The sequence below is a fragment of the Lytechinus variegatus genome, chromosome 3 (genome assembly GCF_018143015.1).
Source record: "Lytechinus variegatus isolate NC3 chromosome 3, Lvar_3.0, whole genome shotgun sequence".
In the NCBI taxonomy this organism is placed as follows: Eukaryota; Metazoa; Echinodermata; class Echinoidea; order Temnopleuroida; family Toxopneustidae; genus Lytechinus; species Lytechinus variegatus.
The window spans coordinates 40,467,748-40,611,926 of record NC_054742.1 but is presented as its reverse complement, the minus strand read 5'-3'; the positions used below and the strand labels follow the sequence as shown (position 1 = coordinate 40,611,926).

Sequence of the window (144,179 nt, the reverse complement as noted above, 5' to 3'; positions counted from 1 at the left end):
ATATCAGAACTAGGATAAATCACTAAGCTATATCTTACTGGCCCCAGGTTATTGTAACCACTTGCTCAGTATCTATAAATAAATGTAATGCTGGAAGACAATATATATTGAAGTCACTGTTGACAATGTATTCATAGAAGGCTTTCCCATTGATATTCTAATTAATTTTGGCAAAATTATGCGATACGATCAATACCTGAGGTATGCATTGGGTTTTGGCTTCGAGCATGTGTAAAGTGCTCAACTCTCCACCCCAAATGTTCTGTCATCATACCTTATTACAAAATTCAATTTCAATCCATCAAATTTGATTAATTTACCTTGTGGTAAAGATCTAATTTAAATCTGCTTGTGTAAAAGAGATGCGTATCTAATCTACAGGACCTCTTCTTCTGGCACTACAAGGACATCATGTACATTGTCCTGGCAATGGATGTTTATGTCAATCAAGCTTCTTGCCCCCATCCATGCTCCCAGTAATGTTCTCACTGGCAGAAGCAAGTTGTTTCTTTGAGTTTGCTGAAGCCATTTCCTTGTAAATCCCAACCCTATCACACAACCTCATTCATCTTCCCTGCAACATTCCAATGGCAGAAGCTCATGGTGTATTCGAGTCTGACGATGCATTTGCCTCATTATCTTCACCCTACAACAAAACCAACCTCAACTTCCCTAAAATTGGCATCACCAGGACACAGAGATGGCAAAGCCAATTGTGTCTGAAGATGCCCTTTGCCTCATTATCCCAACTCTATTTTAACCTGTATTATATTCCTAGACTCTGGCACTACCATAGAGAACAAAATATTGCAGAGGCCAGATGTGTCTATGAGACTGATGATGCCATTGCCTAGTTACCTGTTGCTGAAGTCTTGTCAGCCCCCGCATCCACAGGATCTGTGCTCGTTTATGGTCCACCCTGTCCGGATGGTCTTCATCCACTGGCGTGATGGTGGGCAGTGTCTCCGGCTCACTGCTGCGACCCACCGCACAGATACGGGGTAGCTGCCTGGTGGGGATGTAGGCGATGACCTGCTGCCAGATCAATGAGGAGATACCCAAGAAGAAACACCACATCCACTCATCCAGGGTCAAGCCTGTTGAGCTGAACACTATGCTACCAAACTGTATTAATATTACCTGGAGGGGCAAAAAGACCAGCATAGTTTTCATTTACAGTCAACAGACAATAAGGTTGCATTTGAAAGCAATCTAAACTATTTCAACATTACATCAGGATATCTGAAAAATATTAGTATCAGAGGTTGTTGAATCTGCTCTAAACCCAAAGTAAAGAATTTCTTAGAAATGGATCACAAGGTAAATCTTCAACATACATTTGAGAACCAGCCTATGAGATTAGCCCTGTGTGGTGATTCAATCAGATAATACTATATTTCAGAAAAAAAACCCATACCTTTGCCTGACTGAATGTAAGTACTCAAACCTATAAAACTTCCATACTTAAACCCATACTTGGTCAGTGATTAAAACTATACTTAAGGGCTTAGAGCTTTACTAGGTCATTACCCAACCCATATGCAATCAGTATATAAACCTACATGTATACTTGGATTGTACTCAAACACATACTGCCACATATTCTGAAGTCGGGTTTAACTTAAACTCAGGTTTAAAGTTGTGGTTAAGTATGGATAGCCAATTGTTACATAAATCACTTACATTAGAGATATCATATTTCAGCTCATTTGGCTCTCAATTCATTCATACTTGTCTAAGAAGTATAAAAGATGATTGTCTTCACCATGGATGAATCAGGAAAGAGCACAGTAAACATAAGAATAATACAATTTAATAAAAATTTTGACACTTTTGGCTTCCCATAATTTTAGCACAGAGTTAGACTATGGTCTAAGTTAAACCTGACTTCAGAATACGGGACACTGAGTTCATGTGAGGTCAAACTATTACTTACTTGAGTGATTAAGGTGCCAATGATAACTATGAGGAAAATGGGATTGGTGTGGATATTATTGAAGACGTTACGCTCGCCGTGAACTTTGCGCGAGTTGATTTCATTGAAAATTTGCATTAGTACAAAGGTGTTGAAGATAATGGTAAAATGATGTGTGGGTGCTCCAGAAGGACCCTCTTGCGAACCATCATCTATATCAAATATCTGTGGACCTGGACAGGAATATAAAGAATTGAAGTAATTCTGGTGAAAAATACTTTCAAGAGAAGGTCAAGGTGAATCATTATCAGATTGCAATTGTATATTTTGTCATGAACCTCGTTCAATTAGGCAGATCTTAAAAATATTGAGAAAAAAATAAAAACAAATAATGCTGAAATACGCTGAAATGAATAAGCACATCTGGGCAAGTAGTATTCAAAACACTTAATATGTTTTTTTTTCAATTCTTCAATGAATAGGTCTGTGTTCAGTGACAAAAAAGAAACATATTATGCTTTCTTCCTATCTAGTAAACACAGGCTTGCAAATTTCATAAAAGACCACCCCCCAGAAATAAAAATGTCTCTAAGACATGACGGAATATCCTAATCTTGTTCAAGTTTCCTCATCTCGTTCAAGTTTTTATCATTTTCATAGCAGAAAAGAGCACAAATAAGAAACGTTACACATGTAATTACCATATAATACACAGACCTTCATCTTTGAACTCTATAGCCCGAATTCACAAAGGTGGTTTTTAAAACCATTGGTTGAACCCATGGTTTATGCAGATTTCCTGTATAAATCACGCTTATTTACCGCTTATTTAAAAATGTCTCATGCTGATGAGCGCTTTTGTCATAGTGCGGCAAATTGAAGCCTGTTGCCATGGAAATCAGTGGACTCATGAATAAAATATCGTACTTAACCATGGCAACAGGTGTCAATTTGGCGCATTATGACAAACGCATGCAGCAGCATTGGACATTTTTTTATATACGTAGTAAAATAAGTGTAATTTATGCAGAAATCTGCATAAGACCACAGGTTCAACCAATGATTTAAAAAAACACCTTTTTTAATTCATTATGTTTTCATTTATCTTGCTAGTTTTTAATGTTTAAATGAAGAGTAAAATCTGTACTTTTCTTGCAACAGTCCTAGCATAGAATGATGTATATTTTCTGAACATTAATATACTGTCACATCATCATTGATAAATCAATGAACTATTGAAAATGCATATTCTCTTTGTCAAACACTCCTGACATCAACACTGTAAGAGTTGAAATACACCTTTTGTTTCTCCCTCTCTGAACACTCCCCCCTAAAAAAAAAATGAATGAAAATAGGCATCTCAGCTCACCTGCATATAGAATAGTAAATATTATAACAATCTGGAAGGCAGCATGACCTATAATATTCCTCATCATAATTCTAGATATAAGGGGCTTGGTACGACCATAGGGCCTGCGCTTGAGTAAGCTGTTAGTGGGCATCTCTGTGGCCAGAGCCAATGAGGCGAATGAATCCATGATGAGATTAACCCACAACATTTGAATAGCACGCAGAGGACTATCCTGTATGGGAATGGGAGAGGTAGGGAGGGGACATTCAACAGAAATACATGGTAATCTATAGGCCACACCTTCAACTATTCTGTGAACTGATTGAGGAGCAAAAGACATTTCTTGTATTTTTCAAAAGTAAAAAGAACTATAAACAATCAAGTTACATACCCTTTTTAGGATGATTTTAAAAATGCTAAAAATCCATTAAAGAATAATTGCAAGCCTTTAAGGTCAAGGCTTCAAAAGGTACGATTGCAAGTATGTCGCTGTGATTTGGTATTGTACTGAGTATGTTGATAATGTAAGTGCTTACATGCTTAACTGATTAAAGAAAAGGAGCTTTTCTTCGTATAACCCCTTCCCCTCATAATCTACTATAACAGTCCTGTGATGGCCTCAAAATTGAATAGTGGAGGAAATTAAACTGTAGCTACACACATTGAACACATCTTATGACTTTATTTCTTTATACAAATTAGCTCCAGTTCACAGAAAATCATTAAAAAAAACTAAGCACTACTTACATTGATTGTGCATGCTCCAACGAACGCTACTGTAACAGCGACTAAATTGACAGTAAGTTGAAATTGGAGGAATTTGGCAATGGAGTCGTAGACATTACGCCCCCACATAACAGCCTTGACAATGCTGGTGAAGTTGTCATCTGTTAAGATGATATCAGACGCTTCCTTGGCTACATCGGTGCCAGCCAAACCCTGATAAAACAGAGGAATAGGATGATATATTTCAGACACTCTATCCCCTTTACAAAAATTAGTAACACATTAAAGAAATATATATTCTTAGTGATGTAGATTTCACTAAACGATTTTGAGCCAGTTTCCTCACAAATATCTTGAAGCCATGCCTGAAAATTTAATTTCATAAATCAAGAAGTTGGATAATTTGATGTATGATTGATTGCATGGTTTGAAAGTCCAAACCCCTTTTCAACACGATGCATGTATATGGAGGAGAATATGCTTCATAATCAGTAAACTGGTGTGTTACAGAAGTTGTGTCGCACATCTAAGCTACTTTTTGATTAAATTACCAAAAATAAAGGAAAATGTGATTATCACTTGCTGAGAGTCAAAGAGTTTGTCAATTCCTATCATTTCAGAAGTATCAATGTCTTTCGTTTGCAACCACAAACTAGCTGAATGTCAAAGGTCATCAAGATCATTTCTTACCATGGCAAATCCTACATCTGCTTTCTTGAGAGCTGGTGCATCGTTGGTTCCATCCCCTGTGACCGCTACTACCTCCCTGTTGGCCGTTAGCTTACTGTCAATGATGCCTTTGACCAAGGTGTGCTTGTCTGTAGGTGAGGAGCGGGCCAACACCCTCAGTTTGGGCCAGATCTTATCTAACAGATGCTGCTTGATCTGAAGAACATAATTACAACATTGCCAGGTGAAATTGCAGTAAAGTGAGATGATAACCAATTTTTATTTCCATGATCAAAAACATATAGTTATATAACTCCACGTAATGTTATATTGTTGCTAAAACAGGGTAATAGGTATAAATTTGGTCTTTAAATGGATATAAAAGCAAAATGATAATAATCCACCTTTATGTAGCGCTTTATACATTGGAACAACATCTCTAAGCACCTTACAGATATATATTGTTACACTAGACATCTTACAAGCATGGTCCCATCAAGAATTTTTTAACTGAAAGAGGTTACTTACGACTCCATTTTCTGTGATTCTCTTGTTGAACTCCCGTCCTTCAAGCACCAGGAAATCATCTCCTGGCTTCAGGATGCCACACTTAACGGCAATGGAGCGTGCTGTATTCACATTATCACCAGTCACCATACGGACTGTGATTCCTGCACTCTGGCAGTCTGCAATAGCTGGTGGAACCTATGAAATTCAGCAAAAAAACATACATGTTACCAAATGCTCACAGTAAATATTGATTTGATATCAACTACAGATAGGATGATTTCTCATCTTCTATATCTGAGATTTTTTCCTCCAAAATGATAATGGCAAAGAGTCTATTGACCGCTCAAACTAACAATCCTGACAGTGACGCTGGATTGATAACAGATATTGGGACTCCCTAATCTCCAGGCCAATATCTCATTTTACACTTTGGATGATACATCAATCTTGATTATCAAACTATGAATATCAAATGTAAACTTATATCCTCATAATCACAACGAATCCTACAGATTCATCTTCAATGTACCATCTTCTGTAACCATGGCTGAAAACATAGAATTGGAATTTAAACAATTGACATAAATTTAGAGTAGATTTAAGATTTTTAAGCCCAAAGTTCAATGAACCCTTAGAGTTTGGTAATCATATGAGACACAGAACATGGTAGAATTGTAACAGAAGCAATCTGTGGATTTAAAGAAAAATTTGAAAAAAAATTAAGATTCATAAAAATCATGTTTTGACCCACAGCCATACACCTCTACACAAGCTCCAGGGTATTCCATGACAACATAAAAAAATACCAGCTGCACACTGCGTCAATAGCCAGTGACTACCAAATCCGACTACAAAATCAAATAAAAAACAAGTGTGTAACAGCTTTTAACAAACTAGTTTCCATATTCCAAAGCATTGCTGACCCCCGAGCACAGATACAGTATGCAGGCTGTCCATCCATGCTAATATACCATTAAAAAAAAATCATATAAACAGTGCAAGTGTGCAAATCTTTAAGCCATAAGTATGGTTGAGATGTCATATTGTAATACTTATAAATATATATAAAATGATCCATGTATCATGAAACTTTGAACCATACCTCATTCCTGACTGGATCCTCGATGCCAACCAGAGCAATACAGGTGAGTTCCTTGACTACGGTACTCTCCATCTCCCACTGAGGTGTAGGTTTGTCCCTGGTGATATCCTTGTAGGCTAAACATAGAGTCCTAAGACCTTCCATAGCCCACTTCTCAATCACCTCCTTCACAACCTTCTCCTTTTCACTGGCAGGGAACGGTTGTGCCTGACCAGACTCATCCAGGATGTATTCACACCTAGTCACAAGAAATAATTTTGCACCAATCTACTCATCACTTTTGAAAACATGATACCAGATGCTCTATACAATAAACATTGTCACCTGGGGAGCGTTTCATGAAAGGACTTGTCGGACGTTTTGTCCGTTTTATCAGTTTTATCCGACCGTTACCATAGTAATGTTGGTTCATAGCCAATTAAAATCAAGGAAAGTTGTCGGACAAAAATGTTGATGAAACGCTCCCCAGATCTAGGGATGCCACTTTGAATTGATGGAAAGTAGGATAATCAAGAATGAGCCATATTGCAAAAAATAAATATAACAAAAGTTCTCTATGGCTAAACAAATTTGGATATTGTAGGAATTCATACTTTTGCCTTGAAAATAGTATCCTTACTTAACAAGGACTTAGTTTGAATGCACAAAATAGGGTGTTTTCCACGGACAAAAATTTTGAAAAGAAGGAATTTTGTCTAATAAGTGGCTTCAGTGCTACTTACTTTGATAGCATGATCTCTGAAGCACCTTTGGAGTATAGCCTGAAGCCACCTTCTGCAAGAGGGATGGCTGTACTCATGGACTTTCTGGCCGAGTTGAAGGTGTATACACAGGCATACTTCTCTACTGGCCATCTATCCCTCGAAAGCTGGTACTCTTCATGAAGATCTAGGACGAAACCCAAGAGGGCGCACTCTGTCTTATTGCCAACTTGACGAGGCATTTCACCCTGATGTTCTGCAGGCTGCATGTGAATGAGAGAGAATAGGTATGAGTAGAATATCATGAACAACAGAAAGGATTTGACAATGTAATGAATATGATTTCGACTGCAGCAAGGAAGTACCCCTCACAAGTAATGCTAACATTCCTGGCCAATAATACCTACCCAACCCTGTTATGTTCTGTTTTTCATATATGTATATATGACCACCCAGCTAATTAAAGCAAACCCAAAAATTGCTATTATCAAGAATTTCTTCAAAATCAGTGTCTATGGGAACTGCTGAGATTGATTAAAACTTGCACATTTCATGCTTGAGTAACAAAAAACCCCACCACTATACAAAAGTATTTCTTGCATAAGAAATACATAAACTACGAAGGTGTCTTCTTGTAGGGTTTGAGCTAGATGTCACAGGGGCCATTTTATAAAGCTGTTTGTAAGTTAAGAGCAACTTTAAGAACGACTAGTGATCCTTTCTTGAGGTAAATGGTATACACCAAAATGTTCATTGGCGATGGTTCAGCACGCAAGAAAGGATCACCAGTCACTCTTAACTTACAAACAGCTTAATGAAACACCCCACAGGACCCTTAAAACCATCACATACACCTTTAAAGTGGCACATTATGTTTTGCTTCTATACCAGTCATGCTTGTAAAATGTGCACATTCATTGGTTGGCAGCGATTCGAGAACATACCTCCCTCGGGGGTACTTTATTTTCCCTTGCCAACTCTTCTTTCCTCCCTCATTTTTTCATTAAACTTCTTCATTCACTCAAAATAATCCTTATCAAATAAATGTAGGACTTGGGATTGGCTAGTTACGGATCGATAGTCTAAATGAGAAAACAATGCCTTAGGGCTTCATCTTGTCATTATTTTCTTCACACCAGTATATGAAGGTGAACAAACATGGGCATGCTTTTAGGATAGGGAGACATGTGCGTGTTGGGATACATGCTATGTCAACATGCATGCATGAATGTCTGGACCACATGTGTATGTAGTCTCCCATTCCAGACTAGTATTTTGCACTTTTCAACTAACTGATATTGAAAGTATTTTGGCAGATCTCCTAATCTTTCTAATGAGAACAAATAGGGATGAATCTTGGTCAAAAGTAGTTAAATTATCATAAACATTAGAAATATGAAAAGTCAGATTCTTTCCTCAAGAGGTCTGGGTTGCTTTATATAGGCAAGCTTAGAACAGTTTTCATGAATGCTTGCTATATATGCGTACTGTTTACAAATAATACAATTATCAGAAAAAAAGTGGCATACATACATACTGTGGGCATAATACAGTTGATATTCTGGGCCCCATTACAGAGGTTTGTGAGTAATCATACAGTTGATTTTTACAATTTGATTGCACTGATCAATACATGAAACCAATCATTAAAAAAACAAAAAACTCTTTGATCAATTGCTAAGCTTTGATTTAAAGGGCCCTTGTATTGATAGAGGTAGAAAAATAAAGCTATCAGAGGGGGTAAATTGAAATTGGGTCTGATTTTCAAAACTACATAACTAAGGGAGTGACTCATGCGGTATGTTTCTTTACTACCCATTAGATTGCACAGTTTATTGCACCAATATGAACATTGTCTACTCACTGTAATAGATGTTACCCTCTGAGACATACAGACTATGGTAATCAGTAATCTGCTCATTCACTTACATAATTCATAATTTAAATCATTATTTCTACCATTTTTTATTTAATTTTAAGTTAAAACATTACTCCAAAATTGCTATAAGGTATAATTTAGGTGAACAGGTAGGTATCAATTCAAAGAGACAAAAATTACTGGATTTTATGAAGAGAATGATGGAAACAAATTCATGATTCATCAGAGTTTAGTCAAACATTAACATTTTCCTGTGAAATTTTTAATACATCCATCATTAAAAATAATGAGAAAAAAACCTTGTAGAAAAGTATTGGCTGATTATATATTGGACAATATCAAGTTCTATGTTGCTGTTGGCGTTTAGATTATTAATCAGTCTACCAGCTACTAACACTGAACATGAGTTTCTAAGATACCGATCCTCATTCCAAGTTCGGTCACTATGACTGGTGTATAATTTCCCCTCACAACAATACCAGCTTTTCAAACTAGAATATTTTAAAATAAGGAATCCTTTACACCAGCCTCATTTCAATACGGTACTGTGACTGATGTACATTTGGCCTAAAAACCAACACCGGCCGTAAATATTGTACTTGAATTGACCATTCGACATCAGTCCCAGAACCAGCTTCATATAAGGTGGTGTTGAATCTGGTGCACAAATTAGCTAAACACCAACACCAACAGTAAACACTGAACTTGAAAGCAACCATTTGATATTCTTATAAGCAAGATCTTCAACGGACCATCAACAAGAGAGAGTATTGCTTTGAAAGGATTGCTGCTGCTTCTTATCCACAGTGGGAGGCTACAAGGATGCAAATGATTCAGTGAACTGTCACAAGACATTTCACATCCCAATGAACACTAGGTTATTTTGGACATGTCCAGCCATTTGAGCATGGAGAAGTGATAAAATGAAACAGAAGCTGACATGTAGCACCACATGTACTCCAATCTCACCGATACTCGACAGGCCATTTTACAGCTCTCTAGAGGGGTTATTCAGAAAAGGAAGAAGACTCAAACATGCCCCACCCCCATCCTCATCTGATTTTTGGACATGTTATGAATATGAGGGCATCGGCATCTCTATAATTTTCTACTCCTTACTTATTGATATAGGCATATTCCTTTCTAACAATGCATCTAATGCAGTCTGTAATGGGTTTACTGAAGTACCGTCAAGTTGAAGAAAAGGGCAAAGTCAATCACAGCTGTCAATACCTGTTCAACTTTTGTTGCACCCTATTAAGAAATGTAGTGGTCAGATGGACATTTCACCCTAAGGGAACCAACAACATCCTGATACAACTGACATCAAAAGAGCACTCTCTCACTCTCTTCATTTGATTTGATGGGCAATGCAGTCAACCGTGTTTACAATTATGCTGCAATAGATTGACTGAGGCAAGCGCCAGTCACTAAACATGCTTATTTGAAAGCTTCTAGTATACCTGGTAACAATCTGGATACATGTAGAACCTGGGACCCATTGTGGAATGAGTTGGGTTCAAACACATTCACGAATTACCTTGACGCTGGTTATTAAAATCGATCATGCATAATAGTCAATGCTATCAATCTTAGAACTCAGCCCAATGATCAAACACTTAAGCTTTTTGTTACAGGGCCCAGGTTGCTATGATACTTAACTCTTAGTGATACAGATTGGTTTGATCTGATCAGGTGGAAGTGAGACCTTGGCAGGTTGGAGCACCTTATGTTTTCCTGATGAAGCCAACACAGCAGAAGTGTCAGTGCTGGAGGTGATCAACCTTGGGATGTGCCATCATTCCAACTAAGCAGTGGAATGTCATGGTACTATTTACTGAAACTTTGATATCAATAACCATGAAAAACGAATTCCTTCAAGCAATGAAGAGACTTAAATGGTCCGATCCATAAATTAGTGCGGTTATACGACCAAGCAACATGTCATTCAAATAACTGACAAGAAACTTCCCTCATTTTTTTTTTCAGGTTATGTTTATTTAATGAATTCTGTAGCTTTGGCTTCTTTATGAAATCTTCAGCCTTTCCTTTTTCTTTTAGGTTTATGCCAAGGTTTGACTTACTAGAATCCTAGACGAGTAGCTGCTGTTGACTGAGATTCCTTCCACCAGGAGATGTCTGGCCTCACTGTCGATGTCACTGTTACCTGGTGTCTCTATGTACATCTTCTGTCCGATGTAGCTCTTAACAACGGTCATTCTGTTGGTGGTCAGAGTACCAGTCTTATCGGAACAGATGGCTGTGGCGTTACCCATTGTCTCACAGGCATCCAGATGCCTAACCAAGTTGTTATCGTGCAACATTTTCTGTAAATGGGGGAAAGTAAGTGGATCATGTTGGAGAAAATTAAAAAGATTGCATGTTTGCTGAAGTATTTTTTACAGGGGAAAAAAGGTATAATGGTAAGAGGAAGGCAAAGATGTATGTGAGCTTTCAGGACAAAGACAACAGAGGATAAGAACAAGAATGAAGACAAATAACATGAGAACATAATGACAAAATGAAAATGACAAAGATGATGAAAAATAAGATAACTACAATGAAGCAGGGGGAAAAAAGAAGATCTGGAAAGGGAAGGAGGCGCAGGCACAGGAGAATTAAGTAAAAAAAAATTGGAGGAAATACAGAAAGATATGAAGAAGAATTTGTTGAAAGAAATTTTTTAAAAAGATGACTAAGCCTAGAGCAGAGGAGCATGAGCAGATGGTTAAACAAATAGTTGAATGAGGGAATAAAAACATTGAAATGTACATACCTTGACAGAATATGCCAATGAAATAGTGACAGCCAAGGGGAGACCCTCAGGAACAGCTACCACTAACACAGTCACACCAATGATGAAGAAATCTACAAACTCCTGTAGGTGACTGTTGTCCCAGCTTTGCTTGTGAATACCATATTCCACGATACAAAATCGGATAATTAAGACCAATGTGGTCACGACGGCAACAGTACAACCTGTTGAGCAAGATGGGAAATTTTGAAATATAAGTCATTTAAACATCTCAAAGAATTAACTTTCTGTAGTTGGGGACAACTTTTCATAAAAATGTTTCATTCAAACATGGTCATGAATTAGTTGTAGAATATCACTGTCAAAAAATCTCTCTCTCTCTCATATTCCAAACTGAACTTGATGTTAGACAATTAGCGCAGGGCTGATGTAAAAGGGAAATTCAATTTCAAGGTACAGTTACCTGCATATCCAATTTGGATGGCCAATTTGGTGAGCTTGCCCTGCAGCACTGATTTCCCCTCTGACATGCCCTCATCCCTCTCTGGAATGACCATCTTTTTCTTGCCAGCGTGAGGGGCCTCCCCTGGTGTGGTGTCTGGAACTTCTGTATCAAGGTTGCCATCAGCAGCCTTACCATCAACTGGCACATTATTAGCTATAGCACGGAAGACAGAGTATTGGGCAGATATAGGGAGGGAATCAGAGAGCAGGAGGGTGTGAGAAAGAAAGTGAGACAAGAGTGGAAATATAAGAAGTGGAGTGGAAATATAAGAAGTGAAGTGGAGATGGGAATGCAAGGAGAAAGGGAAATAAAAAAAGAGCAAAAAACAAAGTATTAAAATAATGAAGAATTCAAGGTATAACTCAACTTAAAAACTTAACTGTCCTTTTTGTAAAAGGATTACCGACCTAGATCAGCTCAGCTCAGTTAAAGGACAAGTCCACCCCAACAAAAAGTTGAGTTAAATAAAAAGAGAAAAATCCAATAAGCATAACACTGAAAATTTCATCAAATCGGTTGTAAAAAAAGAAAGTTATGACATTTCAAAGTTTTGCTTCATTTCACAAAACAGTTATATGCACATCATGGATGGTATGCAAATGAGGAGACTGATGACATCATCCATTCACTATTTCTTTTGTATTTTATTATATGAAATATTCTAATTTTCTCCTTATTGCCAAGTGAAACAATGATTAATTCCTCCCTGAACATGTGGAATTAGCATTGGTCCTTATTGTCAAAGTTGGAAAAAAACGAAATATTGTATAATTCAAGCAATAAAAAACAAAAGAAATTGTGAGTAAAAAACAAAAGAAATTGTGAGTGATGGACATCACTGACTGACTCATTTGCACGTCACTGAGTTGTGAATATCATTGTTTTGTGAAAATTAAGTGAAACTTTGAAATGCCACAACTGTCTTATTTTACGTCAAATTTTGATGAAATTTTCAGTGTTATGCTAGTTTGATTTTTCTTTATTTATTCAAATCAACATTTGTCTGGGGTGGACTTGACCTTTAACAAAGGTGGATACACGATTTATATGCATCAATGTATGTTTATATAATATTATAATAAAAAAGTAAACTGAAAAATGTACAATCCCTTCTTAAATCAAATCATTGTCACTACTCTGCTCTACTCAGAAAAGAATTCAAGTAAGTAGTAACGAAGCCTGAAGCCTTCTCCCCAAAGTATGGGGATTGTAACTATTGACTGAAAAGGAAGCAACACTATTCAATCAATCAGCAAGGATCATCCTCCTTGTTCAAGTTTCCCTCAAAAGGTGTGTTCACAAATCAATACTATTAGAAATGTGGCCCCCCAAAATAAATACCCACAACATAGTAGACACATTACTACATGAAAAAAAGATTAGAGAAATATAAATTTCTCCAAGTTCGTGGTATATAGATGCTAATTACAAGGTAAGGCAAAAAGGTGGTGCACTTTTCCATCATCTACAGGAACAAAGTTTTGTCACTCACTCCAAAATTGTCTGAACTCTATCTGGTTCTGGCAGGTGTGAATGGCACAAAATAAGGACATGCTATTGAGGCATGACAAGTTCTCCAAATTCAGAGATATTCTTTTTTGGGACTGAGGGCTTCCCGTCTATTCCAAGTCCCTAGCAAGTCAGCCATTGTCACAAGTTAAGTGTCGTGAAAGCAGACAGATACAACAGAATGGCTATAGATAGACCAAACCTAAAAAGTTGTATTTATTTATGGAAATATTAATTTCAAGTTGCTAGTCTGGTAAGTGAATTGAGCGTTTTTTTTCTTATTGAGGAAATGAATTGTCTGCCACTCCATCACAAAGATAGTGCTTTTTAAGAAGAATAAAAAAGTCCATAATGATCATAACTTGATATACTTAACAGTCGTCTTTGTTTGATTTCATTTATTCTTTTTTTTCACATGTCTACAATACCCTTCTAATTCTGTACTTTACTTTTAGAAGTTCATTATGAAGTGGATTATCTGATATGAAAATCATATTTCCCTGCACTATAAAACTTATAATTTTGCATACAATTTCGCAATAACTTCCTCGAAGTAAGGTTAAAACATGGGATATGTATGACATAGGCCTACTTGTCAATGAAAATGAAATACTATAAATTGGCACCATAAATAAAGTTAATCACTCTTTGGTAAAGGACTAATTAACTGAAACACTGAAAAGGAAAGAAAAAAGTAATAACAAAAACAACAACAAAAAGAAATTAAAGAAAAGTTGAAATATGACTCTTATTGGTTTTGAAGTGGATCATAATATCTCCTCTGTACTGCATTGCTACATATCAAAACCCTGTATACAGGCAGGAGCATATCAGGATTCCACCTAATCTCTCACATTCTTACTTTGTCCGATATAATGATTCGTGATAGCAGGGCTTCCGTATCATCTTTCATTTTCAGTTTCTTTTCAAACTTAATCCTTCAATCTAAAGGGGCGTTACCTCTTTAAAACATTTAATAACATATGTATTTTTTTATTTCAAGCACAGTACTTAATCTACCTAGGTGCAAAACGTAACTGACACTCCCTTTTGTGGAGATTAAGGTGTTTGTATCGGACATACATTTGGTTACAACATATTTAACTATTGGAGATTCAAGAAACCTATGATGTTTATTTCCATTTGGACCGTAAAAACAATAGACATCATACTATATATTTCTATTTTATTCTTTTTATCAATTTTTTTCCTCTATCCTGCTAAATAATGCTTACTTGCTCAAGCAATTTCCTAATTTTTTTAAACTTTCTCTTCATCTATTCTTATTTCCAGTAACTTCCTACACATTTTTTTTTGCACCTGGCATTGGAATTCAGAGCTGACATTCCCCAAAGTATCTAGAAATATATCATAAAATGTCACATCTAAATTCCTCATGATACAAGCGGAGATACACATACACCAAATCACCACTGAATATATATTGCATTATTTATCAGTATGTATCATATCAAAACCTGAAATAGATCAATATCAAATTACCTTCATGCCTAGGTATATTACATCCAGGTGAAGTGATGTTTACATGAATAACAAAATCTAAATATAACACCCGTTACTCAAACTCTATTAAGTAAATTACAAAAACACAGCAAAGAACACGATATGCTTCAGATGATATACATCCTACATGTCTGGCATGAATCCAAATTGATATTCCTGCATAGGATTTTGTATGAAAGCAAAACAAAAAAGGTAAGCATTTAAAGGGATGTATATAGGCTATGCATAATCTCAATAATGACTTTTCAAATAAATAAATACAACTGTTCACTGAACTTCAAAGTTACCAAGTTATCAAATTTGAATAGCTCTAAAACACATGTAGATTTGCATCTCACTCTCATTTTCCTTTACACTGGAAATCCATTTTACATGTAGCGTAATAATGAATGTTTTAATAGACCACATTAGTGAGGAACAAAGAAAATTCTCTGAATTTTTTTTTTTCAATAGAAGTTGATTTTCACTGAAGTAAGAACGGATGCAAATATTGAGATTTTTCTTTTTTCTGAAATTGTAATTAACAACAAGTATATCATAGATAAAAGATCAACTTCCAATGGCGCCAGACTGGTCCACTCAAATATAGAGTTGAGGGTTAAGCAACTGTTAAATAGTTCATCCCTCCTCAATTTTATCTATGCAAAACGTTCTGATGCCAATGGAAACAGCTTTTATCTATATATCATTATTCATTCAATTGACTTATCAAAGGAAATGGAAATACAAAATCATTAAGTATATGTCTAATCATTCACTTTACTGAATTATTCTGACTGACGATATACAAATATACTTCTTTTCCTTGTTAAAAAAAACACATTGCAATTTTTTTTTTCAAGAAACTCTTCCCCTCAGAAATATGTAGCTGTAAATAATATTAGTCCATAACATCTGAATAAACAAGCAATCAATGTTTGTACTGCTATTCCATTGATTGATCTAATCCTGAAGAAAGTTACTAAATGCATTTTATAAGCATAATTGTAACTAAGATATGCACTTAAAATGCACAAGAAGTAACAAACGCCCAATACACACTACTTTAAAAACTTCTCATGATTTCTGTTGCTTTCCTCATTTTTTAAAGCAAGCTTTTGTGGTTATCTGTTACAATTACATTCACAACAGATTGATTTACATATCCTCTCCAGAACTCTTCTAAGCCCATAAAAATCTCATAAACTGAACCATCCAATGGCCTACTCTTACCTCGCTTGTAAGGAATATCCTCTTCAATCTCAACACTACAAGTGCAATGTACGGAATACATTTTACACCGTTAATGAGTTTCCACAAACGATCAAAAGAAATCATAAATAAACCCCAATCCAACGGATAAATAGACAGAACACAGATCAAAGTGACCAAAACTCCAAACTTGTTAATCTAATAGTAAATCACACCCACCCTGTCATAAATCTACACCTCACATTCAGACGTCATGCATGCAACCTCAATGTGAATGTAGCGAGGAGGGGGATTTAGAGTAGATCGTAGTAAATTTTGCATATCAGATTTCCTAGCATGTGCCAAGTTGAAAACAGAGCAGGGTTGTTGAGAGTAATATGTGACCTGTAAATAACCCTAATTATTAGTGTGCCATATTATTAAAATAGGGGGAGGATGATACATAATCTAGAAAAAAGGCAATAAGTAAAAGAAAGAAATAAAGATAATTTTGAATTAAGCCAATGTTATGGAAAACTAACATAAGGTAAAAATTCATTCCCTTTCAAAATACAATAACCTTTTTACAAAACAGATTGGAGCAAAATGATTTTGCATATTTTTGTTTGAAGACTTACTCTAATTCTAAAATTCCATATTTTTGACAATCACCCATAAATAAAGTCTTTTGTTAACCATACCATTGCTACTGGAGGCAATCAGTGAAAGTGCCTCCCTTTAATGATATTATGGAAATGCGAGCAGTATTGTAAAGAAACAGATCTTAATAATCCTTGTTTATTTTGTTTGATTGAGGTATACATTAAAGAGCAAATTATGGAACTGTTTTTAAACTAGAGATACCATCTACCAAATGACTTTGTGGTATCCTTTCTTCAAATAATTTTTACTCAACCATGTCTGAATGGAGAATTATGTAGACAGTATCAGATGAAAGAGAAGTAAGCTTTACAATGATATGTGATTTGTCAATTATGTATTTATTGCTAATCAAGTTATGATGAATTATCAATAAATATTTGTGTTTTTTTCTGGAAAGAGCTGTACCTCCAAATCATTGGTAACATATGCATGTTATGTAAACTCAGCACACAAAGGAAGGCAAAAATGGTCTTTATGAATTCTTAATTCTTTTCAACTAATTTGTGATCATAAAAAAAATCAGGTAATGCAATGACATTCCAAGAGAAAGAAGAGATAGGACATTTTGCTGATCATATGTATTGAAAGTGCAGTCAGCATTGTTGCATTCCCTAAGGTGTTTTGTACAGGGAAAATCTAAACCGCTCAAACAGAAATAAAAGCTTGTAAATTTTATGATATTTTCTCTGATTCTTGGTTTTGTGTAAAAAAAAAGATACCAATGTCAAGCAATTGTCTTGGTCTTTCCTACCATTTATTTTTTAGCAAGGAAAATCTTGTTAGGCTCTGGAGAAAAGTGTGGAAATTCATAAGAAACTTTTTTTTGCTTAATTGGGTTTACACTGTCAAATCTGTGATACAATGATGGAGACTGCCAATGATATATATATGTCTGAAACATTTAACATAACTCTTTAAAAGAGGTAACCAGGCTGGGCTTTAACCTCTGACAGTTGATTAAAACTTTTCACCATGAATTTTGGATTACAGTTACACGCCACATTGTCCAGGCAATGCCCAAGCAGGGCATGTTGAAGGTTGCTTTATTCATATTGAAATCAAATTAATACCTGTCATTATTCCACTTAATCAGACAGTGTTCAAAAATATTCTGAACATGTTAGTAATCATAGTCAACAAAAAATACATATTACCATGCTTTAATAGTACAAAATTTGAATTGCTACATGCAATCTTCTATAAATTCATTAGTTACTTATTTAAAGTATAGATCCTTTATCTAAAAGCGGCTTTGACTGTGGATGCACATTATTTAAATCAGATCTAATCATTTACAACATGCAACAAATTTAAGGCTTTATCTTTTTATCATTGGAAGTCATATACATTTTCATTGCAAAAGCAGAAAAATTTTTTGAATATAGATCTCATTTCATGGATTCATATCAAAACACTCCAATGTCATATTGGTGTGAAAAAGTGAAGGATTACAATAAATGAAAGAGTCTGCAGACATGTTGCATTTACAACATTGCAATGTTGAAATGACATAGCCATCTTTTTTTCTTCTTCCTCTACTATTGAAAATGAAATTGTTTTGATCGAAATTTGATGAGATTTCTGACATACTTACTCTATATATAAGAAAGGCAACTCACTAAATACAGGACATACTGCTATTTTTCTTCACATTACTATATCAAAAAAGTATTTAATCTTAAATTCCTCTCTTCACAATATAATGAGCATCAAAATAGGATTCATGAAGTGCTTTCAGACTGACTAAAAAAACAAGAATACCAGGTTTTCTTTTACTGGGAAATGAACCCTGATCTAACCTGATCAGAAAATATCAGGTATTTTTGGAAGCATGAAAGCAATTACTCATAATATTCCTGAAAGAAAATAACTGCTTAATAAAAAGTAGATTTCAAATAACAAGTACTTTTGCAGGGAGGTTTCAAAGGTCACATGTATTTTCATGGTGTAAGCTAGTGAATTTGAATCATGCCTGTCGTCTGCTACTCAGACCACACAAGGCATGCTCAAGACTTTAAGAACTCTAAATTCCAAAAGGGTCTGTTTCAGGTGGGTATGAACGCAGAAACTGATTATCGGGTATTTCGAGGCCTGAAAATTTTCTCAGAGAAATTTTTATGACTGAGCTAGTTTGAAACTATGAAAACACCTTTTGTATCATGCTACTTTGATTAAAAAAGGAAACAAATGCTACACAAGACAGGTACATTGAGAAAGTAACCTGAAAAAAACTTATGTCAATTCAAGTCTATACTAATATCATCTTGAAAAGACAGAAAATGTATGTTATTCTGCATTAAACATGAAACATGCACTTTTTGATAAGTGAAAAAGGAAAACACCATGGTCATTGTGCATTGTAAATCTGAAATAAAAGAAAGATTTTAGTATCATAATAATAACAGTCTGTTGTGCCTATAAAACTATTAAAAAATGCACTGTATAATAGAAACAGGGCTCCAAGCACACAACGTTCAGGGCTGTGTACGTATGACAGTTTGATATAAAGTCACCGGATTACACTGTATTCCTACATAAATGGTGTCACGGTTAGGTTTGCTCCTCACAAAACAGTGTGAACATTCAGTATTAATCTCTTCTCGAACCGTGTTAGTTTAGGATCAGCCACAATAAGGGATAATCATACCTATGTATACCACTTTTCTTTTGTCTGTCAAGAAATGAGAAACAAGTCAATCACAGACTTTGGAATAAAAAAACAAACTGTGAACTGTTTAAAAAAAAAACACATTCTGTAAAGTTAATACTTTAGTGTACAGATATTTTCATACTTTTTTATTTATTCAGCATTCTCAGGAGTCATATAAATTGTAATTATGGTATTCTGGTTTTGTTCCTACAGAAATGCAAATTTCAGGGAAGAAGGACAAGGGAAAATAAAACAATCAGAATATTTTCACCATGTACAGTAAGCGAAAACATGACATGTCTGCAATAAGTTTGAAATGGCTCTTTTTCATCTACAGTTCAATCCTGACTTTTACTTTTAGTTGTAAATATCAAATATAAGATTCATCTTCAAAAGTGAGTGTTGCTTCAAAAAGTTTAAGATGAATAGGATACATTTACCAAATCATTTTTTCATTCATATTTCAATTTTTTTATATACATATCAAATAAAAATGAAAATAAAATATAAAATAAAAAACATAAAAATATTGCCAAAAATAAAAATTCAACTTACTGTCATTATTGCCAATGGCTGCTTCCTCCATCTCCAGTTTCTGGCCTCGTTGACCTTTGACATCAAGCAAGAGGGAGAAGATCTGTCCAGTCTGTGAGTTGAGACCTACAGCCGTGACGACCATTTTCCCACTACCTTCCAAGACATGAGTTCCTGTATTGTGACAAGGGCAGATGAATATTTCAAGGATTTACAATAGAGATCAGTTCAGATCAAGAGACGGATATATGGAAGATTCTGTATGAAAGTGATTGTGAAATGTTGATTATTACAATGTATTTAAGAAATAATATATGCTGTAAAATAAGATTTTAGAATCACCAAAATGGTAAGGGGCAGCATTCTGAAGATATTCTTATCTAAAATATAACTGGGCATTTTAGCATCCACTTCACAGCGAATTTATACAATGCACCAATTCCTTTGAAACATGAAGTTAAATCACAATGGACAAATTAGAGGTCATTGACAAAAGTTGGTGGACAGGGACAGCACATTGTCTTTTAAGATTTGGACCAGACGACGTATTTGTAATGTACCTAAGTGCACTAAAAGGTAGGAACATATTATGCATTAATGAGATAAGTGGTATTATGATAAGAAAGAGGCAGTCTTTACAAAAATAAGATGGCATTAAGAAAATTTTCAGAACACTGATTTATAATGATTTCAGCATTTTCCTAACATAAAAGAACTGTATGAAGATAAGATGTTTTCAGAATAAATGTTTGGCTCATATATTCTCAGCTTATTTTTTGTGAAATTATCATTATTATTCAAATTTCTTATGTACAGCATCTCAACAGCAACCTTTGACTGCAAGTGGACTTTTAGGCTACATTTTTACAAAATAATCTGTTCCCCTTAAAGACAAAAGGACATATTTTGAGCATAAATTCTAAAACAAAAATCTTGAAGTCAAATTAAGATATTCATATGGCTCTATCAAAAAACCTTGAACCCCCCCCCCCAAAAAAAAAAACAACAACATCAACCCAATACCAATACAATGTTACATAGATATTTTTTTTAATGGTATAATATCCTCAATAGGCAGAAATTTCAGAATAGATGCTATCGGGAAATAGGATTTACACGTATTAGATAACGTTTCCAAACATAGTTAAAATACTTCTTATGGATATTGCAATGTGACATAATTAACCCTAAAATGGTATTTTACACCAATTTTAATTCTGAGTAAATTTTTAAAAATCTAACCAGAAATTTGAAACTGTGCAAAAAATGACCAATGAAATTCCTTGATACTTTTTTTTCTTCAAATATTTGTTTCAGTTTCTATCTACTCATAATATTTAAGAAATACTTCCCATAGAATTTACCAAATGGTACTTTTTGGCTGGTGCTTAAATCAGTGATTCATTTGTTTCCATTTTCATGAATCAAATGAGAAATTTGTGTTCTACAAAATGTTAACAACTAACCTTAAGAGGTTTTTGCATCTTCCCTCTTTCTTCCCCCAGATAGATGGTCAAAGGTACATGTGTTTAATGTAGCATAGGCAACAAGCAGGTAACTAATCAATAAACAGACTGCGTTTTGAGCTGGGCATTTCAGTTTCTGAATTTACTACACTTTGTGCGGCAAAGTTTTGCAAGGCCATTAAAGCACAATACCTTATCTACATACCTAAACCCCACAACTTGCATGCAAATGATTTAAATGGAAATATACCCTTTCCAACGTATCAAAAAGATAAATGGAGGTTTTCAAAGAAAGATACTGATTGGTCTTAGTGCATTTATCTCCTTATGTCATATTGAACATGTTTTCTCTAAAAATGTAATCCAATTTCGCACTCAGTGAAAAGGCAAAACTTACACAAGTTGTGCCAAATAAGTGCTTTGGTAGATCAGCACAAAAATATCATAATCATCCTTTACCCAAATAAATGAACAATTATGTGGGATGTTCAATAATTGTTATATATTGGGAAAAAAATAAAATGAATTGTCATGAAAATTGAATGTTTCATGGAGCTCATTAAGTCTCCCCTGCCCCCAAAAGGGATTGGGAAGGCCCCCAGCATCATATTTTCATCTGCTGCAAGATCACCAGAGACAGAATTCCTGCTAACAGTTGTAATTTCAGGGCTTGAAGTAACCCAATAAATGAAGATCTAATCAAGACTGTATTACAGGATGCACAGGGGTAATAATGAAAGTAGATTATGCAAGCATGGAATCTATCTAGGATCGCAACTTTTATACTGTTTTAAGATTTGTTGTGAGATGGATACAGGGCAGCTATCCCACCTTTTCAAGACCAGCAAACTTCATTCAATATGAGTGCAGTATGTTGCAATTCTGAAGCGTTTCACTGAATTGGGAATCTTTCGAAAATGAGATCTGCTTCCTTCAATCTCATAGACAGATGATATAAGGTTTTCATTAGTCAAAGACAGAATAATAATAATGGATTTACGATAGATACTATCAATACTAAATAGGACAATGATCTCAATTATGCTGGTATAGAGAGAAAATTAGTATTGAAGACAAAATGTATAGATTCTAGTGACAAAAGACAGTGATCATATTTGACACGATAAATAGTTGGGACAGTGGAATATAAGAAAATCAAAAAGAAATATCAATAAAAAATATATTTGCAATGAGCCAAACAAACAAGTGGTCATCCTTTCCTTTCACGTGACTTGGTTCAGCTTTTTAAATACAATCTGTGGATCAAAGAAGCCATCCAAGAAGTCATGGAGCCTTAAAGTGATTGGTTAACATTGGTTTGACTGTGTCTGTGATATGTTACAAAAATGAAGCCCAGAAAAAATTGCGTTCGAAAATAATTATTTAGTGCTTCAAAAATTGAAATATAAAGTGACCGGAAACACCATCTTAATTTCATCCCATACACTTATGTGTACTATTAAGGTGTCTATAAGACGCCTATTTAGAAAATCGGGGTTTGCCCTGTAGTTTTAGCTTTTCATTCTCAATAATGGTTGTTTTCAGGGTTTATTAGTTCTAATACATGCACTTGTATACATGTTTCATCTTGGTTTGAGAATTTTTTAAATTGGCTGCTCATAAAGTTAAATAATACCTTTAAGTGAGGTCTAATTTTTGAAGATATTTCCTGCACCTTGCATTTCTCCTACAGCACTCCATCTAACATTAATGTCACTGGATTAATTTTTATTGTAATCATATTAAATTAGATATGAAGAATGTAAAGAAGAAAATTTTACTTCACATTTTAAGGAAATGGAAGATGTAACCCCTTTCATTGGTGGACTGACATTGCCTGTATGTCTAATTACAATGCAACAGGGTTCGTTTGAGAGGAAAATTTCCTGTCAATACATAGAATTGGCTTGATAAATCAGGCGGTGCATAATTCTGTGCATGCTTGCAGACCTTGATCAGCAGCAAGCCGAGCAGGTTGGATGCAACCACCCCAAGACCTCCCTAGAGCAAGTTGTCCTGAAAATGACCCAGAGAATGCTGCTACCTGAGATAACAGATACAAGATATATGCGGAGGGGCCCACCGATGGTGAGCAGCAAATTGGGGCTCGGCCGGCGACAGGGATATGTGGGTGCTCTGCAGCTCCAAGGAAATGCAGATTTATGAGTGGCTTGGTAGGTCAGCGAAGAGCGTGATAAGTAGGTAAGTTGATTAGGTTTGTGAGGATTCTTCTGTTCACACATTTGTTGAATAATGCTGATATAAACAGAGTATATTTTAGCGGCTTAGTCAAGATGGAACTAAACCAACTGTTGAATTGCTGAAAATTTCAATAGGGAGAAAGCAACATGCAGATAAATATTTTAGGTACTTTAGAATATTTCCTCAAAGAATAAAGACGGGGGGGGTAATTGATTCGTAGAAGTGCTTTTAAAGGTATATGTCTTTATTAAGCCAACTCTTTTAATATCTACTTTAGATCATTTTAGTATGAAGTAAAAGTGCAAGAAAGGCAAGCTGAAAGTGAGAAGCACAAACTATTAGGGGAAAATGAACTTAAAGCATTGCTGTCTCATTAAAGATCCTTGATCTTAACTTGTAGGTGGGATGGAAGTGCAGAATTCCTTGTCTGGCTAAAACCCAATCATGATAGCTAGGAGGGAGGTCTAATAAAAGAATGATTTCAATTTACAAGGTCATCAACAAGTTCAGCCATTTGAGAGAAGTTAATCTGTTTACATCTCCCACTGATATAAAGGTGCCGATCCCAACATCAAGAGCTCTTCAAATTGCCGCTGCTTGCTTTTAATCTCCTCTTTCTTTTCCTAGATGCTCTTGTTCAAAATAGAGCCATGCATGAGGCCAGGCTGCCAAGGAGGGTATTGCTAGAAAGAATTACAAACACAACCTCTACCCTTTAGTCAGGGCTTAATTTTTCTTTTAGACAAGGCTCTCACCTTTCCCATTCCCTCTTCCGACTCTCTATCTCTCTCTTTATTTTTTATTGAGCAAATTCCAGGCCATGGGCTTGCTCGCTTGCATTTGTTCTGCCGAGGAGGCACGACACAGTTTCATCGCATTATGACAATTGAAGATGTCACGATACAGGGATCAGCAGTGTCGCTGCCTAGACACTTGAAGAACGTGTCTGAATTTGATCTTACTAATGCAGCCATACACACTAGGCTAAACAAGCTCATAAAGGTACCATGGATTAAACCACTTAACCCCCTCCCCTTGACAAAAGTCTAGTTTATATGCAACTGTCAGACATTTCTTTTTATACTAGGTCTTGTAGAATTTGCACAAAATAGTAGAGAAGAGGGTTTTTTTAACACTTGCCTATGGTTCTCAAATTTGATAAGAAAAAATCTGGATAAATCAAGAAACTGACTTCTATTTTCTTTCACTCTTTCCCTGATAAATCACATACAATAATAGAGAAGACAGCAAAGAAGCAAATGCTTCTCAGTTTAAAAACATGGACCACCCTGTGGTTATGACTGAATAGCTTGATTGGAGCAGGTTGTGACTCTGAACCAAAATACTTCAAAGAGAAATCCAGTTACATGAGTCAACATGAGAAGCTCATGCTGTTGAGTGTTTGTAAATACATTCAGAGCAGCTTTTTCTCTATTTCAATGTGTGTGCATCTTACTCAAGTTCTATGCTCAAGGCGTGCCGATGTATCAGTTTGGGAAATGCAGATGAAACTCATTCCTGGAAAGCGGCATTTAAAGAAGTGATATTTTCTTCCTATGAAGATCGTGTTGGCATGAATTATTCAAGGATTTCCTACTCTGAACATATTTGATTGGTATTGACGAAATCTCTCATTCATATCTTCAGTTTTATCTCTCCCAACCACTATGACCTATTTAAGGAGGGTATACTAAAAGGTGATATTTTGAATATAAGTATAACTTGAACCATTCACACAACCTAAATATAAATTCTTAATCACACTGCCCCCCCCCCCCCCCCCCGAAAGAAGCAAATTGATAAGTTATGTTCCCCTGTCGTTATAATGCCAATATGCCATCAACTTGTCCATATTAATTTTCAATTTCAATTAAATTCAGTTGATTCACAATACCATGTGCCAACTATCGGTTGCAGTGGATGGGCCAATTTCTGACTTAAGGGTCGACATCGCAGGCACAGGCAGCGCACAGTGCTAGTGACGGAAATGTGCAAATAGCATTCTTATGCTTTACAAATGAAAACCATTAGGAAGAATTCACCCCAAAATGGTCTAAATTTTTGCAATATGCGGCAAATTTCTACCCAGCTCCTGGACCTTGGCCGACAGCATATGCAAGCCAGTGGAGTAGCACGCCAGTCAGCGCAGAATAATCGCATGCATGCAGCACTCACCAAAGAGATTAATTTTGATGCCCACCTTTTCCCCCATGAGGCATTGTGAATTTCAGCCTGTCTGGCTCAACCGATAGATGGTGCACCATATTGGTATACCAAATTTATTGACCATAAAAAACAACAAAATACTAACAGAAAATGATATAATTTCAAATTCAAACCAAGACATTTAAATATTGTCTCAAAATAATTTTTACTAATAACACTTTATTGATCTCGACATAAAAAGAAGAAACCAGACAAATGTGTAATATCAATCAAGTTTGAAATATTTTTGAACATGGTGATCCATTTTATTTATGTGCATATTACAATTCTCATCACCATTTCAATGCAAGATAAGATGAGACTTGACATCTCCCAAAAAGATTTCAATAAAAACTACTGAAAAGGTGATTGATACAATGCCACAATCTGCATTTAATGTCTCTTCAGTGTGAGGACTTTGTTTCATGTCTCTGTATATTTCATATTTCCTTTTATACAATTCACTTGGTGCACCTATACAGTCAGTTCTTACTCGTAATTTTTCAGATCCTGCATATGACCTAAAATAAGGAACAACATCATGAAACTAAAATCACTCTCATTTGTAATTCTGTTTCATTTTTGTGTGAACAAAAAAAAAATCACATGGACAAAAAATAATTGAATAATAAAAGTTTAAATTCTGGTGAGCATCAAGAAAAAGAGAGAATAATGAATGTAGTATGACTGGAATGGCCACCTCACTGTTAAAAGATAAGGAGAGGACAGTTATCCCACTCCATTTATCTCACTGATGAAGGATGAATCCTAAAAGGTAGAACAACAAAGCAGATTAGACGTCCCATTGTCAAAACATTGCGATGGTCTCTAAATGATGATCCATCTAAGGTACTTTCACACCTACCCTTAACAGAATACCAGACATTTTGTAAACTTGTGTGAAGAAGAAAGTACTGACTGTAATTTTTCAATTATGATAACTTTTGCATGGATTTCAGAGAGGTCACAGGGATTTTTGCAGTGTGAAAGTAAATTCCAAGAACTTTCTAAATTCTAGGAATCTTTAGAATGGGTGCATTAGTCACGTTCCTGGCTCACAACTATAAGAACTTTATTTGGTTCGAGTAAGTGATATACATGAAGTATATATCGAGAATTATGAGCCTGAAACAAGTGCTCATCATACACAGGAATTTTCATGATCGTGTGGGTGTGAACACACCTCTTGGCAAATTGGGTGCTGTTGTGAGTGAAAACCATGGATAGCTCATGTACAGTGAAACAACATACCGCTGGGGATAACAGATATTCTTCTTGGTAAAGAACTAGAAAATGTTTCACAAAAAGCGTCTTGTAAGTGATTTTCACACACAAGATTACTCTAAACCAATCAGATGATATGAATCTTGGTGCATTTTTGAACTCGGTGCAGTAGGCCTGTATTAATTTCTGACCTACATGTATGCTTGCCCAACCTTTCCCTTTCTATAGAAATCGTCATAATATTGTCACATCTCATTTAAAGAATTCAAACAGAATTCTAATTGACTAGAATATATACATAAAATGTGAGTAGAGTACACTGTGAATTTTCATGTAAGAATTATTTTTCCTGGCCATTAAAATTAAAGTAATACATTATACATATATTTTTCCTGAATTAAAATGAGAAGTTCTTTGTTAAATACCATGAAAATTTGAATTATTCAATATACCTAAACCTATTTCTGTTATACCTAAAAAAAAGCCATTGCAGAGGTCTTGAAGCAAAACTATCAACATGAAAATAGCCCCACATTGTATAGTAATTGTCTTCCCTCATTTATGTAAAGTGCAATGTCCTTTTTGCCAAACATTTTCAATGAGAATAAATGCCGGTGAAATTTGACGAAATTAAATCATTTCCAATTCCATCCCAAAATATGATCAATGTGTTTTTCTTCCCTTCCAAATGACGTGAAACACACACATTACATTAACAAGCATGAATGACGCTTTCGACACAGTTGGGATGGAAAAATAAATAAATGAAGTGCTTGTTATATAGGTCCTATTAAAGTGAAATAAAATTATAAAGAATTAAAAGAGTATAGAGAGCAGAGCAAAAAGAAAAACCGAATTTAAGATCATACTTATTCTAAATTACCAGGCAAATAAAATAAATAATTATCGGTGACCAGATAGTCTTGACTAAGAGTTCAATCATAATCTTAAAGATGTGAAATTTATTCTCTTGCAATTGATTGATATTTACAAGATTTAAATCTAAATCCATAATTTAGATGGTCATTTTCCACAGCCATTCCAGAAATATTCATTATTTCATACTGAAGGCCTAGTTGCATGAGCTGGCTCTTAAAGGCCATTTTTCTACTTGCTCCTAAAATAAATTAAAATTAAATTACCTTTCCCTTTAAATTATGTTCAAAATTAGGAGTGTAAACACAGCGGGCAGGGAAAAGAGAAGATGTGTGACAAACATGATGGCATGACTTTGTTTGGAGAGGAAACAAATCCAACAGAGGTAGATTGGGAAGTGTGACTGACATCTGGTTCATACAACACTCTTAATCTTTGTCAGGAACCCATGCAAAGTCTGACAAGGAGAAAATTGGAGGAGGTCGATGATGAGGGCTTGGGAGGAGGTGGTGATTTGAGATGGACGAGAATGGGGAGAATGGGATGATGGCCAGTTAAAGAGAGACAGGAAAATGAGGAGCAAAGGAGGGAGAATAGTGACAATATGAATAGGACCTTGGGAATAGAACCATAAATCATCGCTCACATTAGATATCTGTGGTTTCAGACACATCACAAAATCATAGGAGATGAGTACAATTATGAAGCAATAAAGAGCAAGAGAGATTTCAAAAGGAAGGAAGTGGGAAAGCATTTTGTTTTTGCTTGAATCAACAATACACTGAAAGATATTGACATCAATGTTGAATCTTAAGGTCAGTGAGGTGGTTGAAGGAGTCCAAAAGCCTCATGGCTATTCCACAGAAGAAACCTTCATTACAATATTGGTATCCCCATAATAATTGTGCATCTTCTTTGCATTTGTTCATAATGGCTTGTTATCATCAAGACAGCAACAGGAGGATGGAAACAAGAAATGACTGAATACATTAGCCAGGTTCAGGGCTTTTTATCCATTATCATCCAACCACAAATTGGAAATAAAACGAGGCATTCACTGCACCTTCGTCATCATGGGCATCAATATCGGTGCCACTAAGTGATTTCTTTTTAATGGCTGGAATATGACATAGACCTGAATGGATCTTGACCTGGAGACATCTATTAGGGATTGGTATTAAAGAAAGTGGAAAGGTATAGAGATAGGAGACAGTGGTAATTGTCAAGGTTTATACCAGACATTTTTTGGTATCATGATGGGATTTCCATTTCATATCCATTCTAAAACAGGACAGCATGTTATATCACTCATTAAGCATATTCTTTCTTTAAAAAAATGGTGTTGAGATTGCTGGATTTCATACTAGTGAAAACAAATCTAATGGTTCAATCTAATAAATAGTGAAAACAATTGTTAAATCTAATTTGGAAAAATGTATGAAATACAATGGGGATATGATCCTTTCTATGAATAAGAAAGACAACAAAAAAACACACCTAAAATAGTCCTTCATGTTAGCTGTTTACCACTTCATAAATACTTGACACACATCCTATCAGTCATAAACTTCATAAGTCAGAATTCATTTCCAATGGTTTATTATCTCAAATCACCAACCATCCTGAAGTGCTATCTGAATGCAGCGATACACTAATCCATTTCCCCTGCCAAACACTCCTGCAACTGAAAATAAATATCAGAGAATGATTTAGATGGTGGCAATTCCCTAAGCATCACACCACACTGAAAAATCTGTCAAAAATTTAAAGATGAGTCCTGGTTATGTAAAATGACTGGAAGAAACAAGGAAACAATTTGAACAAAAAAATAAATATCATTTTAAAAACACAGCAATACCTAAAAATTGTTTTATTGTAGGGACTTCGCCAAGTTTTCATAGTTTCATAGGGCATAAGCTACACTGGTCGTAGAAATGAGTGGTTGGGACTACATAGTACACACAAAGTAAGGTTGTTTGGTTCATTCATATATTTCTTGGCATAGGTTAAATAGAAGGAAATTTATTTTTTTGGGGGAGGCAATTCTTTTCAAATATTTCCTCACAATGACACATACATGAATCAATAAAAAGGGGATAGCTTTGAAAAAAAAATTGTCGACTTCACCACATAGCTTCTGCCTCTTTAAGTGTGGTGCAGCAAGCTATGTAGACTGGCATGTCATCACTTGGGAGGAAGAAACTTGATACAGCTGGCATTTATCACAGAATATCCACCAAGATAAATATACTCAGATAGTTGATTTGCTTTAATGAACAGATCCATTTCGATAACACAGTAAATGGCACTTTTCTTTTGGCTGCACCTAAAGAGGGGTAGAACTAGCGGCCTAGTTATTAGTGTACAAAATAATCAACATGCACTCTATGTTGGCATTATGTTTACTGTAAAATTGTAAAAATGGTATCGGAGATGCTGAATTATGAGATAATCAATAAAATCTAAGATAACCAAATAGCAGATAAGCCTGTAAGGAAAAGATTAAGAGTTGAGAACGGTTGATCAATGAATTAAACGATTGAACTTTTAGGCAGTATATCAGTTCAATACGCTGTATTGGTAGAGCCTAACAGTGAACCTCATCAGAAGTTTGTAAGTGCTCTACCATAATGCAGCATAATCACCTGAAAATTTATCATTGCTGATAAATGCCACATTTATATGGGTAAATATCAATTGGAAATTTACTAACTGTACTATCTTGAGATTTTATTAGGAGAAAAATTGCAATGTTACCATGATAGAAAATTTGTCTTCAGTAGATCTGAACCTACTCTAATAGAAAACATAATGATGGTGAATTTTATCTATAGTAAATTTTAAAACACTATCCTTCAAGATCTGATGTTAATTTGTTAAAGTAAATCCTCTGATCATTTGCATATATCCCTTGCCACACCCTGTATCTAATTTACATCTTCCCATCTCTCTTTCTCCTCTTCCTTCTTTTTCCTCCTTCTTTCTCCTCCCTAATCTCTCTCACACACTCTCTCTATATATTAATCTATTCCATTATCCTCCACCATATCTCCTCCCTTCTCTCTCACCTCCATCATCTACCCTTCACTGCATCTTCTGTCCAAACCCTCAAGTTACTATTTTTTCCAGTGACCTTTTGTGGGTATATGAGTATTTGTATAAAGGCGGTTGGATTACAGACCGTTAGCCTTCGGTGCCTGTACAGGCGCACACACACATGTATTAAGTCTTCCCCAATCCTTCCCATCCACTTCAAACCTAGCATGCATAATCACACACAACATGCAGTTTGACCTGTTTACTAGTATATGCTTACTGATCACGCTCACTGATCGGTTCTAGAATTGATCCAATCGTATAATTACCAAGAGAATGAAATAACCTACATATACATCCAATTTCTACATAATCACAATTATTACTACACAAACTATACATTTTACATCCTTTTCTGGTTTATATTTTCAATCAATTTCTTGTGTAACAACTTTCCATCCATTTTTTTTGTGTAAGATATTGTCCCCCATCGACTTGGTCTGTGACTGTTAGAAATGGTTACACTAGGTGACCATACCTTTATCAGTGCTGCACCCAAACTCTGGAATAGTCTCCCTTCCTCAATAAGAAATGCATCCTCTGTCAACTTATTTAAAACTAAATTGAAATCCCACCTCTTTCAAGAGAGTTTTTGAAAAATAAGTCACTTTTTTGTTATGTATTTTGTAGAAATAATTAATCTTTACTTATTTTTCTTTGATTAATTTAGCGAACTTAAATTTACTTCTAAAATGTTTGCGTATCCTGTTAATGTTTTTCTGCTTATCTGTTATGTATTGTAATGCGCAGTTGAGTATATCCAAATAGAAATTGCGCAATATAAATTTACAATTATTATTAGTATTTTCTGTCTACCAAAAATAAGAAAATGTTTGTACCTATCAGCAATTGGCGATTATCAAAATTTGTCAGACATAAGCACAATTCATTATTCACACGATTTTAAAAGGTTGAGAATACATGTTATAATCACATTCAAGGGTTACTATCAAGTTAAAGTAAACCAGATGACCTTTACAGCATGTTGTGTACAATGAAATACCTCAATTTGTCATGATGTAAGCTATGCACATGACAAACATACTTGGCCTTAATACTTAACAGCGCATACTTCATAGAAGGATGAGCACAGTTCGAGACCTCCCCCCCTCCCCCGCCTTACTACATTTCATGATATGCTTGTAAATGACATTTTCTATACCGCTGATTTATCTCACACATCTATCCCCACTACCCCTCACCCCCTCCCACAACTGATTATTTTCACTGATCAATGTCAATGTCATATTTCATACCACTAATATATCTCACACATTTTCATCATCCGTTATATAACTTGCCACTGCTACCCCCTCCTCCACTCTCATCTGTTATATTGTACTCTACCCCTCAAATGACATTTATTTCCTTACTGGATTGCAGACCTATTCTTTGTCTATCTACCATAATACACTTATCGTTATTGTCAAGATCATCCTACCAAATACATATTTATACAGGCATCATCATTACATATCTCAACCCCATGAAAAGGCATTTTGTGATGATTTAAACTGAATATATGAGTTATCCCCTGCACCTACCACCATTTGTGCCTATTCACTTATTTCATCCAGACACCATGCACCATTATGAAGAGCAAGGTTCATAAAGGTTCTTCATCTACTTTTGATAACAAAATTAGGTATTGATACCAGGCTGTCAAGGGAGGGACCTGTCTTACCACAAAATTTGAAAGGAACCATCATAAAGTACACTACTTTTCGATACATACCCGTTACAGAATAAGGTAAACAAATGTATTTTTCTATTGTCGATACAAAGATAGATATGTTACAACCATGCAGACTCTCAACATCTTATAATGCCCCCTTTACAAATGACACTCATTTGCCACAAGGAGTCACAATCCATCTTGGGTAAGAATGATAAGTGACCTACTGGAATGCCATTACAGGGGTCCCTACCCTCCAAACCATGCAACTGCTTTACTCACAATACTCATGTTGCAAACATCAGTAACCATATGCATTGGGTTAACAAACTACTCAGGAATGATGGAGCATATTAGCCTTCATGATTACTGATCAACAGCTTAACAAAGAATAGGCCTAATCAGGGAAGTTGGTGCGAGGTGTTGGGAATTCACATGGACACCCGCTTCCTCAATGTCTGTTGAGAAATCGTTCCAGGAGTATGGCATCCACACAAAATGCTGTCAAGGGAAGTGCACTGATTTTTTTTAAATCTACCATAAATAAAATCAGTTAAAACTAGTTCAAGTCATTGAAGTCAGCTGGTGAGGGGTCCACATAAGAATATATAAAATCAAGTCTTTTTCAATTTTGGGTGTTTTTCATCAGAAGTCATCAGGTGTATTCATTTAAACCTTCCACTAACCAGGCAATAGCCTTTGCAGCCAATAAGTAACAGCCATGTTTGCAATGTAATCCATCATGAACTAGATCTGCCAAAAACACGATTGCCTATAGAAGTCTTGTTTTTGCAATTCTTGAAAAAAGAGCACTATATGTAAGCAGGATAACTGTACAACATTTCTCAATGTTGTAAAATGGCCCCTACCCATGTGATTTTCTATGATAAATGGACAAAAATAAACTTAATCAAAGAAAAAATTTCAATCCCCCTTCCTCTGCATTTACATTCAGCTACCTGACACAATCCAATCACACCATCCTGTTGATGGAACAAGCGATTGCAGCGAAGCACTGCATTGGCAAAGCACTGCATCAGGGAAGCACAAGATCCTTTCCACAGCATGAGACAGCTATCCCAGATCTCAATGTGTCAAAACCACTTGACCTCTAACATACAACCACAGTATGGTAGCTGATAAGTGTCATGAAGGGGGTTGAAACCATACAGGAGATGACAGTCCACAGCACTTAGTGAGGGCTCTTCAGAGGTCTAAAACATAAATCAATGTGATTCATCACAGGCTTCAGTCATTACACTTACAACTTATTCACAAGCTGATTGAACAAGATACCTGTCAAGGAAGACGTTTATAGCTGGATTGCTCCCCCTTTTTTTTGGGGGGGGGGAGGGGTTGTAAAGACTCATCTCTTAAAGGGCATCAGTAAAAAGAGCAATTTCCTTTGGTAGCTAAAACATTCAGTCTTTTTGCTTTGCAACCCTCATCAGAAACACAGAGTATACAGATCAACAAAAATTCACAAAGGATGCAATTTCATTGGAAATCACAATTGTGTGATGCAAAACATTGGTTACTCAGCTTTAAATTATATTTATGTGACTTAAAAGAATGAAGCAACATAATGTGTTGTAATTCAAATAGTAAGGTGTGAACTCAATGCACAGTCCTTGCCCTGCCTTCTAAGCATGTAACCTACAATTAATCAACAATGCATTATATCTTCCTAAATGCCAATCAGCAGGCCCCTACATGTTGCATTTGAAATCAATAAGGAATGGCCTAGGTCAATCGCTGAACACAGCAAGCATCAAAGCAAGTAGAGAGTCGTTTAGATGAGGTGTAACAAAGCTCACTAACATATTTAATGTTCAGAAGCAGTGAGAAAACTTGAACAATAAAATATTTTCAAATTATATAAGACAAACTCTTGACATTGTAATAATTTCTCCACGATGTCAATCATGTTAATATGTCAGTGGTCACTTATGAATGTCACAAAATTGTGAATGTTACACTGGTTGATTTATTTTAGGCTGAACTTTCCTGCTGAGCTTAGTTGCTGACTATGTTTTGCTATATTTGAAAGAGCCTCAAGGAAGCAATGCACCTCCTTTAATCCTGGTAAAATACCTGCAGAAGCCCTTCAACATACAATGGAATCATGATAGAGATTTTTACACCTCCACTGATCCCTAAGAGAATAATTTGGATTAATATGGCTATAAAGATGTTCTGTTGAGCTTCTCTGGTGCATCCCTCATACAATGTCTGGACAGTTATAACCCAGAAATACGACAAGAATCAACATACAGGATGATGCGCATTAACCCCCAAATACAGCTAGCATCCAAGCAGTACTTTTATGGTGGATAACACACCTGCCAAATTCCATAACCTTAAACCTTAAATGAGATCATGGGGATAAAATTCTTTATATCCATACCCATCCATGAGAGAACAAGATGGTAAGCAGATGACTGCTTCTGTCAAGCTCCCCTGATCTAGCGCTTGTACCATAGTGGGCCAGTTATGACCTGGCTACACTACAGGAACAACCAATAGGAAAAGTCTATGTCAACCCTGAATACAGTAAGCATGGAAGCACTGCCTTCACTGTGGGTGACACACCTGCTGAATTCATTCACCATACTAGTGCCTTATAGTGGGATGAGATAGGATGAGGATACACAAGGGTAGATATCCTTACACCCATTTCGATCCCTGAGAGAATACGATGGATCAATATGGTAAGCAAATGATCTCTTCTGTCTTGCTACTCTGATCCAGCTCTCATGTGATGGATGGCCAGTAATGACCCAGACATCATAGTCTACATTATACAAGAACCAGTAGAAGTACTTGCCCAGTACCTTGTGAGATATTTCAGCAGTCATTTCTTTTCACCATGATTATTACAAGCATTTGTTGCAATATCATCATTACATAAAATGTGAATACTTTCCTCTCTCAAGAATTATATTTTTATCAGGAGCAATTTAGTCTGTGTACAGTTGGCAATGAAGGAAACTTATTTGATTTTGCCATCAACCTTGTAATTTCATTAGTCATTTTAAGATCATTCATTTAATAAATGCATTTTCACAATTCCCAAATTTCTTGAATGTCAAGTCAATACCCGAAAGTTTGTGCACTGCTCTTCTTTAACTCCTATCCCCCAAAACATAGAAAGATTTGTGTGTGTGTGTGTGGGGGGGTCATTGTCCTTGAAGAGTGGACAGCATCTGCGAGTCTTCCTGAAAAAAGCACCCCAAATGAGGATTCAAGGTAGGCTGCTGGCATAGAAAGGACACTCTAAACATAGTTTCTGTGCAGAATGCCCCTGAGAAGTCCCATATTTGCACCCTTAACAGGGATTTTTGTCAGGATGTTCCAGATATGCAATATAGTATATTCGCACTTTAGGCAATCGTTATTTAGGTTTTTTTCTCATTTACGGTGTTTTTGACAATCTATTCATGTTCCACTCCTAACCTTGAAAAACACAATTTTTCCCATTTTTTCCTCACAGATTTTGTCCACTGTCCAATGGCAAGAACCCCCCACCCCCCCCACGGGAAAGATTATCAATTGTGTATATATGCCAGCAGTACTCCTGACTTACAATCTACTCTTGGCAATAAACATACATATCAACATACATGCAATGTGACTCTCAACACAATGAGGCCTCTGAGGTATAAAGTATTTTCACCATCATTCATCCTGCATTGAGAATGAAGGGAAAGGGTTTGCTTTTGATACAGTTTAAAAAGAGGATTTGGCAGAACAGGTCACAAGTTATACTTTTAAGTAGCTCATAAATGAAACATGTATGAACAACTTCATGAAACACCATTTCAAACCAACACAAAAGTATTCTAAGAACACATGACAAAACTGTATCAATTCATTTATAAATAATTTCATGCAGCTTATTCCTCATTAAAGCATAACTCGCTTACAACATCGCTCAAATTGATAGATGAAACCTCATGAAATTCATAATGCAGAGAATCTGGATTTGAGAATGCCCAGCGGGATAGGATGGAAAGAAAGGGCCTCAATATTTCATGGGCATGATCATAACAGGATGATGATTGCTATCTAGGTGAAAGACCTGATCATGTGGTAGAAATATCATCCAGCGACAAAACTCCATGCATGCAGATCTGCTTTACCAATTGGCTGTTAAATAGTTCCTCTACACAAACTGGGCATAACAGGTACAGATGGTGATTACATAAGGTGAGGGAATACTGTTGTTGGAATGGAGTCCAAATGCTATCAACTCGTTTACTTTTAATTATAGTATGACATCATAAAACCTATGGAAAAGACTGTATTTTTTTATATATATTCTGTTTATAATCTTTTGGTTTCTCTTTACTCTTGTTTGATTGATTTTTGTCCTTCTTACAAAATGTGGATTCTGTGTTCACCACCTGGTGTTCACTTTTCTACTTTACTACATGGTGTTAGACAGATGAACGGAAACTTGGCAAAAATGGTGGTGGATGTATAGTGGATCTACCCTACATGCCAAGCCAGTTTGGTATAATAGCCTATGATCTGCCTAATTTCATCTTAAAGATTTACCATATCTTCATAGCACTTCCTTCAGCAGAGTTAAAACTTTTCTGACACTGAAATGAAAAATTAACTTCTTTTAATTGTACAAGATTATACATCTTATGATTGCTATGATATCTGAAAACTTGAATGAAAATTCCATTCTGTAACATAAAGAAATGCAATTGACTTCTATGATTGACTGGAACTCTTTGTACACAAATTTACAGTTGTGCCTTTTTATCACATAACATCTTTTCTGTTAGACCCAGATAAATGCCACTCTCTTTTTGAACCAATATGTCAAGAATGATTTTGCTTTGTAAAGCTAAAAAAAAAGTCTTACTCTTTTCAAATTACATCATAATTAAGCAATATCTTTCCTGCATGAATAATTCATTTATGTTTTTGTTTCTTGCAGAAACCATGGTAGGTTATGGTTGTAGGCACTATGGGGAAACATTAAAGGGGAGTCCTCTATCCAGCAGAACTTTCCTTTCTTTGCCCTCTGACAAGATAAATCTTTGATTGCACGTTCTGTGTCAATGCGTGTGAGCTGTGGGCCATGATTAATGTATCCCTCCCTCGGCTACTAAACTCTAACATGATTCAACAAACACGACCAATGTAAACAAAAGTCTTATTGGCAATGGTTACATCTACTCCGGGAGTCAAGGATGTTCCCATTGCCATAGATAGTACTACAAACTAAGTCGCTATATGGAATGAGTGTCAATATGGATCACGATGTTCAGTCAATAAAGCAGTTTGTATCTACGCATGAGTCAATAAAGGTCAGATGAACCAAAGTTGCAAAAAAAAATTGTTTTCAGACTAGAACCAGATTCTTGTTCACATAAGTTAATGGAATTATCAATTGAATATTTTGTCAGTGATTGGCACTAAACTTATTTTTGGTCAAATTTTCAAAACTGAGTTTGTTGCATATTCTGAAAGCCCCTCACTTACTCTAGAATTACCAAATTACAGATCAAAATTCAAATTTTTTGAAGAATAAGGGCACATTTAAATTTCTAACAAAATGGCACATATCCCTCCTTTGATTTTACAAAGCAGCATAAATCATTCTTTCTGTACTATAGCAGTCTCTAGAATGGCCAATGGTCAATAACCCAAGCTAGATGTAGCGCGTATGCATTGAATAATTTTATGAACAAGCACAAAATGTGGTTTGTGCTGCTAAGAGCTTAGTATTGATCAATGCACATGATTTTACAAGGTGATCTTAACCCTGTTTTTCTTTGAAATAAACAGTTTCTCAAAATGAATAACTTCATTTAAATGTTTATAAAATAAATACAAATTGCGAACAACATTTTGCACATAATGAAAGGAGAGAATGTATGCTTTAAAAAAATTTTGTGGTTTTTCATGTGGTTTTGAACTCGATTATCTCGGAATTGTGTTTTGGAGACCAGCCGAGGTTTGTGCCAGGTCGTAGAATCACTGATGATTTGCTGGTGGTTAGTGTATGCTCTCATACATAGAATACCTTAAAGTCAATAAACACAGACTAAACATGAAGAACAATCACTTCCGCTATGATAATATTCAAAATGCACAGCAGGATTTAACAATTTGTAAAGGATCTATGGTTGCTTTAGGTCATCATATTAAAACAAGATGACCAAAATTTGAAGAAAAAATTGTATTTATAGCTAACAAACAAGACGAAGCATCAAACTGCACAGTGGTATCCCACAATCACATAGGATCTTGTTTGGGACATAGTAAGCCAAGGCAAACAAAATTACTGTAGGCCTACTCCTATTTCACTCCAAGTTCACATTGACCATGGAAGCAATTACAGGATAATTGCAAACAGTAACGTGCCATTCCAGAAAATATCTTTCTGCTTTCAAAGATTCTCACCCAATCCCTTTCTATCCTCCGACAATTCGCTTCCCTTTATTATAGATACCCTGTTCTACCCACTCACTGTTTCCATCAACAACTCCACTATCCTCAGAAACCTTTCTGTTAAGTTTTCAAAGTGGCCTCACACACTTATAAATACATTATCATATCAAGTTGCAATGCATTTTGCAGACACGTGTGAAGCAGGGACTACTGCAAGCAGAGCATGTTTGTGTGGATGCACTATTTGTAGGGACAGCACACATCTAAGAGGCAACCTGGCCTCATCGGATCAAGGGAATAGCTCAAAATCATTTAACCTTTTGAAGATAGTCTCCATGTAAGTGATATCATCAAGCCTAGTTCCCTGTGTCCCGTATCCCTGAAATCACAAAGTTACCATTCTCACCTCATCTGATTCCTATCTTTGCACAAAGGAGGCAATTAACTGATCAGGAAACAGGTTTACAATTCTGTGCCTCCTGTTAATACAGGACACATTTAAGATGATTTAGGATTCCCCACTACAGTTCCAGGAAAAAAACCCCCCCAGTAATTACTAAGTCAGAAGACAGATACTTAGGTTGCCGAATAGAGTGGTTTCATATCTAACAAAGACTTCTCATGCAGGATGAGAGTATGGTATGGGGGGGTCATTCCAGACACAATGACCCAACTTCACAAAGGTTTTACACCCATCCTTGGTATTAATCTGCCCACCTCCCTGGTTTGAACCAGCGGCGCAAACTGAATCTAATCCAGCAACTACATATTTAGTCCTTGAGACCATATACAAGTCTGTAATATTCTTTCTAATAATTCTATACTTGAAGCATTGCCCTGAGATACCAGACAATAAACAAATAAAGATATCATAATACATGAAATCAAGAGCTAATGCATGATACAGCAACTCAAAATTGCTCCATCTCAAATAACCAAATATAATTTGTGACACCAGTTGAGAGAAAAGGAACACGAGAAAGAAAAGCTAAAGATATGTAGAGTCAACTAAACAAATAGATATTTGTCTTAAACTTGAACAACTAACAAACCTCCATTGACCCAGATTCAGATCTTTGGTAGTGTGAAAGAGATAACACCTCTTTCAAGAATTATGTAAATTGTGATTGGTGAAATAGGAGCATGTCCAAGATATGATTTCATTCAATGATTGATGTTAACTTAATCCATATACAGACCAAAACTTCCCTTGAATAACCCATATTTTGATGGGTTTGGGAGATAGGGTGCAAAAGTATGAATGGTTGTAGGTAGCTTGGTGTTGAGAGGTTTGGGAGTGTGAAAACGGAAGGTTTAGGAAAGCATGAATGATGGTAGGTCCAGAGTAGAACTCACAGAGGATGAGTGGAGTAGACACCTACACCTGCCACACCTGGCCTCTCAAGAAGAGCACAGATCTGTTTGATAGCAGGAGATCTAGATCATCTTTGCATGAATCTAGTTAGTCTGAAATACACAATGGCATGGTGATAAGCTCCAACACTCTAGGGCCTTGTTCACACGTGGCATCTCAAATCAGCTCCATACGCCCTCAAAATAAAACCATTGATTACTCAACAGAAAGAAATTTAGATCATCAATGTATATATTCAGTTGATCCAAAACACATAGCAAAGGGGGAGGGGGTTGAATCTAGTATATCCAGCCCCCACCCTCCCTAAAAAAAGTATTTACTCAGTATACTGATATACTTTGAATTACATTTAATTGCAATATTATTTTCAAAGCAATTAAATGTGCATGGAACATACTGTACATGATATTGACTCGTATGTACGTTTATTTCTATATTATGTATGTAAAATGTTTTGGCTCTTTTAACATACAAACATGCTCTAATGTGTATCAACGTCAGACAAACAAACTTGCGATATAATATTGTGTCATAACACACTGTCTTAGCAGAAAGAAAAACTTCCAAGAATTATATCAGGGATATCCAGAGGGAAAGATTTAATAAATCATTACTGAGCACTTTATTTATGACATTTCTTCAACATTACTAGGTGAACCCTGTTGGCGAACAAGAAAAATGCCAAGATCTTCCTTTATCTAATCTGTTTGAGTTCAGGTTTGATCAGTGTCTCCATAGTCCTGGAGCTCATGAAATGAAAGAGCTTTTCTGACAATTCCAATCCTTGATAATGATGGGGAAAGCAAGGGTTATACATCAGAGGAGATCGTAAACAACCATGTTCATAACCATCAACCAGGCTCATGAAAAACAGCAAAGAAAGAAGCAACTTGTCTGACATTTTGGGGGTTCTTCAGAAAATAAATCAAATCACCGACGCATCCTCACCACACATCCCAAATTCATACCGTGAACTGCTCAGACCGCATCCAAGGAAACGTCCAATATCCAAAGCCGTTTGTGACAAATTGGTGCAAATCGAGAAAAGGTGAATGAACATAAATCAGCTAAAACGGGAGTGAGATTTAAGACCTTTCACAAGCGACTGGAGGATTAGTCTGGGGCACGAAGATATTGGTATTTTGAATTTCTTTTGCACTTAAACCTCGATTGAGAGATACATATGGCATGAACTATACTGCTAAATCTAGGATCGGAGTGGATTAATTCCCCTTGCCAATCTTAAGGTGCTGCCTATATTGATCTTATCAATCGAAGGAGTCTTGGAATCAATGAATGCAAAGTTATGACGTGAGCACGTTTCACTACGGATAAAAAATACGTCAAGCTAAATATAAGCAATGATCTATATCATGCATAGAAATTTGTTGGGACTTCAAAATACATTCAGAATAAGTTGATTTTTTTTATGACATTTCTTTGCATTAATATTCTATAAAGAATAAAGGTATACTTCCGATAGCATTCTTTTCAAGAGATGTACAAAAAATCTGATATTTCTCTTTACATATTTGATTAAAATCAATAAGAAATAATCGAGAGTGATACTACATATAATATCATATTATGCTAATGAAATGGAAGAGTTCCATCATGTACCCCACAGTTTCATAAAGCTACATCAATTGCCTCATAGGAAGGCATGAAAAACAAGATGCACTTAAATATTCAGCAAGCGTTTCTTCACATCCTTAAACTTCATTGGTAAAGCTACAATAGGGGGATCAGTGACAAATTTGAAATTCTAATCTTCTACGACGAGCCGCTTTGACTAAAGGGCGCAATATTGAAGGTGTCTACAGAGTGAAATGTCATTAAAAGTAGGGGCAAGTGTTTGGGAAATAAACAACTTCAATAATGCTGTTTTCATGAAACCTGACATGGAAATGTCTTACAGCAGGGATGCAAGAAAGTATACATTTCATGGATATGAATTGTGAACAACTATTAACTCCTGACTCACTTCTCATACAAGAAATGCATTACACTGTTTGGAATTCATATCGGAAAACTGATAAACAAGACTCCTGAGCTTATGTCTCTGTTCTAAATGAGTGGAGAAAATAAAAACCGCACAAATGTCAGAGTTGGAAGAGGTGAAATTTTCAATTTTCAAAAGATGTGAGCATTTGAGCTAAATAATGGAACATTCATAAGTGCTTCTCTCTCACTTTCCTGTTTTATCAAAACCCACTTGATATCAGAATGTACTTCATCTTTAATCATACTCTAAAAAATGTGGTAAGAAACCATAATTTTAAAAGAAAATAATTGAATAGAACAGTGAAATATATTTTACAGATAAGATAAGGGGGCAAAGAAAGAGAAGATTGAGCATGTGCGATTTCATATTAAGAGCACATTAGGAAATTGAACACTCATTCCTTTTCACACCCCAGTGTCGCCAACTAATTCTTCTTCACTGGAGTCCACTGGAGCAATGTCCATACCATTACAACTCTCATCCTTGTACACATACCTGTCTCTCAAATTATTCTTGTCATCATCACTATCTTTTTTTTCAAAAGATCCATTATTTGTGCAAGGAAATTGCCTTTCACACTGAGAATTTGCACATGTGAAATAGGATGTATTCAACTACAAGGGTAAAAGGAGGTTGGTGAGGGGGTTGAGGTCTGGCAGGGGCAAGGGGGGGGGTCTAGAGTCTAATTAGCATGTATCTTTTTTTTTAAGGACCATGACTGCTAACTTGAACATTAACCCATCAAATGCAGAAGTGCATTTCACACCGCCATGCCAGATTTATACGATCAATTAATGGAGGGCAGTGAGAGATGTACAGGCGGACATGCCCAGTTTGGCTAGGCATGCAGGCAAGCAGTGAGTAAAGATAAAGGGCAGGGAGGGAGAGATGTTTAATGTGCTAAATGTTGGGCTGTAAATGGATTATGATCAGCGAAGAGGAAAGGAAAGGGTTTAGAGGAGTAATCACAGGAAGAGTGGTTGAAAATTACCCATCCTGGGATTCCCACTGCAAATTAAGCATGCTTTTTAAGGTCATATCAGAAAAGCAATCACTCTCCTTTCGCAGGAAGCATAAACAGAAATTTCATAACCCATCTCAAGTAAATTCAATCAGCTTTGACCTCTGTTATTTACCTCTGACATGATTTAGGAGGGTATTCATTAGTTCCCTTTTCACTTGCCTAGACTTGAAAGATGCGGCCTCCTTTACGCATGATTATCTCATGTATTACCTCATCAAATCAGTAGTCCACTTCATCACCTTAAATTGACTTTTAGCTCGTTATTTGATTACTCACAAAATGAACAGTAAATCTCTATGACTTCCCTTTTGGAATATGCTAAAAAATATGTTAGAAGAAGCAACCTGTTAAACAGGTAAAAAGAGGGTGTGGATCATCACATCTGCATTCCATTTCCTATTGTCACCTTTAGAAGTTTTTAAAGTGAATAAGTTGAAAACAGAGGATGGGGTAGTGTAGATATGACCAAATATTGCCTCAAATTTACCAATCCGTCCAAGCCAACCCATTTAATACAAAATTGTCTGATGCCCATAGACTTTGTTCAGAGATCACTCGATTCATGTAGGCAACGTGGGAGTTGTCCTCTCGTGGGGTCCAGAAATGCCTACACAGGGGGCCATTTCATAAAGCTGTTCGTAAGTTAAGAGTAACTTTAAGAATGACTGGTGATCTTTTAAGCGCTAAACCATCGCCAAGGAATATACCATTTACCACAAGAAAGGATCCCCAGTCATTCTCATTGTCACTCTTAACTTACAAACACCCACCTGGAGTATTGTCTTTGTATTTACTCCTTTTGATAAGACAATATAAAACATCATGTTCAGTTTGTCATGATGATTACAATTGCCCCTTGATCTATCATAAAATGTCAGAAGCCCAACTGTAATCCATTGATCACTGGAACTCTTTTGTTATAAGAATCTTGATCTATACATTTCTATCATTCTAGTGTGAAAATATTTTAAGACTAAAATGATGAAATTCATGATAAGGAATCTATGATGATTTGAGTAGATTGGGACTAGAATAGTTATTCGGAGTGGATGAAATATATTGCTTTAAACACCTGCATGGATGTTCAACAGAATTGGTCAGCATTTTAAATGACTACATTCACATCTACTTGAGATACCATTTAACGTAATAACATTCTATGCTTGGTATTGAATTAATCTATTTGGTTTTCTTCTAAAATTCTTTTTCATGGGTTGAGGGGAAGGGGGGCACACAGGTGGTGCAATGGATGAGTGAATGTCAGACCTATAGGAGATAGATCTAAAGCAGTGATATCTTGATGAAAATATGAGGAAACATTGTTTATTCTCCCACGACACATTTGGGGAAGGAGAGGAAAAATCAATGCTAAGAACTTGTCTAATTCTGAATTCTGTATGAAATATAACAAAGAGGGTGATAACACAAATCAGGATAGGTATCACATAGCTTTAAGATTGATCATACAACTGATTCTCATGACTGAGTGTATTGAAGGTTATGTGTATGTCATTGCTAAATCAATCTTATATTCAATCATTGAAGTTTGTGTTGAAGGGCCCAAGTTATATTTGGGTTCCTCTGAGATTGGGGCACAACTGCTTGCATCAGAAAAATATATGCAACTGCACTGTCTTGTATCCTCAAATATTTAATTCTGTTTATAGCATACTGGTATAAGGAAGAACCCTTCTCATACATATTACAATGACCTAATAACCACTCTGGGGACAGCTGTCAGTAACACCCTACGACATGCGAGCCCCCCGAGGGCAGCAGACGTTGCGAACAGAGAGTGGGTGGACCACGTGTTAGCTGAGCAGCCATCCAGACAGACACTACATACATGCATTTCAAAAGAGAGAATAAGAAGGGAAAAGCTCCGGCCCATTCCGTAATCCAATCGCCAATTTTTTCCACTGTCCGAACAGAAAGGTTATCTAAACACACGCAGCTTTGGTTGTGTGTATACAGCATTCCTCCTTATTTCATCAAGGCAATAATAATTGTTTAGAATCGAATGTAAATTGTTACCTCGATGTTCCCCACTAAGATGGATGATAAGCATAGATTACTTGGGTGATATAGATTTATTATCTCTAAGATGTACTATCACTGATAATCCCTGTATTGAGATATGTTTGGCGCACTTAATTTAAAAACATCATCCATCATTTTTGCTATGATGGAAAATATGATACGGTTCAGGAAACATCAAAATATATCATCTTTATAACATGTCCCCTCGTGTTTATGTTTTATTTCTCAATCAATGAATTGAAATTAAGCTGTGAGATTGAGGCTCCAAGGATAATGGATATAATAAATACCATAATAGAAAGCATCAATGGAATTTCACATTTAACTCAAACAGCTTCCTAAATGAAACATGTGGTGCTGATTAGCACAAATTCCAAATCATGTGTTTGTTATTTTTTGTCCATGTATTTATTGTTCTTTCTTGTAAAAAAAAATGCACTAAGACTCCTAAGGGAATGGTCTGGGTGTAAGCACCTAAGCAAATGTTTAGCTTACTGAAAGCATCTCGAGTCTCTAACAAGATAACTCAGGCTCATCTAGTCTAATGTGACAGGTGAGACCCATTTAGAAAACACTGTTTGGAAAGGCAATTTTCAAAACCCCCTTTTTTTAATAAAGAAACAAGGATGTTGAGAAGAAAGAAGTAATGAACAACAAGAAGAGCAGTTATTTGAATGTAGCAGCAATATGCAGAAAAGGGTATAAAGTATGATATATTCTCCTCCAGATGAATCAATTATGATTTAGGGATCACCTGTATGGAAGGACTGCCAATTTAAGTATAAAGACCAAGTTTCATTTGCCCAGAATACAGTTTCCCATTGAAACGTAAATTGCTGGAACCTTAAAAGTGATTGTTTAACATTGGTTTGTCTTTAAAAAAATCTTAGCTAGAAGGTCACACTTGTCACCTGTGTCTGTGATATGTTACAAAAATGAAGCCCAGAAAAAATTGCGTTCGAAAATAATTATTTAGTGCTTCAAAAATTGAAGTATAAAGTGACCGGAAACACCATCTTAATTTCATCCCATACACTTATGTGTACTATTTAGGCGTCTAGAAGACGCCTATTTACAAAATCGGGGTTTGCCTTGCAGTTTTAGTTTTTCATTCTCAATAATGGTTGTTTTCAGGGTTTATTAGTTCTAATGCATGTACTTGTGCACCTGTTTCATCTTGGTTCGAGAATTTTTTAAATCTGCTGCTCACAAAGTTAAACAATACCTTTAAGACAACCTGCTCATGAAGGCCACGTTTTTCTTGCTTCCCTTGGATGGCCTTATACAGGTTTCATTATATGTAGTATGTACCAATTATTTTTCCAAATATACTTTCTCATATCTATTTGGAATGCTTTATGCAATCATAAGGACATGGTCAAACAGATAAATATGGGATGAGAAATGTAAGTCAATGCTTCTGTTTCATGTTTATATGTCACTGACTGCAAAGAAAGTGATGTTGGAAAAAAAGCGATTACTCTACAACTGATTAATTCTCAGCCAAGTATGTTTACCTTCAATCCTAATAAAAACTTCACTACATTTGATATGTCACCAGATGAATTTTAACTGGAACAAAACAATATACCTAATCCTATCCAATACCTCAAAATGTGCACCTGTGACAAGTACAGACGACGCTAAGAAATTAACTTCAGGCCAACAAATCACCAGTCTCGTTGCTAGAATATTCTATGCCTATAGATCAATGTGACTCCAATATGGATCCTCTTCTTTTAGAGTACTTCAACCTTTACACAGACAGTGTGCATGCCTGGTACGTGCTGCAATACAAGGCTAAACAATACAAAAGCAAGACCATGCAACTAGATTCTGATATCTATCCTATACATGTAGGTTCCTCTTCCTTTAAGAATTATATACATGACGATTGTACTTTTCTGTGATAAGACAATTTTCTCTTAAAATTAATACTCTTCCATCATTTCAATTTTGGGAGGGTACTAGGTAGTATAGCTCTATGCACAGTGAAGTTCATGCAAGGGCTACACTATACAACGCAAAGTATTTTGAGCATATTTGCACAACTAATTGACTTCGGTTATCAAATGTAGTTTACACTGTGATACCCCGGAGGTGGCAAAAATGGGCTGAAATCTAATATTTTTTACTTATTACTTGGCAACATAATCTTTCTGGAATTTAAGACAAGAATTGTTTGCATGCACAAGGATAAAAAGTTTAAAAAAGTAAAAGGAATTGAATAACACTATAAATAATAAACGATAACAAAATAGTAGAATTGTAAAATGCTAACTTTTTTATTCCTTTATTTTTGATAGAATATAAAAATCCATTACTGAGGCAGGATCCACGATAGTTAAGCCAAATTCAATGAAGGGAAAATTAATTTCATGCATTCAAGAAAATTGGTTGAAAGTAGTTTATTCTTTCTATTCCCATGTTTTAAGTAAGCTCCTTTTAATGCAATGTTCCTTAAACATACTATATGAATGAAAAACTACATGAATTCTTTCGCTACTACCGTCTCTCTGCTCAAGATATTTCTCATAATACCTCAAGCAGTATTATTCATTTTATACACATGTGCTTTGTATGAATACACTTAAATTCGATAGCCAATCGCTTTGTAAACATCCCTTTACTGGGGAGCGATTCTATAGCTACTCAAGGAAATTGACTGTGTTTATCCTGCTGCGCTGAGTTTGAAAGAAGCCAAGCATGATTCTATGAGATGGAGGAATAAAGCACGTAGAATGCAGCACAAGGACTTCTTTCCTTCCCTTTGCATTGGCACTTTACTCATGTAGGATTTACATGGCAATGACGTTGGTGGCTGCGTTCTGAATGCATACAAGCATACAATGTATTGTGGGAAATACCCTTTGATTACGATTTTTTCATTCTAAAATTTCCACATCTGATCGAATGGAAGGAAACATGCCGCCTAACAAAGATGCTTCTTTCACACCAAGAATGAAAACCAGGAAACGAATAAAAAGATATATCAAAAAGGAATAAAATTCTCTGGTAGTATCTCATGGGACTAAACTATGAATGTAGGTCACGTGAGCTTCATGGCTATTCCTATGGAAACTTTAATTTGTTCCTGGAAATTGCATTTTGAACTAGCAAATTTTAATATGTCTGTTTTGATACTTCACAATGGGGAGGAACCAGTCATATGCTTTACATAATGAAACTACTAAAAAGTGTAAAGAAATATGGTGATTTGACTGCAGTAATGATCTTGCCATCAACTTTCCTTGAGAGAACTTTCAAAATTTCAGTGTAGGAATATGACAAGGGGTACCTTTAACCCTGGAAAGAGCAAGAAAGGTTGATAGTTTGAATCAAAGGGGAGACCAATGATTCAATTTAACCACAAAGAGATCGACAATCTCTCTCAACAAGGAACATGAATGAAGTTTGAAGATGACTCACACTGTCTGATGAATCATGGTGATGCTAGCTGCAAACTCAAAGCTCTCAAACCATACACCCACCGGAAGAAATCTGGTAAGAAATCTGAGCTTCACACCCGAACCCCCATCACCCTGGAGCCAATCTCATCCCCATTAGATTATCATCCAAATTTCTAAAGCCCAGATTAATATAAATGGGGTGGCACATCAATAATTTTTGTAATAAACTTTCCATGATGCCACTGGAATTTCTACTCCATTTGTAATGCAAGTGTATTTACACCTGCTGGTTTGATAAACAAACAAAACCTAAGTTCATTGGGTAGACTTGAATCTATCCAGTCTTAATCAGGGCTCAATTATTAATATCATGAGTCAATATTTTCGTTTTACATTAATTTTTCACACAATATTCATTTATGCTTTGCACAAGTGCAAACCACCTTCAAAATGTTTTATCAATGTCCAATACAAGACAGCTGATTTTGATCTCTTCTCTTTTTCATCCATTTCCCCCTCTTTCATTGGAAAAGGGTGATATCTGAAAATGACTGCTTTTTAATGATTGTGCCACAGCACAGGTATAATAAGAACATGATCATTATTGAAAGATTATCTCGAAAGATTTAGAAATGATTAATCATTTTAATATTTCCAACTTCACTTTCAGATGCATCAACTAATCACATATTCATAGGACGTACAGATGTACGAAAAGTGAATATATGACCATTCAGACGAAACAGCCCATCACATGATAACTTCAAAGAAGCATTCAAATACTATGGTCCATCGATATAAATAAACAAACCAACAAATACCAGCATCCGGATGTCAATAATTTCCTATATGATTTTGATACGTTATATATTGATTAAATAACTTTTTTTCCTGAATATAGGATTAGTTGTGCTATACAGATTTGTCTCTGGTTTCTTAGGTACAAAACTATCAATTTGGTTCAAAGAATGTTAATCTACATATCACTTTACATTACCAAATCTAAACAATCAAGTCTGAGGTTTCTGTGTTCAAAAATTTAAGAAGACATCAAAGTCCTCATCGCGGTTATACTGTCCCATGAGAATGTTTTCCCCATTAATGATATCTCTTAAAATCTTCCCCAACATGACTCACATCAACTGAATACATGAATACATTGCCATTCACCAAACTGAGAAGCCGTTCGCCATAGAGTTACGTTCATCAGAGTCCTTTGATAAATGTCTGTTGATTTCCCTAACCGTAAATGTCTGCAACATTAGCCTACCCATGGGATGAGCCACATTCATAAAAGCAATCTAATCCCTGTCCTGCGGGCAACCCACATAAGAAGGGGGTGATGCAGAGATGTTGAATTACCACTCACTCATTTCAAGATTCTCTCTTTACTTCCTTTCTTCGAACCACGCCCGTTTTCTAACCCTCCAGTCGCATACATTATACGTGACATCAATCTGGAGCTGGAACATACTTTGGAAGTTCTCCATTGAGGTGGATGTGATACAATACTGCTCATCAATGACAGCTCTTACGCATGAGGCCAAGTTCACGTACTGACTAATACACATCATACTGTGTAAGTTGAAAGTTTTGTAGTTGTTTTGTATTTGCTAATTTTGCAAATCCAATATTTCACAAATTTCAGCTTTGGTATATTGCGATTGCTCCACTAATAAAATCCTAAAAATAAAATTTATTGAATATGTTGAATTAGAAGAATTAAAAAAAATATATAACTAAGCCAAAATATTGCTTTAAGAAATAAGTCTTCAAAGTTATGATAAAATCAAACACACAGGTGTTGAGAAACAACATATGAAACGAGTCACACTAACCGTACAAAGTAATTAATAGATAAATTAAATAAGAACATTCCATTTTGATAGACTTCTTTTAGAAAGAATAAGGAATGCTTGTTTATCTTTCCTAGATTTGAAGTTATCAGGAAGCAAGATTAAAGTCGGCTGAAATCAAAATCAGTATATAGATGCTCTCACTTTCTGTGACCATTTCCTCTCTCCGCAAGTTTCTCTAACAAACAGATTCTAGTTAGATAATTAATAAGAGACTGTGAAAACATTCATGTTCAACAACAAATGGAATGAACTATTGAGGGCAAGTAACTACTTAGACCTGACACTCCTCACATACCCAGAGTATTAAGTTTCAGATGCACACAAAGACGAAAAATGAAAAGTAAGCCTCCTTGCCAATATCGCTACTGAGGGAGCCACTCAAAATATGGCAGATGAAAATGAAAGAGAAAGAAAGTATATGGAGAGGGTGTGAGAAAGAAAAATAGACAATATTAGATGAAGACAGACAGAGCAATAAAGAAAGTTGAGAAAATGAAAGACAGTGAATGAAAAAATGAGAAAAAGATAGATAAATAATCACCCCACATAGGCAGAGAAAAAGAAAGGGAACAGAGAGATGTAGACAGACAGACAGAGTACGATAGGGTTTATGATCGGGTACATTTATATCACAAACAAGCATTCAATTACTGCATAAGCAAGATGAAGAGAGACTGATTAGAGTCAAGGAATATCTAACACTACAAACAAACTGACCAATATTTTTCATCAGGTATGTATGTATTCACAGCTGAGTATTTCATTATTTCATATGTACAATTCATGTATCAACTGAAAGATAGTAGGATAGACTCCATTAAACCAGAAATGATATTGATGCTGTATCAGGGAATAACTATGCTTACCAATTTTGATCGGTAGTTTTGGTCATAAGAGAAAGGCTTTCAACTACATTCTGTACAGTCCTATGTAAAAGTCTGCTACATAAATTTTTTGTGTAGCGTTCTTTTAAATTGTGATATGATACCAGTAAAATGACTTCCTGTGTATATAGACATATGAATAGGTGAATATTCACCAACATACAAATTTATATACGCACACTCAGAAATTAATATCTAAAAGACAGCAATCTTACCAGAGAGGAGCATAGGATCCCGTTCGACGCCCTTCTTGATAGCGTCCGATTCACCGGTGAGTGAACTCTCATCCAACTTGAGGTCATTACTCTGGATGATGACCCCATCGGCAGGTAAAAGGTCACCTGGGAATAAGAAGAAGAACAAGGAGAAAACAAAGACCAATAGACCATGAAATGATGCCATCATATCATCCATCCCCCATGATCATATACCATGCTTTAAATTGGATACAGTGGTCAAATTGTCATCCTCTTCTTCACACATGCACACATTTATGTTATGTGATAAACTGATGATGACATAAGCATGGCACAAAACACATAGAAAGAAAGAAAGCCAGACAACGGGATATATCACAATTCCAAGAGTACATGTATATATATTTCCCTACAATGGAAAACGCACTCGTTTATAATCTAATTTTTGTGATAAAAAAAAAGAACATTTTTCTATTCTGCAGCTCTATGTACATGATAGTGATTTAACTATACAGTAATATTGTTACTAAAACAAGTACCCAAAGATCAAATCATTCTTTTCATTCGCAAGTAAATACATTTTTCTAAAATCAATTAACCACAATTGCCAATGTCACTTAGATGATGGTATTCATTGATCAAAGGCATAGAAGTTCATTGGGCTTCATGGGGTTCAAATCCCACTACAAATTTAAAGCCATCACTGTTTACATGTTATTATGATTCAAGTTGCACAAACAAATAAATAATTCTGTGCTGTTTCGCGCATAAAAGAGATCTCATTTACTAGCTCAGTATATTCTGTTTAGGCCTTTGGATGAGCCTGAAGCGATTATAAGGAATGGTAAATTTCAAAACTGAAAATCACTAAGTTGAAATAATTAAACAGCTGCTGTAACGCTATTTTCTGCTGGAAATCCTTCTTGTGAATGCCATATTGATTCATCCCACACGGATGTCATTTAAATGTCATTGAACATTATTCATTATATTGGTTGGATTGAAAAAAATCAATACGCCTACACTAGATATCCAGGATAGAGCATCAATGGTTGAAATAGATCTAACAACCTGTCAAATGTGTCTAATTCATCACTTTTTTTTAATGAAAATAAGTTCTAATACTTATTGTATGTCTACACCTCCCCTATTTTCTTTTCTACTATAAGTGTGCTTTCTTTCATAGAGACAGGTGTGAGTAATTTAAAAGTATTTGACTATCTTGAATATCTTCTATCATTATGGAATAATCATTTAACTCCTCATTCATATTTACGTTTCTGTAGGGGTGAAATCTGTATTTGTATTTATCTGCAAGGAGATGAATATATTTCTAGAAATAATCTTAAAGAGCCGAGACAACACTTTATGGTTTAAAGCTGTCATAGTAATTCAAAATCAATGAATACAATATCATATAAATCACAGATTTGTCATTTATATATTTCTATGAAAAGATATTGAAAATATTATAACAAACAATAGAATACATTTGACACTGATATTATTTCTTATTCTTCAAAAAAATCCACCTTAAATATGTTTTAATCCCAAGGCATCTCAATCATGTAAAAGAGCTTAATACGCTCTTTCATTTGATACCAAATTCGTTATGGTAGTATTTATATTTCTGAAGATATGGTAAATTTTACGATGTTTGGCAAGCAAACAAATTCCGCTGAATCCCATGGGTGTATGTAAACTTTCGGCCTCAACTGTAGGTTAATAATGCTGATAGAGCCAAATAGTCATGATATCATTTGCTACATACATAACAATTCTAGTAAATGTTTTGTTTATGAATTGGGCAAATAATGCTGTTTTGGTTAAGATTAAATAAACCCCACCAAATTGAAGAGTTTGTTAACTGTATTGTTTTCCCACTCTTACCAAAATCAGTGATTGTTTGCAAGGGATGACTAAGATTTGTTTTGTTAATTTGTTTGACAAGTAACCTCTGAAGCTTTTTATCTACATAAAAAATGTACCTGAATTATAATTATAACAGATTTATAAATAAGCGTAGTTTTTCATTGACATGTACTGTGTATACTCCTCACATAAAAAATGAAAGTCTTACCATATTTAATTAGACATACATCCCCTACAACTATATCTTGGACTACTGTTTGTGCGACATCGCCTGCTCGAATCACAGCAATTGTATGCTCTGACTCCAGCTTGTTCTGCAGGCCCCTGAACTGGCGCTCCTTTGACCAGTCGTTGAATGCTGTTACCAAGACAACAATCAGTACTGCAATCAAAATGGCTACTCCTTCAATCCAGCTGGCTGTTGCTTCTCCTCCTTCAGCTGTAAAACGAGAGCACAAGAGAGCACAAAATAAGAGAGGGAAAAAAGACAATAAGAATTTGCTCACTCAATATCAAGTTTAACACTACAGTTATCCCCAACATTCATACTACATGTATTTTGACTAGTTACTTCAAGTTATTTCAGTGAAGGCAATTCAACATGGTCAGGCTAAATAAATGACCACTGATGTGCGCTTTACAACAAATCATCCATTCATATTATTAGGGTACACTGTCATCTTTCCAAATTTTCAAAATCACAAATGTGCAGAAAAAAATTTACCCTTTATCTTAGGATTTATCATTGCATGTCATTAATTGGGCAAATCCATTTGATAATTCATTACATGCATACATGAATGGATTTCCACTGCTATTAGTGCATTTGAAATTGAAATGTTAATAAAAATGGAGTAAAAAGAGATTTGCAAATAAAATTGATAATCCTCTGTGGGATATACATGTACGTACAGCTCTATCTATTATTCTATTCTCAGTGGTAAGCAAACAGTAAGCATGTTTTGCTTTCAAAATGCCAACATGTGTAAGCTGCTCATGATTGACAAATCTCCCAGCAACCAACACCCTCCCTGCATACCAGCAAGCCTATGGGATATCACCTTATCACTGACTTGCATCTGACCTACACATAAGACTGTACATGGGACTGGAGTCGCAGCAGTCTTGAGGTGTATTCACACCCAATCAATCAGAAAATCATAAAAACTTGTTCAGACCTCCAAATACCCTTTTCACATCTGCCTAAAGAATAAAAATAAAAACTTACTAATCTGAATTGGTTTTCTTCCAATGATATCACTAGTACATTGCTCTAAAAAATCAATTATCCAGGTCGATTACACTTAAAAAAATATCAGGTATTTTTACTCATTGGCAGGTGTACATATGCTTTCATTTGCATGACCTATGCTGACTATGCGTCTTGGGCCAGAGGAGATCTGGTTGAGATTGATTGCAATCTGGTGATCAATACGACAAGAAATTTGAGGAAACCTATCTATTCCTTTCGGCAGAACCTCAATAAACTAGTTCATCAATCTTTGGAGTGAGCTGAACATTTCCATAGACCCATCTTTCTTCACATAAAGTGATACAAGCAACTTACAAATGAAGTGTGGGTTATCATCTTGAAAGTACTCTTTATTGCACCAATCACTCAATCTAGGCATACTTTTTATCATTTATTATTTTCTAATCTATTCATTCAATCCTTTCATTAATTACATATGATTTTTCATTGTAACTGAAAGAAATTATTCAAGCTTGCTAATTACACGATACCTATCAACTTTATTCAAAAATGCATTCAATCATATATTTTCAAGAAATGCTTTCCCAAATACATTGTATAATGTACTGTCATATGAAAGTTGTGTCATAATACAAATCGAGGTGTTGTGTTTCAATCTCACTGTGGCACTCGTGTCCTTTGGCAAGGCATCAATTAAAACATTGTTACTCTCCAACTCAAGTTCAACTCCGAAGGGGTGATTCTCCGTATAACCTGCTATACACCCCCATCCAGAAAAAGCATAAAAGGTCCCCCCCCCCCATTTCCGGGATCCAGGCATGGATAGGGCATTGTTTTTGCACCATTAGCAGGCAATCGCCACTTTGAGTAGTCTTTTCCTACTCATCACACCATTAAGGGTTTCAAATTTGGTTAGGCAGATTACACCATTTAGGGGTGCAATTCAATGTTTGTTCATTAAAAACATGGTAGGGTACAAAACTTGTAGATTTTAATGGTTCATACTACCTACGGTATCAAATTAAAGAATTTCCTGTTCATCCAATTTAAGGTATCAGAATTATTAGAATTTCATGTTCTCACTATTTAGACAGGTTTTTCTAAGATGTTACACCATTGAGGGATGCAAATTATATATATAGATTAACAACTTTTAGGGTGCTATTCTGAGGATGTCAGACAAAGATGGGTAGCTGGCCATGTGGAAAGTGATACAAATTACCATTATCAATATTTTATTTACTTACATTCAGACTTTGGTAAAAATGAGAGTCCAAGTGAGATGACAGCAGCGATCATTAACATGATTAGTGTAGCATCTTGGATAGCCTCCCACATAAGCTGCAGGAATGTTTTAGGGGGTTTAGGGGGAATTTGATTCTTGCCATACAATTCTGTTCTCCTCTGGATATCAAACTGAAGGCCGTTGATACCTGGGGTATAAGAAAATAAAAGGAATTAACATCTAGAGAGTATTTACATGTAAGTACCGTAGTGAATTGCTACCAAACCAAAATGCGGAATTGAAAAGTCTGGGTCGAGATGGTGAGGTTTTTTTTTATAAACGATCCTTATTATGAAGTGTGCTACATGTATGTTCTGACAAAGTATCCATGTATTGTCATGAATATTCATTAAACTATTTAAACCAGGTAATCTTCTTTCATGTGCATATCAAGACTTGCCTAATGCCTTTTTTATGATTCAGAACCTTAATCCAGGATTAATATAGCACACATGTAAAATGCAGGGGCGTATTCTCAAGATATATTGATTCTCCTAAGCAATGGAATCATTTTCGAGGTGTCAGAACCATAGCAAATCAAATCTGATAACTCAAGTCAAGTTGAATGAATTCAGTACCCTGCCCCTATACTGATGATAAATTGGCAACCATAAACTAGATGATTTATTGCAACCATAAGGTTTCAGCCGAAACTCAGATAAAATTTAAAAACACATGTAATCAATATCAATCTTAAAAATGTTTGCCTACTCAAATGAAATGTATGACCATGAAAGAAATTGTAATATAAACTATGGGCATGAAACATTACACAAGAGTATTTCAAGTGGTGAGTGATATGAATGGTATGTTAATGAAAATCAATGAATAGTGCTACTCGTAAATGTATTCAATACCATCTGGTAGGAGCTAATAGGACACATGCTCCCATTCATTTTGTATAGGTAATACCCCTCTACAAAAAATAAAGGCTCGTGGTCCTACTGGAAATATGGATACTTCTAAAGATGAAATAAAATCAAGTAAAAGAGTAGGGTATTATGCAAACTACTAATGGACACAGATCCCCCCCCCCCAATTAAATGTTTGAGCCAAATGAGACAGCATGTTTATTTAGATGGGAATCACAACTTTTTTTTCAGTAGGAACAAAATTAAGAGTCTCTACCCTTCTAGTCCTCTGTTCTCTACATATAAATAACTATTGAATATGGAAAAACCACTGTAAAAATCACATACCCTGCAAAGCAATTTCAAAATGATAGGCTTGAAATGATCGTTTTATTAAGTTATATCTTACTTCTAGTCAACATACTCCAGAGGTATATTCATGATTTGTTTTCAAGTGCAGCAAAAGCCAGCAATTACCATGTAAACCATAATGATTTTGTTTACAACCGTGAAATTATTAAATTCTAACTTAGTGACTGGAAATATTACCACAAAATCAAAATTACCTATTTAAACATCTGATTTCTAAATTTAGGAAGTACATTTCTTTTAAGAATCACAGAACCTTCTTTATTCTAAATAGCATTTATTTCTAGCAAACAAATTTATTAGTTAATTATTTGAATTTCAACTCTTCAAATACACCAAATAAATACTGACTTTTACAAACCTTTACTACATTGCACATTATACTTTCAAATCACACAAAAATTTAAGTAAATCAGTAAGTTTCAAAATCAATATCCATAACTTATCATTTCATCAATGAAATAATCAACTGACAAACTTAGATTACATAAATATGTTTTAATCAAACATTCTGAAGAGAGAGAGGGGGGTCGGGAGTATTAATGACTTTGTTCATGATGAAAACAAACGATTGTATAGCACTATTTAATTGAATCCAAGCATAGAGTGATCAATCCGCAATCGGCCTCTCCACAACAACCAACCCATGCAAAAAGTTAACACAATTTGTATCAATCAACGGAATGGACATGCGTCAACACTACCATGTTGTTCAAATATTGGCAAAGAAACTAAGGGACCCTAAAGCCCAAACATTACCCACCACAGTAGCTGCGATATAATTAAAACCCAGTCAATATGCCCAAGTCGCCTTCTCTCATGTACGATAATTATCGAACATGAAACATCTAACCAGAAACTGCGACACACCTGTCTTACTCAAAGCATTTAGTAATTCTATTTTACACTGAGACTCGTTTGCGGGAAGTATAAAAGAAGGTTCAAATTTGTTTTTTAAAGCATACCTAAAAATATGATTCCATGAAATTTGTTTGTTTCAAAATGAACATATGGGCAAAGTCCAGAGCCTAAAGATGCAGTTGTAAAACCTCTAAAACACCTTTAGAAAAAATAGGATGTTTAGCCACACCATTGTGATGAATTCCATTCCCTCCAATTTTTAATGAATTATTGTAAGCATAAATCTTTACACTACTTTATTGTCTATTAATTGTTTATTTATTTCCTTTTCTGTCTTTTATAGACAAAAATGAGAATCAAAATTTATTTTGTTGAAATTTAGATTCTACCATAGCTGAATCAATTCAATATGTTGTATACAAGAGGACTTAATTTTTCATTTAAAATAACCAATGCAACTTTTCCCCAAAATATTCTGACTTAAATTCACCTTGCTGCTACAAACGAGAATGGGATATTAGTGTTTTCAGGCTTGCATGGGAAATGGAAATGAATCATGAAATCTTCAATATTTTGATTTTCTTATGTGGTATCACTATGTCAACATCAAATTATGAATCACATTACAGAAAATAGTCAGCTATTTACACACACATAATTTTTTTTTTCCTTGTGAAAATGAATTTGAACTGATGCATAACTAATGAAGTCTGATTGCCATTTTAATGTCTATTAGCGATCTACAGTCCCCCTTAACAACGAAGGAATGCTCTCTCAGAAGACAAGTTTTCCAATCCCATATTTAACTGCCCGAAAGAACACCTAGCATTTTCCCAAACTCACCATGTGTGGGCGATGTTTTTAATTTCGAGCATAGTCCTAAAGTGTCCCCGTACTTTGCGTTGATTTCGTTGATTGCATCTTGTTTCCTGAGTTCCATTAACTGTCGCAGCTCCTCCACTGTTACGCCAAAGGCGGCATCGTCCGTTTCGTCGGCCATATTGGCGTACTCCGTCATTGAGAATGGCCTGCCTCTATACTACCTCACCTGTAAAGATAAGAAAAAATATTTAAAAATCATCTTTATTTTAAATTTGCAGAGACATTAACAGGGAAGTGATTAAAAAAAATCAGGTGAAAGAAATATCAATATTTTATTTTCTCTATCAAAACTCAAAAGAAATAAGAATATTGCGAAAGCCATGCACTCAAAATATGAAACCATTAATTATACCAGGTGAAGGCTAAATGAATTACATACGGTAAGGTTCCAAATCAGAGTAATCAAATATTAATATGTTGTTCACACACAACATAATCACAAAAACCATATTTACTATATAAAACTTTTTTTTATTCTGAGTAGACAAAATGTTAGTACGGGAAGCTTCCTGCATTATATTAATGACAAAAAAGACATTCAGAAATCTTAATATATATAAAAAGCAGCTGATGTTCATAATAGTTGCAATCCCGCTCTACTCCGCTTTCGTTAAAGTGGTCTTTTGGACAGTGTGTGAATGAAGCTGAATATAACCTTGGCCACCTGTCATAGGACCTTGATTAAAAATCAATGAACTAGAGCTAGGAGTAAAGATTATAATCATATATTACATTACAACGGAAGATAAGACCTGGGATAATTCTCAGGGACATGCTTTAATCTCCTGGAATGCAATTGACACTGTGAGCACATACATGGATGTAAGAGGTGATTAATGGAAGACAGGGTTTATACATATCATTCAATTTAGTTAAGAAGATGATATGAATAAAGGAAGAAAGAGGGAATAAAACATGCAATTCATTTAATGATGAATAAGTGAATGTTATTGAAATGAAATGGCAAACACATGCTTGTAAAAAGGGAAAATACAAATCTAAAAAAATAAATAAATAAAAATATCAAAATGCACAACAGTAAAACTTTGATGTTCTTAATATTTACTATGTACACATAGTTGACTGCAGCTGATATAGATTCAATAGTATAAATTCTGTTAAAGTTTCAGTAAATGCTTGCTAAATCCTGCACAAAGTTGTCTAATGGCTTCTTATTCATATGATTTCATTGGAAATGTTATTTTCCAGCATCTAGAAAAAATAAAAACCTCCTAAATTGATGACGATCATATCAATTTATTTCTTGTAGTTTTTTTAGGGCAAAGATGTACTAGATTAATACAGCTCCCACCCCCCTTTGAATTTGAAGACATCCATCTAAACTTCCATTGCAACGTTGTAGAATACAAGGATCTACATGATAACTGGAGTATCATATTTGGTGTCACATGTAGTTTGTCTCTGTTTGCAGATTGACACGCTTTGCACAAAAAGGTCACCGCAGCCTCCATAGACTCTTCACTAGCTTGCAGAGTTTTAGCATAAAAACTTGTGCACTTCTTGCAGAAGGCTTCATTATTCAATTTATGTTAAATCCATTTATGCAACAGTCTGCTATCATAGCTCTTTTTTTGAAATTTCTATTGCTATAACACTACGTGTATCATGATTGGAACATCATGTGATGATAAACTATATTAACTTTTATGTTCTTCTTCAATCCAGACTTTGAGAGTACAAGAGGGTTTACATGAATGTGGCAAGCAAATACAGTACACAGAGGCATATTTTAAGAAAAGGCACTTTGCCCCTGTAAGAGTGGCAAGTTAGCCACAGTCAAATGCAACTGCTTCCTTATACTCATCTCATATGAAGAGAAGAAAAAAAAACCTGCTAAGAATTTAATTCCTGGTATGCGATGATAAAATATCAGATGATAGGCAGCTTTATATTTATAATGCATGATATGTGACACAGTTATTTGGTAAAAATATTCTTATGCACTTTACAGAACAGGTAATAATTACTCCTTAATGTATGTAGAGGACAGCAGTTGAGTCGTAAATACGAAGTTATCACTGTTAGAGGGAGTTTAGTATCCATAAATACTTAATTCTGAGTATGGAGACTCTCTCCTCCTCATCTGGTGGGTGTTTCATAAAGCTGTTTGTAAAGTTACACATGACTGGAACAAGTTCGTAGGTACTAAATCATAGGAAAATTCTTTCAGTTGCACAGGGATGTATTACTGCAGGCTTAGCCAGTTGTGCATAAACTCATTCGCAACTTACGAACAGTTTTATGAAACACCCACCAGGGGCCCCGTTTTCATTATGACAACTACCATGGTAACCTTGATTATGATTGGCTGCTGATCCCTGTTGCCATGGTAGTTGCCATAATGGAAAAGTAGCTACAGTTGTAACTCTTTATGAAAGGGGGCCCCTGATCAGGAAAGTGTCTGCAAAGTAAGAATGAATTATTTATGGGAATTGTCCTCTTGATAGCCTGCCCACAGTATGAAGGGTGTGGGTGGGTGGTAACAAGCTCATCTGAAGATGGAGAGGGGGTAACTATTTGCTCCACTTTTTATCTTGGGATTTGTGGGAACAATGGTGAAAGTATAGGTGAAATGAGGAGGGAGAGGGGGAGATGGATTTTCACAGGATAAAGTTTGTCATAGAACACAATTGAATTTATATTTTATCAAATTTCATAACAAGCACAATTAAAGGAAGACTCATTTTTTAACTTTTTTTCTCTTTTCTTTCTCTTACAAGAAGCATCATCATACATTTAAGAAGTAACTTTAAGAGTACACGGTCAAAAGTTGAGAAGGCTCTATAATGACCTATGTATCAGTATTGGTGGACAAACAGCAAGACATTATTTGTGGTGAACATATAAGATTGTGTCTCTCTCTCTGTATTCTTTAAAAGGTTCTGATATGCAGCATAGAGAAAGGAAATTCTGAGTTTCATTCTATAAAATTAACACACTGGGCTCAAATTTCAGCACTTCATATTTTCAATTGTTAATACAGTCATAAGTATAGATGAATCAGCCCAATGGAGATAAGCTTAAAACATGCACTATGCATGCAGCTTGTTTCTCCTTTACTGTTCTTGCTCATCTCCCACACATCTATGTCCATGTGTTCAATCTTTATTCTCTTTCCCACTTCAATATATATCAATGTAACTCAATTAATAATATGCAATAGGCCTTCATCCTTCATTTTCTCCCACACGTCTTCCACGTCTCAAGCTAAAATATTCATTGTTCTAAACGTCATCATAATCATCCGATACTCTGTCTCTTCCTCTTTATTTCCACCTTCCCATGCATCTCCCAGCTTCCCTATACCTCCCACACAACATCCTCAATTTTCTTCTGATGAATATCCACACCTGCCCAATCGTGAAAATATCTGACATAGTGAGAAATTGTTAAAGATAAATTCCAGTATTGGTAATGATCTCAAAATGAATTTTTACAGAATCTAATATATAATGACCACCCAAGTGTCTGTTTGTATGAATAAAAAATATGTGCCAAAGGATTCTGGAAGAAATTGTGTAATTGCTGAGAAATAAGCAAAATGAGCGCGGATTCGGTCACTTCCGTCGGGTCTTTATTCCAGCAATAATAATACACTGTCCCACGTGTGCCTATCTGTGTTGGTGATCTTCAGTGTGAACATTTTTCAGCGTAGATTTCAAGATTTCACAAAGTTCAGTTTATGTAACGGTACCAGATCTAGATCCTCGATGATATACTGACAATTAAGCCTGGTTTTACAGACTTTCTCATGAAATCAGTGTTTACTGCAACTACTAGAATTTCTCTTTAAAAAGGACTCAAAGAACATTTATTATCCATTTCATGCATCCGCATCTGCATTCTACTTCAATACATGTGCATGCCTTGCCTCAAATAAAAAAATATTGAAATGTGTTTATTACACAGAAAAAAATATATATGACCTTAAAGAAATCCCTAAAGCAGGGTAGAATTGCAATTTTGAAAAGAACCTATAAATTTGCAAGTATTTTTATATAAGGAGAACTAGCCATATACATCACATTGGCAAAATACCTCCATTTTTTTCTTCTTCTGTTTATGCTAGGTAGAATTCTGTAACAGAAATGTCAGGTATTATTTTGTGATTGGGCAGGTTTGAAAGCACTAATATTCATATGATCCTCTGCCTCCTCCTCCTCCGTCTCCCACTTGAAACTCTGAGGGTCACTCCCTGAAAAGCTCAGGATGATGGTACAAGACAAGACTTGAAAGACAGAAGACACCTGACCTTTCTCCTATACTTAGACAGAACCATGCAAGCCTGCACGCAGCTAATACACCTAATGCAACCCTGATGTATAGTGGTGAACATTCACTCTGACAAATGAATCTAATATGACATCACACCAGCAAACATCAACTGCCACCATGCAACTGTAAGGAGATCTTGCTGATGATACAGACGGAGAGTGTTGAGCAAATTTTTTTGTCTCATGAAGGAAGATAAAATGTCCTTGTATGCATCCAGAGTTCGTCTAAGATGCCTGCAAAAATTAACTGATGGGGATGTTTATGCCGCTGTGTGACCTTCTCATGTATGTTGGCAATACATAACTTGTTTCTTTTTGTAAAGTTTCATTCATTATTTATATCAAAGTTTAAAAGATTAAATAACTCTTATTATCATTGAAACATTTTGGTCTCAAAATGACTCGATTCCCCAAAATGTCTCATTCATTTTCCACCCAATTCCCTGCTTGGCTGTGGTTAGTGACCAGGTGATTCTGGATTAAGATCTAAATCCTAAAGAAGTTAAAATACACTTAAATCAGACCTGACTTAAATCTTTGTTATTTTGATGTACATGTACCTATGAACTTCCTTCACTTCCATCCAGACAAGGTATCTACTTCCCTTTTTTGCAATTTTTATGGTCATAATTCCTAAATATATTACCTATAACAACACTGTCAACCCAATAATTAAAAGAAATCCCAATTACAATTACATTGTTTCACAATAAATTGTTCCACTTAATTTTCAATAACATTTCTGTGGCAGGAGGGAATGGAGCTTACAAAGTCATACTAACCTCTAATTTATTTTCATAAACTGGGCCAGTTAATCTCACCTCTTCCTTAATTACATCTATCATGATAAAAACATTCATCATGTCTTAAATTCATAGTTCAAATGAACTGTCCAAGTCCTTCATTACGATTGCCCATCATAAGTGATATAAAATAATTGCAACTCACTGGCTTCCTTGATTTAGGCAGACAGAGAAATAAAATTAATGTATGTATGACAGACACTCCTCTCTCAGAAAAGTAGCCAATGCATTGAAAAATGACAGAGTGAGAGCAATATAAAATGATGATGCCACTGGCGAATTAAATATTTCTTTATAAATGACTACTTTAGTCCCACTCCTTGGTGACTGAGGATATAAGGAACAAAAACTTTGGTATGCCATCCCAAATATACAAGAGAGATAGCAAAATAAATGAGACAAAAGGGGCAAAGAGGGGGGACACTAAAACAGAGAGGCGCAGCTGAAGAGCCAAAGAGATGTGGAGAGGGGAATTAGATAAAGATGTATTACGAGACAGACAGGGAGAGGAAGGCAGGAATACAGAAAGTAAGAGGGTAGAGAGGTATAATAAAAGGGCATAGAGGTGGACTGGTATAGAGTTATAGAAGCCTGTTCTTGTACTTTGAACAAACCAGCTGCTATCAGCATGAGATGTGAAAAGGTTGGGGGTCAAATCCACACTACATAACTATGAAAGAAAAAGAGAAAAAATTCTTTAGGTTCATACATCATCCACAAAGGTGCAGATGCCTCTTGCAGCTGCCGGAGCAACTGTTTCTCTCACCACTGCTGCAGCAAGCAAACAAGTGACCCAGGGATAGACATCAATTCTGGCAATATCATTTGTACAGCCACGACAAATATTGCATGGGGGATTAACATTTACTTGGATGATCAACATTGACAAAATTAGTTCATCTCTATCAAAGTCAAACTACAATTCTTATTCAAATCAAAACAAAAGTATGTTAACTAAAAAATAAGAAGCTATTCAAAACTACCTTATTTTTGCATTCTTTAACGATAGGAAAGAAATCTTCTAAGATCAAATCAGGAAGAATTTGATACCTTTCCCAATCACACATAGTGAAATAACTTTATTCCCCTCGACCTTCTTTCATTCTGCAAGAACATGATGGGTAGGGTCAATTTGTTGAATTAATATATCTCTGATAGTAACCTAGATCAAGTTTTAGATTGATGAATATGCATAAATTCATCTCCATGTCTAAGTAGATAAACCACTTGAAATGTTTCTACCCTAAACCACAGGATTTATTTTGAGTCGTTGTTGTGGTGAAAACTAGCTGCTGGAGAGTGTTCTTTGCTATTAAATTTCTGTGAAATCATATGGAAACCAATTAGTGCCCTTTCTAGTTTCTACTATTAATACATCCCAATTCTCTTGTGTTTTAATTACAGAAAGGATGAAATTCAGGCTCTTCTCATTAACACAGGAAAGGCGGCTAATAGGACAATGCGATAAGGATTAAGAAATAGAGGAATGGCAATACTGTATATACACCTGGGGTAATAAATAATCTACATTTAGATGTATATAGATTATGCAGCCAGTATGTGTCAACTTGATTACTCTGCATGCTTGAACTTTGCAACCTTCCAATATTCTAACATTATAGCAACAAAGGTATGGCCACTATCTTAACATGAGTTCACTGGGGTTATGACACACTATTTTCCATTAGACAGTATTCCAGGGCAATAATATTCCCATTGAATGCTTTTAGATTAAATCATGGCTGATGAAAAGACCCTAACATTGAAACTTTTTTTGCTCAGCATTGTCTGATAATACACTTATATAGACCGCAATGATGCAATTAAATAAAATATATCATCACACTTGGAGTAACTGAAGTGGTTTTTCGGAAGGATCAAATATCTTTAATGGAACCATTGGTAAGTTAAGCATGCATTTATAACATCTTCAGGGAGTTTTTATTGCTCCACAGGGAAATAGATGTATCCAAAGGATAAAGACATAGATAGAATAACCCAGAAAAAATAAAGAAATGTAGAAAGGGTGGAAGGGGAAAAGAAGAACAAACATTTCATTTCTAGGCACGATCCCTCTCGTCTAGCTATGATAAAAACCAGGTACAGCATGTCAAGTGGAAATGTCTGCCATGCTGCAATCCAAGGTACTACCTATAACCGTCCAAATTGAAAGAGGAAATGGGAGTGGAGCTAAGGCCCATGCACTTGGAAGTAGAAATGGCAGGGAGCAAGGTTCCAACCTAGATGAATTGCTAGGATTAGATTGACTCCCTCTACACAATTTTCTAAAATTGATTCATTATTAGTCGGTGGCTAGGGTTCTGGGCTCCCAAATGTCAGAGTTAATAAGGGGACTGGGATGCCAGACATGGAGTTACGCACCGTGTGTGATGATAAACAAGAATTCATATTGCCAGTGAAATTGGCATAGCCCAAACGGCTCTCATTCAGCCCAAGTGAACTTCATTAAAATGCCATTTGTATGATTGTGATTTTTCACTTTTGCAGGGAGAGTAACATTTCAGGTAAGAAAAGCTAGAACAAATTTGATTCCTGCCAGCTCTGAAACCATACCATCCATGGAAGAACACTCAAATGTCAGAATGAAGGAAATATGAGATGAGAATGAAAGGCATGTTACACATGAAATATATACTCTCAAATATTCAACCAACCACATGCTCTTTATCACTCCTCCTTTCAACTTCTGTTCACTTTTTGCAACATTATTATAGTAATTCATTTAACATGCACATATTTCATTTTTGGTACTGCCAAAGAATTATGTTCTTCAAGGTGTATTTTGAAGTATATATGGATTATGAGGCCATATTGGATTATCCAATATCATTTTTTTTCTTTAAAACTTCTAAAGTGACTGGAAATAAACAAGGCCATGATTTGGCCATTACTTGAAAGAATCAATAAATCTGTACTTGACAACCATTTCATAGAGTGATACAGAATTCTTCTACATCCTGAAATTCTAACTGAAGATATTCTTTGACACTGAAAAGGGGTATTTAATTTCTGATGAATTTATCCCAGAAAAATTATCTGGAACAGAACAAGGATTTCATCATATCGTCGGCCTTATGCCAGAAGGGCCTTAGCCGCTTTTTGGCATTCCAAGAGAAAAGCCTTTAAAGTTTTTCAATTTCTTACATTGTAAAATTTGTGTCCATTTCTTCGTTTCTGAATTCAAAATCGACACATCAGTTTAATGACTATATGTTTCACACAATACAATAACAAATATTTTGATGAAATATCAAAATATTTTGTTTCATATGGAAAAAATGTGTTAAGGGCTTTAGGGAATTCATAATTATCTTCAGTATTATAATGAATTTTAACAAATTAAGGACATCATTTTAAAAAGCATGTTAAGATCTACACAATGATATAAATAACTCAAATCACCCAAAAATTTGGTTTACGCCCTTTTGGCATGGGGCTGACGATAAATTATTTTTAAATGACATTCAGGCACATTTGTCTGTATACACAGAATACTCGTGTAAGGAATCGCAAGGCGTGGGAATTTTCAACAACTTTTTCTCAATTGTATCATTCTGTTCTCCCCCTCTCCCTTTTCTTGGCAAATTCTCCTCCTAAAAATGTCAAAGATAATTGCTTTGATAATGATAGAGCACATTCACTCTAGATAGGGGTTTTCCCCTCCTCCAACACCTTACATAAACATCCACATAATGACAAAATAATATTCTTCACACAAGGGTTTTCATAGCTCAAGTATCAGTCATTGATCAGTAGATATGAAAAGGTTCTAGAAAAAAAATCAAACAAGGAAATTGCATTAAAAAAATATGAAATAAATCTTATCAAAATGTCAAGAAAATTGTTGCACATCTTTCATTTTGTAATATTTTCCCATCTCACATTGTTTATGAAATGAAATGTACTTTCAAACAGAATAATTGAAAATTAGTGCAGGGTAGACATTAGTAATAGTTTCATGCACTTATATAATTTAATTCATAAACATTTAATCATACTATCTCCCAAAAGAAATATGTGAGATCATTTGTGTGGGATGCGATGCTGACATTTTCATCTCAAAAATCTATGGTTGTAATTTATACAATTTCCGTAAAGTTTTGACTGACAACATAAGAGCCATGCATATGCTTGGTAGCTAAAACCAACTTAAGCAAATACTTTCAACGCAAGACTGATGTGAAAGTGATCGCTTGAAAACATATATTAATAACCTTTTGTTACTGCTCATCTGCTACATTTAATCAGTATTTCCATATCAAACAAAAGGTTGCCTCGCAACGATTTGAAGGTAATCATGCCAATCATCAATAATTACAAGCATCTCGTCAAAATTTATCTGTAATTGAAATCTTGTCTATTCACTACTTGAAATACAGATCATCAAGCCTTCCAGGGTATGACACATAGTATTCAGCGAATTCAATATTATCCAGTTTGCCATCCAATTAGGTCATCTGACTTGATGTGTCTAGCCAATGTTTGCATGCATCTGTGTCTAACTTGCTAAATATCTTCACACATCCCATGAGGGGACAATGGTCCCCAACCCCATTCTACCACCATCATCACCATGACCCATCCCTACATACAGTCTTGCACCTGATGGGTAAATGGGTCAGCGTGCCACTTCCAAGTAGCAATAGTATTGCATCTGAGATTAGGTCTAGACGGTAATGGATCTGGACAGCTTGGTTATGAAATTTTACACTTGAGTGCATATTTCATTCATTTTGACTGTCAATGCATTTGACCCTATCAAATTTAAGGCTGAAATACAGGACACTTTCATTTCATGGTAGGATTCAATCGATATGGTAATGGTTCTAGAAACTGTTCTGAAGTTATGAATAGGAATGTACTTCATTGAATATTTACAAAGGATGCAGAAGTGATGGCTTTTGATAACAGTTGGTAAGCCATCTTAAGACAGGGGTCTGTGCTTGAGTTGATGTTTGAGTGGAGCCAAGCGGCACGTTCCTTGCCTCATTGCTTGTTGTATAATTATAAGCTATCACTGCAGGCTTTCCCCCATTGATCCAAAGCATGCACAATGTCTCATGTAATATAAGATCCAATCTGATTCAATCTAATACTCATGCATCCCCGAGACCCTAGACTTCATTTCTTATCCTTTCAATGTATATGCAGGTACGCTAATAGCAGCTAGATTAAAGGGGACTCCTGCTGTGAGATAGATGATAGCAATTTATTAACTTTCACACTGTTTTCACGTATGAATAGGAAGAATATCACAGTAAAATAAAGGTCCACTAAACAGGAATGCTGCTCAGATGCACTCTTATCCTAGCTATGATTGAAAAAAAAAAACCTAAAATGTTCAGGACATATATTTCAATGCAGTCCCACTCATGCATTTCTGTGTACAATTCATTGAGTCTCAGCAGACTCAATTCAGTTTCATATCAGTTGGTGATTCCGAAATCTGTACAACACAGTCTAAATTTCAAGGAATCTATCATCAATACTGATTGGGTGTGGTTAATGACCAATCAAAATATGGATTTCAATCATTTGGGATATGAAGTGAAATCTTGACATCATTTTGCAACCAAGAAAAGTAGAAATTGCAGTAGACAGCTCCAAACAAACACTACAATCTTGTTTAGTTCCATCACCACGGTAAGCAAACCCATATGCCTCTACCCACTGAACTCACACACATAATGAAGAGCAGTTGGAGATCTATAGATTGGATTATGAATAAATGGAATATTATGCAGCTCATATGAGCAATCCTAGTTCATTCACAGATAATGACATGAACAGAAAATCTGACATACACTGAATACCAGCATTATGAATTACTTGTAGTGGTGCAGATTTCCACTGAAATTAATATTTGGAGGTGTACATTTAGGTGTTCAAATAGAAAATGCAAGACAATGTTAAAAGCCTATGCCAATATTTGTACGTCACAATACAAAATCAACAAACATTCCATTCAAACAAAATTGCAAGAGATTAATAATCATAAGAACATACAGTACAAGTACCATGTGAAAATTGGTATAGGTATTGGCAAATAAAGAAAACTTGAAGCCTATTCTTTTTGGCAATATCATCGGCAGTCATCCGATCCGTCGTATCACACATGACAGTGCAAACCCATTTCAGAGAAAATCAACTTCAAAGTTTACTGTAATTTTCACACTGATTTTCTCAGCCTTACATAATACTCATTGCTAGAAAAATACATGGTTGGAAAGACCAAGACAGTTGCTTGACATTGGTATCTTTATTTTCATAAAAAAACCAAGGATCAAGCATGTAATTTCGATTTGAGCGGATTAGATTTTCCCTGTAAAAAACCGCATAGGCGATACAACAACCCTGACTGCAATTTCCATGCACGCAGTTAGTCAAAACATTGCATCGCTTTTTCATGTGCAAAGTCAATGCAGTGCAGATACGATAGTTTAAGTGACCGCGCATTTGCATATTAAGTGCGCGCAGCTGTTGTTTGCTTGCACATTTCCTATGGGATTTGCGCATTTTATCAACAATTTGTATGGCATCGCTGTGAAAATTCCCACATATCTCAGAAACTAAAATAAATTGCTGCCTAGAAATTTAGTTATGAATAGAATAGGACTTGTACTTCCATTTTCTGCAAAAATCTAAAAACTGATTATTTTTTGACCAAAATTGACTGATATGACAGTTCAGATGAATGCCAATGATATATTCAACACCACACCATATGTACTCAACTCAATACATAAATGACATACTCCTCTCACTTTTTGAGGTGTAGGTTTAATGTGACTATTTCAATAATCTTCTCACGCACTCTGGGTTCAAGCCTGGGGTAATCACCAACACAGTATTTTCTATGTCACCTTGTCCTTATTCGCATTACTAACAACATCAGCAAATATGCCATCCTCATACCTTACTGATAAATTCTGGTATTTCTGTTAGGGCATGGTAAACATCTTAAAGTAGTATGCAATATCAAACATTGAATACAACTTAATAATGAAGACTGAATTTTACGTTTTCTCTAGATATATTCTCGAGTAGTAATGTGGTATACAAAGAAAATTTTGAAATGCATTTTATATACTTTCATTACGTTATTTCTTTTTCTTAATGATACTACTTCTGAAATTTTGTTTTTGGTATTGCTATGACTTAAGCTCTCTCCCTGAAATGCTATTTGCACAAATTCTCCCACTCAAGATTTCACCTATCCTGCCTTCGCTTTGTGTCTCCTGCTAAAGATGTATTTTCTCCTGCCTGAACACCATTTTTAAAAACAAGAATTTATCACCAAATAGTAGTATAGAGCATGTGTGCTGCAATCAAAATGAGGGAGGGATGGGCAAGCTAGGCCCTCTACCTAACACGATGCCCCCCTCCCCCACGGAACACAAATGTGCATATGGGATACATATGTGGAGAATCTCCTGCTGAAGAGAAGCTTAGCATTAGAAACTCACTAATTTCACATCTACTCCAGATGTGTATATGATCAGTGATTTACAATACCATGGTGTTAGAATTAACCAATAGTGCACACAGAGGTCCACTTGAAAAAGGAATTTTATACTGGTGTTGGATTTAATGTGTATGTTCAAATTTCAGAAAGTAATTGGCATCTTGTTCAAATTCCAGGATGAAATAATAACACAGGAGAATGTTGTATGTCCTGAAAACTTAATGGTGCCAATTTCAGAGATGCCAAGTTCAAAGACCAGCTATGCGTGAGATTTTCTGTGAATCTGAGTGAGATCACTGACATTGTGTACAATGTAAATGGGGATAGGCTGTGATAGTTGCATGAGACAGAGATTTGAGGGGATGAACAAGAGTCCAAAATGCTTGAGTCTCACTCATAATGCGCGAGTTGGTGGCTCTGCAATTTTGATACCTTAGTGTCATTATCAATACCCTTATATCAAGAATGACATAAATTACATTCAAGATTCAAAATCTGAAAATATATTTTACTGAAAATTTAAATATCATAAAAAAATGAAATGTGCACAGTTTTTCTGCATAGACTACTTATACACAATTTTGATATAAGAAAATTTCATCTAAAAAATAAAAATTAGTATCAAACTAACATCAAAGTATAAATTTGCATTGCAGGTCTATGTAGGAATTTAATGAAAGCTGAAACATACTTTTTCTTTCCTTTTTATATGCTATTTTTACAAGAGTTGATTGAAGTTTATGCAATATACATGCACACACAGGGAAAACCCCTTGATAAACGGATTTACAACCATCCCGTTTACTTGCAATCTGCACATTTTCCTGCATCAGCAAACTCGATATGACCCTAACAGCATTATGCCCTATCTTACTTATTCATAAAGCAGCATAGAGAGGTATTAGTGGGACTATATAGAATCTCATGCAAATGCAGCACCTAGTGAAATCATTTTTACAGAGTTGTAATAATAAACAAGTAAAATTTTGATGAAGAGATAATGGAAGGTGTTTGATGGGGACATTGAAAGCAATTCTTATCATCTCAAAACAGTAAGAATGCCCCCCTCCTCCTCTCTCTTTCTCTGTCTTTGTCTCTTGCTCTCTTTCTCTGTTTTTCTTTCTCTGTGTTGATCATTTTGCCTATCTCTCCTTGTCTGGTTTGATATTCAAGATTGATTGTGTTTGCGTTTCTCTGCTTCCAAGCTGCCATGCATTAAGAGAGTGTACACGTTCTATCAACAACTGTCTCTGTCAGGTTCAAGTCACCGACCATCTCTATGAAAGGTATAAATGCATCAGATATAATGAAAGGAGATACCAATTTGGCTTTATACAACTTCCATCTCTTTTTGTTCAGATTGGACTCAACTGGAAGCAAATGTGAAAGGTATAATGATTAAGATATTTAAAGATTGCACTGGGATTCAGAATCAAAAGTTTGAAGAAAAAGAGCTGTGCGTATAAGTCTTTTACAAAGCTTAAATCCTGTATTAGATAGGCCTATATGTTTGAAAAAAAATCAATTGTAAATCACTTGTAAAATTGCATGTTAATGTAAGTCTATGGCCAAAACAAAAAAGTGATTTTCACTACAGTCATAATCAGTATAGATTCATACCTTTATGACTTCAAATACACAATCTAAATTTAGACATGATTCATTTAAAACAGGTTTACAAAAATACTCTTATTAATCAAGATTGTGGAGCAAATAGCACACACTGTTTTGCTATAAAGGGATACAGTGCAAAATAAATGCATAATAAAATGTCACCTCTGTTCTAAGTAAGGACAAATCTTGCTCCTTTTAGAAATCTATAATCCTTAATCCTCATGACATCATGTAATGTACCAATGAATTCTGCATCTTTAAAATGAGGTTCAAGGTGACTGTTTTCGACTTTACTTACGTATTCTTGGCTTACAAATGCTTCAAAACAACACCTCATAATTAGCCCACAGAATCCTTCTTCAAAATCTCTCAGATTAGTCACTTATGTTCATCTGTAGTTGGCCATGAAAATCATTTGGAGTTTGGGGTGTCAAGAAAGTCAGGTTTAGCAAGGAGTACTCTACTCTGTATCACCTCGATGGGTAAGAGTAAAAACTCTATGGTGTGATCCAAGTTAAAATCCACCAAGGCGGTTCTAAGCACTCTTACACACTGTAGATGTCAGAGGGAGATGAAAGAGTCAAACTCCCAGAATATCCCTTGATAGCAGGAAATACTGAGGTATATCCACCAAGAAATATGCACAATCAATAATACACCAAGAACAAAAAAAGTGACTGACTGCCAGTAGTGCAAAAATGTGCTTAAGCTTTGGGAGATGAAGAGCACATCGCATTATTTGCATCCATATTACTACATGCTATCCCATCTAACCGCATCCTAAGCCAAGTCAGGTTGTGCGCCCTTGCTCCGTGCACTCGCTTTCTCTGGGGGTAAAGAGCGACGGCACGTGTGGGGCAAGCTGTGCGTCACACGCATAGCTAATGCACCTCTCTATCCCCACAACCCTCCATGCAAAGAGGGAAAATCGAAGATGATGCTGCCTGCATGGGACGGAGTATCGCAAGACATTGTGTGCTTTTAAATGCATCCGTGTGTTTGTGTGTGTCTGTATGTGTGTGTGTCAATGCCATAGCTGGTCTAGAGACTGCATTGATGTATATGCTACTACATGTACGTCCTGTTTCATTTGCTATGGGGGAGGAGGTGGCGGTGGTAATATTGCGGTAGTAATAAATACATACTGATTCAAGGGAACGTAGAACTCTAGTCGGCAATTCCTTCCCATGCTCAACATATCAATTTTCCCAAACCTGATTCCTGTAGTCGCTCCTTTTCCACTTGAGGGAAAGGGTGTGGGTGAGGGATTGAGGGGGCCAGGTTGGGGGTCCTTTTGCTTGATGATTTTAATTTTCAACATATTCAATCAGAGCCCCTTCATAATTCCCTTTGTGCTAAATGTATCTATGATGACTTAACGGATAATAAATGCTATCAGAAATGCAAATCGTAAAATGAATCTAAAGACTTTTTTTCTCTCTTTGTATCAAAGACAGGATCACTTAAAGGATGAGGATATATGTAAATTATCAAGCCCCCACACACATGGATAATGTAAAAAGTTCAAATTACTACTGTAATTCATAACAAGATTTTAAAGTATCTCTCAATGAAAGGATAAAGCATTTTAAGAAGATTAAGCAAGTTACCTTAGAATATTATTTATTGGTCTCTAGTTCCACCAAATACACTGTACCTTGGCAAACTATAGCAGACATTCTTTTACAAAAAGAAAATGTGTCATGTGCATACTTATTGTGAGTATAGCTTAAATATGACAAGTTATTAAGCAGTGCACTGACAGAAAAAATATTTTTTTAAAGTTAGTAAAAAAGCCTGAAATACTAATAGAGTTAAACATGTACACTGACAAAACGCAAATCCGCACAGTATTAACTTTCACAATTTATGTCTATTATGCACAATTACCACTTCCACAAAAGAAGCAGCCCAACAAAGCCCTAAATATAACAACTTGCATGTGTAATGAGAGCTATTAAGTTATTAATGCATTCTCGCCACAGCAGGGAGCAATGGAACAGGATTGAAGTTAGATTATATAGCCTGTAGTGTATGGTTTACTATATAGCAAATGGATAATGCTATTGAAAGCTTAGATATGAATGTTTACAGCATCACCCATTAAGGCAATTTGACCATATTTTGCGAAGTGACCCAATAATTATTAATCCAGAGCACTACAAATAATATCAAAAATATATATATATCTTAAAAGAAATGACACACACTTGCCCATTTTTATTAGATAAGAATCTTTCATTCAATGCTAAAATCCATAAATTTGCAAATTGATAGAAAACATGAAAATCAAATATGAATAGCTGATTCAAATGTAAGAATTAAAATTGTTTTTTCCACACAAATTAGAGGGCTTTAAAACATATCAATATCTATTCATTTCTAAAACATAAAATTTCAATTTAAAAATGCAACAATAAAACGACACTACTGCTGCTGAATAAATGAAACCTAAAAAAATTCAGAGGGATTCAAACACTAATGGATCCCAAAGTAAACTGCAGTTCATATATCAGAAAACACACATGAATTTCATACAAACATCCTTATACCACGTACATTGACATTTTGACCCAGTTAGCCTTAACTAATTGGGAATGCAAATAACAGAAATAATTAGATTTGTAATTCTAGAAGCGATCTACTTCATCAAATGGGAATAAATGAAACATCTCATTGGATTCAGAAAAATCTGACCTGAATTTAGCAGTTTTTCATCCATCTATAATCAAGAATGGGTACAATGATTTGCGGAATCAATTGGTCTACAACCTGATAAAAGGGGAAGGGTAATATTTTGGACATTTCACAAATATACAATTTATATCGAGGCAAAAACTTACACTATTACATAAAATTGTCCCTGAAATGATTTAATGGAGTCCTGTAAAATTTAAAAAGAGCTCTGAACATCTAAATTCACTGTAATGTTAAAGCTTATCCATTGTTGCATATTAAGGCAGTAGGTTGTGAAAAGTAGCCCCCAAAATAAATACATAAAGTTCACCCATTGCTTCACAAACTTGGTCAATATCTATTATAAATTTCATTTTATGTCTCCCTTGCTGTGACATACATGTAGGAACCCTATATCAAGTTCAAGCTCAACTTCATCAATCAAAGACATTCTTCAGCTCCATTGCAACCGAACTCCCAGAAGGAACCCACGAACCCGTCATTAATATTTCAAAATTCTGCCTCCCAGAGATAGGGGGATTGCCTTACGGGAGTGAGTCTGAGCCAAAATAAACTTGGGATTGACCTTGGGTTGCTCCCAAATCTCATTAAGAGTTTCGATTCTGTTTCTTGCATTCCTGATGTAATGAAATTAGATTCCCCCTGGGATGTGACCCTTAAGGTGACTTCTTGGTGGACATAGTACACGTCTAAGTTTAATGAAACCAACTAAATTCCCTTGGAGTAATGGTGGACAGACAGTGACAACTTTATTTTCTGATCATTGTTCCCTCAATAGGGATGCGATCAAGTAATTCCATTTGATTTGACTTAAACAGTTTAGATAATGGTCAACCAGGACATGACAATGACACAAAATCTGCACATGTTTAAAGAAGGGAGTGCAAATTGTTGTATACCTTACATGTGTGTCATCAAAATCTATGAATTCTATTCACTTTTGACCTGTACATGAATTCTTTTCAATTATGGTTTTATATATTATTCTATTTTGTTCCTTCATTTAAATCATATTCTACCATTGGCATTGTCTCATCACTTAGCAAGTCCTTTATATGGAGGGTAAGATTTACATACACTATCCCTTTGCTCTTCATACATTAAAGTATATCTGAATGAAAGCCAAGGAAAAGCATTACTTTATATTGTCATAATATTTAACACCCTCTTAATTTAGGGATTTGAAATAAGGATTCAATTGAATCAAGATTGGAGATCTGATGAAGATATGAAAACAGTCTTCCACTAAATTATTTATTTGGATGTGAAAGATCATTGACTCTGCTCAACTAAGGAATGACTATGTCAATTTCATAGTCAGTGGCATATGGCATTCTATTTTGTATATGCAGGTATTTAAATACCCCCTCCCAAAAAATAAAGAATAAATAAATATAAAGAGACAAAACTGAACCCAAATAATATTTTTATTAAATAATAATGACAAATAAATTAATAGACACAAATTAATTAAATAATATGTCACTATAAGGGACTACCAGTATCAAACAAACCTACACTGGAAAAATATCAGTGTTAACTTAACACCAACTCAGTATCTACATGTATATAGGAAAACACCAAAGGTGTTGAAAAAGCACCACTTTGGCTTTAGGGTAACACCAGATATGCATTTAAACAACACTTATCAGTGTTAAACCAATATCAGTTTGATTCTTAACTGGTGTTGTTTCAACACTTTCCTGGTGTTTTCCATAACATGGCCTGGGCTGGTGTTAAATCAACACTGGTGTATTGCAGTGTATGGCACTAAGCAGCAAAGTGTAAAAAAAGGTGATCTTTTTACAGAAAATAAATGAATCCTTATTCATACTGTGATCAGGGGAAAGCAGAGAATCACAGCTCTCTGTAACCTTTCTCATCATCAGGGACATTAACCCTATTCATAATATACAAGAACTGTGGGTGACACAAGGATATGATTCCTTCTGTTAGTTTACCAGCCAGGGAAGCAAGAGAGTCAATCTGAGCAGATCAATGCCATGAATCTTTGGATGCTTTACAAAGAGTTTCTGTTATCAAGTATTCATGTCAAATTCCCACAACACAACACTCGTAAACAAACAGATCAGATTATTACAATGCACAAACATTTTGTATGACAGAAGTCTAGAATTTATAAAGCTTGTAAGATGGTCTACTCATTGTTAAAGAAGTGTTTCTCAGAGATCTTCCTCGCTTTAAATTACTACTCAACTGCTCATACTTTCGCTTTAGGCAGTCAATTGTATTCCAACATCACACAGGATTTGGGTGCAGAAACAATGGAATGATGCTCCTCCTAGCCATAATAAATAACTACTGTACTCCTATATCTTTACATACATGCAAAGTCCTCCACTCCTTCCATGTACAAGGATTTTCATTTTAGCAAACATACACTGTACATGACATTTAAAACTGTTAAGTGCACTTAGTGACTATGGCAGAGGGTGAGAATAGCAAATCTTGAAGCATTTATAAAGGACGTTCCACAGTTAAGTTTGTGCGCATTATTATGTTTTGCGCATATATTACGCCATGCGCTTTGGATGAATAGGTGATTAATTAGCTACATGTATAGGTATCAGTAGACTTTTCCCTTGATCTGCATTCTAACGGCATATCAGATATGTTATCTTATGAAGCTAATTAGTAGAAATAATCCATGGAAACATTTTATTTAATACCTAGATGTGAGAATAATTTACTCTGCATTACTGCGAAATATGACAAATATGACCTTGAGTTTGAATAAAGGGTACAACAATTTAAGACATTTCCTCAAATACTGTAGTTACGAAGCATTTAGGGCAATTTTGGGTGTTTTAAAAAGCTAATTTCCTCCAACAAAAGTGTTGATAGTTACAAAACAAGCACATGAATCCCTATTTTTTTAAATGTTTTTGCCTCTTAAATATACCTTCCTCTACAACTTTGCACATTTTGGTGAAAATGACATGGGTTTTGAAAAAAATTATTGAACTTTGCAAATTTATCACAGAAAATTCAATTTTTTAAGATTGGTTTTTGTGATATTTTCGCACCATTTTAAAGAATTGAAGGTGCTTCTAGCCTTAAAAGGGCAATCGAACAACAATATGAATGGATTACCCATCTTAATCATACAGCTCTGAATTACACTGTAAAATCTGATGAAATTTACATGCCTTTTTACTGAGTAAAAGATGTTTAAACTCAACGTAGAATTCGCATGATGTCTAAAATGTCCAAACCTTTTGAATGCGCATTTCTCGAGAACTTCAAAGCTTGATAGCAAAATACCAAGCACATGGCCCCATATTAATTTTTGCATATTGGGAATATTTAGGTGCTGAAGTACCTCTGTGCAAAATTTGGTGAAAATGACATGGATTTCATTTTACCTGTGGAATGTCCTTATGGAGAATGATAAGGATAAAACAGTGTTACATCTCAGACTTATGGCAAAATAAAATGTATTTTCTTCTGGGAAGGAGTTTTAACATTTTATTACACTGCTTGTATTTGATTTATCACATTGCTCATCCAAGCATACAAATTACATTGATTTGCTCAATTGTGTCATAAATCTCATGTAGCATCTTGTATAGATTTCAAACATATAAAGCTACATGTATTCCACATCATGAGATTTAAACATCTGATAGCTGTATGTATATGAATGGTGCACAATTTAGATTTCCTTTTCAATTAATAGCCGCAAGATTGAATAATGAAGAAGACCAAATAAAAGGTTCTGACTAAATGTCATATCTTATAAAGCAATATATGCCAACATTACAGCTTGCCGAGCAAACATAATTACGCAATTAATTACAAAATACAGAGCTAATGTGTTTATTTTGTGTCCAATTCCAGAAATCAATACTTCACAAATTAATCTACTTTTTTAAAGTTGGCAGAACCAATCTACATGAAAAATTCTAAAGGCAACTTCACATTCTGACGCCTCTCTGTGAACATGAAATTTAGTGTAAATAAACTGCGCTTCAGTGATCAATAATTTCACACACTCTTGACGCAATATGCTGTTGCCAATTTGATCATGCTGACATGAGTTCTAATCAGTTGCATACCGATGTATTGATTTAAAATGTGACTCAGCTCCAAATGACTCATACTTTCCCCTTTATCAATGAATCTCCAAGTTTCATCTTTGCATTACAAATAAACTAGGTTGACAGTGCAGTTCAACCTGGCACAAAATTTTATGCTTTCCAGTTTTCATTTTCCTTGATACCAATTTATGAACAAAGCAGCATTAATGAAAGAAAATTATGGGTTAAACTATGAATGTGCCTGTATTCCTTTTGTTATCAACATCTAGTGCTTACCATATTTGTTCATTCCAAAGTCTTCAAATCTTCAATTATTAAAACTTGATCTTATAGGGACTTTCTTGAAGGAAAATGTGTTCCATTATCAAAAATAATTCTACAATAGCTATGAGAAAAAAAAGTACAATTCAAAACATCATTCATGCAACAAACTTCCATTTCTTTTTATTGTTGTTTAGATCTGAATATTATCTCTGTCCAAGATCCCACTGCAAGCCATGTTGTACGCAGCCATGTCACTGCGTACAACATAAAGGCTTATTTCATTTTTTTTTCAAATGAAAAAAAAAGTTGACATAAAAAGGCTGTACTCATAATTGCATGGATTTAAAATAAATCCAGATGGAATGCAGTTAGTTACAGAGCAATCAAATTCTGGATTTAGATTTTAATCCTAAAGATTCATATTCAAATCTTACAGGATTTAAATTCAAATCCCTAGAGATTTAATAATATATTTTTGGGATTAAAACTAAATCTATACCGTAATTTGATTGGTCCCTAACTATAGTCCACCTGGATTTATTTCAAATCCCTGCAATTTAGAGTGTGGCTGAAATGCTGAATAGCTGCTTCGATTCCTTTCCACCATTTTCTTCTCTCCAGCATTATTTGGTAACTGTCAGAGTGAATTGTCATTTGGGAAGCAATATTTCCACCGTTTATAATCAGTCATTACCAATATTATTCCCATCAACACTACACAACAAATCACCTGTCAGGGGGATAAATATAGCAATCCACATTGTACAGCATTCAAAAGAAGCTGTCTCACTTCTATGAGGATGCAACCTAGAATGAGGTGGAAGAGAAAGAGACCTACATGTACATTATGAGAACAATAATGAAAACAATTATGAAAACAATTTGAGAAGGTATGAAAGGAAGAGAAAAAGAAAAAGGAAAAGAGGGCAGAAAGAGAAGAGAGAGGATAGGGGTAGATAGAGAAAGACTATATTTACTGTAAAAGGAATTAAAATGGAAAAGAGAAAGAGAATAGTACAAAGAGGAGCCAAAATCATTGATGACAACAGAATATCTATAAATACACACAGGGAAATATTGGTGCAATTTTGCACCCTTTATCACTTCAGGTGTGCCCACTAAAAACTTAATAGTAGAGTTACAAGACCAACCCATCTTTCTGTCATATTCCTCCTTTTTAATTTCATATCTTTTCAAGATTTCTATTTTTCATATCACAAGAAATCAAAGGGGGTAAATATATACCACCAGCTACCTTTGCAGCCATGCTCCCGAGAGAAAATCCATAGTGTGATGGGGTATAGGGAGGTTGAGAAGGAGAGCTTCAAGTACAGGCTACTAAGGTATGATAACAATAGTAAAAATGCATATATTCGATCATCGTACACAGTGGGAAGCCCACATTCATTTCTATTCATCACTTCCTCTTCACCTGATTCATGATACTGATTTCTTCTCACAAGAATGTCCAATTCTATTTACCCTTAACATGTTGCAATACTGGACATCCATACAATGAAAATTCCCTAGTTTTCTCCTTCACCTAAGAATCACAGAGGCCAACAACAGTTTCCAAAATAAGAGATCTAAAGAATTAATACCACTATAAGGAAATAAGAACTTGAAAAAAATCAGACCAACAATTCATTTGCTTTCCTCCACAATGTTGTATCACCTCCCAAACGGTACGTCTCTTTACTAGATGCAGTAAAACTCAAGAGCACACAAGAAGAATAGGAAGGAGGTGAATGAGACAAGGAGTGGGCGTTGTGAAGGTGTGGAGATAAACAAGTTGATTTATTGTATTTTAACTAGAATTGAAGCCATACAGGGAATTTATTCAGAGGCATACAGAAACATGGGACATTTTATGTTACATATTCTAGTAGGACAAGAAAATAACATGAGAATGTAGAAAGTACAAACAAAGAATACCTTGCTGAAAAATTAATTATCATATCTTTGTAAAAAAATACAAATCTTTTGATGAAGCAAGTAAATGGCAATCCAGAAATAAATTTGTTTTAAAAAATACACGGGAGAAAGAAATATATTCTGATTCCAAAAGCATTGATTCAAAGTAGGCCACATCCAAACCCTATTGTACTTTCGTGTGTGGGATTATTCATGATCAGACCAAAACCTTCAAGAGGAGACCCCTCTACTGTACAGTGAGTGAAGAAGACAACGTTCTGTGCACCTTTGACTTGCTCTAGGCAATGCGTAGGTGGGTGCGGGTTGCATCCAGAATACAGGAGTGACCCAATACATCAAACAGTATCACTTTTCAATCGATTTTTCTCAATCTGTTTGTCCTGTCGGATTGACCAAAACATTACTTTCTCGCAAAAAGTCCACTTTTTTTCATAGTTAACATTATTGTTCTCAATTCAAAAAGATGAAATAGAGTAGATGATCAGGGTTTTTTTTTCTTTTTTTATAATCTTTTTAGCAGGAGGTATTTCTCCTTCTTCAGTTCATTCTGACTTACAGTTTGATTGAACGCAATACTTCTTACCACGGCTCCTTTTGCATTTTCTAGGACTAATTTAGACATTTTGGGGCAAAATTGCCCTTTTCCTCAGTGTCTTTTTTTTCTTACATGGAAGGTATTTCATCACATATTTTATCCAATAGGACTAAAATATAATATTTAAAAGTTAATGGCTTAGTCCAAGACTCAAATTCACATTCACATTGATTCATTTTATGGTAATTGCAATCATTATATAGGTAAGACAGGAAGGGCCAAATCTTTAGGAGCAAAGTGTTCGGTTATTTGGCAAGACATATTCACAATCTCTTAAGGGTAAAATTTCTTCCAGGAGCCATAGTAACTGCCTTACTGGGCTACCAACGCCGTGTACCCACCAGGTGCTCTCAGTTGGCAAACCTGGATTATTTCTTACTTTTTAGACGTTCAGTACGCACTAATATCTTGGTAAGACATTCAGGGCCTTGTACATTTTTTTTATTAAAAAAATCTTATTCATCCAGGTTTCAAATATAAATGCATGGCTTAGTTTCCTACAGGGAATCACTCATCAAACCATGTAGCTAACCAAACTTTTTCCTCATCAATTTAAATGAACTGGGGAGCGTTTCATGAAAGGACTTGTCAGACGTTTTATCCGACAAGTCCCATTTTATCCGACAGTTACCATAGTAACATTGCTTATCAGCCAATCAAAATCAAGGAAAGATGTAAGATCAGGGGAGCGTTTCATGAAAGAACTTGTCGGACGTTTTATCCGACAAGTCATGTTTTATCCGACAATTACCATAGTAACACTGCCTCTCAGCCAATCAAAATCAAGGAAAGATGTCAGATCTGACAACTTGTCGGACTTAAATGTTGATGAAACGCTCCCTTCACAACGTGTCGGACAAAAATGTTGATGAAACACTCCCCAGGTATTTCAGAAGTACTTCTTTGTTCACTAATTTATAATTTATATTTTCATGTAGAATGACATCTTTTTATGACTTTATGGCAACTCTTCTAAACTGAAAGCTTACATGTACAGTACTTGCATTACACAAGCCTGTGCTGCTTGTTCCTTGGGACTTAATCTGCAATTCATGAAAATCTGCGGAGAAAGGTCAATTTTCCACACACATCCCCTGAAGCATCGATGAAGCCCATGTCTATAATTTGCTGGACTTTTTTTCTTGTGATGTTTTCTATCTAAAGCCATCATTCAATTGCTTGAAAGCTTGAAAATGCAACTTAAGTGCGAATTTGAAATGTTAAGCCTTTAAGTTTGAATCATACAAGCTTGTTGTATCAAAACAAATTATGCAGCAGGATAGTCAATCCTTGATATTGTTACCATGGTAGTTATACCATGATGTTGAAGTCACAAACATAATACTATTTTAATAGTAAATTTTATGCAATGGAACCTACAGGTACATATAGATCAAATTATAGGACAATAGGATAAGCTTAGAACATGTGAAATATATCTACAAAGACTTTAATTTGTACAAAGTGTAGAATTGTGATTTACACATTTCCTGGCAAGAAGGATGACTATCTTAGATATTTCATTGTTTCTTATTTTCTAAATTACATCCCATTTTCCATTATATATGAAACAAAAGCACACAAGGGCCAAATCTTAGAGTTGATGAAAGCATTGAAATGTCAAACACGAGAGATGTGAATAGCCAAGTACCCATACATCAAACTTGTATCCATCTTACAATATAGTTCTATTGATGTTTTAAGGGTTATCTTCCACACATCCCTCAACATAATGCTGATTTAGATTTTTATTCACATTAATTTGCATTCTTCTTAAGTTAGTTAATACTTACATTTAAAGCCTATACTGCTCCTAAATAACGTGCATATCATTCAAAGGTTTACGATGACTGTTCACTCCCTTCCCACACAAATCGAATGACTTGAATGTCAGCATGAGATAAAATAAAAATCTGAAGGTGATTAAGTTCTTGCGACCAAACAATGTATTTTGTAATCAGCATGAGATATGAACCTATTCTTTCATAAAGATTGGCTCCCTCAACTGGGATTACTATTTTGAGACAGAATTAAATAGCACTACCAAACAAAGCACAATGGTAGGAAGTGTGGGGAGGCTGCTACCATAATAAAAATATGAAAATAGAAATAGTTTGTGTTGCTTGATATATTGCATTTTGAAATATATACATGAATATTTTTATTACTTTTCTTTTTTTAACAAGTCTTATGTGAATCAAAGGCTTAATTGCTTCACTTGCAAGTTTACTTATAGGAAACTTGGCTTATTCAAAATGTAGTAATCTGAAAGCAGTAAGTATATTGCTTCAAATAAAAAAACTTAAATAATCTAAAAATAAAAATAGGTCATGGTTTATTGATGGATGTTATCAAATTACACATCCTCGGCAGACACAAAAGCATACATCAAATGGTCCAACTGTCTATGTTGTACCACATGTGCTCTATATAATATGAGACCGGTTTAATAGGCATTTCTTAGGCAGACTCAATGTCCAATCGTTATCCTGTCTCCTAAACCACTCCATGGTATCTACCATGCATGCATCTAGAGCTTGATCAGAGACACGTTTCAACTATCCTCCCCACCCCTAACTAACCTCTTGCATAGGAGAGATAGAAGGAAAGCTAATATTTAGAATAGCCAGAAGGTCAGTGAGGCTGGAAATACAGAGAGGCGGGCAGGGCAGGCCAGAGTTCAGTATGAAGGCTATAATGGTCCGATCTACAGTACTGGGGCTCTGCAAAGGGGCAGATTACACAGGTCGGTAGGACAAGGTGGAGTTCACAGTAGGGCACCTAATCAATGAAACAATGCTCTAGTTGAGGAAAGGACTCCAGTGTAAGTAACTGCAAATAATCTGAATTAAAAACTGGAGTGCATAGATTGTACATGTAAGCCTATGGCGGGTTGTGAAATAGAATAACCTATAAAAAATCACTATTCGTCAAGGGGAAATTAAGTGTTCATGTATGTTTTTATATAAATACACATGTACAGTCCTCCATCAATCAACATCTTTCACAGTACACAGTCAAGTAACTTAAATCACGTATCTTCATTTCATCATAAGAACAAACGCATTGGTACTGTGTCTTTCTCTTTCATTGATGTCATGGGTTGCTATTCCATTTTGTTCTATGTCTTACTTTATCCACCTGTAAATATTTCTTCCATCATGAAACATTGAGTATTGAATCAAACTGAAGCATGACTCTAAATAAAATCCACGTAGCACCGAAAAAAATCTGTGTATTAAATAGTGTTGGCATTACTGGAAGGTATGCCTATTTCAATTTCACAATTTCACCTCAACAAAACCATGACACATTCACAGTAGGTTTGAATTCAAAGCCTGAAACCGTGGTTTATGTGGATTTCATGAATAATCATGAAAAATATAGCATGTCAATTGGGACAGCCTCTGACAATGAATGCATGCTTTTCTCAAAAGGTGTTAAATTCTAACTTGCATTAATGAGACAATTATATGTAAATCAACAGTGTGCAAATTAATATTGTAACTTTAGTAACAAGCATGAATTCTGTGCACTGTAAACAAAAGCAAGCTTTAATTATTTGAGTCACTTTTATGTATGCATGCTGAATTAAGCTTGATTAATGCATAATTGAATAAACCACTGCATGACACCACTTGTCAGTACTGCCATCATTGTTAGACCGCTTTATAACATTATCATAGTTGACTTTCACAGCCCTTAGCAAAAACTACACTGTCACATTCAAACATTTTTCAAATACACTAGAAACACACTAGGAGAAAGAAATCAGTTTTCATCTTAAAATCCAATTAGTTCCATCTCAATGTATAGTACCTACATCAATTTCAGATAATATTGCAAGCAGGAATATCAAATTTTGTCAATCTATCAACATGAACATGGGACTGTCCTTGGAAAGTTAGCTACCATGAGCATGCACATGATTATTCGCATCACAAGAGAGAACTACGTCATACTGTGGTCAGAATGGTTAAATCGATGGTTGGGGTTCCGTTAGGGGTCCTGATCAAAGTGGCTAGGATAAAATAAATTGACACTATGAGCTGCCACTTACAACCTGTTCACTCTAAATTCACCCTATATTGGGGAAAAAGTATGACATGCATATTTGTTGGGCAAATTACAATTTGTATAATGCTGAGGGAAAATATTCACCCAAGAATCTTTTTATATAATGTATGTTATCATTTTAGCTGACAAACATACCTGTTTTCTTTTTTTCTGAACATTGGGTACAATCTTACTCAAAGTTCATCAAAATGGATAATGAAAACCCTAAGTTATAAAAAGCTCAATCTTTATTAAAAACAATGTAGGTATGAGTTCAGGATTACTAACGAGGTAGAGAGTCTTTGTGATCATGTTAAAAAGGAAGACCTCTTGGCTATTCAGAGTTTGGGGGGAAGGAGTCTGACTTCCCTCTTTTATTGTTTTTTTTTACATTTGCTTTTTCCAATTTTTACTATAATTTTACAACACACTCCCAAGAAAAATGCTATTCTTTCCCCATTTTTGAGCAAAATCATCCCTATATTTCCATAACATTTGGGAGATCTAGAAAAATAAAATAAACATAAATCTGTTTTATTTACTTTAACTATATTACTTATTCATCTTTGTAATCTCTATAACAACTATGATGCATACCTTAAAGAAAAACAAGTTTTGAGTACTCTTCACCGCAATTCCATTAGTCCCACATGTACTATTTAGTGTCATGGGAGCTGCAACATGATCCATACACCTGGAGGTTGAACTTACACACTATTATAGGTATGAATGTAAGGACTGAAACGGTACTCAGGATTGATTATAAAGAGCCACTCTTATCCACTTGAAAATATCTCTTCACATTGGCCATGTTCCAATTCCTAATTCCCTTTTCCTATTCCTCCACTTGTCATGTCTTTAATTAGGACATGTTCTAGATACCTGAACAGAGTTACAAACATTTCTCCAAGACAGCCACTGGGCAGGTCCCAAAGCAAGTAGGCCTATTGAAATATGGGACCGTTTCTTTTGATCACTACAAAAGTTGGATCAAACACATATATGCTCTGCATCAATAGCAGACACTACATATTTAGTAGTACTGACTTCTTTATATTACTGAATTTAGCATTTGCCTATGAATGCCTAAAATGTCTCACCAGACTCATTCTGGGTCAAAATAGATATCATAATATCACAATTTATAAATCATATCTGTTTTAAGCAGCTTGTTTTGAAAATGTCAGGATATAGATATAATTCTTACAGTGCAATGAGATGGCATGAATTCAGGGGAATTCTCTGAAAAGAAGATTTGTGACATTTACGATAATCGCCTCCCACTCTTCCGGTCATCGTAGCATCGTAGCATACGCATACGCATGAAAGGGAAAACTACTCTCGCCCTACAAAGAAGGATTGGCCATAAATGGATTAACCTTTAGTAAAACATACAGAATTAAATACATATAGATGGCTAGGAAATATGTACTGACAGTAAATAGAGTTCATGTCACATATTAGATACTGATTTCTGTTAATGCTTTAGAATTATCAGATTTATAGTGGCACATGGTATTTGCATAGATACTTGCAAACATGTGCATATTTAACGACAAATCAAATAAAAGTCTGCCAGAAAGGTAGCAAGGAATTGTATACATACAAAAAACACAAATTTGAGGGAGAGGAAAAGAGAAAAGGAGAAAAAAGGAGAGAGAAGCAAACAGACAGACATAGATATAACCAAATATGTAGATAGCTGCAAAAGTTTCACGTTGGTTGTACAAGAAATTTGAAAAATGGTATACAGTGTTACAAAAAGTGCTTTTGTCCAAACAAGAGCGAGTGATAATTGGCTGCCTGCCTCAAATTATTCCCATGAATTCACATCAAATTAACACCATCTCTCCATCCACGTACGAGGGAAATAAAAGGCCAATGAAAAAAGAGAAATTGACAGTCAGCCAAGCATGCTTTCCCGGGTGCCTATGATTTGTTTACACTCCACACAAACTATTGAGCTTCTATTCGGTCTGATTTCCTCCTAATTTTAAAACCGATTCCACCGTCACCTTCCCACCCCGAATGAATTTAGTGTGCGGATGCCAATGAGCACTCCTCTGTTTACCCTCACTGATATTGCTTACATGTAAAGCTTTATAAAGGGTAGTGTGCTTACCAGGTAGTAAAACTAGTCTCACTATCTGTTGGATTCAATTAGATATGTATCATCCATAAATTCTAGAATTCTGATTTTTAATATTTACCAGAGAAATTACACTACAGTTGGTACAGACTTTGAAAAACCTAGATTCCATGTGTCTTTTAACACTTCTTTCAACCATTTAAATCACTTGATTTATTTGATTTCAATGTATTGTATCTTGTTTGATTTTTAGAGATCAGGAAATAAATGAATTTGAATTTGGAGCAAGTGGAACGCCTCTGGCAGTCTCACCTGCTTTACGCAATTTGATGTAGCAGCAATGCTGCCTTTTGAAAACAGTTAATAAATAATTATTCACAGAACACTAATATGATAAAATACTATGTCCATTGACCCAAAATGACCTTTGACCTTGGTTATGTGACCTGAAACTTGCACAGGATGTTCTTATCATTTTATGTCCACGTTTCATGAACTAGATCCATAAAATTTCAAAGTTAAAAAGAAAAAAAGAAAAAAGATTTCAACGTTGACGACGCGCACTGCCAAAAAAAGGATGTGTGATAGCTTATTCTATAGCTTGATTTTATCAACATCAAATTCTCAAATAAGCCTTGATTTAAAAAAAAAATCTTCAGCTAGTTTGTATTGACACAAGCCTTCAACACAGGAGGAAAGGGGTATCTACTGTAAATATGCAAGCAGTTTTCCCACTGATCAATTTATATTTTGTTAAAATAAAGGAATAAGTAATACTCAAAACAAACAATTCATATTTCCATACTTGATTGTAAGAGCTTTTAACAAATGTAAATGAAATGTAGTGAGTATACAAGGTGTGTTCACTGTATGGAACATGAATGTGTAGTTTTGCAAACCAGGAAATTCAACCCCTGGTATTTGCAGAAGAATGCTCTGTCAATACTAGAGGCACATTACAGAAGCTGCCATTAAAGGCTCACTATGGTTTTGGAAGAAGACCGTACAAATGAATGCATATAGTTCTTGTTTTAGCTTAGTGGAACAAGAAAGAGAAAGAATGTGATTTTTTGTCACCATCACAAAGATTGGATGGTAAACAAATGAGACAAAAATAGGCCAACAAAACCTGTATACATCTATACAGGTTTTGATATTATAACTTGTCCAGAATAGATGGACAAAAAGTGGACAAATAAGATATTCCTGTTCTGCTATTATAACTATTCAATCATGTATGAATATACAGGTACATCGGATCATTGAATTGCATACCAGCAATGCAAGCATGAATTACTCTAAAATAGGTCAACAGGGACAATTGGAAATGACAAAGCTGCCAGAAATAATGAACAATTTATTTGAAATTATGACAAAAAATTTTAGATGATCTTGCAAACAAATTTGAAAATTCAAAGCAAATAATTTAATACTATATTCAGTTTCGGATAAAAAAACATTTTGGTGCATTTTTTTTCTTTGCATGCGCTTTAACAGAATAGAGCATTCAGGTAACTGTTGACATAACATTCAAATCCTCCTCTATTCAATCCTAAACATCCTTTTATTTGCCAACTAGACTTGATTTGATAATATCATTTGCATAACCTATATGATATGAAAAACAGTGATCCTCACTGAATAATACTGCATAGGATACCCTGGTAATTGATGTAATCATTATTAATGAAATGGGTAAATAAACATTTTCTGTGCAAAGAATATTTTCATCTCAAAGTACTGTCTGCATGTACTGACACCATGTATATTTTTGCCAATATATATATAGCTTTCATGACAGTATAGTATAGGTATTAAATAAATCTAAAAACAGATCTTATATCGACTTACATGCCCTTTTGTTGCACACATATCTATATTGAACCATTCAAGAAGGAATTTTAATTTCACTGCAAGAGATCTTGTTTTCAGGCATTTTGTTATTCCATGATTGAAAACTTAAAGATGCCATCCAGAATCGAATGAGACATACACATATCATGTGCTGTGTTTAAGTGCTTTCAGCAAACTAACAGCCCCCCCCCTCTCTCTCTCTCTGTCTCTTAAAGGGCTCATTTAATTATATAATAATCATTTAAAAAATCATCTATGTAACAAGTCACTACAGTGACACACACATGGATGTACAAACAAATTATCAAATAAAATGTATGCCAATGAACAATAGACACTATAATACATTAAGAAAACAAAAGAAAGGCCAACATGAAATGAAATATAGAAATTATCTGAAATGCAAGTTAGTACAGAAAATATTAATAGGGTATGAGGTGAAAAAAATATGCACAAAATATATCCATGTGTCTCCATGGATCATATCCAGTTCAAGCATGGAGGAAATATTGCTCTCATAATGAATTGAATTGAATTGAAAAAAAAAAATGTTGAGCTTGAGAAATACATGTACATGTATGCATGACAGTATACATGTAAAATTACATGTATATCCTCGCATTTGCATATTCCTTGTTCTGGCTCTTAACACAAAATGTTGATTCATCAACACACCAAACGCTTCCTCTTGAATCATATTCCAAGAAAGTAGTTCAGAGAGAGAGATTTTGCTTTCAAGCAACAGGTTTCACTTTCAGAAAATTCATAATATCCTTGGTGATTTTTTAAGCAAACTCTATGAACTTGTACACTATAAAATACACACTTCTCAACTATGATTACTTCAAGAAGGCCTATATTTTTTGTATGAGAAATCCAATAGAGAGCAAAGGCAACCAACATTAGTATTTTACCACAAGGCAGACAGATCCAAAGGTACTTTCATACCCATTCCAACACATTTTTTGTTTGGGTATTCAATTTGGATCTTCACCCAGTATTTTGCCAGTGTGAATACAAATGACTTGTTTATATCTCAGAGAAAATACCAATTAATTAATGGGCACTTTAAAAAAAATTAAGCAATTTATCCAAGATCACAAGTATATTTTTATATGCAAAAGCACATTACAGGCATTTTAGATGTGAGGTAAGAAAAATGAATATCCTACTATACTTTATATAGGAATACAAGTCTTGTTGCTGGCTCAAAACAAATTAAAGGGGAAGTTCACCCTGAAGAAAACTTTGTTGTAAAAATAGCAGAAAAAAATAGTAAAAAATATTGGTGAAGGTTTGAGGAAAATCTGTTAAAGAGTAACAAAGTTATTAGAGTTCAAAATTTGGGATTTGTGACGTCATAAACGAGCAGCTGCCCCATGTGTTATGTAATATAAAATGTATGAATTTCAAATTTTGTATGGTTCCTGATGACTTAATTTTGTTTTTTCATGATCGGGTGTGAAATGATATGTCAATTGATATACAAAAGTTACAGTGAAAACCATTTTCAATTTTCTGAGAAAATGACATTTTATTGATTTTTTATCATTCGCTATGTAGAAATGCTGCTCGCATATGACGTCACAAATCAAATAATTGAAATTCTAATAACTTTTTCATTATTTGATGAATTTTTCTCAAACCTTCGGCAATATTTTTTATTATTTTTTCTGCTATTTTTACAATAAACTTTTGTCAGGGTGAACTTCCCCTTTAAGGTATTTTTAGGCCTGACCAATTCTTGGAACTGATGGGTATTAACCTGCTGACATATAGTATTGTGTAAATAATTGCATCCCTTTCTACGTTAAGTGCCTCCCTTTCCCAAATGATCTTTATTCTTTGCTCTCTCAGATTTAGACATGCAATGGTGTCCTTTTTTAAGAGACAACCTTTGGGGGGAAGTGCTTCTGCAAAGGGGCCTATTTCTGTCCCCACTTATCTAAGAAATCCAGAACATGCCTATGCAGGTTGACCACCCATGTCTTAATACACAAACAAAATACACAAATGAATACAAATGGTTACAAACAGTAACAATGAACAGAACAGATGCATAATAGGTTATTTAACAAGATATTGGTAAAAAATCAGTTCAATGAAATAAAAGTGTGGATTATTCAACAAAAATTAAGAACATGCATGATATTTATTGCAGCGTGGCACTTCAAGTTTCATGTGTTTTTTCTAATATCTTGCACAAACTGAACAAGGTTATTCAATGGAATTCTATAAGATGTGCTATTTGGGTTCGTTTTATTGCTGGTTTTTTTTTTTTTACTTTTGTTCATTTAAATTTACACAAGTAATGTCAATACAGTGCGTATCAAAAAAAGTTTACACTTTGAAAAATCCCTGGGAATTAAAAAATATACAACATGTGGGTAATTTTTTCACATATAATCTTGGGTTTGGGTCTCATCTATCCAATGAAAGTAAAAGTTTTGTCAGAATGTTACAATTGAGTGAGCACTGTCCATTTCTGTAAAGCTCGCAGAAATCTGTTTGCGCAGAAATGATCGTTTTTATGTTGTGTCAAGTCGAAAGGACAAAATCAAACTGACAATACGAAAGATTTATCATACATTTCCCTTGCACTTTTAGTCAATTGGAATAAAACGGATACATTCAAGCATTTTGTGACAATTTTGCCACCCAAATTGAAATTTCAACACTCAATAAGCACAACCTTTACCCTAATTGTGCCAGCTGGATCTGAGGACATAACTGAATCTGAACAAAAGTTTATATCAGACATCTCCAGCATTTTTTCACTAAGTTTTTATCATTGAAAGTTGGTTTACATTTCATTGTTTTATCTAATACTTGTTTCTCCACCCTTTTCCCAAGCTTAGCAATGATTAACAAAATGAAAATCAAGCTTCAGCCATTCCATATAAATCACAGCTCAGTGTAAAGCAAATATCGTCACGATGGCCTCGGTGTGTGGGGCAAAATGCACTCTTCGAAGTGTTTTGGGCAAGGAAACAAGTCAAACAATGTAGAAGATATCTTCAAATCACTTTTACTAGCTAAATTCCATGTGTTCTTCATGATTAAGGGCTACTTTTATTCGCATAACTATTTCAAATTTCTGTGCAAATCATTTTTCACTAACTTTTCAAAAGTGGTGCTCACTCAAGCGGAAATATTTTTCGACAGTTATATCGTCATTTGCTTTAATGGACCTGTACCAATGTTGAAATGTGGAACAATCTTCAGGATATTACAAATGTATAATTTTACAGGATATTTTCAAAGAGTAAACTTTTTTTGATATGCACTGTATAAGTAATGAGTACAGTGCAAACAGTGATTATGTTATCCCTTTCATATAATCATTATGTTTCAACTAACTTTATAGAAAAGGAGTTAAACACAACTAGGATCAGGATAGAGAATCTAAATAATAGATGAAAAGTTATATAACTTCAACTGAAAACTCGGTTTATCATTCTGCATACAATTAAAAGGTGCAATCAATTAAAACCAAAACATAATGATTACACAGCAGCCATGCATTGAAAGAGAAATGTTAAGCATTCTTTATTTGTCTTCCCCACTAGAAACATATAGCCATTCAAGATTTCCAGGGCTCGAAGCTTTTTCTTTTGGGGAGAGACATGATTTTTTTCCCCAGTTTTGTGAAAAAAATGATAATCCAAATTATGATCAATGAAGGTTAGACCAAGATCTTACACTGTTGTTTAAGATCAATAATATGTTTTGAAAAAAATGTATTTCTAGCTCCCCTTCAACCATGCACTTAGATATACCTATGGGCAATCACATCCGACCTCTGGTAAATTTTGTGTCTCTGATTACTTGTTCTTTTGGCAGTCTGTAATGTTCTCAAATGACCATGACTCAGTCAGTTTATGAAGCAAAGTAAGACTTGAGACAAATGGGGGTCGGACATACAAAAAGGTTGATTATTTCATGGAATTGCCCCCATGTATACTATCATGAGTTTATATCATCCAAATATTCACTTCGATAATTATAATTGATCATTTGGATTTTATACCTTCAGTTTGATGAACAACAAAAATAATATCAAGGTTATTTCAAACTAATTAATCAAATTGGGTGGGGGTTGAATCTTAATTTCTAGTATATGGTAAATTTCATTGATAAAAAAATCAATTGCAGATATATGTGCTGTTGCAGTGATATTTCATTTCAACATAAATGACCTTGCCTTTATAGAATACGAAAACCTTGAATTTTATTAATCGGATTCACTTTACACCACCTCTCAGATTCACTTTACACCACCTCTCTCATTCACTATCAGTTAAAACCTGCCATTGAAATGGATGGCTGCAAATGCTTCATGCCACTTAATTAGTCACCAAGTCCCACTGTTGAATATCAACTGGTGCTGGTGTACTTGTGCACATACATCAATGTCATTAGATGGGACTGAAATGCAAATCAGACTTTCCTCTCTAATTCTACATGCTAGTTGGAAGCATTATGGATCAAGAGACAGGATATTCATGGAGCAGAACCCATGCACATGATCACATTAGCAGCAGGAAGGAACTGAGATTCCGACAATGTATTAAAAAGAACAAAATATTAAAAATAAAGTTATTACGTCAATGTGTGGCTAAATAAAGGCATGCCATGATGTTAGGGATGCAGGGCTAATACAAGACTTTCGTTCATTTTGTTAGCCATCATCATACCTCCTTCCTCTCCGTTGCCCGGCGAGAAAGAGAGGATATCTGCTTGTAACCAGTAGAGGGCGCTCAACTGGAATCTAAAACTCCTGTCTGAATGTATAGAGAAAAAGGGTCAAATACTCAAAGTCACACAAATAAAAAGAAATAATACAGCAAAGAGAATAATGATGGGTACATGTACAAAAATTGAACAGATATGAAAGAATATACAGATCATTAGAAATCAAAAGCAAAAACTTAAAGCTGGCTGACAGTTCAATCAGATTTACATGTACTCAGAGATATTCAGTTCATAATCATCTGAGAGAAAGGCATTAAATTAGAATTCAATGAGAAAAATCAAGGAGTAACAGTGCTCTGTATCAAAACAGAATTTCAGGCTATTGATTGTACAGTGTGCTTTACAAACTACAACAATTTATCATAAATGCATGAGGAGGGGGAAATGAGCCAAATTCAAATATAAAATACCCCCATTATATTCATTTTAAAGAAATCATATAGGGAGCATTTTCAATTAGTCTGACAACTCTCCTTGGTGTTGATTGCTTTTAGAAGCAAATGTTTGTGTAACTATCTGATAATGACTACCTGTATGTGCTGGCAATTTCCATGAAACCATCCCCATCAGGGATTAGGCAAATGAAATAATGTACATTTCTATTCCAGAATACTGGTATCTTACACCCCACATGCATTGACACAATTTAACATTACATTTTCATAAAGAAAATAAACTAAGTTGATTAAAATATGAAATAAGAATAGAAATAAGTTTTATCAATTGTGCTCACTTATATATACCAGCATGCAGGTAAACATGTTTTCTTCTTCTTATTTTCATTAAGTCAATTGTATTGTGTGTTGTACAATTTCTTGTTTTATATGAATATTCACAATACAAATTAAACTTTACATTTAATAAGCTGACCTTTTTGCAAATATCACGAAGTTTGTCAGTCCAACGTCATATATATATTGCCATTACTGCACATCAATATGCAGGATAATAAAGGGGAAAAATGAATATATTTGCATGCTAATATAAAATATTGGTATTATCTTATCTATCCATGAAGAATAGATACATTCTGTGCACATGCAAACATTCTCTCACTCTGTGTAAATACATATATCAAAGATCAATATCAGATTTGATAAAAACAAAGCCTAGAGATTTATCATACAAATTCAACAACGTAAAATTTGATACATCCACAGAAAATAATAAATTCCCTTTGTAAACTGAGGCTGTAGGTCAACTTTAGGGGTATCAGTATCATGATAAAATTGATGAGATAATATACATGAATTGCATCCATCCCTTTCTTTTTGATTGATATAAAAAAATTCTGCTGGATGGCATCACATATTTGCAACATTAGCTAAATAATTTTGTATGGTTTTAGAATGCATCAAATATTCAAACTAACATGTAAGACAATAATGTTACAAAGTTAAAAGAATTTCTTGGTGAATAAGGTGAACAAACAAAAAATCAAATTGGGGCAAATATTATAGAGCAATATTATATAGCATGCATACATGTATAATAATTGAGAAACAATTTTTCATATTACATTTTGTTCTATTTGTAGTATATTCTACGGGTATAACATTAGAGCATCTATAACATTTATTAATTTCTTTGCCTATGAGGTGACCAAATGTCACTATGCACTGTTATAGATGGAAGGTGACAAAACATAAGCTTCTTAATACCACCAAAAAATTAATGATTTGAGTGTTTCTACACATGCACTCTAGACATTTAAATCTTAAACACAAGGTGCTCAAATTAGATTCAATGATATCCCATAATAACTTGTTCTTTTCGGTACAAAGTGAACATGTGATGATTTTTTCCCATTTATAAATGTATTGTGCATAGAAGAAGGCCCTACCATTGTAAATTTTATATCCATCATCAAGTGGGATCAATGATTGGAAAATGTAATCTGTGTGGATAAAGTACCAAAGTGGTGAAAGAGGACTTGGACCTTCAAGTTTGCATGAAGACATCACAAAATATTACCATTTGCCCTTTTTTCTTTGGGGGTATTATCGTTTCTTTACTTATCCCCTATTAACATGACATGTACAGCCACTTAAAGAGTACATGTTGTTTTCCCCTTACGATCTTCATCTGAATTATAAGAAGTATAATCTATTGATAACTCTGAAAGTACAAGTACAGTGTTAATACACTGTACTTGTACAGGTAATTCATCAAAGTATAATCAAGTCTGTAATTCCATTGATAGTGTCTATACTTCCACCCCCCCCCCTTCCCCCACATGACGTTAACTATATACGTCAAGTGTGTACCCTTTATAAATAAAAAACATAAACATAAAAATGAGGGCAAAACTATCTTAAATTACTCTTATTTGGTGAATTAGTCATTTCTCTTCATATTGTCATAAAAAATACAAATGTAACTCCTACACCAACGCATCTAAAATAAGCAAATCCCACATCTTCTGACGTCAATATCTTAAGGATTTGTAAATAGTGATCCCTCTAATCTACTTTTAGATCTGATCAGTATCGTGTAAGGTACAAAAGGGGGATTTACTCACAGAAGATGAACCATGCTAGTAGGTCCATGGTTGAACTAAGATTGAAAATTAGGTAATGTATCATTAAGGCTGTTTATATGTCCCTTAAAACTTTGCACATTAGCTATCAACTCAGTGCACTTTTGTGATAAATTCTATAACCTTTGGAAGATCGCGTGCTATATTATTGAACACTCTTGCGATGACAAAGTCAAATTTAGGTCAATTAAAATACAGATAGGGCCTGTTGGATAGAACTTTATAATCAATCCAAATGGCAACTTGAATATTCAAGAGCATGCATTCATAAGAAATAAACAGGCTCAATATTCATATAAGTTTATTATGCACATGCTTGTAATGAGAAAAAAAAATTATCACTCAGAGCTTTTCTGCCAGCTCGAGATACTAGAGATTGTTGTTAAATGAATTCATTATATATTACGTGCATGTCACTTTGTTGTATCAAACTCTCATCATGTCAAGTGCTCTATGGAACTAAGTGTAGCCAAAAGGAGAATCTTCATTGTCATTCATAACATGACCCAAGCAGGCCTATATCTAAGTAATCTAACGCATATATGCAAAGTTTACATGATAGGAAAATCCTATAATTATTTGTCTAAACGTATAATAGTAGACCGGCCAAACCTCAAAAAGTGCTCTAGATAAGGATTCGACGGCAAAATTTGTTAATGCTTGGCATCCCAGCTAATAGTCTTGCAAAAATACCCAGGAATAGCGTACGGGCGGATGCCAAGCGCAATTTTGCGTGAAAGTGTCATTTTTAGCGTAAAATCTGAAAGACTGTCGAAAATCACGCATTTTGATATTTTGACGGATTATCATCATATTTTCAATTATCTTTGATATGAAATTATTTCTATTCAGAATTTCAAATTATAAGTCTACTAAATATGCATTTCAAATTTGAATATTACACACACACATATGGCACAGGGAAACATAAAACCGCGATTTCCTCGAAATAAAAGTTTGTGAAAACTATCAATAGTTTGAAGTTTTTTTACGCAACATAAATTCATCGATTTAAATGCGTTTATCCATCGAATGTATAGTAAATGTCCTAGTACCACAAATATTAAAAGAATTTTCAAGTAAGATGGTAGATATCTAATTTTATGTTATCCGAAAGGAGACACTGTGCATTTTACCAGGTGCGCATTTTGAAAGAAAAATTGAAAATACCGTACATTATGTACATAATTACATGTATAAGTACATACTAAATCGAGTTTTTATTTACATGTATAAGTCCATAATAAAGCGAGTTTTTAATTGGATAGCACAATTTGTCAATTCCTTGCATCCCAGCTAAAAGTCATGCGGAAATACTGAGGAATAGCGTACGGGCGGATGCCAAGTGCACTTTTGCGTGAAAGTATCATTTTTAGCGTAAAACCTGAAAGAATGTTGAAAATCACGCATTTCGATATTTTGACGGATAATCATCACATTTTTTAATATCTTTGATATGGAATTGTTTTTATTCAGAGTTTCAAATTATAAGTCTATTAAATATGCATTTCAAATTTGAATATTACACACACATATATGGCAATATGAAATATAAAATCGTGATTTACTCAAAATAAAGGTTTTAAAAATTATTAATGGTATAATGTTTGTGTTCCGCATCTCAATTTCATCAAGATTTAGTGCTATTACCGAATAAATACTTAATAATTGTTGTCATGTCACATATAGTGAAAACAAATACTGAAATAAGATGCAAGATATATATCATTTTATTTCTATATGCGAAATATAACAATGCACATTATTTTATCAGACGCGCATTTCTGATAAAAAAATAAACAGCACACAATATTACATCGATATTGCACATATATATCGGTGCAATACCCGTCATGATATTACATAGGATTATGTTTGCTTTTGTAGAGTTCGATCTCCTTGATATTTCCACGAATGAATTGGTGCTGAACTTAAATCTACCTGTGGCGATATTCAGAAATAGGTCTGATATTTAATTTGCCGTTACCATGGTAGCATTAATTTTACAGGAATATCTACATGTATATCCAAAATCATAGAAAACATACATGTATGAATAAAGCGATTGAATTAGCATTTTTAAACCACTCTGTCAATTTTCAGTGTAATGCTTATTGGATTTTTTTCTCTTTTCAATCAAATCAATTTTATGTTGGCATGGTTGGGGTGGACTTGCATGTCCTTTAAGGTTCACATTTAAAATTTTTAAAGCTCATTTCACCACAGTGTATTGCCGTCGCACGACCATTATGACAAACAAATCTAAAGGCTAATGCCCAGCATCCAGCGCATATATTGTAATATATAGATGGTCGTACAACTGCATTTCCCAAAAGGGCATTGGTATGTCCAGGGCTGCCCAGGGTCGGGCTGTCCGGCCCCCGTCTTAGACCAGAATATATAACAACATGGACCTGTGATAATAACAAATGCAAAAACTTTGATGAAGTAAAATGAATTGAATGAAAATTATAATTTGCATTGCAAAAGACCAAATAACATTTATTATTCATATTTTAACATAATAATTATAGCAGCAGGACATTGGAAACAAATGAAATTAATAATAGAAAAAACGCCATCCATAGCTCATCGAACCAAAATAACGTATGACCTTGATCATGTGAACTGAAATGATCGATTATGATGACATTTAAAAAAAATACCCCCATATGGCCAAAGTTCAGTGACTCTAAATGACCTTTGACCTTAATCATGTGATCTAAAACTTGTGCAAGACGATCAGTAATACATGAATATTAAAGTGTCATTAACATTAAAGTGTCATTATTTTTTTTCTATACGTTCAAAGTTATAATGAAATTTTGAAAAATGTAACTTTGGTTAAGATTTCAAGGTTAATATGACGCTGTTATATCAAAACTGTCGTCACCTCCACCGGAGAAGTGGCTCCTTTAGTCCTGCTCTGCTATGCCGGCGAGACAAAAAAGTAGGTACTGCCGTGCAACGGCCATTTTTTTTAATATGCTTTGATAATCAAATAACTGAAGTAAAATGTAGATTGACAGAGTGGTTTAAAAATGCTAATTCAATCGCTTTATTCATACATGTATGTTTTCTTTGATTTTGGATATAGATATTCCTGTAAAATTAATGCTACCATGGTAACGGCAAATTAAATATCAGACCTATTTCTGAATATCGCCACAGGTAGATTTAAGTTCAGCACCAATTCATTCGTGGAAATAGCAAGAAGATCGAACTCTACAAAAGCAAACATAATCCTATATAATATGACGAGTATCGCACTGATATACATTGTAAGATAATTATGTGCAATATCGATGTAATATTGTGCGCTGTTTATTTTTTTATCAGAAATGCACATCTGATAAAATAATGTGCATTGTTTTATTTCGCATATATAACATAAAATGATATATATCTTGCGTCTTATTTCAGTATTTGTTTTCACTATATGTGACATGACAACAATTATTAAGTATTTATTCGGTTAGCACTAAATCTTGACGAAATTGAGATGCGGAACACAAACATTATACCATTAATAATTTTTAAAAACCTTTATTTTGAGTAAATCACGATTTTATATTTCATATTGCCATATATGTGTGTGTAATATTCAAATTTGAAATGCATATAGTAGACTTATAATTTGAAACTCTGAATAAAAACAATTCCATATCAAAGATATTAAAAAATATGATGATAATCCGTCAAAATATCGAAATGCGTGATTTTCAACAGTCTTTCCGATTTTACGCTAAAAATGATACTTTCACGCAAAAGTGCACTTGGCATCCGCCCGTACGCTATTCCTCAGTATTTCCGCATGACTTTTAGCTGGGATGCAAGGAATTGACAAATTGTGCTATCCAATTAAAAACTCGCTTTATTATGGACTTATACATGTAAATAAAAACTCGATTTAGTATGTACTTATACATGTAATTATGTACATAATGTACGGTATTTTCAATTTTTCTTTCAAAATGCGCACCTGGTAAAATGCACAGTGTCTCCTTTCGGATAACATAAAATTAGATATATACCATCTTACTTGAAAATTCTTTTAATATTTGTGGCACTAGGACATTTACTATACATCCGATGGATAAACGCATTTAAATCGATGAATTTATGTTGCGTAAAAAAACTTCAAACTATTGATAGTTTTCACAAACTTTTATTTCGAGGAAATCGCGGTTTTATGTTTCCCTGTGCCATATGTGTGTGTGTAATATTCAAATTTGAAATGCATATTTAGTAGACTTATGATTTGAAATTCTGAATAGAAATAATTTCATATCAAAGATAATTGAAAATATGATGATAATCCGTCAAAATATCAAAATGCGTGATTTTCGACAGTCCTTCAGATTTTACGCTAAAAATGACACTTTCACGCAAAATTGCGCTTGGCATCCGGCCGTACGCAATTCCTGGGTATTTTTGCAAAACTTTTAGCTGGGATGCCAAGCATTAGCAAGCATTAACAAATTTTGCCGTCCAAAGTATAAAAAATCGTTTTGGCCGGTCTACTATAACCAACACAATATTCTTTTTAAAATTTATTAATGTCTAGTAGTTACTCATACATGCAGACATTATGTATATGCCTACATAAAGTATATAAACAATTTTTTTTTTAATGTACACATAGGCCGATGGACAGGTCAAACATCCAGAATACACGTAAGTGAATGGTATAATAATTGTCAGTCTTATGCAAGGACCTGTTAGCAATCTTTAAATATATGTATCATTTCAACTTCCTGTATTTTCTTCCGACAATGTACCCCAGACACATCATCATCATTTCATTGCTAGCATTATTGCATCCCATTGATAATTTACAATTCAAATATTCGCTCGTTATTCAGCACCTCGTGTGCACACGGAGCACCCATCTAGGCATGTACATCTAATGAATAGCGCAGGCTCTCCTTCCACACAATCTCACGTTTCCATTTTCCACTTTTCAGTAGTATGCGTGACTTTTCACACATCAGCTGCGTGGTTGACGTAGATGGCTTGCTATAAATAGAGACCATGTTTCTCTGGTGGGTGCAAAAGGAGCTACTGTCTTTGTCGGACCAGCCCCGACATGTGATTTTCTATCCCTGGGAATGTCACTTAATGTTGGCTCCAATAAAGGGAAAGAAAGGTCTCTCATGTAGGCCTCCAAGAGCCATTTATAATTCACCTCCAACAGGGTTTCAAATCCAGATTAAGTCCAGACCAGAGCAACAGAACTGTGCCAAACGATTATGTCTTGTCAATTAAATGGGAGGTACTTTCATTAGTTCCATGAGAAGTACATGTAAGTCAAGACTCGACAAGTATTCTAGCCATCTTTGTAGAACATATTCTTTTCATCTTCTTTATTCAATTTTCATGACAAGGATGATACATTGAAACTCAATTAATTATATTTTTCTCCTCAATGCAAAATGAAAACCTTTGAATGCAGGTATAACATAATCTGTATTTTGTATCTGAAATGAAGGAACAGGCAAAAGTGCAGCTTCCTTTTGTCACAGCAATGGGATACCAAGTAAAAGGCCAATGCACACTTTACGTCTGGGCCACAATCCGATTTTGGAATAAATCACATTTTGCTCATTTTCTGAAAATGTGAATGAAAAAAGACCAATCCTAAAGTGTGCAGTATATTTCATGTTTCAAGGCCCTGATCAACTAATAAGTTGATGGTAAAATTATTATTTTGAACTTGACATTTTGATTTCAAGAGCATCTCGCCAACATCAATTATATTCACTTTTTACTTTTAGTTCATATCATGATTGCGCATTTGCGTTATACATCAATTTGTAGCCAGGCTTAAAAATGAACAGCTTTCAAAATGCAAAGATTATATGCTAAAAAGGGGTGCATGGGTTTCAAAACGCAATTCTGCATAACCATGGATGCCAGAACATTGATCAAATATGATGGAGACTTCAATCATGATTGTACTAATAATCTGGCCTCCTTCCAGATCGCAATGTACTTGCATATGCTCCCAAGATTGACCTTTACTTTTTTGATCAAACTCAATGATCTAAAACAGGAGGCTTAAATGAAGGGTAGACAGTGCAATTACACACAATTTCCCAAATTAACATTGTTTGTGTTTGTTTTTATTTTTGATCTTGCATAAGAAAACGTACCTAATTGTCTTTTTTTCTGCCAAGAGTCATTGTTCAAATCTGCCTTATGAACTCTACATATACATGTATATTGGTATGCAACACAGATGTCTGACCTTTCAGCTCCCATCTTGGTATTCCCATTCCGATTTCTTAATGTGTCTCTCAAAGCAAACTAGACATTATAGAGAAGAGCAGGTCTGGTTTATCATCCAACAAGACATGGTGCATTCAGATCAACAGATGGCGCTAAGCATACATAAGAAGCCATAAACTTGAATATGATCCCATAAACTGCTTCTGAATTGTAACAGGGGTAGGCGTTAACATGTATAAGGCTTCTAGCTCTTTTTGTTGACCCCAATTCCTTAAAAAACATCTGGTATGTAGTTGTATTTCCTTGTCTTCTTGCCTTCATTTTTTTGTGTTTTATTATTTTTTTCATAATTCTCTTTTTTATGTACTCATGTTTTCTGTTGAATGAAATAAATAAACTTGAACAGGGGGGCACTATCAACCCATCATTCAATACCCTTCCTTAAGTTTTGTTTTCATTCAAATTCCTACTCATGAACAAAATATTGAAACAAATGAAGACTTAATAGAATTATTTTCCATTTCTATGAGCCATAACATGTACTCTGGTAATCAATAGATTATGTGTACTCTTTAAACAGTTTTCAATTGTGAAGTAGCTGCCACATGCAGGCCACCAAAGTATTGTTTACAACAGAAATGACATAATGGTAAAATACCAACATACCAAATAGATGTATCATTTCTACTTTCAGGGTTTGTTGGCAAATAGCCTCTATATAATGTGATCCAATTTCACATTACCTCAGTAGTTGCTCTAGAGATGTTAATCCTAATTATCCGGGGTAAGTTTTACTCTTGTCACTCTTGGGGGGGGGGAGATGTTAAGACCTGAAGATCTTGGCCGCTGATTATGCTTATTCATACATGTAAAATCCTAATTTTGCTTTAACTTAAAGCTCCCAGAATATCATTTTCTGTTATTATAACAATCATAAAAATTGTACACAAAACAAAAATCATGGTACCAAAATCAAATGTTTCATGCATTTTATTGTTTTTTGTTCTTTAATTTTTTCCCAACAAGACTAGTCAGTAAAAGCATCAAATTAAATGATGTTGTTCGTAAAAGAAAAATGTAACTTCTCATTTAAGATACATATGGGCAATTCCATGGTCAGTCGCTAACGTTGGGGCCCAGAAGGAGAACCCGGCTTGAACCTGCACTGGAATGTTTAGCAAACAAATTTTCCGGGTCCTGGATCAACCTGGAACTCGAAGCCACTACACAACACTGCCGCTGCAGTGTCTAGAATTAGAAGCCGGGGCTCGCTCAATGCACGCTAGCGTTAAATCTAGGCCCTAGTGCACTTTAGCATATCCCACAATGTCGGCAAACTAATTTAACCTAAGTTTTTGATCGAAGTATTCCCAAGTATCGATTTTAACTCGATTTTCAACCACATCGAGATTCAGGAAGGCTTTATTTCGGCTTCATTCATCGTTCAAATTCTCAGATTTAGGGTCTTAGTCCGCCATACATTCATTTTGTGATAAGTGATGAAATTAGCGATTACATGTAGCAAACATGAAGCCAACAAACAGTGTTGCTGCCCTCTATGTTCCTTTGGCAAAAACTCGAACAAAGTCCAAAAGATTAAAGCCAAAATAATGCCGTTTCTGATGCTTAGTGTGGCTGAAATTCATGTTAAGGATCAATTAATTTAGATTTAGGAAAATATATGAGCTCATTTCATACATGGAGAGAAATGGTCACATTATCTTGCTGTCTGTTTGGTATTTTTTCTAAGATATAACGCCTTCAAATCTTGCTGGGCTTGGGCCGGGAGAAATCCCTCCAACTCGCCAGTCTCCGAGTTCCAGCCCAGCCTGGCTTGCAGTTGCATTACACTTTTACTTGTCTTTTCTAATGCTTGGTGTGGTCAGTTTTACAGGGGTGAGTCTTTCTGTCCAGTTTTAGTACTGTCAATTTATCTTGACAACCGGAAACTTTAAAACATACAGAAAGGTTGTATGCTGTATATTGTGGACACCATGACGTCCCAAAAATCGGTCAGTCGTATCGGATATGGAAAAAAAGTGACTGATAACTTTTTAATAGTTCTTTTAAATCAAAACACTTTTCCCAATTTCAATTTTACTGACATAATTATAGAAGTCTCAAATGAGACATTTGAATTTGGGAAGCAACTTCGAGTTTCTTTTGTGGATACAAAAATGTTGGTCAGTTGCATTACACTTTGTCCAGCACCACAAATTTGAGTTTTAATAGAAAATTTTGATCCAGATTTAAAATGGAGTCAATATACATATTTGGAAAATGTCCACTTTTGCTTGGAATCCCCCATATGCATGCATGAAACCTGAATATCATATCTGTACATGTGTCAAAATTTAGGCACAGCAAATATATGGAAGACTTGACTGTAATAAATACATTCAGTGGATATTGTCAAGTACCCTTGAATTGATTGACGTCATGACATTATGTCAATATAAGACTACAGGACCATTATAAATTTCATTTAATTTGCATGTACAGGTGTAACCAAGAAAAGAACTTTGCACATCAACTGATACCAACCTCGTGTTTACCTTTCATCATGATTATACTAAGTTATATTACTGCTATTAGGACTTTATGACGAACCATAAACAGATCCCAGAAAACATTTTTTTATGGTTTGGAAACTTGAATACAGTATTCCAAAAGATGCTGATATAATAGGAAGTACATATAGGCAAAGTGGCTATCATTACCAATCAAGTGTAATACATGTCAGCATTGTAATTTAATGGGGAATCCAACCCAAATAAAAGTTTTCAGAGAAAGGAAAAATCATACAGGTTGATAGGCGAAAGTTTGAACAATATCAGACAAACAACAAGAAAGTTTTACATTTTTAAAAGTTGTAAAAATTGGCAATCACTACACCCATCGAGACTTCAAATTGGCTGCATATGTAATAGCATAGTGTTGTCAGGCAAGGACTACTCTTCCATGTACTCCAACATATAAAATGGCTAAAATATTGTGTTTTTTCTTAAGTTTTACTTCAAGTTACATATTTTTTTCATGAGGACATAAAACAATATGTTACCTGGGTTATATTTTGACTACTGCCCAAGAGGAATGGGTACCTTCAGAGAAAACCACAAATCCCTGATAATAAAGTACATGGTCTATAGGGCCGTCTGCACCATCCCGAGTTTTCAAATTAGCGCGCTATTTCTGATCCGGCAAATTATCCCGATCTTAAAAATCTTGAGATTGTTTGCAATGGAGACACAATTATCGCGAGATTGCAATCCCAAGTCAACTCGGGTTTATTTGCAAAATAGCTCGCTATTTTACAAATTATCCCGCTAATTCGTAGGTGCAGACGTCAGTCCATAATGCAATTCGCGTTCCATTTCCGCCTTGGTCAAAACATATACACATCACGATCGTACCGAACGCATGCGAAAGTCAACTTAATAAACGCGAATAGACATTATTGCGATAGCATTCATCAATTCCCCAATCAGCAATGATGGTGTCAAACCAGTGAATGGATTTTGGGAGAGACCAGACCGAAGGGGGAGGCGCTCATTATCGATGATGGTCATAGTCAATAACAACACTGACAACAGTTTCGTCTTATTCCTTCGCAAAATGTGAGCAAATAGCATTTCTTTCCTCCTCTCTCTGTCGTTGCCTCCTTCTCCGCCATCATATTTAACGAAGAGTACATCATTTCTTCACTCGCTTAGCGCGGCTGAGCTGAGAGGATTGTTGCATAACACCGGTCGAATTCGGCGAAAGTGCTAGTGAAAGGAGTACATGTATTTGATTGCATATCGCGGGAAGTTATTCAAAGAAACTCCAAGATCGGAAGTTCGCATGCTCGGAATATCGGGCTTGTTGCCTCGCTCGAGCAGGAATCGCTCTTCTTGCGATGGTGGAGACGGGGTTTCTTGAATCTCGAGATTAATCGCGAAGAGGGCCGATCAGGCTAAAATCTTGAGATTGAGCAAACTCGGATGGTGCAGCACCGCCTAATGAGAAATTTGTCCTTGCCCCTTGTCAATATTTATTTATTGTCTTATACCCCTTTAACAAACCCATCTTCCAATGATCTGCCTAAATAAAAATTGCATTCACAAACTTCGAAAATAATCCGCACTATTTTTTTATGAGCGCCCAACCTGAAAAAGGCAGATAATTGTCATGGCAACTGCACATGCCCCCTCTGATGGGATTGTGTTGGAAAAGGGTGACCTTTTGTGACCGCACCATGGCAATTATTTGCATTACTTAGGAAATGCGTTCACATAGCCAAAATCTCGTCCCGATGCTGCTATTATGCAGATAATTGCAGCATCGAAATAATGCGGATAACTCTGGTCCCGCATAATTGGGTTTGTGAAAGGGGTACTAGAGATTTCAATTTTAATGCAACCATAACTTTTTTTATTGCTCTTGCGATTTCTTTCAAACTTTCACCATTCTGTTTTATTTATTTTTCTCCTTTCCGACACAGTATTTAATGCCAAAGGCTGGTTTCCCCTTTAATACAATCAACTGTATCAACTGCAAACTGGATCCTTAGACACCGTTCTCATTATGCTTTCTAAAACTAGTTTACTGGAAACCGGTTCAGGAAACCAGTTTGGAAGATCACTTTGCTATCATTCCCATTTGATCACACGAAAGTGTTTTTTTAAATCACTGCACGTAAAGCAATATTGTTGCTATGGAAATGCGCTCAGTGGGATGACACGTTTCACACTAAATTAAAAACCGCAGCGTAGGCATCTACACCTTTCGTGTGGAGAAGCTTCCCGAAGAATGGTTGTGTCCTCACGCTAAAACCAGTTTAACGAGGCAAGGGATCTTGAAAACTACATGTACATTGCAAAGTGGTTTTATGAACCAGTTTGGAAGATCGCTTAGACAGTAAACTTGTTTTAGGAAAGTAGTGAGAACTGTGTCTGAGATGGAATTCTTATGATATCAATGTACAGTATCATACAATATATGGCCATATACAGCAGTGTATTTCTCCATTTCATGGAGGTTTTTTTTCAGTTGACCCCCCCCCCCCCTCCTCCACAATAATCAACCATTTCATCTGGATACCAAATTATCCACCCAACATACATGCAGTTCATTAACATACCGGTACTAGGAACAAAATGTACCAGAAATGTATAAAGTGAAAAAAAAATATGTTTTTAAATTGATTTTATACATGTATACACGCTTTTTTTATGTCGATATTCAAATAAACTACTTCTTGGCAAAATCTCATAAAATCTCTTTATTGTGCAATGATTCCTATTGATAGGTATCAGTATCACCACTTATTTTAGACAATTGGAGTTATTTTATATGCACTTCTAATGAAAATGATCTCTATGTTTTAAACACTACTAAAGCTCTATTAAGTGCCTCTGGGAAAAAATGTATTTCTTAAATGTAACAAAGTTTAACCTCTCAGGACTGACGTATATAATCATGAAATATCAATAAATGGCTCACACCATGTAAATATATATATATATATATATATCGTTAAACCTATACACATAAGAAATTACTACCCTTTTCTTCAATACTCGCTCTCTTTCTCTCTCCCTGGGCTCTCATATATTTTTTTTTCTTGCTCGCCAGCAGGTATTATCATTCCATACGGGTAGCATATGGGTGGTAAGTGTATTGAATGTATTGTTTGTAATTGCATTAGTTTGTGATTATCTTGCTAGAACCCATGAAATACGAAATACCAGACGAGTTCAGCAAATGTATGCTTGTTGGTACGAGGGTGAATACATGGCATAGAAGGTCTTTGTAACAAACTACAGTGCATACATGTATGTGCTCTCCAAGGAAACGTTATAAGGACTTACATGTAATAACTTTTTAAATATAGAAGTTATTATTTAAATAAAACAAAATTTACACATATTGTGTAAATCTAATCTATTGATATAAATAACTTAACGCTATTTGCTCTGATTTTTCTTTGCTGGTCTGCAATTAAAATCTGACGTGTAATTTGTATAGACTAATATACGTATTATTACTCTCTAATGCTACTTTTTAATATAAACTTTATTTCATTCTTCACAATTGAAGATATTTGACTATTTTTTTTCTTCATCATTTTGTATCCTTCAATTCTGAAAAAAACATGTTAAATTGCACTTTAGATACCAAAATCATCAATCTACATGGTGTGCAATTTTCATTTTTGTATAAGAAATAAAGTACATTCCATAATAATCAATAAAACTCATATTAAACTTCAAGTATTTGTTTGGTCTATCCCTCTCTTCCAATTCATCTACAAGAAATAAATACACTGTATGTTAAACCTAACATGAAGAGCACATCCAAGACAACAAATTGCCCATGAAAAACAAGTAACATAAATGAATACAGTTCATTGATAGCATGAGCACAATAGTTACACTACTGGTTTTCAATTTCAAATATTATTATTTCTTTTATTTCAAAGAGAAAGAGATTTCAAAATTTGAATATGAAAGCATATACATGAATATAGATGTGATAAATGGGTGATAAGCATGCCAATACAAGACCATGTTAACAGAAATTCACAATCACATGGCTGTCCGTGAGACAAATAATGAAGAAAATAATATATCGGAAAAATCCCAAAATGAATAAATGAACCAAATATATTTATAAAAGCCCTCAAATTCCCAATTCATGCATGAAAGAAGCAAAACAAATGACACCACACGAATAACACAAATATTACATACATATATACATGTAACATAACATTTAAAAGTTTATACATGAAAGTTGATCTTACCAAGAAAAACTGTTTATGAAGCCTTATCAGAAAAGGCAGCTCCTCCTCTTCCTACCCCAACCTTTCAAAATGAAGAAACAAAAGAAGGTAATAAGTATGAAAGATTATTTGAAAAAAAATTATAATATAAATTTTGTCACATACATGTACAATTGACAATAGACAAGAGGATTTTTTATCAGCTTATACTCTAAATACTCAGTCAATAATGGGAATTTGCAAGAAAAAATTTGTAATCCATTGCAAATATTCTGTTGCAAATTTACAATTGATATATCAATCTCAACTTTAGCAAATCAGATTACACTGCTTGTTTCAGGAAGCAGACTAGCAATCAATTGTAAATTTGCAATTAATTTCAAAACTTGTGATTGATTTAAGGACCAAAAAATAGACTTGTAACTGATTGCAAGTTTCTTACAACACCCTATAAAAGTTACAATGCTCCATGTCCTCGATTTCATTTTTTTTAAGCCAGTGACTTAAAAATATCTATAAAGGCTTAAAATATAAATGACAAGGGTTTTAATCATCATAATTCTGATACAAACAAATGCATGTTTACTGTATACATCACTCACATTCCATGTCTACTTGTGAACATTCAATGTGTCATTTATCCCACTTGTAGTACACTACGTTGATTCCAACAACATTCTGGCTCCCATTGCAAGAAGAGTCCAGTGCAAATGTAACTAAACGAAATCAAGCGCAAGTCATAATTACGCATATCTGATTTGCCCCTGGTCATAAGTGTATATTCTAGAAGAAACTGTCACAAGGTAATTGAGACATACAATTATGAAACATTATATGTCAGCATGCAAGAATTATTGCAGGCACGAGACAGACAAATATAAAAAAAAATAGGAAAATTGCTGCTTGGGAGCGGCGCGACCGAACAATCTGGGGATGTCAATGGGGTAGAGAGGGGGTTTCCCCTCCCACAGCATATTGTGTGTGTGCATTTGCAGTTACAGATAATTTTACGTTTTAATGCATTTTAGAAAAACATTTTTTAGACAGGAATAACCTGTTTTCTAAGGGTTTATTTATAAACTTCTGAAATGTTTATACCGACCTGATCACAGACTGTAGTTAACTAGTGCTATATAGTGCCATTGAGATCATTAAATGAAGTAAAGCAATGGTGTCCATTATTTGAAATATTTCAACGTTTAATAGAATTAGGCCTTCAGTATCCGCAGAAACACAGCCATGCCGCTCCCCTCCAAAAATGAAGTCAAATCATTCTTTTTTAAGGAGTTAAAAATAAGCGGAAATTGGCATACCATTATTTGGCCACTGTTAAAATACAGAGGGACTCTTGCAGAAAAAAAGTGTTTTCTTCATAAAAATTGAATTCAACTTGATAAATCATAACTCCAGAGTGTAGGAGATTACTAAACATAATTTCCTGACATAGGACAAAAATGCCCTGACAAAAGTTGACCTTGAAAATCATCATACAATATCAGGCAGCCAACATGGTTGGATCACAAAATGAGATAGAAATGAATCGTATAATTAATCCATCAAATGACTCTTGTATAAAATTTGTAATCTATTAACAATTAGCAAAATAAGCATGGCATTCTGCTGAGTAAATTTGCTTTCAAAGCATCATTATGCTAACAAGGGTATTCTGTGTTGGCAAGCTTAACTGCATACTCTGTTTCAACCTACATGCATAATTCATTACTTCATAGCTATCAATTTTCAAAAGCCATGTTACATGCAGAACTAACTGGATTTAGAAATCTATGACGGTTCTAAGCCTTTCTCTGAAAATTATCGCTATTGAAATCAGTGACTACCACTTTCATCTTTTCTTTAATTGGTGGCATTCCTTATTAAAAACGCTTTTAAAACCTGAGCAAAATTAAAATCTACATGAAATTCCATAGCCGTCTCTTTTGGAGTTCAAATCTGACTTCTTAAGAGTCAGACAGACGATCTGAAAATAATGATATCCCTGGCAACCACCTACAGCAAACAAAGGCAAAATAACTATGTATAATCTTAACCTTATCGAATTAGAAGATGAGTGCCCTACATATTATACTTAACATGCTTTCCAAGAGTCAGCTGATAGGGTCCATCCTACTTCCTTTACCTCATTTCCTATTCATAACCAAACCCGATGACAATGACTTTTTGCCGCTGACTTGTGATAGCATTTCTACGTCAATGGAGGTTCCTGTTACCGATTTACACTTGTGTAGATTTTTGGTTTGTATGAACGCGGAGGTAGTATAAGCATACATAGTACATGTATATGGAAGGAAACGCAGAGTTCAGAGAGACGATCAACATCATGTATAATGGTGGTATAATAAAAACAAACTACTAGGACTTTATATTAGGGCAATTCAACAACACTTTGCCAAAAATAGGTTGAGAACGTAGGAGAAAAATCCTACAATGGAATGGGTGAAAATGACTGGTACATGTACATGTATACAGGATTTTTCTCTTTTTCTAAAATCTAAATGTTTTTTGTACTGAATTGAGTAAACAGATGATAGATATTAAATAATAAATGAGATTTTTAACTTTGAAATAACACTTTGAAAATGATTGATGTTTCTCAACTTGCATTTGGATTTAGGATTTAAAGTTATTGTTTTTGTCAATATTTCATAAACAATTGAATTAAGTGGAAGTTATTTGTAGTATGTAAAAATACAGATCTTCTGTCTTGCCTTTTTATATTTCATACTAAATTTGTACAGAAGCATAAAAAATCAAGATACTTCTTGGCAGTTTTATGACTGAAATAAACTGAACTTGACCTTGAAACACTCATCCAACCGGTTTTATCAGGATTTTCCTCCCATGGTGAAATAATGTAAACATCATCTGATTTTAAAGGGGGCAGTCATTCCCTACATGTAAATGACGTTCATATCAATATAAATCCTCTTTGGACCACAAAATTCTGTTTGATAATTTGATTATTACTCGACTGGTGGAAGGAAAACTTGTTCGCTACTTTTCACTACTCTTATGTCTCATCTTTTTTTCTAACAAAACAACCCTACGCCATTTTAAAAACAAACCAATCAACCAGGTCACAGTTCCTTCCCCTATCATGACCCTTCTGTCTGGACATGAATGCCAATAAGTACCTGGTATTTGAATGACATGCATCACAGTATTCCATCAATGTAATTTTACATGAATTCAACTGGTAATTACAGGAAGATGAAATCCATAAAGCAGGCAGTCTGCTGCTGAACATTCACAAAGCAACAAACATACAGGTCTCTTCTTCCATGTACAATGAACATGAACATAGCTTTCCCCTTAAAATTATTCTTCAATCTAATAGCAATGTTTGGCCAGGAGATAGCACATTGTTAGCAAAATCTGCAGGTCCAGCAACATGTATACATGTGTTTCAAAAATTTTATCTTGTTAATGACAACCAATGGAATACCGATTTGGGAGGAGGGGGGTACATGGCCAAGAAAAATATGGGAGAAAAAAATGGAAAAAGGGGTGGAATGTAATATAAATTTTTGAAAATTAAGCCAAAATTAGATTTTTATCTGGCCCCCCTAAATTTCCTGCCACATTACTCCCATGATAACAACCTACACCATTAAATTTTTTTATACATAGATGAAATTCTATCACTATTATCTTAACATGATCTTTTTTTAATAAAATAGATATTTTGTGCATATGCAGCTTTTGTCATTTGGTAGCACTCCAGCACTGACTTTGTGCATGGAACAAAAGTTGTACAAAAGTTGCACAAAACTTGTACAAAACTTGAACAAAAGTGAAAATGAGAAATATATTTAGAACCCCCCCTAAAAAAAAAAAACAGTTTCAAGGCTTGCAAAAAAAAAGCCTAGATTAAACATGGCCTTGTTGAATTATCCATGCTTCTTGTACATGTAGTTGTACACTAGTATGCTTTTCACACTGCATTTCCTTAACCCCATACTATCCTTAACCCTCTTTTTTTGGATTCACACTGTCTTTCTTAACCCCATATATACCGTGTTTACACATTGACTCGGCTCGCGTGTTGAATCCGCGAGCCGGGTTGAACACTGCGAAGAAGGGATCAGAGATCGCATTCATACGTACATGTACATACAAAAAGGCGAGTTCAACACGGCTCGCGGATCTCGAACGGAAGAAGAATTATGACGTCGCAAATTAAACGCGGGAAATTCACCGCCGGAATCAAATCTTGTCCGTGCGAACAACAACAATGCCAAAAGTGAAAGCACGCACAGTGACCTAGGTCAAGAGAGTTCGACACGGCTTTCTGTTTACACACGAAAAAATTGCTGAGTCTGACTCAGGTCGCGGGTTGAAACCATCGATTTTGTAGGATCGAAAAAGCCGTGTTCGACACGGCTCGCAGATCACTCTGATCGCGTTTACACAGCATAAAATTGCCGTGTTGAGCACGGCTCTCGTGTTCAACCCCCGAGCCGAGTCAATGTGTAAACACGGTAACTATTTGCTTAGCCGGGGTTAACGCCTTAAGCCCAGACTATCACACAGCTCATGAATATTGATGACACAGAGCACGATTCATGTACAATTTCGACTTCAGTGATTGGCTGATGCTTAGCCACACTTCTCCTTAGCCCAGTTTCCTTTCACACTGCATCTCTAAGCACCGCAATTTTGGTGCTAGCACCGGCTAACCCTGCTTTTTTGCAGGACCAAATAGTACTATTTACTGCGCTAGCCCACTTTGCTAAAACTTATTGTGAAAACAGAGTGGGCTAACCCCGGACAATTGGTGGGCCTAAGATCCCCCCCCCTTAGCCCCACCAATTTCCCGAGCTACGAAGAAAAGTACAGTTTGAAAAGCATATAGGAACAGGATCCGTTCAAAGTTCACTGGCTCACTCAAATGTACATGTAAACTAGCAGTGTAATAGAGTTCTCATTCTAATTTCTATCACCTTTCTTCTTGATTAGAAACCGATTGAGCCTACTAGCCTTGGCCTTCATTCAGGGCTTATTGACTTGTAATCAGTACACATGAGGCAAAAGGCTTACATTACATCAATCCTATATACTTGACTTTGAGTTGAAATAAATTTATGTAGGCCTACAGTGTGAAAGTATATATGCTGTTTGAATCAAAATATTTTATTTCTACAAATTGTAAAAAAAAGGAAAAACAGAAGTAAGAACTACATTAAACATGTCCAATATTGTAGTTTTTTCCTTCTTAATGAAAATATCTAGTACTGTACAAACAAAATTTGGTCCATTATCTATTTTGAAGCAATTATTATTTTTGGTCTATTAACCTAAAAGTGGTCTTGAGTAAGCTTTTTCGATATACCGGTATTAGTAATACCGTTCGGTATGAAAGTCATACCGGTATGGATACCGCCGTTGAAATTTCAATACCGAAATACCGTCATACCAAAAGTTGAAAATATCATACCGGTATTTTCTTCTGTATTGTCGTTTATGGGTATTTTTACAGTAAAATTAAGCCAAAACAATAAGTTCTTTGGCTCTCTCAACGTATTTAATGAAATCAGAATCCAATAATCTAACCTCGAAATGAATACATCGCCCCTTAACTACTGTCTGAGCTCCGTTAGCCGCTGCATAACCATAAGGCCTCGGCCCCACCGCTACTGATACTGGGGTGCATGTCGGCTCAGCTCCATGCACTCGTGTACACAGCTACAGTAAACAACGAAGTCGACCGAGACGGAGAGCATTTCATGAAGAGTTTTTTTCAGTGGTTTCAACAACAGATTTGCTTTCCGCCAATCACATGCGAGGGTTTCATAGCTTGTATCATCCCTCTACACAAACAAAATCACTGAAAAAACTCTTTTTGAAACACTCCCTAGCCTGCCTTTTGACCACGTGGTGTATTGCGGGCTTCAACAAAGTATCAACCTTGGCTTGGGGCGTTGACAGACAAACCACAGGGATTAACACTTGTTTTTTCTTTATGCAAGTTTTTTTTCTCGGACTGCTCTTAACTTGTATCAATGGGAATATCCACTGAGTTTTTTTTTTTTTTTTTTTTTTGGGGGGGGGGTGCTGTGCATTGACAGACAAACCACAGGGATTAACACTTTTTTTTTCTTTATGCAATGTTTTTTTTTTCTGGACTGCTCTTGACTTGTTTCAATTATGACAAGTTTACTTTTATACTATAAGCCTGCTACAAAAACCGTCTGACCCCCCCAAAAAAAAAAAATAAATACATAAAGAAAAAAATAATACATTAATGAATAAATAAATTAAATATGAAAATTAAAAAATGACAGAAAATGTTGATAAAATTAACAGGAAAAAAAATGTTACGCCATCCCTCTTTGTTTATTTTGATCTGTGAAGTGATTGTAAATGGAAGAAAGTGGCTGAGAATATTTGTGTGATTTGTGATGGGTGTTGTATCCGTTTTGTGCATGTGCGGTCATGAATAAAATAAAATTAATTATTGGATTGATTGTATGATGGTCTCGTGGCGTGATAAGATGTTGATCAACTAAAATTTGGCATGTGTGAAAGATGAAATTGACAAAAAAAGAGAAGATCGAGATTCGGAGAAGAGGATGTTGATTGTTCGTGGTAAGAGAGGGGTGGTGGCGGGGAGAGAATGGGCCGATGGGAAGAGAGAGTGAAGAATTAAGGGGCTTGGGAGATAAAGAAAAACAAAAGCAAGAAAAAATGAGTGAGAAAGAGGCAGCCAGGGATAAGAAGTTTGGGGGGGGGGTTACTTTTAGACAACGTGGAGATTCACAAGAGGGGGGGGGGGGGGTCAACACAATGGACATTTATAAGAAAAGTTATGTACGAGACGTCAAAATTTGAGGTCAACAAACTTTGAACCTTCGACGAACACGTGTTGATGTGAGTGGTAAACAAAAGGGGTGAATCTGAATGTGAATGAGTGGGGTCAGTTCGGTGAAGGGAAAATCACGCAAATATCCTTGACAGTTTTAGCAGGGAATTTTGGTGCTTGGAAGTTAGGGCATGTACACATGTTTAGCAAAGTAAGTAGCAGTGAGTTTGTGCCGTGTAACATTTGGCAACTTGACTTATTGATTTCGTACCATGTTTGTGCTTGCTGAGATAATTTTGCACACATGCACAGGTAATTCACAGCTCTCGTTGGGAGAGAGCATGATCGTATAACTTTTGGTAAAGAAAGAGAAAGTTTTTGTCAATGAGAACGGACCATGCTGAGCATTCCTCAGCTGACCACAAGCATCCCCTCTTTATCCGAGGCCATATCAGGGCTAAACAAACATTGGACACTGTTTGTACAATAAATTGGGAATTTACTCGGTATTAGTCGGTATACCGGTATTGAAGCTATTAGTAATACCGGTATTGAAAATATCAATACCGAAAAAGCATAGTCTTGAGCCATCAAAACTTATCCATTTATCATTTGATCTAAGTTCAACAATTTGGTCCCTACCTCACATATGAAGCAGTGTATACCTGTAACATTGACTGGTATCAAATCATGGGACAGTTCACACTGGCATCAGTCATAATCAAAGCAGAATAACGAAAATGAATTAATGAGGGTTCAGCGTGAATCAATCAAGAAATAACAGAGTTGTGGACTTATGAATTTTTATCATGGCACACTTGAGCATGTACATGTATACATGTAAATTCCATTGACATACAGACGTAGCATTTTTTTCAGTATTTGATTTTTAATAAAGAATACATGTAAATGGTTCTATTCCTCCAAACTGATTCGGCAAATACGGCACATTATATTTAAATTTCTAATACTGAAAAGTGAATATTATTCCTATCAAATTATTTATTTTCTTATGATAGACACTAAAACATTCTATTGTGCGAGCATGTCATTAACATCCTGATTTGCATGATTTCAGTAATGGAAACTAAAAATTCTTCAGGATCTGTCTTTTTCTTTTGGCCACATTTCTATATTACACTTACAGTAAAAATGGGACAAATTCAAGAGTGCACGAAAAAAAGAGCATTAAGCAGTGCTGCACCAGCAAGAGTTTGCTCACTCTTGAGATTTAAGCCTGATTGACCCTCTTTGCGATTAATCTCGAGATTCAAACCCCATCTCCACCATCGCAAGAACAGCGATTCTTGCTTAGGTGAGGCATCGATGCATTATGGTCTGATACCGTGAATATACATCTATAATCCCGAGCGCATCTGCACCTGCGAATTAGCAGGATAATTCGTAAAATAGCACACTATTTTGCGAATAATCCCAATTTGACTCAGGATTGCAATCTCGAGATTTAGATCTAGATAATTTGCCGGATCAGAAGTATCTCGCTAATTTGAAAACTTGGGCTGGTGCAGACGGCCCTATAGAGGCTGATCAATAGGCATCTACAGCCATGGCCTTGATGGCCTTGGATTCCATTTTAGCTCTGCTATCCTATTCTTGAGTAGACTCAGGGCATGTTTATGCTTCTACTTTTCAGGCCAGAATCAGCGTTTCCATTACGTGATCAGTCCAAAACACGGTTGCGTCCATGCTTACTTTCATTGAAACGTTTCAGAACGCCGATCATAAACTCACAAAAAGGTACGTTTCAAAACATTGTTAGACCAGAATCAGGGTTTCTGGGGAAGTATAAATAGAACCACGTTCGTAAACATGTTTAAATCACGTCATTTAGTACATGCTTCCGGTAAGATGAAAATCCGCAGGCAAATAGTCACATGGTTACCTTCACAGAATTACCTCTCATTTCCCTGGTTCTTAAATGACCAATATACATTTGCATATGTGATCATTAATTTAAGCACTAGTACATGTACTTCTCTTCTAATTTTTCATCACGATGAATGTTGAGGGATTTACAAAAAAATAAAAACCCAGAACATGAGTTAGGTTGAGGAGACATCACTTAGCCAGAAGCCCCAGTAGCATAAACAAATAGATGTCTTATTATCTTATGTACACTTTTTTTCACTATTATCCTCATCATGATGGAAATTCTATGGCAATGTCAAGTAGCTCCATGCAATTACTAAAATATTGGAAATTGTTCGATGTTTAATAATAGTCATCCACAACAACACTCGGAAAATATACACTTTCCAATAAGGGCGAGCCCAATTTAACCTCGCTTTCCTGCTCAACAAAAATTACGATGCAAAGCCAGCTGGAGATTGTGATTTCGCCTCTGAAAAGTTAAGCATTTATAAACAGCACTTCCAGAACCACGTTTACAATCTTCATTCTGAAACGACGTTTGAAAACGCTGATTCTGTCCATGCAATGAAAGCATAAACACACCCTCAACTACATGTAGTAATATGGCAAAGCTAACATATAGGGCATCGTTGATCAGGGATGGTGGGCAGCCAAGCCTGCAACCTACATGTAAGTCCTGGGCCAAGCCAAGTTGAGGGTGTATCTGCCATTCTGAGCATAAAGTCATAGGCAAGCATGAGTTCGGGAATTAATGATGCACGATTGCAATAATATATAGGCCTATATTTTAATCCACAATTCTTAAAAAGGATGAACAGTCTTCTTATGTCAGTAGGACTAATGAGCAGGGTAGGAACTTGTTTCTATTTTTTTAGGGGCTATCTTTTTTTTTCTACATTGGTGTGATTGCACAGTGCAACTTTGGGTTATTTCTTCATTTTAAGGCTTTTTTAGGAGAAACATTCAATTACATTACATGTATGCAGTAAAAAAATATTGTTATCCTGACATACATGTAGTTAGAATATTGATTTTCTAATCTTGAATAGTGTTTATGACAGATATTGGGGTAAAAAGAATGGTCACCCCCAAAGCACACATTTTCGGGGAATTTCAGGGGAGAATTGGGCTGTCATAAGAGCAAAATTGCTTGTCGCCATCATGCACTTCCTACATGTACTCTACAAGTAAGCATGCAGTAACTATGGAAACTAGTATAAAACCAACCAACACACACCCATTTAAAATTCATACAAGATTCAATTAAAAAAATACTCTTCATCAAAACCAAAATGGCAAATGGGGAAGTGGTAACATGATAAATTTGATTATTCTTTGATGGATTTTTGGCAACGTTCATTGATGTTTTGTATGCAGTAAAAAAATATTATCCTGACATACATGTAGTTAGAATACTGATTTTCTAATCTTGAACAGTGTTTATGACAGATATTGGGGTAAAAAGAATGGTCACCCCCAAAGCACACATTTTCGGGGAATTTCAGGGGAGAATTGGGCTGTCATAAGAGCAAAATTGCTTGTCGCCATCATGCACTTCCTACATGTACTCTACAAGTAAGCATGCAGTAACTATGGAAACTAGTATAAAACCAACCAACACACACCCATTTAAAATTCATACAAGATTCAATTAAAAAAATACTCTTCATCAAAACCAAAATGGCAAATGGGGAAGTGGTAACATGATAAATTTGATTATTCTTTGATGGATTTTTGGCAACTTTCATTGATGTTTTTTTTTCTCTTATCAAATACCAACCGAACATACTTCAAGAATCAGATTAACTCTCAGTATACATACAGCATGCTAGTTTTACCAAGATAATTATCTACAAACCCAAGGGGTGTGTTCTACTGTTCTACATTTGATTAATCTTATGATCAAACAAACACCCTGTATGTGCATACAAATTGGAATAACGATCTGTGTGATGCATATCTGAACATCTCTTTTCTACATCACACAGGTGAAGAATGTACTGAGAATCATCATCATCAAAACCCATAATAAAATTGCAGCCTGGAAAAACTTGACCAACTGGAGGAGCCAATTCTGCTTGATTCAGAATGCATGTGATGGGGGCTTTTAGTAAAAACAAAAGCAAACAGTTGACTCATTAATGCCATAACTTACATGTAAGTGAACAGCACAAATCATAAATCATGGTTTCAAACCACAGATTCAAAACCATCTTGGTGAATTCAAGCCATACATGTAGTAGATATCATATTATAAGCCATACAGTTCAGAATTATTGGCTATTGATACACAGAACTTCATGTCTATATTAATTAGCTCCTTATTCTCACCTCTAGTTTGAAAATAAAGATGGAGATAATTGTTACAATGCAGGATAAAACGTCAACTAAAAATATCACAATTTGATTTTTATAATGGATACAGATCATACAGGCCCTACAACAACACAAAGTGCATATTAATGACCAGGCCAATTTACAGTATCTGATTCATTTTATACAACTGCTCGTACTAGAATTGACAAAAAAAATATGCTCTTGCTGTAATATAGGCCATTAGGCCTACACATTGCAAATACGTGGCCTATGTACAGTGCATATCATAGTATGCAGTACTTTATTCAAAGGTAGAAAGTCATAACAATAATAATAATCTGCTTTTATATAGCGCTTTACATCAGAATGATGTGTCTATTAAAGCGCTTTACAGATATATTATTACCCCGGTCATCGGATTCAATCAGTCATTCCCACACACAATGTATGCGCATTCTCCACTCCCAGGGGAGTGTTCAGTCGGCGGTGAAGTGCACACATTACTGGACAAGATACAGATGACTTTCACATCCTACCAGGTACCTATTTAGCACTTGGGTCGAGAGTGGCAAAGTGTGGGTTAACGCCTTGCCAAAGGACGCCAGACCATGGTAGCCTTTGAACACATGACCCTCTGTTTACAAAGCGAGAGTCAGAACCACTACACCATGGCTCCTCCACATCACCCACACTGCTCATCTTTTAAGGACTACAATACATACATTTGCTGGTACTGTAACCTTACCTAGTCCTACATGTCATACAACCACTGATGCTGACATTAAGACAAATATGCATGGAAAATCGACAGAGACTACTTACCTTCGGAGCAAAAATTACTTTGGCCTCTTTAAATCATCTGTCAAAAATAGTAATCCAGTTCATCTTTATAAAATTCATTGCACTAATTTATTAGGTCACCAGATCATCGCGCACACATGTGTGCATATTATGAACTACATGTATACATGTCTGTGTTAAAAAGATACATTGATGTACATAGGCATCCTGGAATATTGACTGTGTATTCGTACTGTGAAAACCCTCATCACACAAGCAGGCTTTCCATCTACTGCCTCGCATAGTCTTGATATGCAGACATTATCACAAATTTGACGATTGAATGGGAAGAATACCGGTATGCATTATTATTCCTACATGAAGCTTTATATTAAATCCAAGGAAAACAAAGTACACATGTACAGGCCTACAATGTACATCATCTTTAATCCAGTCACAGGCAATTTGTTCTTCACTTGATAAAGCTAGAATGGGCCCATGATGCAGATGCACTCATGTTATCAATTCATTCAAACATGATAGGTCAAGTCCACCCAAGGAAAATGTTGATTTTTATTCAATAGAAAAATCAAACAAATATTATCAAAATGGGATGTAAAATAAGAAAGTTATTAGATTTTGAAGTTTCTCTTATTTAAAAAAAAACCACCAGAAATATACACAGCGCAGTGATGATGACCCTCACTCACTATTTCTTTGGTTTATTATTGTTAGAATTATTCAATATTCAAATTTTTACAGATTTGACAATAAATGACCGACTTGACAGGATCGTAAATGTAAAAACAATGGTAATTCACATGTTCAAGAAGGAATAAAGCTTTATTTTTTACATGACAATAAGGAGAAAATAAGAAATATTTTGAATTTCACATAATGAAATACAAAAGAAATAGTGAGTGGATGATGTCATCTGTCCACTCACTTGCATACTGACCAGGATGTACATATACTGTAAAAGTGGAAATTTTTCGCGGTGTGGAAATTTCCGCATATATTTCGCGGCAAGATCAGTGAGCATGAATTTATGAGCATCTAGTTTAATGCAAGTTTGAACCGCAGTTCAATTGCGTGCATCATTTTGGCAAAGAGAGAGCATAGTTTGACCTAAAGAGGGTGGCATTTACGCAAGCAAGCTTGAGCTCCAAATTCGTATGCATCGCGAGAATTTGTTTCAAAGCAATGCGGCCATTTTTTTAACAGTCGCAGATCGGTATTCAAATTGTGATTTTGGTTGAAATATAAACTGTTTTTGCTGTTTGATTGGTGAGTGTTTAGATCTGTTTAGTTTTTGAGAAGACGTTGGGTCGATCGCCTATGTTTGTTGATTGATCCCATGCACTTTCAATACTAGTAGCCATAATCCCCCCGGTCCTTACCCAGTGCTCGGCCGTCCATACCAGGCCAGCATCTAGCAGTGCCTCCGTTTTGCCTTCCCGATGTCCACCCCGCAAATAAAAGTTGCGCTAAATGTCAAAAAAGCTCATGATTAGATCAAAACAATGCTGAATTATGCCGCCCTAGAGCTAGAATTATGATCAGAAAATACAATTTCATTGCTGAAATTTTAATCAAAACCATTAACAGATCGGCAAGAAGGAAGTGACTTTGTCATTTATTATTGTGGAGTGTGCAGCGCGAATTTAAAAACCCGCGAATATGTTTTGAAGCCGCCAAGCAAGAAAAATTAATCCCGCGAAAATAACAGCGTTTACAGTAACTGTTTTGTGAAATCAAGTGAAATTTTAAAGTGTCATAACTTTCTTATTTCATATCTGATTTTTATGAAATTTTCGTAGTTACAGGTATGCTTCTTAGATTTTTCTCCTTTTATTCAACTTTAATCTGGGATGGACTTGTCTTTTAAGAGCAACATGTGATCACTACTTTATTCAGGGACTTCCCCCTATGATATCCCTTGTTATTAAGGCTCTACAACAAACCTATTATTCAATTAGTTACACTACTTTGGTTAACTTCATAAATACCAAATATTGTGACTTCCAATTAACAGTTGCTATTCATTTCTCTGTTTAATTTCTGCTGAGGAGATCCTCTAATTTAAGATATTAAAGGTCAAGTCCACCTCAGAAAAATGTTGATTTGAATCAATAGAGAAAAATCAGACTAGCACAATGCTGAAAATTTCATCAAAATCGGATGTAAAATAAGAAAGTTATGACATTTCAAAGTTTCGCTTATTTTTAACAAAATAGATATAGGAACGAGCCAGTTACATCCAAATAAGAGAGTCGATGATGTCACTCACTCACTGTTTCTTTTTTTTTTATTGTTTGAATTATACAATATTTCAATTTTTTACGAATTTGACGATTAGGACCTCCTTGCCTGAAGCACATAATGTTAAAATAATGGAATTCCATGTGTTCAGGGAGGAATGAAACTTCATTTCACATGACAATGATGAGAAAATAAAAATATTTCATATTTCATATAATAAAATACACAAGAAATAGTGAGTGAGTGATGTCATCAACTCTCTCATTTGGATGTAACTGGCTCGTTCATATAACTATTTTGTTGAAAATAAGCGAGACTTTAAAATGCCATAACTTTCTTATTTTACATCCAATTTTGATGAAATTTTCAGTGTTATGCTTGTTGAATTTTTCTCTTTTTATTCAAATCCAGTTTTTGTTGGGGTGGACTTGTCCTTTAAGAAATTTTGTTAATGCCAATTTCATGGGCAAAGAGTCCATTTTGATGGCAAACTTACAATTTTCAGATCATTGTTTCACAAAAACATACATGTACAGCTTGTGTATTTCGCTTACTTGCGTAACATCAATATCCTGCTTTAACCTATCTAAACAAAATTGGGACAGTGAACGTCCCCCTGTACTAATATAAATTTTATCATGAGCCACTCAAAAGGCTTCTGTGGTATTGCATTGATATATCTACATGTAGGTGCCATGCACATTATAAATCAGACTTCACTGAAAAATTTGTTCAATAACTTTATACAAAACACACCCAATTGCAGACACACGGACAAAGATACAACTGATTACATATAGTGTGTTTAACACGCACTCTGCAGTATACCAGTACAATGGATATTCTAAAATCTCTTTATAACTTTTAAGAAAAAGGCATCGTGAATCCCGTGTGTTACCAATGGAAGGGGTAAAACTTGATTGCAAGAACCCAACAATACTTTCATCACATCATATCATTCAACACAATGATTTCAAAAGGAAAATCGTGTTAGGGAACAAGGACTCTGAGTCACAAGCAATTTGTATTGGCATTAATACCCAAGGTAAGAGACATTTCAGGGTGAAAGATTCATTAAATAAAAATATGGAATGCTGTTCTTGTAATTACATGAATAATTTTTCAAGGTTAACTCTAATTCCTTTTCCTCCAATTTTGGGTTGAGGTGATTATTGTCAAACAAGCCATTAAACTCTTATACATGTAGTGCCAATGACCAGTGACAAAAAGATACACCATCATGAAGATGTATGACGGACCTACATGTCCGTGATGATGAAAATACTGTACATGTATATTTCAAGATCAGGTCCGACAATTATCAATAATAAAAAGGAAAATATCAATCCGTTTGTGATAATTTTCAGAAAACTTCAAATTTTTTAAAAACAAAGTACACATACAGTGCATGCTATTATGATACAACACAATCATTTTTTTTTCTTAAAGAAAAAAAACATGGATATAATTTGGGGCAGATAAAAGTGCTCATTAAATAACTTATTCTGGGATTATCCACTGGTACAAAGTGTAATTTATTCCTATAAAAATGACATTCTTTGGTTGCTTTTTCCAGATAATCTTGTCCCACATGTACATATTGATGTAAGTTAGAGAAAAAAATAAATAACATTCCTAATTTTCTTGGAACATGTAGTTAACATTAAATCAAAATACTGTCATATACATAAAATAACTCAGGCCTAATCCCTTCATTGTCGAAATAATAATTTGAACATAGGGGGAAATTAAATGGAGTTTTTAACACAGAGATCAAATACATGTACTGTAAGAATAAGACTGGGAATTATTTGGAAGAACCTTTGACTGTTTATTTTCCAATCCCATTAGTTCTTTATTAGAGCTTTCTGTGCCGTGATGTATAAAAGCTCAAGGATTTACTCCAAATAAAGGAAAGTACCACTACGAAGAGGTGTAGGTCAAGATGAAATAGGGTTTGGTGACTGAGACTATTTCACCCCTGACATTTCCATAGCAGCAGAGACTGCAGCTAAATATGGCATCCAGGCATGTTGTACTGACTCACTGGAGGCTAGCAGGAGCAAGCTCCATGGATGCACTAAGAAATGAAAGAGATGGAGAATGAGCAGGAGGAGGAGGTGGTGGTAGCATAGTGTCGGTGGGGGTATAGATGGAGTACATGATGGCTGTAGTATCAACCACAGGCTATGGTATCAACAACTAATAATTTTAAAACAAAACTCTGACAATTCAAATAAAACAATTTCACACCTTTTTTCCATAGAAACTCTTCCTCATTTGCATCTTTTATATGATTTAATGCTTGTTTCCAAAATATATTGTTGATTACTACATTTTAATTTTCTCAGAGAGCCCTTCCTCCTTCCCTACTACCTAGAATTTCTCTGTTACCACCATCACTTCCCATCTGCCATGTTCAATTCCAACACTACTAATAATTTAAAGGGCAGAGTGCGCTTGTAAGATGATTTATTCACAGGAGGCATCTCTCAGGTGAATTTTCAGGGCCAGAAAACCATTGCCCATTCAATGAACTGACGCATTAAGTAGAAAACAATGCAACCATGCATGATACTAAGGAAAGTGGCAGACCCGTACACAGCGATGAACATGCCACTATAGATCCACATCCTGTACTTGGACAGTCGCTAGCTTGCTATTCAGCTCAGCATACTACATGTACCGGTAAATGCTATTCAGAATAAAGAGTTGCTTTTTAGGAAATGGAATAGCGAATGTTTGCAGACAGCAAAAAAGTATGCGGTACTTGTAAATAAGTTGTATTCAGACCATCTCGATCTCCAGAATATCCATTAAATTATAAGAACTTGTTCAGGCCTCAAAATAAACCATAATTTCTGCATTCACACTAACCCGAAGCAGGTCATTTTGAGGTAAGTTTTAAAGCTTGTGTATAGTTTTGGTAAATCCAACAAAATGCACCTATCACTATTCCAATTCATTGCTAGCTAATATGAATGGATATGCCCTATAACAGTTATGATGTGGAGGATATAAAATGAAAATGTGTTTTACATGATAAATTTTGCAATTTTACATGGAAATTTAACTTGATCGGGTCACCCGATCAAATTAAAATATCTGTGTGTATTTGTCTTTCAATTAAATCCTATTCAAATCATGGAATGGGCTGAAACTTTCAAGATATGTTCTTTGTCTGTAACTTTTGGATATCTAATCACTAAATTTATAAGATAAGTGCTTGAATGCCCATTTTTTAATTTAAAACTAGCATTGCTGAGAGAGGGCACTATATATCCAAGATTTGAATATTTGAAATTTTCTCAGAGAAGTGCAGTTGGAAAAATATCTAACGGTCTCTACGCTTCAGTAAGACTGTCATATTAGATGATATTCGATTATCAATCACATTATTGACCCTTTACCAAAGCTATACACAGGCTTTAAAGGTTACAAGCATGCGTACTGTGGTCTGATAAGCAGGCAAGGCCAAAGTGTTCACAAAAAATTGCTTGCACGGTTGAGATACAATGTAGTTCTGGTAATTTACTTTTACACTTTCTAAATCCCCATGACCTTGGAAAATTCCCTGTGAAAATTCTTGTTATTTTGACAAGAACCTACTATTTAGCTGGTATTTACTTTTACAAGTAATTTGCGTTCACATTGACAAAACTAACCTGCAATTTTCTGATCGTAGCAGATCAAGGCATACTTTCCTATCAGAGAATACCTGGAACTGACGAACTTCGAGGTTATCTGAATACGCCTATCACGTCAATGAAACTGACCCCAGACACCCAGACCAATCAAAATTCAATTATTTTGCATGTTACATCATTGGTCGATTTGGAGTTTATTTCATTGGTGTAACTATAATACAAAAGGGTCATGGAGAAAATCTGAGATAGAACTACATGTTAAGGGGTTTAATTTGGGAAAATGAAATTCAAATTAGGGTACAGGTTCCTTATGGAGCATGTTTTCCTTTAAACATATTGATCAAACATTGACCTGTCTGAGTAGGCTTCTTTGATGAAACTACATGTACAACAATAATCTGCAAATTTCTCTATTAAATTTGTTCACTCCAAGGGCTGTTTCACAAATAAAAATATGACTTGGAGTCATGCATGAATGCAAAGCAAAGGCATACACAGTATTTAAAAGGGTCTCTGTTTTAAGGGGAGAAAGAGCGATCACTCACTTCCGCTTGCCTTAATCGATTTCAGGTAGAGAGATTTATCGCTCTCCTAAGCGAATTGGATTTTTTTTGTGACATAAAATGATAAACGCACAAATACTAGATATCAAGCAACACTTTTGTATTGTTTGTGCAACATTTCACTTCCATGTATCATCTCTATTCTGACATCACTTAACTTGAATGTAGAACGGGTGTCAGTCAATGATCAAAGTGTTGGAGCCAACCATGCAAACCTCATTCTCAGTCAAGTTTTAATAAATATTAAAGTTTAAGTTTACATTTATGCAATTTAACACACGTTTTAAAGTGGGATAAATATTGTATATATTAAAGGCATCTGATTTCTTTTGTCTCCTTTGGTTGTTATAACTTAGTGTACATTCCTCCATCCATTTTGTAATCAGACAAAAAAGCTCACTTTGTATGTCAATAAGCTCTTTTGCAGTGCTCCCATACCACTCCTCTTCAAAGTTTTAGGAGAGCTCTTTATTGCTCCCCTTATAATTATAAAACTGAGACCCTGATTTAATTTAATAGCGCGCATCCTCAAGGCATGATCTAACAAATTACATGATGAGTAAATCTCACTCAACTGAGAATTTAAGTGACATTTTTAAAATCACACTTCAATGTTTGTGAAACATCTCCCTGACCCTGTACATGTACATGTACATTTGAACTTTTGAAGAACAACAATCAATAAATTCAGAGTACAAGTCGTTAGTCTGGTTGTGATAGGACGTCATTTCATTATTCGCATTTGATTGTTGTGCTTCAAAAGTACAAATGTTAACAGGGTCAGGAAGATGTTTCACAAACATTGAAGTGTGATTTTAAAAATGTCACTTAAATTCTCAGTTGAGTGTGATGTACTCATCACGTCATTAAAGGGGAAGTTCACCCTGAAAAAATCTTTGTTGTAAAAATAGCAGAAAAAATAGTAAAAAATATTGGTGAAGGTTTGAGGAAAATCCGTTAAAGAGTAAGAAAGTTATTAGAGTTCAAATTTTTGGATTTGTGACGTCATAAACGAGCAGCTGCCCCATGTGTTATCTGATATAAAATGTATGAATTTCAAATTTTGTATGGTTCCTGATGACTTAATTTTGTTTTCTTTTCATGATCGGGTGTGAAATGATTTGTCTTTTGATATACAAAAGTTACAGTGAAAACCTTTTTCAATTTTCTGAGAAAATGACATTTCATTGATTTTTTACCATTCGCTATGTAGGAATGCTGCTCGCATATGACGTCACAAATCAAATAATTGAAATTCAAATGACTTTTTAATTATTTGATGAATTTTTCTCAAACCTTCGGCAATATTTTTTATTATTTTTTCTGCTATTTTTACAATAAAATTTTTGTCAGGGTGAACTTCCCCTTTAATTAGATCATGCCTAACCTACAGTTAAACAAGGCAATGCGGTTTTGAGGTGGCTTTCCCAACTGGTTTGAAAGACCAAAAAGATCGAAGCTTCCAGGACCACTTCAAGAGTTCCCATTACATGTTAAAACTTGTTTCCACTAAGTCTAAACTCATTTACGGAGGTAAATGTGAACACGGAATAAAGTTTCTAAAAAATGTTGTTGTTTTTTTTGTGTGTGTAACTCCATCCCAGACAGTAAAGGTGTTTTATTAGATGCAGAAAAACAGAGAACATTTATGAAGGTTTAACGAAAATCAATCAAAGAATAAGACAGTTTTGAATTTTTAAATGTGTTACAGCATAGCCTACATAAAGTCCATGGTTCACAATGAAAATATTTACATAATAGAAGTGGATATACAGACAGATATGCACAAGTAAAATCTTTCCCAATTTTCTATAAAAAAAATAATTTTACAGAATTTACAGCAAATAACCAATAATGATAGCATGCTAGGTCACAAAACTAAAACTTTAATATATCTATTTGGTGTTTGTTTGTTTTTCTGCTCAAAAAAAAATCAAACAAAGATTAACTCAGAGATGCCATTTCTATAAGGTGGGCTGATATCACATCTCCACTTGTTCTTTTGTATTTTATTATATGAAATTAGGTTTATTCAAGTTTTTTCCTCCAAGAACTAGAAAAATTGGATTGACAACTGATTTCGTGCTGCAACATGTCATAAGGGAGACATAATATTCACACAAGTATAAAATAATGAAAAAAATATGATTTTATGCAATAGCATAAGAAAACTGAAAGTGGAGATGTGACATCATCAGCCCACCTAATGAATATTCATGATGACTGTTTTCACAAAATATTGCTAAACTTTAAATTTCAATAAATTAATTATTTGTTATCCAATTTTGATGAAATTTTCGGAATTTGCTTAGTGAATTCTACTCTATGTATTAAGATATAAATTTTTTTTTAGCCCAGACCATCCCTTTAAAGACCAAAGTAGCATTTCACTGAGTGGCAAATTCCAAAGTTTTAACATAATGGGAAGCTTCTCTTTGACAGAACCACAAATTACTCATGCATGAAAATGTAAACCCATACTCTATACATGTACACACCCCAACATGTCTGAGTGAAAAAATATAAGTGTATAACGGAGCATGATCAGCCCTATGTATGTAGATATGTCTGGGTATGATTATTATCTAGAATCAAATATTCATTAATTGTTATTGTCATGGAAAGTATTAAAAACATGTAGAGCCTTTACAGGGAAAAGGTACTGGGGTCAATGAGCAAACTTTTCATAAACTTATCATAATTTATTATCATAATCATCATCATTACTACTACATTTGTATTATTAAGTTACATAATAGCCCCTGTCAATTATACTTACTGGCTTCAACATGCATTTATTAACTGTAATAAACAAATTTAGATCTGAAGGAAGTCTGTTGTGTTGTACATACATGTACATGTTATGTACAGGTACAATGTTTCAATATACGCAGAGAAATACTGTCGCCATTGTAACGTTGACAAGCAAGTCACATTCTTAATCAATCAATCAGCATTTGGCAACAGCAAGTAATGAGTATGATTCATCAGATAAGTGGGTAAATTATGCATCCAAAGATTTTTACAATGTAGGCCTGCAGTACATCTACACATACATGACTATGTACATGTACATTACAGGTATATTGTACACAGTTTATACTTCTTGAAGGATCTATCAAAAAAATACCTCACCAAATACATGTACTGTACATGTACATGTACTGTACATGTACATGTACATGTAGGCAAATCTATGCCCCCACAAATATTTTTACATTGTACTTGCTCATAAACTATACACATTTTGTGCATTTGTCTTTTGACAGGCACTTGGAATACACTTCTTCGGTTTCAATTAAGGAAAGACATTTTCTTCATAATTCTACATTCTCTGAATCTTTAAAGATCATACTTCTGATTGTTTATAATACAACTTGAATCAAAATAGAAAGCAGTGCTATTTACCATCATCATAGTACAACTTAGAAATCATATTTCATATTTCTAAGCAAAAATCAAGACTTTCTTTCTTTATTCGAATATGTAGACATTGACAAGAAGAGTTGTGAGAATAGCCCCCCCCCCCCTCATTTTTTTTTTTTACAAAATAGCAAACACAGATGCTCAAGCAAGCAGATGATAAACTTCTTGTGCTGTCTGAAATTATAGCAAATTGGATAAATGTTAATTAGTTAAGATTGATTGTATACATCATTCAGCTGTGTATCATGTCCGTCTCCTACAGTGGATTTCTAACAAGGCATCACGTTACAGGGACTGAATCTTTTATCTCCAGTCCGACATTTCGTCTCCTTCCATTCAATCCTCTTAATTCTAAAGTGATGAGAAGGTGCGTTCATACCCATCCAAAAATATCTGGTAACTTCTGATAAAAAAATTATACCATGATTGGAAAGTACAGTATTGGCCTTGGGTACATATACATTACCAGTGTCATGCAAAGTAGGCCTGCTGGGCACTCCACCCCCCCCCAAAAAAAAAAAAACACTGCAAATGCAAGTGGCTAATTACATGTACATACATTTCAAAATAAGAGATATCCAGGGCTCCGTAACACAAAGGTTTGCGATGGATTGCAAATATGAAAGAACCGCGCTGATTGGTTCCTGGTCAGTACTTTAAACCAAATGTGCATGTAACATTGATATTGATTGGTCAGTTCATTTAGCGATTGATCGCTAATCTTTGGGTTACGGAGCCCAGATCATTCATAGGAATTTCTCCAAGGTCATATCATGCATTTCACAGGCTGCCTACACGTAAGGTTGCATTTATGCGCCACTTTTTTACCCTAGAATCACTCTTCGAATCATGATTCTGCAGAATCACATTTGAGTTTTATAGTCAAAAGTGAAAATAAACATCTTTCAAATCACAAACATGAAACATGGAAAAGGGGCATTTGGAAAGACGTTTCTGTAGAATCACGAACAAAAAAGATGTTATAAATGCAATTGTGATTCTATGACGTCACTGTGTCGGGCTTCTTCCGGTTTCATCCTTTCCAAGCTCAAGGCATGCGCTATGCATGCATTTCTTGTCACGTGCATTCAACTTTAAGTTCTGTGTTGGATATCACATCATCCACTGCTTCTCATTTTGTTTTTTATTTTGTCATGACTTCAACTTCAAGTTCTAGTAAATGAACTAACTGAACAGACAATGATCTCAGTTGTTAAGTTACATGTAAGTGTCAATATAGAATTGGATCTACGCTGAAATTCACTTCCGAACACCATTTTCGATAAACCAACAAAATGAATAGAAACTAGAATTTTAATTCGTCATGAGGACGAATTAGGTGATCTATCTCTGATTTCATGATCACGAAGACAATCAGCATGTTTATTGAGATCAATATAATCATCATGATGAAAAATCAACTTCTCTTTATACGAAAAGAATGTGTTGAATACTCTTGAAAAAGAGTAAAATGAGAAAGTAGTGTGAAAAAGTGTAGGTCATCCACATATTGTACATGTACATGTACATATTGTACATTAAAAGAGATTTTAATCTCTTTTATTGTCCAATGTTTTATTTTATATATATTGTAATGGTCATAAAGGACCATTTGTGGAATTTTAAAAAGAAAAAAAATCTCATGTTCACCCCTGCCCCCTGGGCTCAAACCCTGGACCCTAAGGATGCAAGTCTGGGAGCCTTAAATACATGTAGGCATATACTCAACAATTTGATGATGAAAATAAACACTTTACTAACAATATATATTGCTGAACATCAAAATGCCTAAACAGATACCTATTCATGAGCATAAATGTTTAATGTTTCATTTGTGAACTGATGAGTTTAATTTCTTTTCATGTGTTTGCATACTGTAACTTAATATTGGAAGAAATCATGTAACTGGTAAACACTTTACTAACATGAATATTAGTATGTGGGACTAGAGTGAAATTTCATGGTATCTTTGGAAGAGTTTTAAAAGGTGAAGAAATAAAATATCATCATTGGTTTTAACATATTTTGTCAATATTATACAAATAATTAACATACACGAAAATAAAGTTAAAAAATTATTTGTCCGGGGGTCAAACTCAAGGTCAAAATAAGGGTCAAACCTTATAAATCGCTCCAATACATTATTTGATGCATGTTTTGGATTCCTCTCTGAATTTCCTAATAAATGGTACCAGTTTCATGAAAATTGGTCAACACGTTACGACGCAGTGGCCATTGAAATTTGAGAGTCACGCCCATTTTTGTCAAAACAAGGAGAAAAGGGCGGGCCGTAGCGCGAGAACCGATGGACCAATTGGATTTTTTTTTTTTTACATGGGCCATGGTGAATTTTATGTGTACCAAATTACAACAAATTCTGAGACGGTCAGGTGCAACCACTGGGTGAATCCAGATGGAATGACCCTTATATCGAAAATACAAGAGTCTTCTTAAATTTCTGCCTCATAAATACTAAAACAATGGTTCTCAACCAATCTCTGGTTAGGGCAGGTGAAAATGCACAATATATTATTGGATATTTGTGATCAGGCAGGTTTGAAATTCTGAGTTACTTTTGAGCTCACACTCACATTCCTGCCCCGTGATCCCTTTAATATTTTACTTGAATGCATCAGGCTAATCTGTAAATTGGCAGATCAACTACTTATTTTGTAGAATTTACTTTTTTATTCATTGTTTATTTCTATTTTTCCAACCTCTTACTTTTCCCAAAAAAATTTAAAAATCCTATATCAATTTTCTTCAAAATATTATCACATATGGGGACTTATGATGTCATGTGTATAACAAGTTCAAGGTCAAAAGGTCATTGTGATGTCATCAAAAACGCCATTTTGTAAATTGACATTATTGATCATACATGTATCTTCATTATCAATCATCAAGTATCATTCATATTTTATACATGACATTAACTTTATTTCTTATTTTATTGATCTACATGTATTTCAGATAATGAACGTCTGTACTGTACATTAATACAGCAACAAAATCTTGTTACCGTAATCAAGCTCTATCTGAAAATAGCCACCAGTTGTGACCATGTACATGTAGGCCTACATAGTGAAGGAAGGTTACCGGTATTAAGTCTTTAATGAATTATATGCATGCAAGTGGGTATCTTGCATTGGGGCAATCCTACTACAAATAAAAAAAGGTTTTAAAGATCATGATTAGCTTTCATATTAGCAATCTAAAACCTGTCTACGTCGATCCAACTAATGAGAAAAGCTGTGAGACATCTCGCTATGCAAGAGCATTATTCAGACAGACCATATCAATTTCCATTCCATTTGTTTTAATTAAAAGGGGGGGGGTGTCCACCCCAATATCCACACTGCTTTAAAGCATACATGTGTACACTATCATTGGAAATTTGACAAAAATCCATAAAAAAGATACACGAAAGAGGGAAAGGAAGTCTTTATTTTATCGCTTGAAGTCTGCTCCTCCAAGGCATGTACAAATAAACTTCACTATTTAAGAAATTGTAAACAATTTTACTTCAAGGTGCATGACTATAAGATTATCGGACATTATTTAATGCTTCTATTTAAACAAATGATCAGAATATCTTAAGAAGTATTAACCAAAAAAATCGCAAATTATGGATTTTAAGATGTTTTAAACAGAATAAACATGTATAGGCAAGTGACACGTAAACTACACTTACATCACTATAAATGTAATTCCACAATCCAGAGCCCCTACTCCCTACATGTTGCAAAACTTTTTAAAGCTCTAAACCATTTTCACTTCTGATTTATTTATCATTCCAATGATGAGGAAATCTCACCAAATATAAAGCCAATGCCCCATGCTGTATATGCCTACTTGTAAACTGAACTTGGGAGTCTCTTGCTGGAATGCAACCCAGGGAGTGGAAATGGAGCATGCATAGAGATTGTGGGCAGGAAAGCCAGAATCCAATAAATTTTCTGTAAGACTGCAAAGCACAATACAAGTACATGTATGGCTGTGTGCTATTTAAAAGCAGAGTATTATCAAAATCTACAACAAAATAAATTGATATTTTAAGACCTACAAAATGTTTAGCTTAAGTTATTATTGTAATATGTGCATGTACATGTAGAAAATAATGCAAACAACTGTTGCTGCACAATATGAATGTACATGTACTGTATGTTTGCATTAGACATTGAAATGTAATGCTGAATTCACCGATTAAATTCACCAAATGCAATATTTATTTCATTTCCTTCTTTGTGTTTAGACTTTGGACTACAAAAAAATAATGAATGGTTGATCCAATACTGGAACTTAAGGAACTTTAAAATTCATATTTTGTGGTGTGGAGTTTGGGCTTCTTTGTTAACTCAGTAAGAGTCACTGTATAGTAATGTAACCTTTGAAATTCAGGAAAGAAACAAATGCAAACTGTAGATATTCCTCTTTATTCTCACTTGACAGAGGAATCTTTGAAGAATTTCATAAATGAGAAGGGGGGCATCAAATCCTCTGGAATACATGTAGAGTCTAGATTTCCACATTGTTAAACTGTATATGAAAGAAAAACTTCTCCTGAAATTGCTCCATTGTTAATTAAGAACATCATGAACAGCAAAGCAATGATGGGTAAATTGAAAGTCGCATATACATGTATGAGATATCCAATACATTTACACACCGATATCACGTATGCACACCCATGCACCAATCGTACACGTACGAAAAGTGCATTGACTCAGCTGCATTATTCAAAGCCTCTGCGTTGTTTGTACGTTACGGCAGCTCCCTCTTACTGTACATGTACTTTGATAAAACTTATCAACCCATCTTAAAAAATGAAATGATCTCAAGCTATTTTTTATTATACAAATGATGCATGGGTTAGAGTGGGTCAGTATATAGGAACTGTGTGCACAAGGTAACTTTGGCATGGTTTAGACCATAATGCCAAAGTTAACGTGTGCACATAGTTCCACTGACCCACGAAAGAAACCCATGCATTATCTGTTTTATAGAATGGAAAAATTTTATTGAATAAACCACAAAAATTAATGATTTACCGGATGCATGATAATTTCATGCGTCCAGTAAATTCAATTTACCGGACGCATGAAAAAATTTACTGGACGCATGATTTCTTTTACCGGAGGCATGAATTATTTACCAGATGCAAGAAAATTCCAAAATGTAATGCAGACACTTTGATAACCCTGGACAACATAAATATGGGCTTAACTGGATAATATGTTGGCACAAAGGCATTATTATACCCAAAATGCCAGATACAGCTTTGCTTGACTAGATCTAACGTTAAGTTGAGGCAGCCTCCGACCTCCAATAGCTGTGTGTGTATGCCCGGGCCGCGCCGGGGGCCAGCGCCTGCCTGGGCCTGCAGTGGAGATTTGGCTGTGCACAGCCAGCCCAGGGCAGTAGATCTAACGTTAGATCGTATGTCTGGACTTCTCAACTAACGGGTATGCAGGCAGTTTTAATCCCTATGACAATTACGGTACCGTATTGGTACTTACAGATATTTTACATCCTTTATTTGATTCATTCTGCCTTGATCAAACATTTAAAATTTTGACGTAAACAAGCGTAACAGTACATGCGCGATGACATCACAATGACCTTTTCGGGCGATGGCTTGTTTACGATGGATATCGTTTTGATTATCGAAATATCGTTCATGCAGCCCAGTAAAAATTCTTGCATACAATGTAGCTCTGCAACCAATCAGATTGCAGGGATTTTCTCATCCATTCTATAAAAACATTTTGATACCACATACATGTACATGTATCAGTAATTTGCATTGATCAGCAGCTTGGGGAGTCAGATATTGATTGCCGAGTGCGGGCATCTCAAACTGTCGCCCAAGCAAAATGGCAACTAATATTCTGACCATTACGGAGTACGGACCAGACGTGCAAGACGAACTTTGACGGTGCTAAACTCTTTTATTTCTTTTGCTGGACCTTTTAAACAAACGTTGCAAATTTTCAGAGAATTACATGTACTAGGATCAGATGCCACAAGAGAGTACAAGACCACCCTCAACAGTGCAAACGGTTTCTAGAATCATTTTGGTCTACATGTAGCAGTGACAGGTAAATGGCAGAGCAGTAAAAAAATGGTGATGGTGAATCGTTTTTGCATGTGACATTACATGCGTGACATCACAGATCTTGTTTGCATTGCCAATGAGAGGATCACCATCAAAATTTACTAATAGTATATTTACATGTAGGGGTACACCAAGCTGAAAATAATATGATTAAAGAGATAAAGCAAAATCAGACATACACTAAAAATCTGATCGAAACTGGACAAGGATAAGGTATACATTATAACAAAGCTATGACATATTAACAATTTTAACTTCATGAATATACATGTAGTCAACACATTGTAATTTATAATGCCTGTAAAGTAAATTTATGCAATACTGCCCTCAATTTATTGTTATTGAACAGTTGTATTATTAATAACAATAAATTGACGGCAGTATTGCATAAATTTACTTCACAGGCGTTAAAGAAAATTACAATGTTTCAACTTACCCCATGTTCCAATTAACCCCAGTCTCCCCTAATATGGGCAAAGTGATTTCTCCACTTACATTACTCTTTTGTACTTTACCATAAATGTACAAAATTGTGTTTCTTTTGTATTTTTAAAAAAAATCATTTTTTTCCTTTTTAAGAAAAAACGTATTGACAAATGATTTAATGCATTATTTCTGTAACTGTCAGATACATGATAATAGACACTGCATGAAAAATGTGAAATAATTATGTATTCATGTCTAACACACAGAAAAGGAAAGTTTGAATATATCAGCCTAAAAAGTTGCACAAAATTGTTTTTCATAAAATATTGCTAATCTTTAAAATTCAATAACTTTGTTATTAATAGACTTGGATTAAATTTCCAGCATTTTTCTGAATAAATATTACTCTTAATTTCAGCCGGGAGAACCCCCTTTGAATACCAAATAAGACATTCAAATGCTCATAGACCCCTACTCTTGCTATTCTTTGATAGTCAAAATCAACTTCCATTGATCTTGATATTCTTTTATTTTTTTCCACTTTCACATCTCTAATTTTTCAAAGCCCGTCTCACACCTTTGCGTTTTACGCTGCAAATTACTGCATTACTGCACTACTTGTTCTCTCATGTCTAGACTACTGTAATTCACTTGTATACGGCATTACTATTAAAGACATGAAAAAATTGCAGACCATTCAAAATAGATCAGCTAGACTTATTTTTAAGGTAAATCGTAGGGAACATACTTCACCATTATTACAGCAGTTGCATTGGCTTCCAGTCTCTGAACGCATTGTTTTCAAGATTCTTGCTCTTGTTTTTTTCTTGCAGCGGCAGCTCTCTGGATAAACCAGATAGCGAGTTGCATGTTGTCACGTAGATCTACACTTGCCGAGCCATAGAGTGATTAGTCTTTTGACAATTCCAGCAAAATACATGCTTAGCCTCAGTTCATGGCATGAGTCCCATCTAACCCCTCAATGTTTTATATTCTGTTTACAGTGAAATTTTTTTAGAAAGATTACTTCTGAAACTTTTCTACAATTACTATTGTATCAGTTTTATATCAAATGTTCTATTAACTTGATAGGGTTTGTGATTAAAAACATTGTACATGTAAATATGTTCAGGTATTGAGTGACAACATACAGTTTCTCCATTGTTTCCATGTTTTGTGTGATTGGGAAAACATATTGGATTGACAAAAATCTCAGATGGCCGCCATCTTGAAAAATAAAAAATTAAAAGCCCCTCTTTTCCATTAAAAAAAAATCCTGGCCTAATGATACAATACTACCTTTATTGATCCTTGTTATCGATACCAAGACCACACACGTGTAGAGCTGCTAACTTAGATTTTTAAAAATACTTGAATCGGCCGATAAATATCATGAATCGTAAAATACTTTTTTTGGTCAAAAATATCATAACACGTACGTACTAAATGATATTTTTTGACTGAAACAAATATTTTACGATTCGCAATATTTATTAGTAGGCCTAGTTCAAGAATTTTTAAATCTTAGACTGCAGCTCTACACGTGTGTGGTATCTTGGTATCGATAACAATAGATTCTAAAATGGCGACGTAAACAGACTGAGTAATTTTACGCTCATGCTCTTTTTATGTTTTTTTCAAATTTAGTACTAGGCCTATGGTATTTATTTAATAAATATAATTAGGGCCTATAAGGAAATTTATTACTAACTAGTATGGTTTGGGCCAATTTACGTGAATTTGGGCTCCAAACTTAACGGACAAGTGTTGATTTAGGCTTAGCCTAACTTAGACAGCTGGCAGCCGTCTGTTTCGAGGAGTTTTTTAACATTTTTTTTTTCTCTCTTTTAGTCTTGGTGAGTGAAGCCAACGGAGTTCAGCTGAACAACCAACAAAACAGAGACCGAAGCTTTTGGTCTAAGCCTTACTGCGGCAGCCCGAACACGTACTGTCTGAAGACGTGTCGGGGTTCCCGGGGCAAGTCTAAGCCTAACTTTGATCGTGGGAATCTCATCCCTACACATAGACCAAAAGCTTCGGTCTCTGTTATGTTGGTTGTTCAGCTGAACTTCGTTGGCTTCACTCACCAAATACAGAGACCGAAGTTCTAGCGCGATCTGTACAGGGGACTCAATGGCCATATGTTTATGTACTTAAGATCGGATAAAACGGGGAAGTGAATTTGCGCGACAGCCGAGGTAAGTCACTGTTTTTGTTCCTTTTAACTTCATTTTTCTCCGTTTTTTGGCAATTGATGCCAAGAGGGAATATAAATTTGCACTCTGGTCACTATAATTTTCGAAATTTTTATTCATTAAAGACAAAAATTGAAAAGCCCCGACGGGGGGATTTTGCATTGCAAGTCCCCTAATGGTGGCTGCACGATAGCGAGCCGTCTGTGTACGAGGAGAAATAAAAAAAAATGTTAAAAAACTCCTCGAAACAGACGGCTGCCAGCTGTCTACCCTACACAGAGATAAATGGGATCCACTTCCAGGCGTCATTGGAGAGTAAGCCCACGAAGTAAATGTTTTTTACTCCCCAGGCCCAGACGCCTCCAGGCTAGGCAAGATAAGACCAAGAGTGAGCCCGACACAGCCAGAGCGAGCCGGGCCGGAGAGGCAGCAGCTGAGGCCTGAGCCCGTGGCGTGGGGGCTACCGTAAGCCGTAAGTCTACGGCGTAGAATCTACTTACCGGTAAACCGGAAGATAAATCTCAGCTTCTGTTGACTTATGCTTCAGACTGATTCATCAAAAATGTTCCTAGAATAATAGATCCACAGATAAATATTATCATGAACTTGAATCGCCTAGCTCTGTTGCTGATTAGGAAGAGTAAGCGTTCCGAATTCACAGACCGCAAAACAATGGCAATTCAATGGCAGCCTATATACACTGGATGGATATCGGCGTGTGTTATTTTTCGGTAGGCCTAAATTGTACACAAAGCAAAGCAGCGCTAGCGAGCTAGCTCGTGCAGTACATAGCAAGTCCGCCGCCCTCTTTTGCGAACCACGTGACACACCTGGGGATGGCCGAGCCTCTCATCTCAAGCAAGCTCGCTCTCTCTCTGACTAAACAAGCTTCACTGCCATTGGGTGATTACTCAACCGACGTGTTGCTCCAGCAACATTGACGTCATCGTTCTCTCGCCTTCTCAATCACGATATCCTTGTCCGTGATTTCACCCCCCCCCCATGGAAAGGTGACTTTTTAAAGAAAGAGATCATTGTTCCATCCACTTTTCAATGATCCACTAAACACAATTCGAACAAAATGAACAAGAAAAAATACCCCCAGGCATATTATGGCTATCAAAATCGCAAAATTTGGATACCAATAAAACCTCTGAACCCTTTCATGTTCATATCCATCGATTGTATCATCAACGTTTCAGGGCATACACATTAATTACAAATTGAGAGAGATTTACCCGTTTATTCTTTTATCACAATTTGCAGTATTTTTTTTCTTTCATTTACGGTAGGCCCCTAAAAGGCCCAAATGGTAAATTGTATATGGTAGTGATTTTTTTACCTGATTGCTAAGAAAGCATGAATGCTTGTAAGCAAGCAACCAGAGGACCGACGGTTTAAGTTCCTCTCTGAGGGACCTAGTAAACAGGTCGCACCAAAAGGGACTCGAATCCGAAACCCCTGCTTTACCGACCGTGAGCTTTAGCGCCTCACTAAAATTGTGTCATGGGCAGGGATTTTTTTCCAATGAATAATCCAATCAGCATTGGCTGATACATGAGTCTATAGGCTTCACAAAACTCATGGGGCAAGCATTTCAGCCTGATATGTTTTCTTGTCGTTTATTAGTTACATTTTATTCTTATCTGTCCACAGCTATGAGATGGTCAGACAGACAGTAATGAACAAGCATGCCGTGATGACGGTTTCGACACCACTCATCGATGAGTGGCCCATCCGGTCCAACCTAAAACGTCAGTCGTTGTCATGAGAGCAATCAGAGTATTGTGACTGTGCGTTTCGGGTATGTCCCAGGGAGTGGAGATTGTGCATATAGGACAATCAAGAAGCCAATGACAGATGTGAAGCGGTCAGCACGGTTTCAGTTTCAGTTTTCAGTTTTATTTTTTCTCATTTCCAACAAAATAGTAGACAAAATCCATCATAAATACAGTTATAACAATTGAAATGTTGTGAAGAAACATTTAAGCCCGTCACTTTAAAAACAACCGTTTCAGAGTGAAAGGCTTAAACAATGTGCCATTTTTTTTGTTTACTGTGTATATCATCATCATTATTATTTGCATTTTTATTAAAAGGCAGACAAGGAGACAAGATAGGCCTATCATGGAACTCAGGTATCATACGAACGAGGCATATACCAAGGATAGAAAGGGGTAAATCGCCCTTTAAAAGGACGAGGAGTGTCAGCATTTTTAATAAGAATGAAACCGCTTTCACTCCC

The 144,179-nt window shown here is 35.2% G+C and overlaps 2 protein-coding genes and 1 long non-coding RNA gene across 4 annotated transcripts in view; all 3 read right to left on the bottom strand.

The window, feature by feature from the left end:
• The window catches only part of LOC121411017 (plasma membrane calcium-transporting ATPase 4-like), a 34,464-nt gene extending 14,097 nt beyond the window's left edge, over positions 1 to 20,367 (bottom strand). Inside the window, exons 1-12 of the mRNA XM_041603474.1 lie at positions 20,185 to 20,367; positions 12,072 to 12,266; positions 11,630 to 11,832; positions 10,938 to 11,180; positions 6,996 to 7,237; positions 6,274 to 6,511; positions 5,190 to 5,366; positions 4,683 to 4,877; positions 4,014 to 4,205; positions 3,285 to 3,498; positions 1,937 to 2,148; positions 859 to 1,140 (exon numbers count right to left, since the gene is read on the bottom strand). Coding sequence (XP_041459408.1) covers positions 859 to 1,140; positions 1,937 to 2,148; positions 3,285 to 3,498; positions 4,014 to 4,205; positions 4,683 to 4,877; positions 5,190 to 5,366; positions 6,274 to 6,511; positions 6,996 to 7,237; positions 10,938 to 11,180; positions 11,630 to 11,832; positions 12,072 to 12,266; positions 20,185 to 20,308 — 2,517 coding nt within the window. The 5' untranslated portion in view covers positions 20,309 to 20,367. The remainder of the gene's footprint in view (positions 1 to 858; positions 1,141 to 1,936; positions 2,149 to 3,284; positions 3,499 to 4,013; positions 4,206 to 4,682; positions 4,878 to 5,189; positions 5,367 to 6,273; positions 6,512 to 6,995; positions 7,238 to 10,937; positions 11,181 to 11,629; positions 11,833 to 12,071; positions 12,267 to 20,184) is intronic.
• A 31,658-nt stretch (positions 20,368 to 52,025) lies between these two features.
• On the bottom strand, positions 52,026 to 74,500 carry LOC121411016 (plasma membrane calcium-transporting ATPase 4-like). Its single transcript, XM_041603473.1, has 5 exons — positions 73,945 to 74,500; positions 59,410 to 59,614; positions 56,448 to 56,633; positions 54,196 to 54,426; positions 52,026 to 52,259 (listed from the first exon to the last, which is right to left on the bottom strand). The coding sequence occupies exons 2-5, from the start codon at positions 59,582 to 59,584 to the stop codon at positions 52,114 to 52,116; spliced, it is 738 nt and encodes a 245-aa protein (XP_041459407.1). The 5' UTR covers positions 59,585 to 59,614; positions 73,945 to 74,500; the 3' UTR covers positions 52,026 to 52,113.
• Positions 74,501 to 94,419: 19,919 nt separating this feature from the next.
• On the bottom strand, positions 94,420 to 124,210 carry LOC121411015. Of its 2 annotated transcripts, none has more exons than XR_005969410.1 (3): positions 123,340 to 124,210; positions 111,510 to 111,570; positions 94,420 to 95,981 (listed from the first exon to the last, which is right to left on the bottom strand). It is a non-coding gene; the product is annotated as an uncharacterized LOC121411015 (long non-coding RNA). The 2 variants fall into 2 exon arrangements; XR_005969411.1 differs by lacking the exon at positions 123,340 to 124,210 and adding an exon at positions 112,091 to 115,341.
• Between the last annotated feature and the right edge of the window lie 19,969 nt (positions 124,211 to 144,179).

Excerpts from the sequence above, each read along its gene's own strand:
- LOC121411016 (XM_041603473.1), bottom strand. The coding sequence starts at position 59,584 with ATGACGGAGTACGCCAATATGGCCGACGAAACGGACGATGCCGCCTTT. Across the intron at positions 54,427-56,447 it reads ATTTTTACCAAAGTCTGAAT|CTGAAGGAGGAGAAGCAACA; the intron begins GTAAGTAAATAA and ends CTCGTTTTACAG. Across the intron at positions 52,260-54,195 it reads TGTATGTCTAATTAAATATG|GTGACCTTTTACCTGCCGAT; the intron begins GTAAGACTTTCA and ends TCTTATTCCCAG.